At 36.9% G+C, this 103,851-nt stretch overlaps 1 long non-coding RNA gene across 1 annotated transcript; it reads right to left on the bottom strand.

The window, feature by feature from the left end:
* Positions 1-12,236: 12,236 nt before the first annotated feature.
* On the bottom strand, positions 12,237-88,292 carry LOC144252092 (uncharacterized). Its single transcript, XR_013342911.1, has 3 exons — positions 88,239-88,292; positions 86,270-86,368; positions 12,237-12,321 (listed from the first exon to the last, which is right to left on the bottom strand). It is a non-coding gene; the product is annotated as an uncharacterized LOC144252092 (long non-coding RNA).
* Positions 88,293-103,851: the final 15,559 nt, after the last annotated feature.

The raw sequence follows: 103,851 nt of genomic DNA, 5'->3' as shown, positions 1-103,851 counted from the left end.
CTACCTGAACCATGGTCTTTATAATTTCTACTTTCCTAGAACTTCTCAAATGCCTGATAGTAAACTATCAGGATATCTTCTTTCAGTATCCCGTTCCACTTTACTACCAATGAAAGGTTTTACTTTTGCCTTGCTACAGCATTCCATGGGTCATCAAAACTTCACCTACCACCAGTAATGGAGTGTTCACTGCCAGCCAGCCAAAAGATAATATAGCTTTAATATCTCATGTTGGAACTGCTTCCTAGGATCACTCTGGTATCAACTATTTTAGGTCAGGCTTCTCAGGAAACAGACTGTGATATGGAGATTTGAATGCAGATTTATGGAAAGGATTTGAATCCAGATTTATGGATATGAATTTTCTTGTTTGGAAGAAAATACTTGCCAGAGTAAGGGAATAGGCTTAGGAAGAAAAAGAAGTTAAATAGCAATGCAGTTCCAAAATCAGACTCAGCCAGTCCTATGAAAGAAGCTCTGGAGCCAGAGTGGCCTCAGAGTTGTCTTGCTTTGAGGCAAGGGAACTGGGCCTTGCACTCTTGTACTGATCAGTCATGGGATGCAGGATTCTTCTGAAGCAGGGTGGTAGCTAAGTATAATATCTAGTGAAGGGCAATTCCTTCAGAAATTCTCATCTATAAGTGGGTAACAATCAGCAATCCTGGCCGCTGTGGAATATATGTCTTGATCTCAAAGAACAGATGTATGTGGTGAACCATGAGATCTATTGTGCATTTATTTTTGCTGAAATGCAAATATTTCAGAAGAGTGCAAATGTAGGATAAGGGAGAAAGAGAAATATATGATTAAGTCCAGATGTGTAAGTGGTTACTCAGGAGAGGACTTCGCTTATAGTGCTAATCTCCAAATGGTAGAAATGCCTTATAAATACATTGACATTTAAGTCTGAAATTCAAGAGAAAGATCTTGATACAGAATTATCTTATGTCTAAGACAAAGTTGAGAATCCTCAGGAAAAGCCATATCACTTGAGTACCAATGCCAGCTTCACATATATTAGAAGTGAGACCTTGAACAAATTACTTTGAGTATTTGAGCCTTAGTTTTCTTGCCTAAAAAAACTTCCCAGGATTGTTATGAAGAATGAATATGAAGATCCACACAAAGCACTAAAATTGAGTTTGGCAGATTAAGCATCTAATAAATTTTCTGTTATTATCATTACTATATGAATGATAATTAAAAAGCAAATGAGAGCCTAAAGGTGAATTTATAAAGAAAAAGATAAAAGATAATAAGCCATCATCAATGGCATATCTGGGAATGAAGTGAACTAGAAACCAGAATTCTGATTCTATATCATCTTTTCCCTGAATGTGTCCACCTGGATGTCTAAAAGGCATTTGAGCCTCACTGATCATAAACTCAAATTCATTACATTTTCTTAGAAATTTATTACTTCCTTGGTGTTCTACTTAGGAAATGACACAGGATTCTCTTAGGCACTGAGGCCAGCTCCAAACTCATATTTTAGTGCTATTCCCCAGGACCTATGAATTATCCATATAAGTTTTTCTTTTTTTTCCCCTACCAACAACCTCTATAATCAGTCACTAATGCATTTTATCCCATCTCCAAAATATCTTATAAATGTTGCACTTTCTGTCACTTTTAACATTTCATCAATTAGTTTCTTTGCCTCTGCCTTCATCTTATCCAGCACTGTCAATATATTTTAAATGTATATGTCATAAGTACATACATGTCTAATCATGCCATATTCATGCTCAAACTCCTACAGTGGCTTTCCAATAAGGTCAAATTTCTTTGTAGCTTGCAAAGTCCTTGATGCTCTGTTAAACACAGGTCTGTGAAGCTTTGCTCCTGCCATCATGTCACAAGCAGCCAACATCTCAGCCAGGTTGAACTATTTCAGGTCCCCCAAGCTATTTACAAGTCCCCACCTTGATCTCACCTCAGTAGGCTTGAAGAAACCATTTTCTAAGCATATAATGCTCCTTTGACCCTCTTGTCTACCTAGCAAAGTCTTCCTCATCCTCTCAATCTTCAGCTTAACTTCCACACAGATGGACTGAGAGACAAACTTATTTTTCCCCTCCTCTTACTACACACATAGTAACACCTGTGATTTTGTTTGGTCTCTCCCTCTCCACCAGAAGCTTTATTTTTAAATTTCTGTATGCTCCTTTTTCTCATAACAAAAAGAATACATGTCCATTGTAGAAAATATAGTACTGCTCTAACAGAGAAGCCATTGACCACATGCAGTTACTAAGCCCTTAAAATGCAGCTTCCCTAAATTCAGATGTATTAACTCAAAAATGCACATCTCATTTTGAAGACTTGGTAAAAAATATGTAAATATCTCATTAATAAAGTTTACATGGGTTACCCAATAAAATAATATTTTGGATATGTTGGGTTAAATAAAGTATAATTTTTTTCTTTTTAATTTTTATAATATTACTATGGGAAATTTTTAACTAGTTTATATATCTTGCATTATATTTACATTGAACAGCATTGGTCTAAAAGACAAAAATTTTCAAGCTGAAGAAAAATGAATATAATTTATAATTCTAAGGAATAATTACTTAGGAATAATTACTATTGATATTGCATTACATGTATTTCCAGTGGTATGGGAGCTATTGTTGTAATACTGTACATATTGTATTATACTTCTTCCACCTTATTAATATTTTTCTGTCTCATTTTTAAAAATCTTCCATAATGTAATGGTATACCATTGCATGCTTGGTATTTAATCACTATAGTTTCTAAAACTATTTCCAATTGGTCACATACTATATACTTATAATACTGGTTCTCTTTCTTTCTCCCTAACTAGAATATGAACACCAGAGGGGCAGAATCTTGTATATCATAAGCATATTTCAGAAAATACGCTATTATCAGCCAAAAAATGAGTAAATTGGCAAATCAATGACTATACTGCAAGAATACCACACTATTATACTTACATCATATGTAAAATATTATATTTTAATTTTTATGGAAAAAGGCTTCTCAAATCTGTGTGTTCTGAATATGACCTCTTTTTTCCTCTAAAGAATAATGTTTCTCTTAAGCATATGGTTTAATGTGTGAGTGTAGTTTCACAACTGGGACAGAAGTTGAATGACAAAAATTCCAACTTATTGGAAAAAGAAAGAACAGATGCTGAGCTGGAAAGCAGTGTTCACCATCTTCTACTGGAACGGAACAATGGCATAAAAATAAGAGAAAAGTAATTCCATTAGGAGATGGGTTCCTATGGAGATGAGATGAAAACTTGAAAAACAAGTTCCCCAGAACATTCCTGGAGAGTAGCCAAAAAGATCAAGTGTGGTAGATACAAAGATCAATGTTTAAATAAGAGTTCAAGAACCTGTAACTGGAATCTGTCAAGGTCAATTTAGCAATGACTGACCCCAGTGCCTAGGCCAAAGCCTGGAGCTTAGTGAGTGCTACATTAATATTTATTGTTGAGTAAATAAATATATCACTCCACTCTAAGTGTCATGTGACAGGCATCAAGTCTGCCCTCCTCAGTGTAGGATCCCATTGCCTTGGTCAGGGCCTAATGTAAAATAGATGCTTAATTTAATTGGTGGAATAAAAGCATAAATGAGTACATAAGTGAAACGAAGGAAAAAGAAAGAAAGAGAGGGAGGAAGGGAGGAGAGGAGGGAGGAAATTTGAGAGGGAGAAGAGGGGAATAGGGAGAGATAAGAGAGACAGAGATGCAATTTTAGGATAGGTCACAATACTTTGGATTAAAGATGGGATGTGAATCTGTAATTTAATTACTTATATTCTGTTTTTACCTTGGCATTTTTCACACTGTGGTAGAGTGACATTCACTCTAAAGAATGATCAGAGTGCCAGGTGGTCTCAACTGAGGATTGATGGAGTGATTTAGAAGTATAGATACACAAGGTCAAACTTGCACAGTCTGACAATTAGTCAAGCTGATCTTGAAGCAAGATGATTACTGTGTACCGGATATTCTTTTTTTTTTTTTTTAAGAAAAGACTGTTCTTTGAACAATTTTAGCTTTACACCAAAATTGAAAGGAAGGTATAGAAATATTCCTATACCCTCTGGCCCCCATATTTGCACAGACTTCCTTCTTGCCAACATGAATATCCTTTTGTTCATTTTCATTGAATATCAGTGAAGCCCACAGTTCCCTATGTGGTAAGATTCTCTGGGGCATGACAGCAACTCACATCAGTCCTAAGAGATATTTTATTCTTTCAATGATACCAGAACTGAGCAAAGCCAGGTGATAAAAAGCAAGTTGCATGTGAAAATCAACGTGGAGTAGGGTAAGAGGGTGGTACTGTCTAAAATCAGTTCTAGGATTGGAAAGCTGCACCAATGTCCAACATGATCACATATCCCATTGGTAAGTAATTGTAGTTACTCAGGGATAGAATATAAAGTATCTTATTGCTTTTGATTTAGGCATATTACTTTTTTAAGTGGCCACTACGTTCTCAGAACACAAATACTTTTTAAGTTGTCTGATTCTAACTACTTAATAAACAGAACTATTTCTTTTGGCCAAGAGGACCATGAAAAATATACTGAGATACAAGAGAATTTGAAAATTCTAGATTAAGATCTTCCTCTAATTCTATATTCAAAGGAAAGTTCTTCAATGAATAAGGATGGGGAGGCAATTTAAAAAGATTTTATTGGAGAAGTGTCTTAATGATTATCAATAAAAGGAGAGAGAGAGAGAGAGAGAGAGAGAGAGAGAGAGAGAGAGAGAGAGAGAGAGAGAGAGAGAATGTTCACACTACCCCCTTATACCCAAATTCCCCAGCAGGAATTAATCATTTCCATTCTTGAATTCATATTCCTTTCTTAATTTTTCACTCTGAATTTAAACCATTTTGTTGCCTATATTATTCTTTTAAGATTTTTTAGTAGTTGTAGATGGACAACATGCCTTGGTTTTATTTTTTTTTTTTATGCAATGCTAAGGATTGTACCCAGTGCCTTATATATGCAGACAAGTGGTCTGCCATTGAGCTACAGCCCCACCCTATATTGTTTCTTGTGGATAGGATTTTGTTTTATTTGGATAGATATTTTCATGGCACCCAGTACTCAAGGAATGGGAAAAAGTCAAGGGATAACTCAATAACTGCCTCTGGTCTATGAGAGGTGCATTTATATTGAAGATTGTGAGCAACTCTCTTTCATTTATTATGAGAAAAGATCAAGAAAACATAGATATAAAAAGATTGACTAAAGGATTTGGTTGAGAGAAAATAATTTCTTTGTGGCTAGAATGGTTTACTAGGGACACTTTTATAATCTGCTTGTCTTAAAAGTCTTTAGAAACAGCAGTGTTGGATGATTTCAGGAGGCACCACCTCATACTTGTGATGAAAAGAGCAGGTGCAAGATCCAATCTCTGAAAATCTTAAACCTCTACATGGCACTAAACAATGCCAGCATTGTTCTCTGGCCAACCAAAAGATTAATCCAGAACTGACAAAACTAATATCCTTATTTATCCTTCACAAATACTCAAGAAATAAGTGTGTATGTGTGTGTGTGCGTGTTGAGGAGGAGTTTTTATTACATTACTATTTGTCTTTCATGGCTAGAAAATTGGAAGACTGAACTATTAAGATCCTTGGCTGAGGTCCCACAGCAGGACGAGCCAGGACATTCAATTCAGACCTTTAAACTCTTTATGCCACTGGGCTCTCTGAAACCACCAAACTCATTACCTACTGGGAAAAGAAAAGGACACTGATGTATAATGATAATCCTGCAACAGATAAAAGGGACTTTAGGGTTATCTTTCTGAGATCATTGCAAGGGATCAGGGCCCAGGTGTTAAGAAGGGTAGACATTATAAGGTTTACAGAGGAGAATATGACAGGGATGGAGTATCAGGTGACAGAGTGATGAGGTGGTTGACAGGCCTGCACCTGGGTTCTGAGGTCAGCCTCAGGGTGATGGAGGCCATGTGTTTTGTTCTGTGGTGGGGGTGAGGGTTTTCAGTCACTTCTTCTTGATGAGAGCTAATGAGCTTCTAGTCCCAGGCAGCAGCCTCCCTCTCCTGGGTCTTATCAGTTCCCTTAATTCCCCACCTTCTTTCTGCCCATTTTATATCAATGTCATTTCAGGAAAGGAGGCTGGAGAAGCAGCTCTGGAAATCCCAGATTTTTCTGGTTAGGATCAAAATGAAGCTACACATATAAGAAGGGTAGGAAAAGAGTGGACATTTACCTGATGCTGGCGGGGGTGGGGGGCGAGAAATAGATACATAAAAAAAGATGTGGGTTGGCTAGAGGGAGAAGTGGAGAAGAAGGGAGGGAGGGAGAGGTGTGATTGGCAGAAAATATCTAACAGAATGATTTATCTGTTTGCTAAGAAGGGAGGAAAGATGTAAGGTGAAAGCAGAGCTTGCTAAATATAAACGTTAGCTGCAAGCTTGAACTATAAAGTAGTGAAAATAGTCCTTAACAAAGAAGAAAAAGAAAATGGTTCTCACACTCTTGGTTACTGCCAGCAGGCTTTTTGTTTGTTCGTTTTTGTTTTTTTTATTCTCCCAATATCTCTATTTGTCATAGAGAAGGAGAAATTGACAAATGCTGAGTCAACCCTCCGGATTCCCCTCCCCACCGGCTTGAGAACCAGGTGTTAAATATTTAGCAGCACACTACTGGTAAGAATTCTCTGGAGAGGTTATTAAATGTTCATATTGCAGACCCATCTACAAATATTCTAATCCTATAGGCCAGGAGAAGGATCCAAGAATATGCATTTTCAACCAACTCTTTAAATGATGCAGATATGAGTGGTCCTAATGTTATACTTTGAGAAATGCCTTTTTACATGATCGGTAATCTTTTCAACTTTACTCTAGAACTCAGGGGGCTTCTAGGATAAATAAATAAATGTTTAATTGGCTAATCCAAATAAGAAGCTAGGATAATAACAGGCTTTTTCTCACTAGGAATCTATAGGACATAACAAAGAAATCATAAGGAAATGCCACATGTTGTAGTTACCTAGAGAATTTACTGGCTGTTGACTTAAGTGTCAATTACAATTAATATATGAGGTCCAACTATAATGTAGCCTGCTTAGGGTACAGTTTCTCAAATCTGAGTCCTTAATGTACATGCTGTCTGCCTCAATTATGCAAAGTAATGGAATCATTTCTATTGTACTTTCTGTTTTCACTTCTGTTCCTCATTCTTACTATACAAATCCAAGCAATATAGAGACTTCAAGTGGGGTAACACACATGCACACCTCACCTCAGCCAATGGATGTCTGTTCCAAATTGTAGTGAGAATTTTAAGCAGAAAAGAATAACTTATGAGATAACTGCTTTCTGAGAGCTATATGCTTATTACTGTAAAGTCTTTCTTTTGCTGATTGCCTTGGTCTATAGATCTCTCTACTGCAAAGGACATGTTTGCTTTAGGGCTGAATTTAGTTTAACTGAAGATTGTCTACTCAATGTTTCACTTAGTAACTAGAGATTATACTACCATTTCACAGATCTAGATGTATTTATATTCATTTTCACAAGACCCACACTGAGCATCTATTAAGTTCAAAGAGGTTATTTATTATCTGCTGATAGAGAAAGACAGGCATGGAGAAGGCTAACATAAATAAGTGAACCATGTTTGAGGACTGGAAGAGCTGGAATCAGTGTGGACCAAGAATAAAAAGCTGACCTAACGCCAGATGTCATCTGGATTATTGCAAAAACCACCCAACTGGTCTCCCAGCTTTGCCCTTGTTCTCCACATTCTTTTTTCCACTCTTCAGCTAGTTGTCCTTCTGAAAATATAGTTATGTCCCTCCTGCTGAAAGCAGTCTGCCATCTTATTCAGAGAAATACCCAAGTCCTGCGGACAGCTTACTTTGCTGATTCTATCTCACTTGCCTCCTTTCACTGACCATACTCTTGTTAAATGGAATCAAAGGGCTGAAGGAAACTAGCTAAGCCCTATTGCTCTTCTGTCCCTCCCACCATGTGAATGTTACAGAGCTGGGAACAATTTCTTCTGAGAAACTGAGGCCGTGAGAAGTCCCCCTCTTCAAACCTCGATTCTTGTGACCAAGTCAGAAAGAAGGAACAGGAAAAGGGAAGGGGACACTCTCTAGAAAGAGTAGGTCCTCTCAGAGAAGAGACAATGTGCCTCTCCTGCACTCCAGTTTTATTGGGGATCCCAGAGAAATTTCCAGAGAGTCCCACCCAGGTCCACTTCTTCACTTTTGACTGACAGCAAGATGATATCTGACTTTCAACTATTCACTCTCATGGCAAATCTAGGTCACCTTGGCCCATCCTGGCTGGTTCTAGTTGGATTCTTAACCACACATTCTTTTGGATTTTATGGTTAGGAGGAACTATCCATATCTTTCAGAATCTGGTCTGTGAAAAGGGTCACAAAAGTCTCTCCCTTCAAAGTAATTTGGGTCCCTCTTATCAGTGTTATTTCCTGACTGCATTTCCTTGCAGATAACAGGTAGTTTGTTGAGGAATGTGACATATCCTGTCCACTTAGGCTAGGCAGGGTTGTAGGCAAATTGCTTTTTGGCAAAGAAAGCTTGTTGGGTTCAGCTCAGTGGGCCCATTTTATAGAACTCTTCTCTTAACCTAGTGTGCCCACCATCTGCATCTCTCTGTCCCCTAATATGAGGATACAGCACCACCTCCTCTGCAGAATGTAGCATTACCCTGCCATCTTGGGAGCAGAGTCTAGGCTCTGGGCAGATACTGAAGCTGCCAGTTTCTTGAGCTTGGACTTTAGGCCTCCAGAACTCTGAGAAATAAGTTTCTATTATTCATAAATTACCCAATCTGTTATTTTGTTATAGCAGCACAAACTAAAACACACAGTGGGGATACCTCTGCTTTAGGGTCTTAGCATTTGCTATTCTCTCTGCTGGAATGTTCTCCATCAGATATCCAATGGATTGTCCCCTCACTTCCTTCAGCTCTTTGCTTAAAATTCACCTATTCAAAGCCTCCCACACACCTAAACACTCTCTAGCTCCTTGTCATAATTTTTTTCATAGTACTTATTTCCTGGAACATACAATCTAATAGAGGAAGACATCCAATAAAATAAATTGAAAGACACCCCGTTTTTTGAAAGAACCCCCGTTTCCCTGTCCAAGGAGAATCACACGAAACACTGGCTGCAAAATCAAGAGGTTTAGGTTTATTGGGACACAGGCGCCTGCGGGTGTCCAGCAGAACCTCAGCCGGAGCTTTGGTGAACTGGCACACCGGGCTTGGGGATACAGAGATTTTTATAGGGTTTGGGACAGGTTTCGAGCGCGGGGGAAGCAACAGGTTTCTTATTGGTTTGTTTAAATCTAGCATATAGGCCACCTGGGGGGTACAGGTCTGCATTCCAAAAACCACAGGTCTGCATTCTATTCTTTCTGTTCCTGCTTATCTGTTCCTGTTTATTCATTCATGCCTCAGGATGTGGGTGCTCTGTCCTTTCTCAACCTGTTATTTGGAAAGCACATCCGAAGCCTGAGCCTGTTTATGACAAGCCCTCTTGGCCTTAGGTAACTGGACTAACTGGGCTAGGGTCTTTCAAAATAATCAAATAATGAATATATAAGGTGACAATAGAGATTTTTTCAATTTTGTTCATTTACAGTACATTAGGAACATGCCTCAAAAATAGTAGGTACTATAAATGAATGATAACTACACTCTACTGTATCCTATTATCTTTTCCCCTCTGGCATAGCTGAAACCAGACACTAATTATTTACAAGATTTGACTAAAGGTCTAAGGATAGTGGCAAAACCATGTACTTGCTATACAAATGGCTAATTTTAGAGCCATACTTCTAGACTAGGCCTCAGAGTCCCTTCTGCCCAACTCCTGGTTAACCTCTATGTGACTTGTTCTGGTTGACTACCACCCAAATAGTTTTATCTCTCAAGCTTGTGGCCATCACCCAATTCCCAGATCATCTCTCCAATCCCCATTCCATCTTTAGATCAGCTTTTCCCTGGATGACTGAATAAGTGCATAAACATTTATTTCAGGGAGAGTCCTTCTTTGAACTCTAAGGATAGAATTTAACTCCATGCCTCCACCCCACCCCCAGGGGAAAAAAAGGTTCAATAATCCAACAAGATATTTTTCATATGGAATATTTAGTCTAAGTTTTATGAGCTGAACAAATCCCACATTTTTCATAGTATTTCTTCTGAGTGAAGTGATGGGTATTCAGGTCATATTATCACAGGAGAAGAGATGTCTCCAGAAAAGGGTCTAAGGAGTTCCCAGAGGAGATGGGGAACTCAACTTAGTACCAGCAGGGTTCTTGGCATAAGTGATGGAAAAGAATTTCAACACAAGCCAGACAAAGGCATGTTTATTTAAGAAGGTAGATAAACATTCAAGGGAGAATGCAGGCTGTCTCCAGGGTGAGAAACAGCCCTGACTTGGGCTGGGGATCCAATATTTTTAGAAGGGCTGTATCAGGAGCCAGACTGGAGGTGGATCCAGGGTGGAGCTACACAGTTTCAGGCCAGTTTTCCCTCTGCTTGTTTATTTCCCTCATTTTACAAGGGCATGGGCCAAAGACATAGACCAAGTGTGTGTTGCTCAAGATTTACAACTACACTTTCTACATCTCCATGGTTTGTGGATTTTTCCTTTAAAATTCAGTATTTCTCTCTCTTTATCCTAAATTCCTATCTCAATATACCCCTTTAGTCTTCCTATTCTTCCAAATACATTTTAAAGGGATAAAATATGCAATTCCATGAGAACAAATAATAATGGATAGGTATAGGGAACTCTCAATTTGGATTTCAAAAACCACAAAAAAAAATCTCTAAAGAAATCTTTTAACAGCAGCAAATTCACTAAAATATGCTCTTGGTTTTAAGACTCTTCTAAAATCTTATCATCTCAGTCTGCAACTTCTGTACTAAGACCAACCCTAGTTACAAAAAAAAAAAAGGTATATTTGCATTTAAAAAGGCATGCTAAATGACTCTTCCCAAAACAAAAGATTGGCTGCCTCTAAATTAATACCCATTTTGCCCTAGAAGGCCAAAACTGCTGGTAACTTTTTAAAATACATATTTAAAGCTATACTGTATGATAAGTATAATATTAGGTCCTAGCTCCAAATCAACTTCTTCATAATAAAATTTAGGCATGTAGTAGAGTCAAAGCCATAGGATATTTAGTGGTGATGGCTCTAGTTTCTTTCATTCCATTTATATGTTTGAACCCACATCTGGTATTATAATAGGTTGGGAGATGGATAGCTTCTTGGTGTCAGTGTCTTGATTTGCACTGACGGAACAGATTTTTAAAAAGAATTTGTGAGGAAATCCAAAGAATCAAGGGCAGATATGGAGTAGAGAGTAGCCATATAAAAGAAGAAAGATTCTAACTGTTCCTCAGCCAGATCCCAAACACTAGAATAAGTCTATACAAAAGGAAGAAGTAAACATAGATGGGTGTCTGTTTATTGTTTGTTTTAGAAACACGAAATACACAAGCAATAGAAAGATGGAAAAGCAAGGCATTGCATTGGAAAAGGCACATCTCAGAATCTCTGTATACCTGTGCCTCCAGTGCCATGTGGAGCAGGTGATGGCAATCCCTCTTTCCAAGCTAGGATCTTGGAAAGACTTTGGAAATAGTCTTTTTGGGCAGAAAGAGTTCTCACTTCTTGGCTATGTTTCCTTAGCATTAATTCTTGTCTCAGGCTACCATGCTCACAAAATATTAAATTATGTACTGTAGGATGAATTTATGTATGAATTTAAGATGAAGTGATATTTTATTGCTGGAAATAAAAGAAAAATTCTCATTCTATTTCATCAGCTTTGACTCTTTCATAAACCCATCCTTGAATCAGTCACTATAGTGAGGGAATGTACTCTGATAATGAGTCCTGGGTGCTCCACACTTAGAGGTCAGGTCTGGGTATCCTAAACTAAGACTGGGAACAAGGAGGTAACCATCGCCCTGAAAGCTGATGCTTTTTTTTTTTTAAGTTACTCATTTATCAACATTACTGAACACCAACCAAGTTCATGTTCCTGGTGCTCTTCTAGGAGTTGGAGACACCTTGGTAAACGAACGCACCAAATCTCTTAAGATGAAGCAAAATGTCCAACATTTCAAAGCTACACAATTGCTTTGTGGCTTTATCTTGAGTAACATACCTGTTTTCTAGAAATAAGGGATGTGCCCAGTTTGACTCATTTTCAAATCCCAGAAGAGAGGAGCCATTCAGCAGAGCCGCCAGTTCTCTTTGTTAGTCTTGCATGATGTGACTCTCCTGCCACAAAAGCTACAGTCACTCAGAGCAATCATAACCTTTCCCCTGAACTCAGAGGGTGTCAGCTGCTTAAATTGTTTCTCTTCACCCAATATTCAAGCATATGCATGGATGGAAAGGCAGCTATGAGGGCAGAAGCATGGATGACAGGGTCATGACTTCTCACAGACACCAGAGAAACTTCTCCAGTGCCCTCCTGACAGAAGAGCATTCACTGCATCTTAATACAGTGCTACTCTCTGCAGATATTTTGTTTTCAGGCTACAGAAGGAAAGCAAGCATCAGGAAAAAAAAATTGATAGGGATTAAGGATTGATTAAAAGTAAAGGAAAGAGAACTAATAAACATTTCCTTTCTGAGGCAGTATGAAAGCATCCACATTAAAGATAAGTAGCTTGCTTGAGAAAATTTGGAATCAAAATGAAGTATGAATTATTGATTTTAGTAACTCAGAAATTAACATTCCACTTTACCTCTGTTCCATGCTCACTAATTTTGATAGTAACTCAACAGTCTCTTTCATGTCAGTCAGTCTGTCCTTTAAATACCATCCAATGCTTTAATTTTACCTTCCTTTTTCATTTTTGCTCTTATGCTTTCTTTTATTTTCTGTTCTCTTTCATTCTCTCTTTTCCTCCGGTTCTCTTTCATTCTCTTGCTCTCTCTTTCCCTCCTTTTTGCTTTAGGCTGTATCCTAGCAACAGCTATTTCAATTAAAAAAGGATGGGAAGGGCTACCAGTGTTGCCAAGGTTACCAGTATTTCCTGCTGTCACTGGAGGAAGTAACCTGTGAGGTGATCAGAATGCAATCCTGGGTCTACTGCAGACACCTTCCTGTGCCACTCTGCTTTTATTCTCTCCATCCAGGGATAATGAGTCTTCCGTGTCAAGAAGTTTTACCGAAATGTCCCACAGTGTCATAGATGTTATCATTAAACAAAAAACTAATCTATAGCCCAGATGTTTATAGAGAATGGAGGGAAATACAAAATGACAATAATTAGATTTTGACATCATTTAAGAGAGCCATGATTCTATTCCTTTTAATATACTATAGATTTCAAATAACAATAGATAACAGTAATGCAGTTGTTCAACAGAAACCATACCATCATACTGATGCAATATCATATAAGTCATCTTTGAAAAAATAATAACCACAGTAATGTGCACTTCTATGCCATATCCAATTTAAGATATAAAAATATTTTTTTAAAAAATTTCTCCTACTTAATCCATCTACCATCATCAAAGATTAAAAATTCACTCAGCAGGATCTTTTCGTTCATCATAAAAAGACAGTCATTAGTGTCTAGGAGCTAGTTCAAAGACATCCTCACCTCAGGCTGTATGCATACGGATCTCAGAAGACCTAACACCAGCCTCATATTTATCTCCAGCTCTGAACTTATTCCCCAAATCAATTAGGTTCAAACATTAACAATTTTCCTAATATTCTGGCACCTTACATTTGTATACTACTTTACAAAACCCTTGTATTTTCTTATTTCATTTCCATGACGACTCTGTAGGCATGTACTTTCTACATTTTATAGATGACCAAATTGAAAACCAAGGTCTTTGAGTGACAACTTCCCATTAATTCCTAGTCTATTGCACATTGACTTCCTTCTACCAGGCACCAACACAGTGGTACCCAGGCATGACTTCCTTCCCTTCCCTGTTTCCTTTACTTCTTCTCCAGTTTCTTCTAGTAGCACTTCTTGAATTGAATCACCTACGCATGAGTCCTCCTCTCAGTTTGCTTCTAGACCTAAGAAAGACTACAGTTCTTATCCAGGTGGTAATTATCCCTGTTCCAGTTTTCACTGTTTCCTCTCCTTAATTAATGTTTTATGAGATATCTTAGTTTCTCTTCCATACAGATATATAATAAATATATAAATGATAGAGCCTCCTAAGTGATATGCCAAATTTCACCCTTGCATTCTCCATAGAGTGTGATATTTTAAAAACTTAATTAGATCAAATTTACTCCCTACATAAAAGCATCAGTGGCTTTCTACCATGCACTGGTATACCATGACATAGAAGGTCTTTCTTGCTCTAGCTGGTATCTCCAGCTTCAACTCTGACCACTTCCTAACACATCCTGCAGCAAAACCAAACTACCTGTTAATTCCCAGCACTGATCATAACTGATCAGTGCAACTCATGCTGCCCCCAAGAGTGACATGCACTCTGCTCCTCCAAACATCACTTACTCATCTTCCAATTCAAGCCAGTGTCATCTCTGCTGTAAGTTCCTTGGGAATTGAAGTTACTCACTTTTTAATTGTTAAACTCTCAATTTCAGCCTTACACAGACCAGAAAACTTGTCAAAAGAATGATCACTCAAGGAGTGAAAATAATACTAATATGCTAAAGCACATTGATAAACCCTTATTATTATTAAATATATCTTTGAAAAGCAAACCAAGAGTGTTAATAGCTGCCATTTACTTGTGCTGATACTGTACAAACACTTAATGTTTAATATAAGTTACTCAGTCTCCACAGTAAACAAGGTATAAATATACTTTTTTTGAAAGAAGACAAAAATAAATCTTAGAAAATTTAAAAATGGCCCTAGTGCACACACTTCACTCCTAGTACTGTGCTCTCTCCTTTACAGAGAAGCAGCTGTGTCATAAAGTAGATGAGCACTTACCACATCATGTGTGCAAATCCCTTACTCAACTTTAATTTCCAGTGAGTCAACAGACAGAAGAAGATACACATTGGTTTCACATTGCGTTCACAAAAGTTCAGCTGCATAATTCATACTTTATATGTGCACCTACTTCCAGATTTTTATAAGAAAAAGCATTTGATTTGGGAATGCCGAATTTGAAGAGATGGTAAAACTAGAGATAGTCAGATATTTACACAGGGCAAATGCATTCTTAATATATACTCATACAATAAAATACTCATGGAACATTGCTTCCCTGCAAGAGCTACTACTACAGTCTGCATTCCTGCAATTGTGCTTCACCAGTTCTCTTTAGGACTCAGCAAGGCCCTGATCACATGCTGATCACACACACAGAGCCAGATTCAGACAATTAACATTGTGATTTGTTCTTGCTCCCATCAGAACTTGATAACTCAATGGTAGTGGTAGTTAATGTGGCATTTTATAAGCAACAATGAATTACCCATGGTTAGTGACTAATAATAAATTAGTATGGTTATACTCGCCACACAAAAAGGTCTACAAATGGGAGTTCCTGTCACAGCATGAAATGACAAAGTTTGAATCCAGTTACACAAAATCATGAAATGGGCCAATCAGGAACACAGATCTGTTTCCTTTTCACTTTGGCCCAGGTCTGTAGTTTGTTTCCTTTTACCACTGCATGATGTGGCCTCCAACACAGCAACATCACCCTTCTTTATACCCTCCTACTCCAATTAAGGGACCAACATATCCCAGTTTTTTTCCCAGAACTTTCCTGGTTTTAGTACTGAAGGTCCTGCATCACTGGCTTCCATTTATGCTAACAATAGTAGGCAGAATAAAATTCCCAAAGATGTCTGCATCCTAAGCCCCAATCCTGTGAATATGTTACTGCAAGTGTCAAAAAAGGCTTTGCAAAAGTAATTAAGAATCTTGAGATGGAAAGATCATACTGGAAAATCCTATCTAATCATACAGGTCTTTACAGTTGGGAGGCCTGTTATGACTATAATCAGAGGGAGATGTGACTATGGAAGAATGAAACTCTGCCCCAACACAGGCCCAGAGACAACAGAGCCAGCTGACCATGGACTGAAACCTCTTAAACCAACTCACCCTGGTTTTCCAAGGCCTGTTCCACGTTTAAAACTGAAACTTATATCATGGGAACCCCTTGAGTACTGGGTAAATCAGGACTGTTGGTCACCCTACTCCTAATTTTAATGCCTTAGTATTGGGCTATAGAATTCTCTATTGGTAGTAGCTGAAACAACATGGCTATGCAAGCGATATCCTAAATCCCTGGTTCTCAAACATTACAGATCATTTGAAGATGTAGAGCTTATTAAAACTCAGATTTCTGGGCCAACTTCAGAGCTACTGATTGAGAAGACCATAAATGGAGCCTATGGATTTACATTTTTGACATGTTCCCAGGAGATGCTGATGCGCTGGTATGGGGACAAAATTTTTAACTACTATGATAAAACAAAAATCTCCAGGACTTTTAACAAAATTTCATCTGTTCATCTATATTCCAGGCACATATAAAAATAAAGTGAGTTTGAGGGCAAGTACCAATTATTATAGCTCATCCAAACTATAGTTTAGAACACAACTCTGACACATGTACCCTGATCTGCTAGAACTTTCTAGAGAGAACACCATAGGTAGTGGTAAGGGTTATGAGCTCATTCCCATCTTTTACAATATTTAGGACCCTAAGCAAGTAATTTATTACTATTTCAAGACTTAGAATTTGAGCTAATTCATGTAAAATAATACCTAGCATACTGCCTGACATATGACATATGCTCAGTAAGTGATAACCATGCAAGAAGCTTTTCTAAAATGTAACTCACATGGCTCAGAAAACCTATGAGAAATGCATGGGGAAAGTGGGTATTTGCCTTTTGACCTTGGTGTGAGACTTGAAGTCTTAGTCAGCTCAACTATATTGCCAGCACATTCTAAATGTATTACTTTTCTGAATTGTCCCAATTTGCAAACCTGTTCAAAGCATCTGTTTTGTACAAATAGTCATGTTAAATGCTGTAGCCTCTTCTATACCTTGGGTTCATTCATTCAGTAATTTAAATATGCATTAAGGACCTATGGAGTGTCAGACATTATTGTAGGAGTTGGCATTACAGCAGGCAAGAATACAGAAAATATTTCCGTTTCCACAGAAATTATGTTTTAGAGAAGTGAAACAGAAAAGAAGATGAGAGGAAGAAAATGAAACTTTTAGTAGTGATAAGCACTGTGACAAATTAAAACTAGCAAGGAATTACTTTATGATAAACATGTGGTCAGAGAAGTCTTCTATACTGAGGTGCATTGAGTGGAGATCTCAGGGGTAGTCATTGCAAACAAAGGAATAGCTAATAGAAGCCAAGAAGGAAGAAGCTCAGTACATACAAGAAGTAGCCCAAGAGCCAGGGGTAGTGGTGCATGCCTATAATCCCAATTACTTGGGAGGCTGAGGCAGGAGGATGAAATCGCAAGTTTGAGGCCAGCCTGAACAACTTACTGAGGGCCTATCTCAAAAGCCAATCTCAGTGGTAGAGCACCCCAGGGTTCCATCCCCAGGATCTCAAAAGAAAAAAGAAAATAACCAAAGAATGGACAATGTGACTGGAATATGGAGAATAATAAGATGAGTATAAGATGGAATGATCTATGTTTAAGTAAAGTTGTTGATCTTGGGTTGGCTTGGATTGGATTTTTGCCCAATCAAGGCTTATATGGCAGAAAAAAATTAAGGTGTATGCTTGGTTAGTTTCATATGTCTGTTATTCTGAGGACCAATCTAGGTTCTACATGTAGTAGACATTTCTTACTATTGTTGGTCCAATGTTCCTTTCCCCCTTTTGTCTAGAAGAAGGAACATTCTGTCTACCCCATTCTCATCATTTTGTTCATTGGATTGAGGTTCCAATCAGAGTGTTCTCATAGATCAAATAATCTACACAAAACTTGGGGTCTGGAGTGTGGCTCAGTAATAGGGCGCTTGCCTACTATGAGCGAGGTCCTTAGTTTGAGCCCCAGTATAAAATATCATCATCATCATCATCATCATCATCATCATTATTTAGGTAAAATCAATCAGAAAATCTTGCTAGGATTTTTATTACTGAAATCTTTGAGGATTGGCTCTTTTTTTCTTTCTTTTTTCATGAGTGATAGAGCTTTAAAGATGAAATTCTGAGGCAGCTTATAGTTGTAGTTTAGCATACTAGAGTTGGTCTTAATACAGGAAAATGAAGGGGGGATTTTCTTTTTGCTGATGGTCAAATGGAATAAAATTAGTTCATTCTTTTCTTTTTGTTCCTTTCATTTGCTGCTCTCCTGACTGCCTTGTCAGTTCATAATCTATTAAGAAAAATTGAGGCTGTGTGTGCATGCAGATCTAAATAAAACCTAGGTGTGTGACCCCAGTGATGGTATTGGGTACTTCAGATCACTAATGCTAATTGCAACACAGTATGTCACTGCTATGACTTGGGAGAGTGTAAGATTGGCTGCACATAGTTTTATAAGCTGATAGGTTTTTGGAACACAGCTATGAAGCTGTTCTACTATTGGGAGTGCTGACAAGATAATATATGCAAAGCATTTGGTTTCCTTGGAAGACAGGTATGAGAAAAATATAAAGTAGGATTAATTATTGATTATCTGTGGAAATGAGAAATGGGGAAGCAAAGATGCATATTTCTCTTTTGGCATACTTTATACTGTTCCTTCTCTTTCACTTTATTGCCCCAACCAGGCTACAAGAAGGGACACCTAGCCTTATGAACTGCTATATCCCTTGTAATCTTTAGGAAATAGGAGGTTTCCAACAAATGTTGATTAAATTAATGTTGAATGAATAGTTGAAATACATGATTAATAACAAAACAACATTTGTCTGCATGTGTTATAAAGAATAAGCAAGAAAGTAGAATGTAATTTGAGTAATGAGAACATGCTTTGGATTAAATAAAATCTCTTTCACTTAGGTCAATACTTGATATAGTCAATATGTGTTTATATAAATAATAGGAACTTCAATGCCTGCTTGGTACACTTATAGCAAGAATTAAATATAACAATGTCTGGAACTGCTGAATAAATGAAAGTATGATAGTAGAAAACTAATGCTTACAATGCCTTGGGTAATTCTGTTTTCTTCCCTCTAGTGGACCCCAGTTACCTCTCTTCATGCCTTGGTCAGATGCTTCCTTAAAATAGTCTGTTTTCCTTAATTACAAATGGTGAGCATTGCTTTTTAAAGTATTTTCCTTTCTTTTTTAAAAATATAATTAAATCAACATTGTAGGCCAAATAAGAAAAAAGACTTCACACTTACTGTACTACAACTGGGCATATCTCCTACTTTGGCCAGGCATCCCAGATGGCTGCTGCATTTCCCTTGGCTATTTCTATGCTTGAGGTTTTGCTGAAATTGAGTGTTTTTTTTTTCTTTTTTCATCAAAGACTCTGGCTGCAATATGGCAGGTGTTCTTTAAATGTATCACTCAGCTAAAATATGCATAGGAGGCAAATTACTTTTTTGTGGGTGCAATTCAAGAAGAAAGTGGAGTGACAGCAAAGATAATTCACCCACAAATTGTTCACTAGGCCCAGCAAACTCCAAACCATCTATATATTTTTGCTTTGACTTATGAAAGAGGGCAGGTGTTATCGGTCCCCTCTCCATGATGAATGTTCCTTACAAACATCAAATCACATAAATCTTTACTTGAAGCCAATTTTAGAAATTTTTTGATGGTCCTTGAATGGAAATATCACTATTTGAGTAGGTAGGTGTGTGAGGGACAGAGGGCTTCCAGCAGCCTGGACTCACAGTATAGTTACTTAAAAAAAAAAATCATGTATCAATGGAAGTTCAATTTCCCAGAAAAAAAAAAAATCTTTTCTCCACCTCAACATGGTAAAAAAGAATTTAATTTCTTCAGCCTTTAATTAGCACAAAAACACATGCTAATATAACCTTAGTGATCCAGGTACTAGGTAGGCTTCAGGGGAGGAAGGAACCTGATTTTTCTGTAAATAAAACACATAACAGCAGACACAATCTACATAAAATGGGAAAAGAATTTTGGATGCTGCCTTCAGACCAATTCTCCAAGCTGGTCTCTCATAAAAGGGTAATCAGTCAACTTACAGCTACAAGAATATACCTGTTACCTGGTTTTCATTTTGTCTTCATAATGTTTTCAATGTTTTATAAAATGTTCAGTTTGTCTCTAAGCTGACTCTCTTCTGCTGCACTGGAGGTAGCAGAGAATAGAACTCTCTGGAAGCCTTTGTGAGCTGCATCAGTAATGAAGTGCCTGTGCTCTGTGATGTGAACTCTAATAGTCCTTGGCATGAGGTTCATGGGCACAATTGGGAAAATCTTAGCAATATTTGTCTGTTTCTAATGCAGTCTGGGGCACTGGCCCCTTCCAGTTTTGTCATCTCCCTTTCTCAGGCTCCCAAGGCTCTTTTGCTATCTTCTGGTTACCCAACCTCAAGTGTCTGCCTGGGTTTGACCTGCCAACTGTATCTGTCCATTTCCCTGTGCTGCTTCTCCTAACATCCTTTATTCTCTTTCCTATTCCTTAAGCTCTCACTGTTTTCCAAGGTAGTTAATCTGACAAACCAAGAGTATTACTCCTATGAAGAGGCACATTCATATTTAGTAAGTGCCTTACGGAGAAATAGGCTCTGAATATTAAAATAAATATATTTATTGTTCATCTGATATACACAAGGCTTCAAAAAGCACTTTGCATCCTTTATTTCTATTCTATACCACAATCAAACAAGGAATGTATTATATTTGCCATTTTACAGAATAAGGAGACTGAAGTAATTTTCCTAAGATTTTAGATCTGCTTATAGACAAAGCTAGAATATGATTCTGGCTCTATCTGGTTCATTCTGACTGAATGTTTTTAATGTAGGACCTTAGGTTCTACAAATAATAAAAGCAATCACAGAGCATTTTCAATGCCATAACAAGAGAGCCATTTGTGAGTACATAGGGTTCTCATTGACTTTCATATAACACCTGATCATAGTTTCTTTTCTCTTTCAATAAATATAGACATCTCTTCTTATCAAAAAATACCTTATCATTTTGGTAATTATCATACCAAGTTAAGCAGATTAAAAAAGGATTTCTTGATTTCAATTTCTTACATTTCTTAAATATAGAACCTCCCTACTCTCCTCAGTTTAGAAATGGGGATCCCAATGGACAAAGATAGAAAAGTCCATTGGAAAGGAGTTGAGAGGGAGAGTTCATTTAAGCTAAGAACAAAGTCTGCTTTGCCAAATGTGCAGGTTTTCATGATCATGGCAATGACCAGGGGAATATCCTCCCTCCCCCCCACCCTGCCCTGTACTGCCCTGAATTCCAATTTGGCCTACAAAGTAGAATGAGACTGGCAAGAATGTGGATTCAGTGAATACTCAGGAGGACAGTGGGCTGGGCCAAGAATAGCAGGGTAGTATACTTAAACATTGTTAGTCTAAGTAGTCTCTGAAGCTGAACGGTGTTGGAAATTTTCTCTTTAGGCAACTGTTTACCTCCTTCATTGTGAATGCAGATTCTCATATCCCTATGAAGCAGAGTTTATTATAGCCAACATACAAAAGCAAGAATTGAAGATGTTTCCTGAAGAAAATGCTATCTAGCAAAATACAGAGAAAGAATATGTGCCTGAAAGGAGCACATATTCTTTCACTATAAAGAAGGACCCCAAAGACCTTGTATTGTTGTGGTCAAATTCTTACTCCCATCCTCTCATCTTTCTCCTACACACACACACTCACATTACCTCAAGCCATCTCACCCTGGTCTACCAGAATTCATTGAATACCGTTTCCATGTAAGTTCCTCTGGTTGGTAACTGTGAGGATACATGAAATACAGTCTTGACTCTTCAGAGCTTACAGTTTGGTGGGATTTTCTAGCCCTGTAAAATCACAGAGCTGAAAGCAAATGACTTTCAGTTGAATTGCACTCAACTTACTCAGAATTCTTGCAAGTCTTTAAAATCAAAGCTTTTTGTGCAGGGTCCTACTGCAAAGCTTATGCACCTAAAAACAGTAACCACAATATTGTGGGACCAGCTTTCCTACTGACCACTTCACATGTGTTCTTCACTTTAATTGTCACAGTGATCCTCTGAGAGAGGTATTATTATCCCTGTTTTAGAATGGGTAAATTGAAGCCTCAAAAGATTAAACATTCCATAGTATATAAGAATATGTACTAAAGTCTGACTCCCAAACTCCACATTAACACCTACCTACTCCTCTGTCCTGCCTCCCACTGGGTTTATGCAAGAATGTGGAATCTGGGATCATCTTCACAGCACCAGCAGGAAGCAGATGCCCTGTGCTTCCTTTATAATTCCAGCAGGTTTAAGGAGAACTATGACCAATTTTGGCCTTTCGATACCCTCCTAGAATCAACTAGGGAGATTCTGGTCTTTTATAAATCAGTTTAAATCATAATAGTCAAGGGTGTGACCAAGAATACAAAATGGATAGGAAACCGTTTTCTACAGGCAATAATAAGATAGATCCCTGAAACAGAGTTGACATAAGGAAGACAGCAACAGACCATTTTTGGAGAACTACCACAGTGCACTGGAAGGAAAAAGAACACCTTTTATTGAATCCCAAATCTGCCACTTACTAATCAGGTAACTTTGGACAAGTCATGTCTCTCAGAGGTTCAGTCATGTCATCTATGACACAGCCTTTGCAATGTCTAGCTCAAGGCCTGTTGCAGAACTCAATAGAATAATCAAATACAAATCAATCAGAAAACTGCACGTGCTCTGGCAAAAGAAGAGCAGAAACTAAGTTTCCAGTTATTTTCACTTCCATGGAGATTCTCTTTAAGTAAAATTATACATCCCTGTTCTATCTCCCTGCTTCACTCACACTGTGCCATTTTCTCAAAAAGACACAGTTTTCAATGTTCAAGGATAGAATGTGATTTCTTTGTTAATAAACCATTTGAACTAGTGGGTAAAAAAGTTTCATGAAAATTAGGATGCTCAAGTCGACAGCTAGTGGCATCTGTGACAGATAGAAAAACACCTTCTTACCATGTGCTTCAGGAATCCTGAGCTGAGAAAGCAAGGAACCCTGCTGTTTTCTCCTGATTTTTCTTCTATGCAGGCTGGTGTTAAGGGAAAGTGAACTCCTCTGGATATGCCTGAGGGGGAAGATGCTTAATTACCATGCTTCTGATTTCCCTCTGGAAGGCTGGCGCCAGGGCCTGAACTCAGTTCTCCCCACCAAGTCTCCTGAGACACAGGCTCCTGGAAAACCTCAACCATTGCCCTCCTCCAACACACATACACACACACACACACACACACACACACACACACACATACACACACACATCCCTGAGAACACAGGAACACAAATAGACAATGGCTGTCAGCACCAACCCTGCCCCACCCAACACCACCACCCCAGACCAGACCTGCGACTTGAATGAGACTAACCTCAAACTAGAATGGAGAAAGGAAGAAGACAGCAGGTAACTGACAGCGGGCACTTGGTCTGAACAGAATACTGCAGAGGCTTTGACAAGGTCTGTTTTAAATATTTTGTTCACATGTATATTCCACCACCGCATTGACTGTTCCCCGATGAGAGGACCTAAATTTCATATTTCTTCTCATTGCTTTTACAGAGTTTGCCATGTAAGATAAAGAACCCCTCCCCCCAACTCAGTATTATTCCTAAGAACATCCCTGACTAAGGCTGTTTCCAGCTTCCATTCCCTGCCCCCTCTTTCTATCGCTTGGAGAAACCATGCAGTGGAAACTCAGAAAATATTTCATTCTCCTTAGGAAATGTGAATGTTTTAGCAGGGAAATCACTTCAAAAGCATCTGTTTCCTCCCACCCTCTACCAGCCTTGAGAAGCCAGGAAATGAAGCCATATTCTACAGTGCAGACACCATCAAAGAGTAAATCAACACCCCAGGGACAGCAGAGAGGGGTGCTCTGTTGCGCAAATATCCATCCACAGTCCATTTAATGGAGCTGGTTTTACAGGATCACAGGGCTTGACTCTTAGCTTCAAACCCAAAGGCCTCCTTTATTCTGTATGTCTGCCTATAGCATCTTCCTTCTGATGTCTGCAGATCTCATCTCATGATTTCCTCTTCTCTTTCACAAAATGAGTAATACTGACCTTGCTAAATAAGAAGAGGTTCCACACTGTGTCAGGCTGATGTGACTAGCGTCACACAAACCTATAGTTTGATTAGTTGTGACCATGTATTTCTCTATTTCTCTCTCTCTCTCTCTCTCTCTCTCTCTCTCTCTCTCTCTCTTTTTCTTTTTCTTTTTTTTGTGTGTGTGGAGGGGAGGGGGGCATATCGGGGATTGAATTCAGGGGCACTCAACCACTGACCCATGTCCCCAGCCCTATTTTGTATTTTATTTAGAGACAGGGTCTCACTGAATTGCTTAGTGCCCTGCAGTTGCTAAGGCTGGCTTTGAACTCGTGATCCTCCAGCTTCAGCCTTCCAAGTCAGTAGGAGGCATGTGCCACCATGCCCAGCTCTCTCTTGTTGTTGTTGTTTTTTTTTTTTTTTTTTTTTTTTTTTAGTGACTTCTTCCCTTCTTTACCACCTTCCTTTCTGCTTTAGAATAGGTGGAAATTGGGAAGAGGTAGAAAAGATTAAAAAGGACTGGGGTTTAGCACCCTGGCATCAATCCCTGGTACGAAGAAGAAGAAGAAGGAGAAGGAGAAGGAGAAGGAGAAGGAGAAGGAGAAGGAGAAGGAGAAGAAGAAGAAGAAAAAGAATCCGTAGCTACAGTACCCTTATTTCTTTCAGATCACTGACTCCAATTAGCCTTGGAAGCAAGAACCAGTCTTGTTCCTTTTGTGAAAGATTGTAGATTTCTGTCACTAGGGGTGTGAAAACCTGGTTATCTGGCCTCTTTCTTAAAATGAAGAATCTCAAGCCTTCTGAACCAGAGTCTGCATTTTAACAAGATCTGCAGGAGACTGATACAAATTAAGGCTGAGAAAACACTGGCCTATGGCATGGTGACACATCACTTTTGCCTGCCAGGACTTTCCCACTTTACCAGAAAATTCATGCTAACTCACAGGGAGTAACCTGTGCTGCTCTGTGTGTGAAATTACCAAGTTCAGTGGGTCAACTGACAGAGTATACACAACATTATGCAATGCTCATAGGCTCCCTGCCCCTAGATGTCAATGCTGCCCAGTTGCTCAGCTTCAGCTGAGAAAAGGCTCTAGGACTATAGGCTGCCTCAAGTCTGGGTCCTATCAGCTACTGATAACCTATGAGATCCTGATGAATGCCACAGTGGAAACAACCCTGGGCCAGAAATTGGCAGAACTGGATTCAGAGCCTACCTTTTCATCCTGGCTTCATGACCTTGAACAAGTTACCAAACCCCAGCTCTACAGTGAGACTATTAAAATCAGCTTAGCCTACCCCATAAGCTAGCTGTGAAAATTAAATAAAATAACATATTTTAAAATACCATGTAAATTGTAGGGTAATATTTAATTGTTATTTATCATTGATAACTAACATAGGGTTATAGAATAGAGAGAGATCTTCAGGTTGGAAGGAACTTCATAAATTCAGTATCCTGCTTCAAATAGGAATTCCTTTTTACTAGTAAGGGAAATGAACAGTAAGTTCTATGACCTTTGGTGGGGGGGGGGGGAATGGCAATTAAAGTGTGCATGGAAAGATGGGAATGGATGGACAAGTGAACCCTTACTGAGAACAGACACAGTGTTAGATATCTCCACATGTATCCCACTGAAGCTCACAGAGTGTGAGAGCACACAGACGTCCTATGGTGGATACTCATTTCTCTCCTCAAGAGAAGAACTCACTCTTCTAGCTGTAGGAAGTGCTACTGCTAGGAATTCTCAATTATCAGCCCCCTTTGGGGGTTGCTTCAGTTAAGGGGAGCTACTTCATTCCAGACTATATCAAATGGCTACTCAGCAAAAGGGCATCAAAGCCCAGGCCGATTTCCTAACTGACAGCTCTGAAAGGCCATCCCATCAGTGTTTTCCATTCAAACTGGCACAGCTTTACTTGTCCTGTTCATTCTCATCATTCCCTTTCCTTCCCTTCCTCAGGGACCTTCCCCAAGCGCATGCCCTCATAAATCACCTGCTTGCCAATCCCCACCTGGGAATCTGTTTTACAGAGAACCCAACCAATGTCATGTTCCTGTACTAGTTTCTTATGCATGCAGCCTAGCTTGTCAACCACAGGCACTCAACAAATACCCTTGCAGTGACTCTCAGAGATGATAGGAAACTTTGGGAACATTAAACATCATTTAAGGGCTGGGGTTGTAGCACCACATAAAAATAAATAAATAAAAGTTTTTATTTTTATTTTTATTTTATTTTTTTATTGGTTGTTCACAACATTACCAAGCTCTTGACATATCATGTTTCATACATTAGATTGAAGTGGGTTATGAACTCCTAATTTTTACCCCAAATGCAGATTGCAGAATCATTTAGGGATTGGGATTGCGGTTCAGTGGTGGAACGCTTGCTTAGCATGTGTGATGCCCTGGGTTCAATCTTTAGCACCACATTAAAAAAAAAAAAGAATAAACAAATAAAATAAAGTTATTTTTTAAAAAATCATTTAATAGAAAAGATTCTGGGTTTGAATAATTTTGCTGAGTCCAATTTGCTAGTTAATGGCAGAGCTGAAACCAAACACTGGTTTTCCTGACTAATGATCCATTATTTTTCTATTATACAATGACATTGTCCTAGAAAAAGAAAAGTCCTAGATTCACACCTAAGGATGAATGTAGCACTACACATCAACTTACAAAGCCAAAAGTTAATAAATTGTTCATGACAAAATTTCCTACCATGAGTTTTGGCTTGTTTTCAAAAACAGATATGCTTAATATCTTAGAATATTGCTGGTTTCTTATTTTTTCTTGATATAGATAACCAGATGCATCAGTTCAGTTGGGCCAACCTCCATTTTTGATGACACTTTTAACTTGGGAAATAAGCCAGATTCAACAGGCTCTATTTAAGGATCCTATAATATCTATGCTATTGAAACACAAATTATATATATATATATATATATATATATATATATATATATTTTATTGTTGGTCATTCAAAACATTACATAGTTCTTAATACATCATATTTCACAGTTTGATTCAAGTGGGTTATGAACTCCCAATTTTACCCCGTATACAGATTGCTGTATCACATCAGTTACCCTTCCATTGATTGACATATTGCCTTTCTAGTGTCTGATGTATTCTGCTGTCTGTCCTATTCTCTACTATCCCCCCTCCCCTCCCCTCCCCTCCCCTCCCCTTTTCTCTCTTTACCCCTTCTACTGTAAATCATTTCTTCCATTTGTATTATCTTGTCTTACCCCTCCTTACCTCTTATATGTCATTTTGTATAACCCTGAGGATCGCCTTCCATTACCATGCGATTTCCCTTCTCACTTCCTTTCCCTCCCACCTCTCAACCCTGTTAATGTAAATCTTCGTCTCAAGCTCTTCGTCCCTACCCTGTCCTTGTTTCCTCCCCTTATATCAAAGGAGTCATTTGGTATTTGTTTTTTAAAGATTGACTAGCTTCACTTAGCATAATCTGCTCTAATGCCATCCATTTCCCTCCAAATTCTATGATTTTGTCATTTTTTAATGCAGAATAATACTCCATTGTGTATAAATGCCACATTTTTTTTATCCATTCATCTATTGAAGGGCATCTAGGCTGATTCCACAATCTTGCTATCGTGAATTGTGCTGCTATGAACATCGATGTAGCAGTGTCCCTGTAGCATGCTCTTATTAGGTCTTTGGGGAATAGACCGAGAAGGGGATTAGCTGGGTCAAATGGTGGTTCCATTCCCAGCTTTCCAAGAAATCTCCATACTGCTTTCCAAATTGGCTGCACCAATTTGCAGTCCCACCAGCAATGAACAAGAGTGCCCTTTTCCCCGCATCCTCTCCAGCACTTATTGGTGTTTGACTTCCTAATGGCTGCCAATCTTACTGGAGTGAGATGGTATCTTAGGGTGGTTTTGATTTGCATTTCTATGACTGCTAGCGATGGTGAGCATTTTTTCATGTACTTATTGATTGATTGTATGTCCTCCTCTGAGAAGTGTCTGTTCAAGTCCTTGGCCCATTTGTTGATTGGGTTATTTGTTATCTTATTGTCTAATTTTTTGAGTTCTTTATATATTCTGGTTATTAGGGCTCTATCTGAAGTGTGTGGAGTAAAGATTTGTTCCCAGGATGTAGGCTCCCTGTTTATCTCTCTTATTGTTTCTTTTGCTGAGAAAAAACTTTTTAGTTTGAGTAAATCCCATTTGTTGATTCTAGTTGTTAACTCTTGCGCTATGGGTGTCCTATTGAGGAATTTGGAGCCTGATCCCACAGTATGTAGATCATAGCCAACTTTTTCTTCTATCAGATGCCGTGTCTCTGATTTAATATCAAGCTCCTTGATCCATTTTGAGTTAACTTTTGTGCATGGCGAGAGATAGGGATTCAGATTCATTTTGATGCAGATGGATTTCCAGTTTTCCCAGCACCATTTGTTGAAGATGCTATCCTTCCTCCATTGCATGCTTTTAGCCCCTTTATCAAATATAAGATAGTTGTAGTTTTGTGGATTGGTTACTGTGTCCTCTATTCTGTACCATTGGTCCACCCGCCTGTTTTGGTACCAGTACCATGCTGTTTTTGTTACTATTGCTCTGTAGTATAGTTTGAAGTCTGGTATCGCTATACCGCCTGATTCACACTTCCTGCTTAGTATTGTTTTTGCTATTCTGGGTCTTTTATTATTCCATATGAATTTCATGATTCTTTTATCTATTTCTACAAGAAATGCTGTTGGGATTTTGATTGGCATTGCATTGAACTTATATAGGACTTTTGGTAATATCGCCATTTTGATGATGTTAGTTCTGCCTATCCATGAGCAGGGTATATTTTTCCATCTTCTAAGGTCTTCTTCTATATCTTTCTTTAAGGTTCTGTAATTTTCATTGTATAAATCTTTCACCTCTTTTGTTAGGTTGATTCCCAAGTATTTTATTTTTTGGGGGGATATTGTGAATGGAGTAGTTGTCCTCATTTCCGTTTCAGAGGGTTTGTCGCTGATATACAGGAATGCCTTTGATTTATGCGTGTTGATCTTATATCCTGCCACTTTGCTGAATTCATTTATTAGCTCTAATAGCTTCTTTGTAGACCCTTTTGGGTCTGCTAGGTATAGAATCATATCATCTGCAAATAGTGATAATTTAAGTTCTTCTTTTCCTATTTTTATGCCTTTAATTTCTTTCGTCTGTCTAATTGCTCGGGCCAGTGTTTCGAGGACTATGTTAAACAGAAGTGGTGAGAGAGGGCATCCCTGTCTTGTACCAGATCTTAGAGGGAATGCCTTCAATTTTTCTCCATTCAGAATGATGCTGGCCTGTGGCTTATCATAGATTGCTTTTACAATTGAAACACAAATTTTTTAAAATTAATTTTTTATTTATATATGAGAGCGGAATGCTTACAATTCTTATTACACATATAGAGCACAATTTTTCATATCTCTGGTTGTATACAAAGTATATTTACACCAATTCATGTCATCATACATGTACTTCGGATAATAATGTCCATCACATTCCACCATCATTTCTAACCCCCTGCCCCTTTCCCTTCCCCCGCACCCCTCTGCCCTATCTAGAGTTCATCTATTCTTCCCATGATCCCACTCCCTACACCACTATGAATCATCCTCCTTATATCAGAGAAAATATTTAACATTTGGTTTTGTAGATTGGCTAACTTCACTTAGCATTATCTTCTCTAACTCCATCCATTTACCTACAAATGGCATGATTTTATTCTCTTTTATTGCTGAGTAATATTCCATTGTGTATATATGCCACATTTTTTAATCCATTCATCTATTGAAGGGCACAAGGTTGGTTCCACAGTTTAGCTATTGTGAATTGTGATGTTATAAACATTGATGTGGCTATGTCCCAGTAGTATGCTGTTTTTAAGTCCTTTGGATCTAGATTGGGGAGAGGGATAGCTGGGTCAAATGGTGGTTCCATTCCCAATTTTCCAAGGAATCTCTATACTGCTTTCCATATTGGCTGCACCAATTTGCAGTCCCATCGGCAGTGTATGAGTGTACCATTATCCCCACATCCTTGTCAACACTTATTGTCCTTAGTATTCATATTAGCTGCCACTCTGACTGGAGTGAGATGAAATCTTAGAGTAGTTTTGATTAGCATTTTTCTAATTGCTAGTGATGATGAGCATTTTTCATATATTTATTGATTGATTGTATATCATCTTCTGAGAAGTGTCTGTTCAGGTCCTTGGCCCATTTATTGATTGGGTTATTTGGTTTTTTGGTGCTTAGCTTTTTGAGTTCTTTATATACCCTAGAGATTAGTGCTCTATCTATATTCTTTATATACTCTAGAGATTAATGCTCTATCTGATGTGTGAGGGGTAAAAATTTGCTCCCAAGATGTAGGCTCTCTATTCACTATTTCTATGCTATTGAAACACAATTTTTAATTTTTTTATTTATATATGAGACAGGAATGCTTACAAAAGCATTTTCCTGACTAATGATCAGGAAACTTTTGGCTTTGTAAGTTGAAGTTTAGTGCTACATTCATCCTCAGGTGTGAATGTAGGACTTTTCTTTTTCTAGGACAATGTCATTGAATAATAGAAAAATAATAGATCATTAGGAAAACAAAAGAAACACAGATTGTTTCTTTTGCTGAGAAGAAACTTTTTAGTTTGACTCCATCCCATTTATTCAGTCTTGATTTTAATTCTTGTGCTAAGGAGTCTGATTAAGGAAGTTGGGGCCTAATCCCACATGATGGAGATTAGGGCCTACTTTTTCTTCTGTTAGATGCAGGGTTACTGGTTTTATTGCTAGGTCCTTGATCCATTTTAAAATTTGATGAATTTTGTGCATGGTGAGAGATAGGGGTTTAATTTCATTTTCTTGCATATGGCTTTCCAGTTTTCCCAGCACATTTGTTAAAGATGCTATATTTTCTCCAATGAATGTTCTTGGCAGCTTTGTCCAATATAAGATAATTGTAATTTTGTGAGTTAGTCTCTGTGTCCTCTATTCTGTACCACTGGTCTACCAGTCTGTTTTGGTCCAGTACCATGATGTTTTGTTACTTATTGCTCTATAGTATAGTTCAAGGTCTAGTATAGTGATGCCATCTGCTTTACTCTTCTTGCTAAGGATTGCTTTAGCTATTATTTTTCCAGATGAATTTCATGACTGCTTTATCTATTTCTATGAGGAATGTCATTATGATTTTGATCAGAATGCATTGAATCTGTATAGTACTTTTGGTAGAATGGTCATTTTGATAATATTAATTCTGCCTATCCAAAAGCAAGGAAGATCTTTCCATCTTGTAAGTTCTTTGATTCTTTCTTTAGGGCTGTGTAATTTCCATTATATAGATCTTTCACCTCTTTCGTTAAGTTGATTCCCAAGTATTTTATTTTTGAGGCTATTGTAAATGGGGTATTTGTTCACATTTCCCTTTCTAAGGATTTGTCACTGATATACAGAAATACATCTGATTTATGGGTGTTTAATTTATATCCTGCTAGGTTGTTGAGTTTATTTACTATTTCTAGAAGTTTTCTGGGGAAACTTTTAGGGTCTTCTAGGTGTAGAATCATATCATCAGCAAATAGTGCTAATTTGAGTCCTTCTTTTCCTATGTGTGTCCCTTTAATTTCTTTTGTCTCTCTAATTGCTCTGGCCAGTGTTTCAAGAACTATGTTAAATAGAAGTGGTGAAAGAGGGCATCCCTGCCTTGTTCCAGTTTTTAGAGGGAATGCCTTCAATTTTTTTTTTCCATTTAGAATGATGTTGGCCTGGGGCTTAGCATAGATAGCCTGTTATCCCTAATTTTTCTAGTGTTTTGAACATGAAGGGGTGCTGTATTTTGTCAAATGCTTTTTCTGTGACTATGGAGATGATCATATGATTCTTATCTTTAAGCTAATTGATGTGATGAATTAAATTTATTGATTTCCATATGTTGAAACACCCTTGAGTCCCTGGAATCCCACTTGATTGTGCTGATGATCTTTTTGATATGTTTTTATATCTGATTTGCCAGAATTTTATTGAGAATTTTTGCATCTATGTTCATTAGAGATATTGGTCTGAAGTTTTCTTTCTTTGATGTGTCTTTGTCTGGTTTTGGAATCAGGGTGATATTGGTCTCATACAATGAGTTTGTAAGTGCTGCCCTTTTTCCTATTTCCTGAAATAAGTTGAAGAGTTGGTATTAGTTCTTCTTTAAAGGTCTTGTAGAACTCGGCTATGTATCCATCCGGTCCTGGGCTTTTCTTAGCTGGTAGACTTCTGATGGTATCTTATAGTTTGTCGCTTGAAATTGATCTGTTTAAATTGTGTATATCATCCTGATTCAATTTAGGCAAATTATATGACTCTAGAAATTTGTTGATGCCTTTGATATTTTCTATTTTATTGGAGTACAAGTTTTCAAAATAATTTCTAAGTATCTTCTGTATTTCTGTAGTGTCTGTTGTGATATTTCCTTTTTCATTCTGTATGTTCATAATTTGAGTTTTTTCTTTCCTTGTCTTCGTTAGCATGGCTAATGGGTCTTTCAAATGTATTTATTTTTTCAAAAAACCAGCTTTTTGTTTTGTCAATGTTTTCAATTGTTTCTTTTGTTTAAATTTCATTGATTTCAGCTCTGATTTTAAATATTTCCTGTCTTCTACTGCTTTTGGTGTAGATTTGTTCTTTTTCTAGGTCTTTGAGATGTAATGTTAAGTCATTTATTTGTTGACTTTTTCTTCTTTTAAGGAATGAACTCCATGCAATGAACTTTCCTCTTAGAACTGCTTTCATAGTGTCCCAGAAATTTCGATATGTTGTATCTGTGTTCTCATTCACCTCTAAAAATTTTTAAATCTCCTCTTTGATGTCTCCTGCCACCACTTGTTCATTCAGTAGCATATTATTTAGTCTCCAGGTGTAAGAGTAGCTTTTATTTTTTATCATTGATTTCTAATTTCATTCCATTATGATCTGATAGAATGCAGGGTAGTATCTCTACTTTTTTATATTTTCTAAGAGTTGCTTTTTGGTATAATATCTGGTCTATTTTAGAGAGGGTTCCATGTGCTGCTGAGAAGAAAGTGTATTTTCTCGTTGAAGGATGAAATATTCTATATATATATCAGTTAAGTCTAAGTTATTGATTATATTATTGAGTTCTATAGTTTCTTTGTTCAGCTTTTGTTTGGAAGATCTATCTAGTGAGAAAGAGGTGTGTTAAAGTCACCCAAAATTATTGTGTTGTGGTCTGTTTGACTTTTGAACTTGAGAAGAGTTTGATGAACGTAGATGCTCCATTGTTGGGGGCATATATAATTGTTAAGTCTTATTGATGTATGGTTCCCTTGAGCAGTATGTAGTGTCCTTCTTTATCCTTTTTGATTGACTCTAGCTTGAAGTCTACTTTATTTAGTATGAGGATGGAAAACCCTTCTTGCTTCCGCAGTCCATGTGAGTATGATTTTTCCCAATCCTTCACCTTCATCCTGTGGATGTCTTCTCCTATGAGATGAGTCTCTTGGAGGCAGAATATTGTTGAGTCTTTTTTTAAATCCAATCTACTAGTCTATGTCTTTTGACTGGTGAGTTTAGGCCATTAACATTCAGGATTATTTTTGAGACATGATTTGTATTCCCAGTCATTTTTGTTTATGTTTGGTATTTAACGTGACTTGGTTTCTCCTCTGATTAGGTTTTCCTTTAGTGTAATACCTCCCTCTGCTAATTTTCATCCTTGTTTTTCATTTTCTCTTCATGGAATATTTTGCTGAGGATGTTCTATAGTGCAGGCTTTCTAGTTGTAAATTCTTTTAACTTTTGTTTATCATGGAAGGTTTTTATTTCATCATCAAATCTAAAGCTTAGTTTTGCTGGATATAAGATTCTTGATTGGCATTGATTTTCTTTCAGATCTTGGTATATGTTGTTTCATGATCACCTGGCTTTAAGAGACTGAGTTGAAAAATCTGCTGAGATATGAATTGGTCTCCCCCTATATGTGATCTGATTCCTCTCTCTTGAGGCTTTTAAGATTCTATCCTTATTCTGTATGCTAGGCATTTTCATTATAATGTGCCTTGGTGTAGATCTGTTGTAAGTTTGTACATTTGGTGTCCTGTAAGCCTCTTGTATTTGGTTTTCCAATTTGTTCTTCATGCCTGGGAAATTTTATGATATTATCCCATTGAAGAGATGTGCATTCCTTTGGTTTGAAACTCTGTGCCTTCCTCTACTCCAATAACTCCTATATTTGTTCTTTTGATGCTGTCCCATCATTCTTGAATCTTCTATTCATGGTTTCTTACTACCTTTACTGTGTGATCAACTTTATTTTCCAGATTGTATATTTTGTCTTCATTATCTGACATTCTTTCTTCCCAGTAATCTAGTCTGTTGGTTATGCTTTCTATTGAGTTTTTTATTTGGTTTATTGTATCCTTCATTTCAAGGATTTCTGACTTTTTTTTTCAGTGTCTCTGTTTCTTTCTTTAAGTAATCTTTTGCTATCTGTATTTGCTCTCTTATCTCTTTGTTGGAGTGCTCAATTTTTGCTGTATTTGCTCACTTAGGTCATTCTTTAATTCACAGATCATTTTAATTATCAACCTTCTGAACTCCTTCTCTGACATTTCATCAACTTCGCTGCCCATGGGTTCTGTTAATGTAGTATCCTGGTTTGTTTGGGGAACTTTCCTCCCTTGGTTTTTCATATTGTCTATGTGTCTTCCTTTCTTGCAATGTGAATCTGAGATATGACAGTTTCTACTCTATATTCTTATAGTACTTATGAAGATTGTCTGTACCTCACCTTGAGGTTGGGCTTCCAGACCCTGCTGGTGTCCCTCAATGTCTGCTATTTCAACTAAAGGTGGTGGAGACAATAGCTGAGGTAACTCAAGATAATAGTGGAGGTGCCCCAAGATGTAAGTAATACATAGATGGGGCGGAAAGGGTGGGCCTCACATTCTCTTTGGGATGCCTGTTCTGAGATACAGCTGCTTCTAGGCCCAATTTTCAAAAAGTTAGGGGCTACTACTTGGGGAAGGCTATGGCAATTACTACAGTGTCCCAAGATGGAAGTGGGTTAGGCTTAGGCTCCCAGGTGGTGGGGGGTGTGAACTGAGACCTACCCTGGACCTGGGTCCTGTGCAAGTTGGTGTGGGCAGATCTGGGCTGGGCCTGGGCTCCCAAGGTAGTCTGCTGGTAGGAAGAGGTGATACTGTGTCGGAGGCTGGGTTCTGGAGGGTGTCTGCTGGTGGGGGGATGGACCTGGGCCTACTGTGAGCCTGGGTCCCATGCAGGCTGGTGTGGGCAGATCTGGGCTTGGCCTGGCCTCCGCCTGGTAGTCTGCTGGTCAGAAGAGGTGGTCCTATGCCTGAGGCTGGGCTCAGGCAGATTTCTGCCCCCCTGGTAGAGGGATGAACTCGGGTATACTGAGAGCCTGAGTTCTGCGCAGGCCAGTATAGGCAGATCTCTGAAACTGAAATTTTCAAGTGTTTCAAATAATTTCTGGAAATTATCATCCTTATGCTAGGCAAAATCATCATAATTCAGACCTTGGGTTGTAGAGCAGACCAGGAAGATTACAGTGAAGACTGCAAGGGGAAGATAAAGAACTATAGAATCACCCGTTGTTCTTTTTAGTTTGTACATAAGGTATGGCAACTTTTTTCCTCTAATAGATCTTATAGTCTCTCCTGAATACCCATTTTGTAAGAATCTTGGCTTTGTTGTGACCATGAACTATGACTTTATTCTTCATCTCTCCCACAAAACTATGAATTTCTTGCAGTCGGGCCTGAGCTTATTCACCTGACTAGCACTGACTGTTTGCGAGATACACAAATAAGTGAATGAATGACCAAAGTTGTAATCTCTTTTTTCACAATATCTTGTTCATATAAGTCTTATAGTGTCTGAGGATATCAGGGAAGTCAGGAACAGAGAGGGGCTTTAAGAATTATCTTGTGTTGGGGAGAAAAAAAAATTCACTAAATAATAGCTTTCAGCCAGTCTATAGATAACTTAGCTATAGAGGTGAAATGTGGCTGCCCTTTCTTTTTCTGGATCTAAAAACCAATTTTCATAATAATAAAATTAGTACTGTAAAAATAAAAAGAATTATCTTGTTATTGCAACGCATTCTATATATTAGGAAAAGAATCTGGAGGGATGAAGAGGTGGAAGGATTGTGACCTTATTCTACTAAAAGTAAATGTTCTGTTTGGATTAATTCTTAAAAGGAGTAATATCCAAAGGTTTATCTACCCATAATTTCATCACCTCCCCAGATATAGATTCTTAGCTATTTCTGTTTTAGCCCTTCCTCACTGAAAGCTACAAATATTTTTTCTGGCTGAGACTCATAATCAAACTGGAGTCTCAAAGTTCCCCACTCTGCAGAATAGGACCTTCTCCACCCACTGATCTTTCCGCCTATGTGAAATGGACTGGAGTGTAGCTGCAATGCCTGTCTTGAGTCTTATTAAACAGGGAGCTAATCTGATCAGAGGCCCAGCTTAACTGAGGCTGACTACATTTCCTCAGGTTGTCTGCTGTCCCCTAGGACAAGGGGAGTAAAGATGCAGATCAGAAACATGAGTGCTTTCCTGGAGACATGACTAGATTTGCAATTCAATTCAGTAAGAGGGTAGGATGGAATAGGCTACATGGCTGAAGCTAAGTGCCATCGGGTCACTGGGTTCCTTAGCAGCAGTGATTGTTCAAAGGGATGGGGGGTCATGGATCTAGGGCACAGTGAAAGGCATCAAATGTATTCTCTGTCACTATGGAAAGAGAAGGGCCTTCTGGGAAATGGGGAAGATTGCATCACTGATTGGATGAGCAGATGGAGCTGGGCTAGGGTGAGCTGGGCTAATCCTGTGCACTGTGTTTTTTTTTTTTTTTTTTTCAAATGTCTCCACCTTACACTGTTGTCGCTACTGCTGCTTTTTAAATAAGCTACCAATCTAAGCCAGAAAGAACTGGATAATTGTATAAGAATCATAATCCTTGTCACTGTAATTATTTTTGTTTTGTTTTTTTGTGATATCACCAGGTTCCAAAAATGTGCTTTATATAAAAACATTTTTTGTTGTTAGGAATAACAACACAGTTCTGAGGAGTTTCAAAGATAATGCCAGCAGAGAATTAACAATGGGTCACTGAAGGTGAAGCTCAGAACACAGGTGGGCTTTAAAATACAAACAGAGGTCAGGAACCCCAGGGGAATGTGAACCCTGAGCATTAAAAAATTAGGAATTAAGAAACTGGAAGATGAGAAAGAAGTACCAGGAAACCTACTTTTAGATTTCATTAAGGTAATAAATAATTTAGAGATTATTTTTATCCAAATTGTCATGTGATAAAGAATTATGTGTTATAACTTGATTATTAAGTTCAAGAGATGAAACATTTTAGGGCTGGAGATGTGGCTCAGCGGTAGCGCGCTCGCCTGGCATGCGTGCGGCCCGGGTTCGATCCCCAGCACCACATACCAACAAAGATGTTGTGTCCGCCGAGAACTAAAAAATAAATATTAAAAATTCTCTCTCTCTCTCTCTCTCTCCTCTCACTCTCTCTTTAAAAAAAAAAAAAAAAGAAACATTTTATTCACCAGATCAAATTTATATCTGATTGTAAAACTGGAGCAATCAGTGTTAAAATTCCTCTGCCTGGGATATCCTGAGCTACAACGTCAGCCATAACTACATGTATGCATAAAAGCTAAAATGGTAGAAACTATAGGAATCTGACTTTATCCTGCCTCAGTGACCATTGCAAGCAGATCACTGATGTAGGATACAACCACTGAAGTATCCAGAATATTAATTTAAATATCACAAAGCAATTCCAATAACTTTATTATGCCTAGCATTTGAGTAGCCCTTTACAGTCTTTACAATGCTTCCATGGACCTTTTGACTTCTTGCAGGACTACAACTAGGATGGCAACACTATTATGTCCATTTTGCCATTCTATCTCTCTTCCTTTACTGTCACATTAATTAGAGAGAAAAGCTAAATATATAAGCTCAGGACTCAGATTTACTAATTGGCTCTCTAGCACGGTTTCTTCATAAAAGAAATTCCAAAAATCCATTTTAGACATGGTTAGACATAGTAGCACAAGGTTTTTGTATACACACCAGATTCTATGCACAGTGGAGAGTGTGTCCACCATGACAACTCATCCGGGGAATGAGGACTCTCCGGACATCTGCCTCCTGTCACCATTGATCAGTTCAAACAGATCACTGCAATTAAATACACCCCTAAGAGCCAAAGAGGACCATTAGTGTCCCAGTCCAGGAGCCACCAAACAGCCACCAGGTAATTCATACCATGTTGAATCAGTTAAAATGGAGCACATTGTGCAATCAAATGACAAGTTCTGATGAAAAGATAGGGAGGTGCAAAGGGGAGAAACAAAGCTGCTCTCGCTCTATTTCTATTTCATGTACCACTAGATAGAAGAAATGTCTAGAAAAATCAATTTAAAGGGTCATCAGCCTCTGGACCATTTAGTGACTCCTGTTACCTTTAAGAAGATTTTTAAAACTCTGTGTAAGGCAACTTTCCTTAGGCCCTTAGCACTGTTGGGAAAAGAAAACTTAATAAAACCCTAAGTATATGCCAAATATATTTAATACTGGCTGTATCTAGAGCATATCCTTTTGGGAACACTTGTCCTTTCTACAAATCACATGGTTCACAGCATTTCAATTTTTAAAGATTAAATATAATTTTTGTAATCAGAAAACATTAATAATGATGAAAGAAAGAGAAAGCCCATCTAGAGTCTAAATGATAAATTAGAACTAAAACTCAAAGAGATAATTTAGTTTGTCAAAATTAATATGGCTAGTTTTTGGCAAAACTAAAATGTCTGGTTGCCAAAGATACTATAGCATGGTTAGAGGCTGGCAAATGACTCTAAAGACTCTTCTTGCTCGAATAGCCCATGTTTTAGAGAGTTGCTTTGGAAATACCGGCCTTAAAAGTATAGTCATATTTACTCCCCAAAGTAAGACATGCCTATAGGTGAAGAGGAATGCAATTAATAATTATTCCCAGGCACCAGGTATAAACAATCTGGCCACACTGTGTCGTATATGACCCTGTCTTTAACAGACAATAGATTTCTAGATCCTCATTGGAACTTCAAACTTTTAACTTTATACCCAGATGATACTATTTCTGAAAATAATAGATGACACAAAAAGAAATAAGCTCTAGCCTGTTAGTACCATTATTCTTTTCAACATCTTTGGAGATGTTTTGAAATAGAGGAACAAAATTTAAGCAGTTCTATTTTTCTGCCAAATGAGTAATTGAGGCTAGGATTAGACAAAATATTACAGGAGCTCTAGAATATCATAAAATGAAGGAATGTCTGAAGAAGCAAAAAGCATGGTAGGGAAAAGTTCTGGGTGGATGACAGAAGGATAGGGAAGAATTAATCATTGATAGATAAGCTATCCAGTCACATGATTCCCTCAGAAGTAACAAAGCACAAAAATAAGAGTTTAGGCAATAGCAAATGAATACCATTCATAGAATATTGTCAAAGTAAGCATCATTCCTCACGGTGGCAAGAGAAATGTTGAAATATAAGATCCTTAGCAGATATCACTTCTGTATTTCCTGACTTGCAGGCTGTTAAATTTTCTCAACTATGATAATGCATATTAATGGGAGGTTGAAAGTTAAATAAATATAATTTGAACAAGCCAATTCTCTGTGGCATGCTTTCTGCAATGGATAAAAAGCTAACTGAAACGATTAGTCATTGTCGAAATAAGGCATTGATCATTGAATAATAATAAGCTACAAAAAGCTTCCAAACATCACTTATACAGTGTGAAGCACTATACAAAAGCAATCAAAAATATATCATTTGATCCTCTTAATAGCTCTGAGAGGCAGGAATTGTATTATTGTTCCAAAAAAAGTGAGATGACTATGGCCCCAGGGAATTAAATAATTTGCTTATTGTTTTATCTTTAATGAAGAAATAAGAACTAGAACTCACTTCTGATCTCTCACCCTTCTCTGAATCCAGTACTCATTGTATTTGAATGCCTAGAAAAAGAGTTGACCTTGAGAAAGCTGCAGTGTTAGTGACTTCTGAACATCCAGTTTAGCCAAAGTCCATCTCCTTGGTTTTCATAACCCCCCTGGGGTGATCTATCTCACTCAGTCCCTACCCCATTCACCATCTGACCTATCGTGCTCTCTGAAAATTGCAACTGTGTTTTACCTTTCGAGTAACCAAATTCAATTATAGTTTCTGCCTTTGTGTTTCCTCAGCCTTTTTTCCTGCACAAATTGATGGTGACAGCAGCGATACCAATTCAATTACATACCATCTTCTGGTTCCCAGTAATGATTTGGAGTAGGTCAACAGGGACCAGCTAGGAACAAGAATGACCGTGAATTAAAAGGAAAGGATAAGAGACCAAAGCCTGAATTAGAAATCCATTTTCACTTGCTGGGAAAATTTAAGCCAACTTCTCTCACAGGATCAGCAGGACAAACCATGGAACAGGAAAAGAGTAGATTGGTCAATTTATGAAAGAAGATTTCTAGATGAGATTAAAGGGCTTTACTATTTCATTTCTCTGATGCACAAAACATGAGGGGTACCAAATAAGAATGCTTCCAAACAACTGGGTTTTGTAACATGTCAGAGAAGAGTCAAATATTTTTGACATTTAAATTCACCTAACAGTTATCTATATATTGAGCTGTTACCATGCAATGGTATGTCTAGATTAGATGGTTGGCAATACAGCAGAGAACAAGATAACAAAGTCCCTGCCCCCAAGGTGGTTACATTCCAAGGAGAAAGATGGGTGGATATTATAAATATTATGAAGAAAAACAGAGATAAAAGGATGGTAGTAATGTGAGAAGTATAAGTTATTTATGTAGAGGAGTCAAGGAGAATCACTCTAAGGAGTCCATATTTAAAAAAACAAATTAATTGAGGCACAGATAAATTCTATACACTACCAAATTCATCCAGGACCAAATAGTAATACATAACTTTGTGTATATGTATTACTAGCACATCATTTAAAGGTTATTTTACTAATTGCAGCTTACCCTGAAAATGAATATGAGGCCAAATAATCATTGTGTCTCAAATGCTAAACTGAATCCCTTATTAAATAAAGCCAGTTTATCCAAATCTTAATTTTATTGTTTTATTTTTAAACTTTTTGTTTCTATGACAACCTCTGAGAAAACCAAGTCCTCAATAGTTTTCCCAGGCCTCTTTCTCTACTACGTATTACCTGCCCACTCTTGGTCAGGTAGTTACTTTTTGTTTATAGACTATTTTTTTGTGATTTCTATATGATTTTACATAGAAAAACTTAAACAATATTTCTTCTTTCTTTTCTAAATTAGACTTTTGCTTTGCATATAATAAAGAAGCTTATACATTTGTGATCTAAATAACTATTAGCAGGATAGTATGTTAAACACCAATGGGAAGAAAAAATGAGTAAAATGCTATCCTTGCTCATAGATAATATGCAATGCAGTATAGTTGATAAACATACAAAAAACTATATATAAGAAAGCATTGCATTTCTCTCTTTTTAAGAGAATTTTTTTAATTGAGAAAAGTATAGTAAGGAGATTTTGGAGAGGGGGTAAATGAGCCTTGAAAACAGGGTAAGATTTCAAACTGAAAACAGAACTAGAAGGCTTTCAGGCCAATGGAACATGATAAAGGCAGAAATGAGGAGAGAGGGAAGGAAGGCATGTTTGGACAAGGGTAAGTATTCCAGTCTGATTGAGGTACAGGTCTTCCAGAGGGAAACACTGATAAATAGTAAGACAGTAATTAATATGCTAGGACAATTTGGAAACTGTAATCCTGTAGGCAATGGAGGCTTACCAAGAGTCTCAAATTGAGAAATATCTATAACTGTATATACTATGGGCAGAAAGAGACATGAGATGGGAGACCAGCTAGGAGACCTATATGCCTTCTAAGGTATAGAAGAGGGAAATGGAAGTCACAAGTAGAGTGTTGGCCTGTGTGAACAATCATTATTGAAGAGAAATACAAACTGTGACATTCCAATTAATGGGCATTGGCAACTGATGAGATGTGAGGCAAGATAGAGAACATGTAAAAGATTACTTTGAAAAAATAAATGGCACTTTTGGGGAGAAGTTATTAAGATGAGAAGTGATGAGTTCTGTTTTATAAATACTAAAACATCTCTAGGACATGCAGGTATAGATGAGTAGGTAGAAATCTGGGACTGGAACTTAAGGGAGAGTTGGGTGAAAGAAATAATTTTAGAAGTTAGGGTTGTGGCCTTGGAGGAAACCAGAACATTAAAAAAAGGAAAAAAAATTGCATAAAGACAAGTGTAGAAAACCATGACCTAATCTTATAAGGACATTTCTGAGGAGAAACAACAACAATAAGATTTCGAAACAGAAGGAAAGAAGAGTAGTTAGAAGTAGGATAGTAACTTACTTATAGAAATCAAGAGAGGTGATACTTCCACAAAAACAAGGTGTCAATAGCATCAGATGTAATCTGGAGATCCATGAGGTCTAGAAGTAAGAAAAGACTTGAATTTACTACTTGATAAGGGAGGAAAGCTTGTTTATAGAAAGACAGGTGTAAGTACACATGTCCACAAGGCAGAAGGAATTGGGAAGCAGGCATGACAGTATGAAATGGTATGAATTCTTAACACAACATCAGGAAAAATGTAAAAACTGACATTTATTCACTATCTTTGTCCCAACACTGTGGGAGGTGCTTTTATGTGTTATTTAGCTTTCACACAAACACTGTGATAAAAAGTGTTATTATTTCCTATTAAACATGAAAATCTAAGGTACAGGGTGGTTAAGTGAGTTGCCTCAGGACATCTAGGTCTCAAACAGTGCTGGACTCCTAACCCCTGTGAAGCTGGAGCTGAAGGTCAGGCCTTCTCCAAGACACTATGACACTGCTCTGTAGCAAGAGGCCTGAGACCAGGTTCAGTGGTTTCAGAGTAAATAAATACTAGATATAGTATAAAGCACAAAAGGCAAGAGATTCTATAATGGTAGCAGTTGCATAATTGAAACCATTCACTGTGCATTATAGGCTGAAGGGGAAGGCATATGAGGCCAGAGTTTATGGTAAAGAGGAAGAGTTGAGGACCTGGAGGTCACAGGCAAAGAACAGGTCATAGGAAGAAGTAAACAGAAAGAAAGGATCAGAATTGAAAATCTAGAGTTCAAGATCATGAATGTGGAGCCATTTGGAGTGAGATGATAAGAGTTGAAGAAATTAAAGAAGTGTAGCACCAGGATATTTAATAGAAAACCCCAATATAAAGGCTAAATCCTGAAAAGGATTAAATTACACACACACACACACACACACACACACACACAGAAAGTGTTAACCAAAAATGTATATGAATAACTATATAAAAATTTTTGGTTCATATATTGAAGTTGGAGGTAGAAGAGTTTCCTGAATATGAATAGATTTCTGTAACAAGGAAAGAAAGAAAATGGCATAATCAAATGGAGGAACCTCAATGAAGATGTCATCATGGGAGACTGCACTGAATGTAGGCACAGGGAAGCAAAGACATACAGAACTCTTCTCATCATGAGAGACAAGGGCATTGGTAACCATTCTATCAGTGGGTTGGCAGAGAAATTGTATCTCTGAAGAAAATGTCAAAAGGTTGGCAAAATCTTTGAGGGAAAGTTTGAAGACAAAGGAAAATTTATCTGCTGTCAAAAGATGGAGGTAAAAGAAGTGGTTAAGAAGTAGAACATAAGAAGGACTTTAAGATGCCATGGCTGAACTGAATTGAAATGCCTGGATTAGGGAGGAGGATTTGCGTGAAAGGCTAAGTCCAGAATGAAAACCAGAGAAGCGGGTTTCAGAGTAGGCCAGAGGGACTCAGCAGGAAAAGTGCCAAGTCAATAGTGATTTATGTAGGCAATTGCAGAACTAAATAGTCTCAGTTTTCTAATAGATGTAAAGCAATAGAGGGAAAGGGAAATGGTGTTTTATAAACCTGCCTCTCCAAACAGTTTATCATATTGATAGGATTCACACTTGCTGCTGAGGTAAGAAGGTAGATGCACTCTCCCCAACCCACAACAGAAAACAGACACACACACACACACAGAAGTGTACTGCTATTTGATGCCTCAAGTGGTTACCTTAACAGGAATAAGACAACAGCTCAGCTTAGGTCTCTCAAAAGATGTTACTATCAATGCCAATGTCTCGGCTTGGCACTGAATCACGAGCCACCACACAGCTTTGTAGGTTCAAACAGCAATTCTTTATTCCCGAACTCACACCGGCTGTCTACAAACACGTTCAGGGGCAATCCAAAATCTGCCTGCACAATTTACCTACTCCACGAGGCTTTTTTCCAAATCCCATTTTAATCTCACGAGAACTCAACGGGAACAAGCAGCAGGAACACCCTAATCCCAGCAGCAATAATCTTCAACCTCCAACTTCCCTAAAACCCCTATTTTCTTAAACCGGGAACGCCTTAAACTTGTCTTAAACCGGGAACGCCCTAAACCCAAATTATCTTAAACCCGGATACTTCCTAAAACCTGCAGGATACACCCTAATCCTGGATCCACCCTGGTCATTGAGCAGGGTCACCTTTCTCAAACACACATGCAAGGTCACAGCAAATTTCCAAGGCAAGTCCATTTAACATGGGGTACGCTGGCAAGGAAATATTGATGCGTCATTCCTACTTGGCAATGGCCCTCAGCATATCAGTACTTTCCTTCATTGAGCTTTTCCTGCCTAGCATTTTATGTACTTTTTTTTTGTTTGCTCATACACCCTCCCCAATGCTATCCTAGTATAAAATAAACTCAGGTCAGGAACTTCAATTAATTCACTGATGAATCTTCAGCACCTACAACAGTACCTGGTATGTAGCAGATATTTAATAAAGATGGGTCCACAATTGGTTGAATTACTAGTGTCCAAACAATGGGAGTAATAATTAAAAATGAATTAAATACAGTCTTTGCTTAAATGGTCTTATGAATTAGAAGGAGAAACAGGTCAACAAATATTATATTGCTATAAAGGCATATAAGAGAGCATATCAATTCTGTTTCATGGGGAATTATCATAGAAGACATTACAGATTAGAATAACTGCTCATCTAAATTCAGGGCTCTTATTCCCAGAGACACAAGCCAGTCCATGAACATAAAAATAAAGCTTGAAAATATCTAATTCCTTTCTAAAATTCCTATTTTGTATAGGCTTTTAATGTATATATGTAATGGATATACAATAGTACCAGTATATAATTTTAAATAAATAAATTCATAATCCTAAATCTAGGTTGCATACTCTTTTTGGCTGATTTTGTACATAATTAAAATAATTAGTGACAACTGGACTAATAGATTAAAGCTATAAACTGTATCTTAAAGAATTACTGAGAATATGTCTTCTAGGCAGAAGTGAGACAAGGCATTATAGAATGAAGGTAACAGCATGGATCTAGGAATCCAGAGGGTATTCTGGGGACTACAAACCATTCCACATGTTTATTATGCTCCCTGGGTCTAGGAAGCATAATAAACACAAGAAATTAATAGGAAATAATCTAGAAAACTATCATCTTGGAAAGAGAAGATGATCAATAATTTTAAATAAAGGAGTAGAAAAATGAGATTTTCATTTAATTAGATTATTTTTATCAATAGAGGATGAATTGGAAGGGTATAAAACTGGAGATCTGTACACCATTTTAGAAGTATTTCAGTTATTTGAGTCAGATAATTAGGAGCTAAACAGGACTGGATTACAAGACATGGAGAAAAGGAACTAGATCTGGAACTGTTAAATTCAATTAAGTATGACTAAAGCTGTCCCCACATGTATCTGAAGTTTGGCCTACATATTTCTTCATATGTAATGAACTGTAAATATTAGCAGACATACCATTGAAATATGTAACTGGGACTCAGATACTCAAATCTGTCAACCTTCAGTCGACCACAGGCAGGTTCAATAAGGCAAACCAGGTTCAACTGTAACCATTGGAGTCATCACTATACTTCACTTCTGCTTTCTGGATGTCATTTCCCTTTGTCAGCACATGTGGTGGAGTGGCTTATTCTGAACTGTCTTAGGTCCAGACAGATGCCCAATTCTTGAATTGCAATTGAAATTCAATTAATGTCTGTAAAACTCAATTGGTCACAATTTCACAATTTTTTTCTTAATAGAACATATTTTGAGGTAAAATCAGGAAATCTTGATGATAATTAGATATGTTTGTTGTTGTTGTTGTTGTTGTTGTTGTTTGCAATACTGGAAATTGAACCCAGGGGCACGCTACCTCTGAACATCCCCAGCTTTTTTATTTTTTATTTTCAGTACAATCTTCAGTTCACTGGTAGCTATACTTGCAGCACACTCACGGGTGTTGAAGAGGCAGCAAGTAGATGGAGTATAAGTAAATCAAATCACTAGTATTTCAAAATCTTTAATGGATATGCTAATCATCTGAGGATTGGGTTTAAAATGCAGACTGTAAAGAAGGGCTCAAGATTCCTTGTTTCTTACTATTCTCAATAATTCCCCTACTGCTAGTCTGCAAAACATGCACTGAATAGCAAGGTTGTGAACCAGTGGTTCTCAAACCTTAGTGTGAGTCAAAATCATCTGGAAGACTTGCTAAACTAGACTACTGACCCCCGCCCTCAAAGAGTCTGCTTCAGTCATTTTGGGGCAGGATTTTAAATGATCCAAGGGGAAACTGATGCTGTTGGTATGGGAGACCACACATAAAACACCTCTGTTATGTCTTCTTCCTTTGATAATGGATCAAAGAGAAGCTGGACCATGGATTGAGAAATATCCCATAAAGAGATAGGAGCAGTTTGTTGATATTTCTACCTTCATTTTATTATTGATAGTAACAGAGCCAAGGCATTCACACTCTCATCGGGCGAAACACAAACATCTACCATAGGCTGGTCTGGTATATGTCCCCAAGTTTCTCTCTCTCTATTTTCTCCACATTAGCCTGTACCACAGACATACTGCAATTCTTATTCAGCCAACCATCTGTACCTAGTTTCACAGTCTGTGAGTAAAATCAATATGTAATACAAAGAAATCAAAATATCCTAGTATCTCCAGCCAGAAGAGTCTCTCTGTCGTAAAGGGATGTCTTCTTCGTAGTTGGAAGAAATCAACCTGCTCTACTCAATCGTATGTTTGTTTTCTGTGTCAAAATTATTGGATTACCTACGGATTACCAGACTTGACCAATTAGTCTGATTATCATATTACATATTATTTTCAACTTCTCAAGCTGTGAGAGTTACTTTTAATGCTGGCTCATTCAACAAAGAGCTCCTGTAGCCGAGACAATGATGAGAAAGTGATAACCACTCACCAACAATTTAACCCGAATACTTATTTAGAGCAACATAGTGAATTCAGAAGATGAATAGTAAAAGTGGAATATTTTGAGGCTCCAAGGAAGTTCACAGCTCCTGGCACATGTAATGAGATTCAATTTAAAACTAATACCAATTTCAGATATGTGTGTGTGTGTATATATATATATATATATATATATATATGTATGTTTTTACATATATATATATATACACACACATATTTATATATATATATATATGAACACATATATACATATATAATGAAATTACTTTAAGAAAATGCCAAGTGTTACCCTTAAACAAAGATTTATTGGTTTCTTTCCTAGAGTGGTAGTAATGAAAAGAATAAACTAGCAAATAAGCAGCATACAAAAAAAAAAAAAAGACAAGCACTCTGTACAAGAATGTACAAGCATTATTCCTCATTCTTATCCTTTCAGGGAAAGTCATGGATATAGATAAGGTGCCTGTGTTTTAACACTCTCAGTGAGCAACAAGGTGGAGGATGTGTTAGAGAAACCTCACAGTTCTAGCTTCTCCCATGTCTTCCTGGTCTTTAATGTATAAAGTGGTTATGTTTCTAAAAACCCTACACACAGAAAGAACCTAACCTGTCATCCTTTTTTTCTCCCTGCCCCCAACCCTCAAAAGCTCCCTTAGAATTCCATGGAAAAAGAATCAACTATCTTGATCACACTTACATAAACAAGATAGTTGGCAACAACCCTGCATCTTGTTCAAAGCCTTCCATCTCTCCAGGCCTCCAACCTGTCTCCTCCAGCTTGCTCTCTGATCAGTGAGATTCTCTGTGTCTTTGTGTAAAGGTCATGAAATCCTAACAGCTGCAAAACATACTGCAGGGGGATTAACTAGCTTGATTCCATCCTACTTGGTGAAATACATGACTCCGAATGAAAATCTCAGATTAGTGCTGCAGATCATCATCCTGGACACTAGGAAATTCAGACACCTCTGTAACCTCTCTTGGAAAACTGAGTATCAATATCATTTTCTCAAAGCACCTGGGAAAAATAAATAAGCAATGGTAAAGTGTTCAAAATTCCCTCATGTAATGTTCAATTTCAGCCTTGAAAGTTCTGAAGACGATTATTAGGAGCAAAATCCATTCACTGACACAATGTCTCTTAATTTTCTGCCAAATACAGCTAAGATAAATGTAGTATATAGGCAAAAGACACTCTCTCTCTCTCTCTCTCTCTCTCTCTCTCTCTCTCTCTCTCACACACACACACACACACACACACACACAGTAATTTACTGAATTTACTAATTGAAATAAATACAAGCTACAGCTGGTTTCCAGTCATTTGGCCAAGTTTGTGAGCATGGTTGGATCTGGCAGTTTGATGTGTGGTTTGATGTGAGGAGTTTGGGAGCAGCAGCCTGTTTGTTGGTGCCTAAATAGAAACTGGGGTAGCTAGTCCAAGCAAGAACTTCCTTCACAGAAAGAAACCACAAATAACCCATCCCTTGGCTGCCAACTAAAGCTTATTTTAGAAAAAGTAGGAACAGGAGGCCTGGACAGTCCAGGAGGCTGCCGAGGTGCTCCTCCCACATACCAGGCACTCATTAGCATGTCTACTCAGTTTCTGAACCACGTGTAACAGCTGCAAACAGACAATGGTGGGAAACTCAGAGAAGGGGGAAAGTACTGGAAAAGGCTGTTAATTAAGAAAAGTGGAAGGGGATGATTTCTTTAGAAAGAAACACAAATCTTGGACAAAAAAAGAGAAGGTTTTATAATAGTGAGTTTGGGGAGAAAATTACACAAGGAAAAGAAATCATAGCAAAATATAATAGTATTCTGCTCCCAAAGTTAAAACACATAGTCACTTGGCCCTCAATCATGTATTGAATATTTGTTGAGCACAATGGGGAGAATATAAATGTAACCAGACAATTTCTATCTCTAGACAAGGGGCATTTAGTTGTGAGGACAAAATATTTACACCAGCAACTACTGTGCAAAATCATGAGTTGCAGTCTCCTCAGAAATGCAATGTAACAGGCTCAAAATCATTGCCTTACTCAGGCACATTTCTAGGTTAGCTTAGAAGGATGACAACTTAAGAAGCTTTTGGAAGGAAAGGATATAGACAATAAAATTAGGATGATTGTCTTTTTTTCACTTTCCAAAAACCCATTAGCTCAGGAAAGTGACTCTAATTTATTGGTGGCTCACTCCCACCAGATATCTGTCATTCACTCTGAAAAAAAGTTCAGAGACACTGTCTGGAATGAAAATGTGGGGGACATTAAGGAATGGAAGCTTGAAAACAGCCAAACAAACCAGGTAAAAGTCAACTCAAAGCAAATAAAATCAAGAAAAGCAAGGCGAATATAACCAGATATTATGGTTTAGTTGTGGTGTCTCCTAAAAGCTCAGGTTCAGAGGAGAAATGATGGAATTATAAGTCTTAACCCAGTCATTGAATTAATCCCCTAATAGGAATAAACTGAGTAGTAATTGAAGTGGTAGGGTATGGCTGGAGGAGGTGAGAATTGTGGCATGGCTCTGGGGTATATATTTGTACCTGGCAACTCAGGTACAAATGACTCTCTCTCTCTCTCTCTCTCTCTCTCTCTCTCTCTCTCTCTCTCTCTCTCTCTCTCTCTCTCTCTCTCTCTCTCTCTCTCTCTCTCTCTCTGCTTACTGATAGTTGTGTGAGCTGCTTCCCTGTGCCACACTCTTCCACCATGATGCTCTGCCTCATCTTGAGCCCAGAGGAATGGAACCAGCCTTCTGTAGACTAAGACCTCTGAAACAGTGAGCCTTCAAATAATGTTTTCCTCCTTTTAAAATCTTTTAAGTTACAGCAGCAAAATAGCTGACTAAAACACCAGGACTCCCAGGATGTAAAATTAAAAAAAAAAAAAACATTGTTGTTTTAAAAATGAGTTAAATATCATATCACATTTAATGAGAAATGAAGAATGAAAACAATTTACAGTTTAAACCTTATGACAGGGCAATAATGGTCCCATTTTAAAGAAGTAACTGAGATATGAGCAGGTTCATAAATTTGCTATAGAGCAGAGGAATAGCAAATGACCAGAACAGCCAGAGTCATGCATAGCCAATGATTTAACCACTATGCAATATGGACTCCCACCCACCACAAGAAACCTACAAATTGATAGTGGAAGCAATGGGTCCCTGGATTTCTATCCAATGTCCATGTTTCTCCTTTTATTATAGGTTTGAGGCTAGGCCATGTTTACCAAACTTTTATAGGCAAAGAACAGCACAGAGTCCAAGTGAATGGCATGTTCAGTTCATGGCAGGTAGCAGACGCTTCTGTGCACTGCCATTTTCTCCCTGCCCAATTACATTATGTCATCTGGGAGTGTCATCCTAGAGCCTTCATTTTTTCTGAGTTGGGCAGAGTGACCTGAGAAAAATAAAATTCAATAATCACAGGTAATGCTCTGCAGAGAACTAGGCTCATGCCTTCAAGAACAAAGTCCCTTCTTCAGAACTATTTTAGCAATACTAGCCTATAGCTACCTGCCCCTTTGGTCTCTGCAGAAGAGGGGTTAGGGTACAGGGCTCATGCAGGCTCTCGATTCATGTGAATGAGCATCTAGGAGGTTGGGGTGAGGAAAAGGGCCAATGACTGACTCCAACCAGCTAAGGGGATAAAGTTTACACCCTAAGTAAAATGCATAATGAAAAATATCCTAGTTCCTCACATTTCTTATAACTGGCTCTGAAATAGATCTTCTTAGCATATGAATGTGCATAAATGTTAATTTTTTAAAAAGGGCAACTCCTGGAACTACAGCACAGTTTATTATTCCATTGTTGTTTTTGATCTCCATGCTGTTTGCCTTCTAACACATCCAGGCTGCATCCAAGCGGGAGGCCAAGAAGGAGGGCGCCAATGGAGCGGAGATGTACAGACGCCATTAATAAATCACTGATAGTTAAGATATAGATTGGATGATGGGCGGCAGATGGGAAGGAGGTACGTCAAATTGCTTTTCTCATATAGATTATTGGATTAACAAGGAAGCAGCAGGCAAGTGGCAAACTAGTGTAACAAATTACTATCATAAAAGAAAAAATGAACTTATCCCAGGATAGTAATAAGGCTCTGTTGGCCATTAACCCTCTGGAGATGTGCTAGGAGCTGGAATATCCCTCTGAGATGGTAATACAAAGAATCTACTCCCCTCCTCCCCCTTCAGTTATTGTGCCTAAGCACATCCTAGTGAGGGGCAAGGAAATGGAAGAAAGCCCAATTGTAGAAAGGCAAATTAATGAATGAATGTGGCTATTATCACATCCAACTCATTAAATGATAAGTGAAGGTACAAAGTCACAAAACTCACTAATATAGCCCTCTTTGATTTTTGTGCCCTGCCAACATTTTATTTTGAAAGATTTCAAATGTAGAGAAAAGTTGCTCTAGTAGTAACATAAACACTTGACACTATTTATCTACATTCTTCAATTTTTTGTATTATGTAACATTTGCTTTCTGTCTCATTTTCTTTAGAGATATTCTCCTTTTTTTTTTTTTTTTTTTTGGAGAATTAAGAGGCAGGCACCAAAACGCTTCATCCCTAAATACTGTACTATGTATCTCCTGAAAACAAAAACAAAGCCATTCTTCTACATATCCATGATGCAATTTATCATTTTCGAAAATTTTTTATTTTGATATGTGCTATTACATAACATATACTCCATGATTATATTCCCTAAATTGTTCCAGTAAAGTCTTTTATAACTTGTTTTCAAAATTCAGGATCAATCAAACATTACACATTGCATTTACTTATTCTCTTTAGTAATCTTAATCTAGAGCAGTGCTTTAGCCTTTTCAATATTTTTGTTGACTCTGAAGACATTGATCCTTTTGAAGAATCAAGACCATTTGTTTCACAGATTATTTCTCAATCTGAAATTATTTGATTGCATCATTGTGACTAGAATAAAGAAACATTTCAACAGGAAGTTTTGTGCTTCCTACTATAACATAGTATATCAAGAGACAAATGTCAGTTTGTCCAACTTGATGATTATAAATTTGGTCCTTTTGTCAAAATGATGCTGCCAGACCTCTTGATTGGAACTGTACAATATTCGTCTATAATTAGTAAACAGTTCTGAAACTGGGTGACTATAAAGAACGATATTTTATACAATAGTTTCAATAGGCTTTGATGATTTTTGCTCAAATCAATTACTATAATTGTGATTGATATCCTTAGAAAAATTATCATTTGACATTATTTCTACATTTATTATTTGCTATTCTCTTATAAAGATGAACATCCCTTTCTTCTATTTCCATCATAAAAGAAAAAAAAAAGAAAAAAAGTTGGCACATTATGAGTTTAACAGTTTTTAAAGTACTCCTATAATCTCTTCCTGCCATTTTTTATATTGATATTCCATTTGTCCCAAATTTGACCAATAGAAGTCCCTTTAAACTTGCTTCTGTTTTTGGACTTCTTTTTTTTTTTTAAGTCAATGTTTGAGTACTTCTTTCTTTTTTGTACAACTCAGTGTTCCATCTCACCTTGTGCTTCATTGCTCCAGAGTAAAATCAGTTTTTCAGGGGGTCCTTGCTCCTTTGAGTGGGAAATATTAGGTTAGGAACCAACATGAGGATAATAGGTACATTTATAGCCACTGGGTTATAATTGCTTCTAAGCTATTGTATCCAGCAAGGAAATGCATGTTTTGATAAAGTCTTGAGCTCACACTGATACCTTTAAGTCTAATCTAATACAATAGAGTTTTTTTCTTCTCCTTTTCCATATTTGTTTCTCCACTGTTCTACAGAGAACTCTGTTCTCCAAAAACACTAACATATTTGCTCATTTGTTCAATTTTTCAACGCACACAAAATAGTTCCAAGCTATCCCACTATCAACAATAGTTTTGGTTTTCAGAAAATATTCCACTCAAGGTAGTAATTTAGTTCCAAATTTATTATAGATTTTCTTCTTTGTGTTAGTATTATCAATTTGGTATGAGTCTTTATTTATATGTTTCTATTTTATATTCAACTCTAGGAGCTCACACTTACTGAATTAATATTTTTTTGGAATATATAAAATATACAGCTCAAGAGTCAAAGCTATAACAAAAGACAAACTTAGAAATATATCTCCCTTTATTATTGCTTACACTTCATATTTACTCATCCCTGAGAGCTTACCAATTTCTTTAGTTTCTGTGTTTTATCCATCTTCTGTTCCTTTTAGAGATATCTGTGTGTAGTATGTGTTCTTGTGTCTATGTGTATCTTATTTTCTCTTCTTTCTTATCATAATAATAGCATACTATGTGACTCTGACCTTTTTCACTCATTATATTTTGAAAATAAAACTTGCTTTCTAAATTCTCTGGTCTGTTCTATCCAGTTCCTCAGTCAATGAAATCCTGACTATGTAAAATGAGTGGTTCAACAAAAAAGACAAGATTATGGAAGAGGTGGGTTATATTAACTTTGTAGTTGACATGGTGATTTATGTTCCAATATGTCACTTAACATATTTATAATGGTGGTTCATATGACCCCAATTCCGAATCAGATAAGGGTATCATTAAAAATTCTTACTTTAAGCATCTCTTCCTGATCTATATCAGATTCACCGTGTGGCAAAGCTAAGAAATCTGCATTTTAAAACTCAAAGATAATTCCCTGGACAATCAGAAGAACTTAGGCTATCATAAGTGCATAAGTGCCTGGGAAACTATGTGAGTCACTTATTATCATGACATGTTCTCTTAACCCACCCACATGCCTGAAGCTACCTTTCTTTCTTTTTTTCTTTTTTTCTTTTGAGACCTTATAATTTTATTTATTTGTTTGTTTGTTTATTTATTTATTTATTTATCCTTTAATGAGAAGCTGGTTTGGGTTTGTTGTTGTTGTTGTTATTGTTTTGTTCTTAGCATAAGTTCTGAGGCCACGCCTTCTTCTAGGGTAAGGCAGATGGATAAACTCTGTAGCCTTCATGGAGTTTTAAGATGAATCAAAAAGCCTAGAATGATGTTGCCCTCCTGTGATTGCAGTGACTCCAGAGGTAAGGCAGGTCTCAGCAACTTGGTGAGACACCATCACAAAATAAAAAATGAAAAGGGCTGGGAGTATAGCTTAGTGGTAGGGCACCCCTGGGTTCAGTCCCTGGACCATAGATATAAGATGAATCGACCAGCTAGACAGCATATTTGAAACACAGCCCCTTCCCTAACCTCCAAATCTCAGGGTAGGGTTTGCAGGGAACATAGTGGTCTTCCTAATGTTTGGGTTTCAGTTTCTGCTCTATTTCAGCCTCTGGAAATACAGGCCACTTCAGGGGAAACAGGCAGGTGGGTGGTAATTTTAAGGGCCATAAAATATTAACATTTCCATTGTTCTCATCTTCCCTAACCTTTCATACTCTACAAAGATATTGTGACTTGGAGATACACAATACCTGTTATTCCATCTAAAATTGCTTTATTAAAAAACATGAGACATTATTGGAAGTAAGGTAGGTGAAATGAGTCATCTACTTCAAATTTTGAAGTTACGAAAATCGAGATCCAGAGAAATGGTGGGAATGGCTGGAGCAACACCAGATATCACAAAGGCCTTCACCACATCATGAAGTAGGTAGACCTTTCATTTAATGACTTTCTTTTAATAGCCAGTGTTTACCAAGTACCTACTGTGAGCAAGGACTATGATATATGGTTTACCTACTTTAGTTCCTTTAATCTTTTCACATTCATGAAGCAAATACTTGTACCATCTGTCTTATACAAATGAATAAACTGCTACTTAAAGATGTTGTTACTTGTCCAATTAGCTTAACAAAACAAGAGCCAAATCTGTGTTGCTTTAACAAGAAAGAACCTAGGCCCTTAAACCCTACCCAACTTCAGAAAAGAACTTCAGAAACATGATCTTTGTGAGTACTAACCTAAGTGCTCACTATCTGTTGACAGTCTACTTAGCAATTTCCACTTAACACTCAATGGGATCTATGCCTCAAATTTCAGGGAATTCAGAAAACATGGTTATGACCATAGTGAGGCCACTTTACTGGCTGAGGGATCAGTATCCTTGTTCTGGAAAAGGAAGGAAGGAAGGAAGGAAGGAAGGAAGGAAGGAAGGAAGGAAGGAAGGAAGGAAGGAAGGGAAGGAGGGAGGGAGGGAGGGAGGGAGGGAGGAAATTCCACCCCCTGCAAACATACACACACACACACACACACACACACACACACACGATCACATTCATTTCTGATAGTCTATGATCCAAAAGTCAAATGCCTTAATACCAGATTCACATTTTCTCACCAAGTTTTTAAATATTTTTGTTTTCTCCCTAATTATCATTTAAACATTTTAAGGTGTCCCTCTTTGTGACAAGAGGCATTTGAATTCCAAAAGAGGGTGATGTAAGTAACTCAAAGAAATAAGTCTCTAATAGTAAAAGTTTCCAGGCTAAAGATCCAATGATTACTGGAAAAATGCTGTGTCCTGATTATATTTCTTTTCCTATTCTAAAGACGATTGTACTCAGAGAATGCACTCTGAGATAAGGCTAGATAAAGTGGGAACCAGGCCCAGCTCTCTGAAATAGGGTTGGCAGAAATGAGGTGAGAAAACAGGGCCCACGAGCCAGCTGGCAGGCATGGCAGAGGTCCCTCCCATGCATTAGAGATTCAGAGGAACCATAGAAACCATATGGGAGAGAAACCCTGGCAGAGGAGGGATAGCATATAAGAATTCTCTCTGCATGGGGGAGAATCCCAGTAGATAGGAGATGATGGTGCTTTCCAAGACTTGTCTTTCAGTGCGGGAGGCAGAAACTCCTGTGCAGTCCACCAGCTAACAAGACCACTGCTCCTGTCTTCACCATCCTTGACTTCTCCTGGTCCAAGGACCCCTTCAGCCAGCAGCGAGCTAACTAGCAACAACCTGTGCTTATGTTCCTCCCTGTTGTAAGTTTCATGAGAACAGAAAAAAATATTTTGCTATTTCTCACAGCTCACACCCATTTTTCAGGGCAGGCACAGCTCTATGTTGCATTAAGTTGATATTATGTTTTGGATCTGCAAAAAATCTTATGTTGAAAATATGGTTCCCAATGCGGCAAGGTTCAGAGGTGGGACTTTTAGGCAATGATTGGGTCATGAGGGCTCTGACCCCAGATTACTGGGAGGTGAGAACAAATTGTAGAAAGTAGGTCACTGGGGGTATGCCCAGAAAGGTTTTATCTTCTCCTCAGCCCTCTCTACCCCACCCTGCCTCCCTCCCACTCCCTTTTCTTCTCCCTCTTCTCCCTCTCTCTGCTTCCTGGCTGCCATAGCTGAGCAACTTCCCTCTACCACACCCTTCCACCGTGGTATTTTGCCTCAACTAGGGACAAGAGCAATGGAGTCCACATGACCATGGACTCAGACATCTGAAATTATGAGCTAAACTAAGCTTTTCCTCTTCTAAGTTGTTCTTGCCAGGTCTTTTAGTCACAGTGATGAAAAGCTAACACATACGCTTATATTCCAAACGAGATTGTCAATATATAGCCCTCTTTTTAAATATCATTTCCAATTCATTCAATCACTTAACAAATATTTGCTGGGCACTTACTATGTACCAGGCTTAGTAATGCTTAGAAGCTATTTCTAAATTTGTCAACTGCTTTTGACAGTAGTTATAGAAGTAATACATGCACTTGTTAAAATATTTCCATAGTATGGTAGGTAACTATCTACCCCCAAACACTACTACTCATGGCAATTCTCTTACCCATTTTCTTCTAAATATTTTCTGTGTGTTTTTATGTATACATATATGTATAATCTTTCTATGAAATGTAATTATCTTGGCTTACTCTACTCAACCACTCATTTCATTTCAAGAAAGAAGTCCTTACAAGGCATGGAATGAGTCAACAGCCTCCAGCTTTTAAGGTTTGCCTCAACTTTTCAGTCACAAGTGACTCCAACCAATGACTGAATCATATTATGTCATTAAGATCTAGCCATATCTGCCCAACTGAGACTTTTCTAAGTAGTATGTTTAGGTTATGTCTGTTTCTGTTTTGCAATTAGCATCTTTAAACATGTAGCTTTACCCACCAGTGACCGCATTCTCTAATACTATTTATTATCTAACTTTCATGCCATGCTAATCTGATAGAAGAAAAATGGCACTTTACAAAAATTTTAATCTGCTTAAAGTAGATTCAGAATTATTTTATATCTTTACCTACCGTCTGTACATATCTGTGATTTTCCTGCTTGTATTCTACCCCTCTTTTCTGTCTGGTCTTTTCCTATTGATTTGCTGAGGCATTTTTTAAAGGAAATTATTTTTTTCATAAATGTTGGAAATATGTATCTTTGCTTGTGTTTATGATTTTAGTGCATTTTCCCATTTGATAGTTTTAATTTGCATATATAGTCAAATTTATCCCTCTTTCTCAATATAGCTTCTAGGTTTTATGTCATGATTATTGAGTTCTCAGCTCTAATAGTATTTTCAAAATAATGAGAATTTATCTTATTCTAATAACTTTGTATTTTCTGTTGAAATTTGGATTCATCTGTAATTTATTTTGTTATAAATGGTGAAATAGGATTTCACTTTTTTTCTAACCAAACTTCATCCATTTTTGATATTTCTTCATCCCTGCTAATTCTAAATTTTCCTTCTGTGATAAACTAAAACCACTTATACCTATTTAAATCTATTTCTGGATCCTATATTCTATTCTACAAATCTGTTTTAGTATTTTTCACTGACATCAAATTGTTTTATTTATTTTCATAAATTCATAATCTTTTAATAGTTCATAGGAACAGAACTCTTTAATTTTGAACTCTTTAAATTTTCTTCTTTCTTTATGATCTCCTTGATCATTCAGTCATGTTTATTACAAATATGGCCTTTTAGACATCATTTTCCAGAGATACCTTGCTTTGGAGCAAGTAGCTAAAATAGTAATCTAAAATTTGAATTCAGTTTTACATTTGATTTATTTTTCCAGGTAAAATTGAGCAAGCTTTCCATGTTATGCTATAATTCTGTAAAATGACAGTATGGGGGATAGAAGCTTAGTAAAAGTCATATGGGATATCTCTGCATTTTTTCTTATAATTGCACATGAATCTACAATTATAAAAAATTTGAAAGTTTAAAATACTGCTAATCTAATGTCTGATATATAGTGGATGCTCAATAAAACGTAACTTTTCTGTAACATTCCGTATCTCCCTTCAACATAATTTCTTCAGTTTATGGGTAAATACATCTCGAAGGCAAATCAAGTTTAGCTTTGAATTAAACCATAAATTGGTGTTATGTTCCCACATATTCAGGAGACCTATGTGAAAAATAGCTACAGAAATTAAGAAGTGAGAAAATAAGCACTATATTATAATAGCCAGTTACTGGATCACAGGATGTTTCTCAGCATAGCTTTTTATCTTTTCAGTAATTCCAGGTTTTGATGTTTTCTTCTCACTTTGTAATTTCTGCACAACCCACTAGCACTTCTCCCCTTCCCAAACTGTAAGAAATAGAGTATATGAGGATGTCATGTAGTTTTGTTCCTGTATTTTTGAAGCCAGAACATTTTTTTGCTTAGCGCCATTCTCTGAAAAGCAGATTACTGATAAGGCCAGTTCTAAGAAAAATTGGAATGTAAGTAAAGCTTGTCTTGAATCCCAACCTTGTTTTCCTTTCCAATACTTCTACTTCCTCAGCCCCCAAGGAAATCCTGGCAGGGATTGAGGAGTGTGCAGTTAGTTTCCTTTTGCTTCTTAGAATCCCTTCTAATGTCAAATAATTCAAACCAGCTCTTGGTCCATGTTCAATATGCATTCACCCACCTGCCATATTGTCAAAACTTACTTTCCTTCTGTCTGTGGAAGTCTTACTTCCAAACTTCTGTTTAATTTTCATATTCAAAATATTCTGTGTGAAACATAAAGGGCCCTTGAACTGAGCAGTGTATTGTGGAACTAGATGCTGGTATAAACAATCTGGTAGGTTAATAGTCTTTCTATTATTATATGTGAATCAATTTATATATGTTCCAGCCAAAGGAGAAGAAAGTTATTGTTCTGCTCTTTTAGAGGCTAAGAAAGGATAAGGAATAAATTCAACAGAAATGCACATTGGGAAATTCCTTTCGTACTGACCAGACTGAGGATTTATAAGATCAGGAGTCGTTCAACAAGATCAGTGATTGTTCCTACTCCATTTCAAAAAATGATCTGGCCTCTGGCCAGGAAGAGGGAGACAGTTGAAGCAAAAACAAAAACACAAACTCCTAAGATGAGTGATTGAAAAATAAGACGAATGGACAATAGAGGCGACTCTAATGCTGAAAAATCACACTTATTTTAGAGATGAGATAGAAAAAAATAAAACCACTGGCCTCTTAAAGGAAAATCCCCAAGTGCTTTTTTTTTTTTTTGAATTTTTAATATTTATTTTTTAGTTCTCGGCGGACACAACATCATTGTTGGTATGTGGTGCTGAGGATCGAACCCGGGCCGCACGCATGCCAGGCGAGCGCGCTACCGCTGAGCCACATCTCCAGCCCAAGTGCTTTTGACACCCAGCTAATCAAAGCAAATTCTCAATCAAACTTTAGCAGTGAATTAGATTCAGATCCCAATGAACAATCTGGTCAAAACCTAAGCACTGACTCAGGAGTAGACTCAACTCATTTAGCAATAATTAAGAGAATCTAAGAAAAGTATTATTTTGTTCGACTGGCATTTATTTCTACTAAAAAGAGTTCAAACTTTAAGTTGTTTAGAAACTATTGCCTCTCATAAGTTCAAGTGCTTCTTAGAGAACATTGCACCTTGCAGGAAAATACTAAACACAAATTTGTCTGTCTCAATTATAATTAACAAGCCCATATCTTAAACCTGGAAAGGCATGGCCAAATAAAATGGTATTTAGGATAAAAACTTGGATTTAAGTCACAGCTTAGTTATTAACTAGCTAGCCATGGTATCCTAAGCAGTTCCCTTAGATTATCACTTAGATTACTAAGCAATAAGGTTTTGGGGGAAATTAGAGATGTGTATAAAATGATTGGCACTATGCCAGGGACACTGCATAGCATGTACCTAATGAATGGCTCTGACTTTTATGATTTGGGCACATGTCAGCCCCAATTTTCAGAAATTTGCTTCCAAGTTCATCTCTATGAGTCCTAAAGAAACCTATTTTCCAAATTAATTTTCCAAATTCAAATGATGTTACAGACAATGGTATGTTTCCTTTCCCTCAGAGACAATCATCTGCTTTGCAGCAGCTGGGACTGCACTCCTGCTGAGGTAGTCTGACTTCGTGGGAGTCCTTCCTTCATTTGACAGCATTTTTCCAGAAATATACTTCATTCATGCAACATCTGTTATGGCCTAGGTGCAGCACTGCATCAGAAAATACACTCCTTGTTTTAAGGAGCTCATGACAACTCATGACTATTTAACATAACAAAAAAATTCTTACAGATCATTAAAACATTTGTTTTCTGATAGTGTATAGAAAAACTAAATTTAAGTAAGTAAATATATATATATATATATATATATGGCCAAATAAAATGGTATACATATATATATATATGTGTGTATATGTATGTATATATATATGTGTATATATACATATATATTTCTATATATATTCATATGCTTTATAGTCAATTCATGTATGTCATATACTATGGTTCTTGTAAAGAAAATAGAAACCATGCCAGTTGTTTTTATAGAAAGGACTTAAGATAGGAATTTTGCTAAACAGTTATTAGAAGGACTATAGAAAGCATAAAGAGAATATTGAGATAACACAGAGATAGTAACTGTAGAAAGCAGCTACCACCACTAGGGCTAGATTAAAAAAGAGAAATTATTGGAGTTATGAGAAGTAAAACTTCAGTGGTCCCACAGAGCTATGACCCAAAAATCTGCAGAAGAGATGCTATGTGGCTGGTATTGATAGCTCAAGAACTCTGGGGAGGGTCCTAGTAGAGTGGGGACTCAGCTGGGGCAGGCATCTGTGAGGAAGAGGGGTTGAATATGGGATCATGGAGAAAAAAACTGGAAAATGAAATCTGCTGCTCCTGAAGCTAGCCACTGTTCCTGCTGGGACAAAGAACCAATGTTGAGACCACAGCAACAGGAACCAAAAAACAATAGGAAGAGCTTGTCCCTTTTCTTCCTCCTCCCTTCTCATCAGCTTCTGTTAGCAGAGCTCAAGGAACAGGCAGGCAAACCAGCAACATGGCCTACACCATCCCAGCTGCTCCATCGAAGAGTGGAGTTTAGAGGAGTGGGTTTAAAAAAATAATAGCTAAATAAACCACATACTATTTAGTTTTTAATAATCTGTTTTTCTCACAGAAATTCCACTTACAGTTGTCTTGAGCTAGGATAAAAGTTTTGCCCAACTTCAACAATGATATGTATTCATGTATCCATTGAGCTATATAACAAAGGAGATTTCTTTCAAGTATCTGAATGTCAAAAAACCTTGACTCTAGTGCTTTCTCTACCAGTATATGATGTTAGAAAAATAAACTTGAATAAAAATATAAGTTATTGTTTTATTTCTTGGAAGGAATCATAAAGATCATGTAATAGCATTCATTTGTTTTTTTGGAGTATTTTAGTAATTTTTATATGATAAGAATTTTTTACATCCATATGCCCCTCCCCCCTTTTTGTTTTGCTTTTAATACAAGGGATAGACCAAATGACCTTAAAGTTATATCTAACCCATGCTTTTTTCAAATCATCATTCTGTCAACACCCTCTCCACACACACACACACACACACACACACACACACACACACTAATCACACCTAATCATCCAGTAAATATATAACTAAATGGTAGGCATTTTGCTAACACCTAAAAGCAGAGTTCCTAGCTTCAGGAATATTAAAATCTACTGAGGAGATAGAAAAAAAAATAACAGACTATGCTACTGTTTTAGATGTTCTGAGGAAGGTTTTAGGTAAATAAGGAGAGGGACACTTAATCCAAACCAAACGTGGTACATGAGTTGAATCTTTAAGAAAGAATGAGAATTAGGAAGCCAAGAAGAACAAGCAGGGAAAAAAAAGTGGTGCTAGGGGGGCAACTGGAAACTATTCCAAGTTGAGGTCAGTGTGTGCAAAGGTTAGTATGTGAAAGGAAGTTGTTTAGGTCCCCACCAGGACTGGCATAAAGCCAAAGCAGATCACAATGTATGTCAGGATGCTTCTAGCTACCATTAAGAAACTCCTGGATAGCAACATTTTTCAAGCACTATTATTTCACATAACAAGCAATCTAAAAGAAGGCAGTTCCAGAGTTGGTTAATTAGGCAGCTTAACAATTTCAGGGCTCCTCCTCTGTGATTCTTTGTGGATTCCCTCCTTTGTAATTCTCTGGCTTCTCTTGTCATAACTCCAAGCCTCATATTCTAAACACAGTGTCTTGCAGTGGCAAAAAAGGGCAGACCTTTCTACTTATACATCTCTCCCTTTTTAACAGGGAGAATCATCTTTCCTAAAACCTTTGTAGAAGCCTGGGTTTCCCCTCAGTAAAATAGTCTAGAGTAAGCATCTGCATGGAGGTAGTTATCTTGCAGACTGTGTGTAACAGGCAGGCTGGAATGAGTGAAAGGGGAGGAAGGAAAGCCAGTACATTATTAAGCTGACCACCACTACAGGCAATTGTCACTTGGTCCCACTATAGTCCTCTGAAATACCATGTACATTGGCCTTCGGACTTGTTAGTCCAACACAAAAGGCAACATTTTTCTTTCAGCTCCTGTCCTTCATTAGACCAGGGTTGACCTGGGAGGTTAACTACATTCCACTTCCAATTCTATGAAGGCAGGGATATGGATGAGCACATTGCTGAAGGCATTCCACAGAGTGGGAAGAGATGGTCTAAACCAAGCAAGAAATGCATGGTGAGCATCAAGTGTGTGCACTATATTTGAATATACATTTTCTTGTTGTAGCAATAACAAAAAGCATAGATATGAATTGAGAGAATGAGGCAGGACCTATTATGTCCAACACATCTCCCAGTGGGCTGTTCCTCAAGCTCCTCTGGTAAGGTTTACATCTTGACCCATCTCATAGCTACATTGGTAACAGAAGGTAGTGTTGGAAGAGAACAGCAGACTCATTTTCCAAAGTATCAGATCAATAAATAATACCTAGAAACAACAATAAAAAAGTAGCACCTTTTTATTTTTAGCTAAAGATGTTAAAGACGTAAAGGAAAATTACAAAAGAAACAGTTCAAAATTTTGAAAGAATTTATCTTTTCAGAATAAGAAAAGGGGGTACAGAGCATCACTGATATTTTTTACTTCATAGTCTTTGACTCCTTCAACAAAGTTTATATGTAACCTTGATTTTAAAAATATAAATTGAAAAATCATTTGTGGAAACTAACAGACACCTGTGTTAGCTTACATAATTCATCCACTCTCTGCCTTCAGGAACTGTGGGTGGCCCTCAAGATGGCTAAGTGTGGGTGGAAAGAGCAGACAGAGTAAGAGAACACTGCTGGAGCACCGTGCCTAGCTTCCAGGAGAGAGTCAAGAGGTGCTTAAGAGAGAAATAGAAAGCGAGAAGGAAAAGAAACATGAGGGATGAGGAAAGACAAATTTTGTAATAGAAAATTCTGACTAGTTTTACCACCATGACCACTTCCCCTCTGTGGTACCTTGGAAAGTGCCAAGCAGAGAAATCAACTTGGATCTTTCAGTTTAGAGACCTTACTAAGAAATATTTTTGATATAATTACAATAAGGACAAGAAGTGAAACCTTGGCCTGGTTTGATTTTATCTTTCCATTCTTGATTGCAGGAAGATGATATTAAATAACGAGATCATATTGGAATCTTAAATGTCAAGATTGTGCTAGACACATAAAAAGCTCCTCTGATAAATACTTACTGTCCCAGACAACAGAACAACAATCAACCTTGCTAGATCTTAAATTATTTAGTGCTCAAATGCTGCTACATAAACTCTTTAGTATACATAAGATGAAAAGTGAAGGAGATGATAATTCTCTCCAGCAAAAAGAAAATAGTCAATGGATTTCTGAATTAAATATGCCAGAATATAATCTCCTTTAATATAAATTGTTAAAATTTATCTTTGTGTCCCCAGTGCTTACTATAATGCCTTGCATGTAGGAGGTACTTAATTATTGTTGAACCGAATTAAACTCCATTGAAGAGTGGAATTTATTTGGCATGTTTCCCAGTTATTCTAGCCCTTATTTACTCTTGCCTCTATTTATCACTTACGCTTGTGGGCAAACTGGCAAATTTTTTTAATACCCTATTGGAAAACTGTAATGAAGGAGAAGAGAAATAAGGTGACAGGGTGGGGTGAGGGGCAGGGAAAAGGGAAGGGAAAATAGAGAGAGAAAGGAGAAATGGTAGAGGAAGAGGAGGGAAACAAAGGGAATTCTGTCTTTGAGTAGGGTCCCCAAGGAAAAATTAAGGGTAGGAGGTAAAGAGTAAAGAGTGATTAAAATCACCTTCTCAATTTTACTCAACCAGTGAGTTGCTATTCCATTCCTGTTTTATATCTTTTTTTTTTTTTTTTTTTTGGTACCAGAGTTTGAACTCAAGGGCACTCGACCACTGAGCCACATCCCCAGCCCTATTTTGTATTTTATTTAGAGACAGAGCCTCGCTGAATTGCTTAGCACCTTACTTTTTCTAAGGCTGGCTTTGAACTCTTGATTCTCCTGTCTCAGCCTCCTGAATCCCTGGGATTACTCACCCAGCCTATTTTACATCTTCTTAATACTTTCAATTTCTCCCACTGGCCTCATTTTTAAAAATCTTCCCCACTGTAAAATTTTACCTAAAAAAAAAAAAGTCTTGAATGCCAATGCTATTATTTAAATCAAAATATCTCTACCTCCTAATTTCTTCCATTGCTTTTCTTAAAAGTTCTGGTATCAAAGAAGTTGGTTCAGATGCCGTGGAAAACAAGGCTTTATTTGCCGTGACTGATTGATCTTCAACACAAACTAAACACAAAATTCAGCAGTGGAATGCCACGAACAGGACAATACCAGGCTTGAGAGGACAGAAGCACAGCATCTAGGATTGAATTTGAACCCCCTTTCTATTTTTAATGTTTGTCAGCCTTTGGTGGAAAAATTTTGTTTGAATTTTGAACAAGTGAGTTGGGGTCCTTGGAGAAATTCCAGATAATAGAAACTGAAATGACTACAGAATAATGGAATGAGAACCAGGATGACATTCCAAAAGAGCTGAGATTACATGTCTAGAAAGAAAGAAAGAAAGAAAGAAAGAAAGAAAGAAAGAAAGAAAGAAAGAAAGAAAGAAAGAAGGTATAATTAGTCTTCTGAATATTATTCAATAAAATAGGACTGATGGTGGTTATTTTTGATTGTATTAAGGAAAGCACAAATGGAAATAAGCTTTAGTATCAACCAAAATTATGTAAACTGGAGGAATTTCTTCACTCTAAGTTTAGTGAAACCCTAGATTGCTTTATGATATCAAAGCCATTCAAGTCAGTCTCAGATAAAAGGATACCTCCTGATGAATTTTGCCACAGATATCTAAGAAAACAAATTTACTTTTGGATCACAATCCTATTTCATATGCTAATGCCTCTGAGGTAGTGTGTTAGCACATGGTTTTCTCATCTAGCTATTCCATATAGACATCTGCCTTCTTTTGGAGTGGGGAACATCTACTAGGTACATTTGTTGTGGGGCAGGTTGCTCAGAAAACACACCAAGTCCCAGTTTTGGCCAAATTGAAGAGTCTTTATTTAGCCAGCAGGCCAGCAACTACTCCACACAAGACCCATAACTGTCTCTGCAAGGAACAGCCCCAAACCTGAGCATTTTAGGATATTTAAAGGCAAACACCACATTTGGGTTGATGTAGCTGCAAGATACAGAAGTTGAATCGGGCAGTTAGTGAGACAATGCAATGGGTACATTGGTATTTCCTGAGGGACTTTCCAGTTTGGCATAGATAGCAGCAAGCAAGCAGAAGGGAAGTGGGTCAAAATAACCCTAGTTCAGAACAAATTAGAGAACAGTTACTAATGTCTAGACAGTCAGTCTCTGACAAAGTACATTGCCCAAGAAAAATGGAAACCAAAGAGAACAATTTTACATTGTATAAGAATTGCTATTTTGTGTTTCCAATTATGTTATGCTAGGTAACTATTAACCAGTACAGAGGCAGGGCTTTCCCATGAGAGAAGCATTTTTTACATGATATGGAATCTCAGGGTAAAATGAAATCTGTTTGGTCATTGCAGATATAGCCTGGCCCATAACATATTATCCACAGTGTCCAGCCAAGACATTGCCTTCTTCAAGGGACATAATGGCCTTCTTAAAAGGGCTTAATTCAGTGAATTTTACAAATCCAATCTCTTTCTTTCTCATGCTAGTTAGTCAATTCATAGCCTAGGTTTTCAGGGACGCCACATTTTGCTAAACTCCAGGTTTGATTCCAGTCTCCACTGACAACTGAACCTTGACTTACAAGTTCCCATGAGTTTCACACACCAAAAATCTTTTAACAAATTTCCTTTCGGTAAAATTTTTTTACTTAAATCTTCCATCATTCTCATTACCTTCCTATTCTCACATATAGGTTATAATAATATTCATTTGTATTATATAATATTCATTCATTTTTCTTTTGTATTCTAAAACTAATCAGGCTTATCTAAAATTCATTTAGGAACACAAATTTTCACCAACATACTTTTGATAATCCAATGGACAACTGAGCAATTCATAACTAATAGGAAAGTAGGAAAGTCAGAGTGGTTGGCATTTTTCAAATCTCTACTTGGCACCTGCTATTATCTTAGGCCCTCCTATTTTTAATTTATTTATTTTTGTTCGTTTTCTGCTTTAATATGGTATAATTGACAATTAGCATTTTATAGAGTTAAGGTATATATTTAGACATTTAAGGTATACAACAAGCTGATTTGATATCTGTATATATTATGAAATGATTACCTCAATCAAGTTAGTTAACACATCATCCTCTCACATAGTTATCAACTGTGTGTGTGATGAGAACATTTAAGACTGAGCTCAGAAAATTTCAAATGCACAAATGTTTTGGCTACTGAGTTCCTTATGTGTTTTAGATATTAAACCCTTATAAGGTACATGTCTTGCAAATATTACTTTCAGAAATACTGTGAAATTAGTAGGAGAAGTGAGCAAAGGCAAATGAAGGAGGTAAAGCCATTTAAAACTTCTTATCTTTTTAATTAAAAAGAAAGACACAACATTCTTTCAAAAGATGAGGAAGAGAGAAGAGAGATCTGAAACAGTCAGAAAATGCAAGTATGGAAGTTGTAATAGCCTGAAGGAGAGAGTATATTGATGTTGTTATTGCTTCATACATGTTAAGAATGAAGACAAGTGATTAAGTTGTGAGAGAGAGGCAATAACTTTCCCCAGGTTATGATAGGTATGTCTGGGTACCCCCCAGAAACCTGACTATAGTTTTCTTCTATATTAAGCTGGCAGAGCCGAGCATAGTACACCTGTTTCCTACTTCCTGCCCTGACTAACAATTTGCCTTTTACATTCTAGAGTCTACCATTCCATAAAAGCACCTGATTAAGTGAGCAATGAACAAAATGAGATAATGATACAGCATCCAAATGAGTCACTAAGAATTTAAACAAACCACAGTCTAAACCTTAGGAAAACTGTTTGCAACAGCCCATGTTTATGAGGAAGTGAGGAGGGGTAGAAAGCATAATGTAATCAGTGTTCAATATGAGCATGTTTGCGCAGATAAAAAAAATCCTACTGAGATGTCAGAAATTTCATCAACACTATGTCAGTCTGCCATGTTGATTTTAATCAGCTGATTCTTTAGTACCACAAAACCATCCTGCTGAAATAACCTTCTGAGATATACTAGTCCTATATTCTCATTTTTTAGGCAAAGAAACCCAAACTTAAAGTTGTTAAGAAAATGTTCAGAAGTTTTATTTTTTTTCATGCTCTTCTTCTATAGTCCAGATTAGCAAAAATTATGTCTTGCAAATATATTTTCCAGGTCAACAAACTACCTTCTTATTCTGTTGATTGTTTCTTATGCTCACCTTTGTAGTTCAATGTGGCCCCATGTGTTTATTTTTGCTTTTGTTACCTGTCATATCCAAAAAAATCATTGCCAAGACCAATGTTAAGAAGCTTTTCTCCATTTATTTTCTTTATGGAATTTTATGGTTTCATGTGTTACACGTAAGCCTTTACGCCATTTTTAGTTAATTTTTGTGAATGGTATAATGTAGGGATCTGATTTTATTCTTTTTACATGTGGATATCCAACACTGGGTACTGAAGAGACTATCTGTTCTCCACTGTGTATTCTTGGTAACTATGTCAACCATATGTTTTTAGATTAATTTCTGGGATCTTAATTCTTTTCCATTGGTCTTTGTGCCTGTTTTTACATGAGCACCATAATGTTCTGATCAATAAACTTCGTAATATTGTTTAAAATTAGAAGGTATGAGCCTTTAGCTCTGTTCTTCCTTTTCAAGATTGCCTTGGCTATTGAGATTCCATATGAATTTTGGGATTACTCTACTTCTGTGAAAAATGCTGTTGGAATTTTGATAGCAATTGCATGAAATTTATAGCTCACTTTGAGTAGTATGGACATTTTAACACTATTAATTATTTCAATTCGTGAACATCAGATACCTTCCCATTTCTGTGTCTTCAATTTCTTTGATCAGTGTTATACTTTTCAGTGTACAGATATTTTACCTCCTTGATTAAATTTACTACAAAGTATTTTATTATTTTTGATACTACTATTAAGTGAATAAAAGTTGCAAGTGAAAATTGGTGCTTCTGCCTACTGAGTAGCTTTAAGTGTTGCTTATTATCTTATTGGTGAAGAACTAATCACATATTTCCTTTTAAACAATAAAGGTTTTTTTCACAATATTTTATCAATATACTTCCAACTGTCCAACAGTTTAATTTAACAAATATTAAGTACCTAACATGTGTGAAGCATCAGATATGTTAGAACAATAGGGCAAGCTCCTATAAAGAGCTCACTGTTTAAAGACTGGTGGGCATCCAAATTGCAGATATAAATGGTATGGAAGACTATGTTTGGGGTAAGTTTTATTATTCTAAGTTGTCCAAAGAAACAGAGCCAACAGGAAAGACAAAGGTGCAAAGTGATTTATTATAAGAATTGGCTCATCTAATCATTGAAGCCAAGCAGTTCTGCATTAGGCTGTCTGCAAGTGGGAGAACCAGAAAAGCAAGTGGTGTATTTTAGCCCTGAGAACCATGGACTCTGATATCTGATATCAGGGAAAGACAAATGATTCAGCTTAAGAGAAATATTTTTCCCTTTTTCTACCTCTTTGTTCTATTTGAGTGGGGCCTCAATGGGTACAAAGATGTCTACCAACACTGGTGAGGGTGATCTGCTTTGCTAGGTCTACCAATTCAAATACTAATCTCTTCTGGAAACACCCTCCCAAACACGACCAGAAATAATGTTTTATTGGTGTTGGACACCCCTGAACCCAATCAGAGGCCAGGAGAAAGGGACAATATATTCAAAATATTGAAAGAAAACTTCCAGCCAAGGACACTATACCTGGCAAAGTGTCCTTCGAAATGAAGGGAAATAAAAACTTTCCTAGACAATCAAAATCTGAGGGAGTTCACTATTATACTTTCTTTGCAATAAGTGTTAAAGCAGTTCTTCAAGTTGAAATGCAAGGACACCAATTCACAACACAAAACCACAAATGTATAAAATTCGTTGATAAAGGTGAATATATACAGTTGTCCCTTGGTATCATATGGGGGACATTTCCAGGACCCCAGCAGATACCAGAATCCACACATGTTTGAGTTCCTTGCATAAAATGACATTTCTTTTGCATATAGTCTCTACACATCCTTTCTAGATTTCTTATAATACCTAGTAAAATGTAAATACTATTCCTGGAGTTAGTGGAACACACAACTTTCATGCTGATGTGGAATGCCTTTAGGTAGTGGATCAATCTAGAAGACAATTTGGACTCAAATTCTGCTGTCCATCTAGGGAATGTTCTTTCTGATGAAACCAGGGAATCTTGCCAATTTGGACAGTTTGTAGAATGGACTTAAGCCCAGGGCTGTTGAATGGCTATCAATTACTGTTTCACAGAGAACAATCTATAGTCCTGAGAAGTTCTAATAAACAAAAGCCAAGTCAAAACATTACGTTTCTCAACTACCATATACCTAGTTGTGGATATGTGATTAGTTTCTCACCAATAAGATAATAAGCAACACTTAAAAAGTGCTCAAGTCAGTAGGCAGAAGCACCAATTTTCACTTGCAACTTTAATTCTTTTTTTCAATTTGGAACTTAACACAATGGCTGAAATAGAAGGTAACCTTGAGGATGGAAATCTGTCTGTAGGTTAGTAGAACAAAAGATGGGAGCAGAAGAGATTTCTGGCTGTGGTAGAATGAAAATGTCTATGAAATTTCTTAGTAAATATAGTAAAAAGTTTAGCAAAATTGTCTAAAGCTATCATTTGGGGACCATGGCAAAATATAATTTTGGATTTTTTTTATGAAAAAATATTGTTTTTATTTACATAAAAACATTAAGAATCTATGAGCCCTGGACCTTCAAAATGGCAGACTAGAGAATGTCACTTTCCTTGGTGCTCCATAGGTGAAGTCAAGAATTCAAACATGCAGTTTCTTAGCCAGGTGAGAGAGAGAAATTATTCTGGGAATTAACTCTGGATATTCAAAACAAATCAGGGAATTAGGCTGTTAGATATAACAAAATCCCCAGCACTGCTGGGGCTGTCAGTGGAAGCAATCTCCCCTGCACTAAAATAGTGGAGCTATACATCAGTTAGAGGAACCCCCAATTTATCAGGTCTGAGGTGTGTTTGGCGACATAGATGAAAGATGAAAGACACGGCATAAACCATTATGGAAAGCCATATGAATATTCCTCAGAAAACTTGGAATGGAACTATGATTTGAACCAGCTATCCCACTTCTCAGTTTATACCTGAAGGACTTAAAATCAGCACACTACGATGACACAGACACATCAATGTTTATAACAGCTCAACTCATAAAAGTTAAACTATGGAACCAATGTATGTGCCCTTCAACAGATTAAAAAATGTAGAATATATACACAATGAAATATTACTCAGCCTTAAGGAAGAATAAAATGATGGCATTTGTCTGTAAGTGGATGGAGTTAGAGAATATCATGCTAAGCAAAATAACCCAATCCCAAAAAACCAAAGGCCAAATATTTTCTCTGATACATGGATGCTAATTCACAATAAGGGGTGGGGTAGGGAAGAAGAGAGATAATTTGGATTAAGGAGAGGGGCGTGAAGGGAGGGGCAGGGTATTGGGGTAGGAAGTACCCTATGTGCACATATGATTACACAACCGGTGTGATTCTACATCATGTACAGTCAAAGAATGAGAAATTATACTCCATTAATGTATGATGTGTCAAAATGCATTCTACTGTCATGTATAATTAATTAGAACTTAAATAAATAAATTTTAAAAAGACACTGCACAACTAACCTGAAAGGTGTCTTGCACAATATTGTGTGGAGGGATAGAAAGAAAGAAACTACCTCTCTCCTGGCTACCAGAGGATTCATAGGAAGGAACTATTTTGCAGCTCCAGCATGGGGAAATGGCAACAGGGGCATCTGAATAATTAAAAATGTGACCAATCCTAATAACATGTTTGGCAAACCCACAGCACATGGCATACTAAAATTCATGATGAAAAGGAAAATGTCACCGTGGACACCACTGAAATACAGATGCTAATCACAAACTACTTTGAAAATCTATACTCCAATAAAATAGAAAATCACAAAGATATCAACGAATTTCAGGAGACATGACCTACCCAAACTGAATCAGGAGGACATAAAAAATTTAATTTAGATAAATTTCAAACAATGAAATAGAAGATGCTATCAAGAAAGAAAAGCCCAAGACCAGATGGCTTCTCAGCCAAGTTCTAAAAGACATTTAAAAAAAAAAAAAAAAAGCTTACACCAATAATCTTCAAACTATTCCACGATGTAGAAAAGGAGGGAACCCTTCCAATCTCATCCTATGAAGCTAGTATCACCCTGATACGAAAACCAAACAAATACATAAGAAAGGAAAACTTCAGGCCAATATCCCTGATGAACATAGATGCAAACTTCTTTTTTATGGAGGGTGTACCGGGATTGAACTCAGGGGCACTCAACCACTGAGCCACATTCTCCAGCCCTATTTTGTATTTTATCTTAAGACAGAGTCTCACTGAGTTGCTTAGTGCCTCACCATTGCTGAGGCTGGCTTTAAATTTGTGATCCTCCTGCTTTAGCCCCATGAGCCACTGGGATTACAGGAATGTGCCGCTACACCCAGCTGCAAAAATTCTGAATAAAATTCTGGCAAATAACATACAAAAACATATTTAAAAGATATTGCACCACATTCAAGTGGGTTTCCTTACAGGGATGCAAGTTTGGTTCAACATATGGAAATCAATAAATGTAATTCATCACATCAATCGAGTTAAAGATAAGAATCACGATTATCTGAATAGATGAAGAAAAAGCACTTCACAAAATTCAGCATCTATTCATGCTCAAAACACTAGAAAAACTAGGGCTAGTAGGAATACACCTCAACATTGTAAAAGAATTACACACACACAAAAAAAAAAAGTTGTAAAAAAATATGCTAAACCCAAGGCCAACATCATTCTAAATAGAGGAAAACTGAAACAATTCCCTCTAAAAACTGGAAAAACACAGGGATGCCCTCTTTCACTACTCCTATTCAACACAGACCTTGAATCCTAACCAGAACATTTAAACAAAAGAAATTAAAGGGATATGAATAAGAAGAGGTCAAATTATTCCTATTTGCCAACAACATGATTCAAAAAACTCCACCAGAAAGCTTCTAAAACTCATAAATAAATTCAGCAAAGAAGCAGAATATAAAATTAACACCCATAAATCATTTGCATTCCTAAACATCAATGAAGAATCAACCAAAAGAAAAATTAGAAAAAATATCCCATTCACAATAGCCTCAAAAAAAAAATGGGAATCAATCTAACAAAAGAGGTGAAAGACTTCAACAGTGAGAACTATATAACACTAAAGAAAGAAATTGAAGAAGACTTTAGAAGATGCAAAGATCCTTCATGTTCTTGGATAAGCAAAATCAATATTGTCAAAATGGCCATACTACCAAAAGTACTATATAGATTTAATGCAATTCCTATTAAAATTCCAATGATGATATTCATAGAAATAGAAAAGGCAGTCATGAAATTCATTTGGAAAAATAAGAGGCCCAGAATAACCAAAGCAATCCCTAGTGAGAAAAGTGAAGCAGGAGGCATCACAATATCAGATGTTAAATTATACTATATAGCTATAGTGACAAAAATGGCATGGTATTGGCACCAAAACAGACACGAAGCCTAATGGAACAGAATAGAAGACACAGAGTCATATCAACATAAATACTGTTATCTCATACTAAACAAAGTTTCCATAAACATACATTGTAGAAAAGATAGCCTTTCCAACAAATGGTTCTGGGAAAATTGGAAATCCATATGTAGTAGAATAAAATTGAACCTCTACCTCTCACCCTGCACTAAATTCATCTCAAAGTGGATTAAGGACCTAAGTATTAGACCAGAGAACCTGTGCTTACTAGAAGAAAAAGTAGGCCCAACTGTCTACTATGTTACCTTAGGAACCAACTTCCTCAACAAGACTCCTAAAGCATAAGAAGTAAAATAAAAACTCAATAAATAGATGTTATCAAACTAAAAATCTTCTTCAACAGCTACAGAAACAATCAAGAACATTAACAGAGAGCCTACAGAATGGGAGAAAATCTTTACCACTAGGACATCAGATAGAGCATTAATCTCCAGGATATACATAAAACTCAGAAAACTTAACACCAAAAACAAAACAAATGAACAAATAAAACTCAGCAAATAACCCAGTCAAAAAATGGGCTAAGGAGCTGAACAGATACTTCACAGAAGAAGATACACAATCGATCAACAAATATATGAAAACATGTTCAACAACTCTAGCAATTACAGAAATGCAAATTAAAACTACACTGAGATTTCATCTCACTCTAGTTAGAATGGCAATTATAAAGAATACAAGTAAAAATAATGTTGGAAAGGATGTGGGGAAAAAGGTATAGTCATACATTGCTGGTGGGACCACAGATTGGTAGCAGCCACTATAGAAAGCAAAATTGAAATGGAACAACCATTTGACCCAGTTATCCCACTCCTCAGTTTATACCCAAAGGACTTAAAATCAGCATACTAAAGTGACACAGCCACTTCAATGTTAATAGCATTTCAACTCACAATATTCAAGCTATAGAATCAAACTAGGCCCTGCAACAGAGGAATAGATAAAGAAAATGTGATATATATACACAATGCAATATTACTCAGTCATAAAAAGAATGAAATCATGGCATTTGCCAGTAAAGTGATGCAACTGGAGAATTTCATGCTAAGTGAAGTAAGAAAGTCCCAAAAACAATCATAACAGTTAAAAAGTTTTTAAAAAATCCAAATGCTACTAATTGATGAACAGATGGAAAAAATGTGATATGTTTTTATATTATTCAAAATAAAAAGAAATAAAGAACTGAAACGTGAAATAACATGAATAAGCCTGGAAAACATTATGCTCTGTGAAAGAAATCACTTACAAAAGACACACATTGTTTGACTCCATTTACTTGAATAACCCAGAATAAGCAATTTTATAGAGACAGAATTTGGATCGCCTAAGATTGGGATGAGGTGTTAGGAACCACTGCTGAAGGATACTGAATTTTCTTTTGGGGTAATGATCACATTCTAAATTGATTAGAGTGATGGTTTCACAATTCTGTGCATATTAAAAACATTTAACTTTACACTTTAAGTGGAGAAATATATGATATGAGAATTATTTCAATATATCAGTTACTGTAAGGCCTAAAATATAGCCTAAATGGAAATTCTGAAATCAAAAATACAAAAACAAATGAAAACTTGAATTGCACTAAATGGCCAATTTGAGATAGCAAAAGAATCAGTAAACTTGAAGATAAATAAATGTAAATTATCTAATATAAAGAATAGAGAATATAGAAAGTAGTACAAAGCATTAGGTTAAAAATTTCCTCAATCATTGCAACCAAACAGCTCCATGAAACTGAACAAATACAAAAGAGATTTGCTAATAAATTATCATAAATCAAACAGGTGAGACAGAAACCATGAGAAAATCTTGAAAGTAACAAGAGAAAAATTATTCATCATATACAGGGGACAAAATATAAATTAATGATTGAACTCATCAGAAACAATTGAGAACAGAAGACAGTGGAATGGATAAATGTAGAAACAAAGACAAAACTCATCAGGCAAGAATCTGATATCCAGAAAAAGTATCCTTCATAAATGAAGGCAAAATAAAGATATTTTCAGATGTAAGTTTTAAAAAATAATTTGCTGTTGGGAGACTTCCCTATAATAACAAAGTTCTTTAGACTGAAAGGAAATTGCATCAGTTACTTGAAATCATAGAAATAAACAGCATCAGAAATAATAAACATGTAGGTAGATATTTTTTAAAGGATAAAAATATTTTTATCTTTTCTTTGATTTCCATTTAAATGCATAATATTAAATAAAACAATACACACAAAACAGAATTATTGGATTTATAATGTATGTAGACATACTAAAATAGCTCAAAGGTTTAGGAAAGAAGAAAATTAAACTATATTGGATTAAAACTTGTATTTTTCCAGAATTAACCCCAAATGGATTATAGAAAGCCAAGTTATATATAGTACACCCTCAACTGACTACTGAAAAACAACTTCAAAAAACAACTAAAAATTAAGAGAGAAATTTGGATGGTACACACAAAAATTATTTAACACAGTAGAAGGCAGAAAGCAAGGAGTAACAGATCAAAAAATATACAAGGCATACAGAAAGAAAAGAAAACTGGCAGGTGTAAATACATTTCAACAGTTATGTTACATATGAATAGACTGAACATTCCAATCAAAAGATAAAATTGTTAGAATGAGTTGAAAAAAAAAGTAACCCAACTATATGTTGTCTACAATAAGTACACTTGGATTCAAAGACACAGTGCAGAAAAATTAAAATAATGAGAAAGAAATATATATATATATATATATATATATATATATATATAGTAAACTATAAGAGAATTAAAAATGCTAAATTAATATCCAAATAGACTTTCAGACAATAACTATTAGTAAAGATAGGCAAATAAAGGCATTTAATAATATTTTAGAAGTATATTGCAATTATAAATTTATATATGCCTAATTACAGACACCCAGAAGGCACAAAGCAAAAAAGACAGAATAAACAGAGAAATTGGCAATTCAATGATGGTAGCTGTGGAGTAATTCATAGAACAACTACAAATAAAACTAAATAAGGGTATAGAAAACTTGAATAACTGTATCAGAACTTCTGACTCAGCATTGATAGAACACTGTACCAAACAACAACAGTTCCTACATTCCCATGAAATGCATACCTGGAACATTTCCTTGCACAGACCATATGTGAAGCCATCAAAAATTCTCAGTTAATATAAAGATTAAAATCACACAAAATATGTTCTTTACTATCATTGACTTAAATTAAAAATCAACGACAGAAATGAATTTGGGAAATGCTCAAATATTCGTCAATTGAACAACACTCTTCTAAACAATCAATAGGTTGAAGAATAATCAAGGAGAATTAGGAAGTATCTTTTACCAAGTAAAATAAAACCACAAATGATAAAACTTATGGGACTGTCCTGTGTCTGAACTTATAAAGATAATTGAGTGATAACATGGAAAGATCAATGTGATTGAAAGAAAAGCTCACAGGTACTCACAATTCCTCCAGAAACAAGAGGCATGGCTTAACACAAATGGCTGTAGAAGGAACACCAAGTTCTAGCCAAGAGACAGAAGAAAGAGGGAGGGGAAAGCATTGGGTCAGGCCCTTTACTGGGGATTCTGCCACGGAACAAAACAGAGCATGGTGAACAGTTTAGGACTGGCTGGTTGAATACTTTGGTGGACTCTAAGCTGTAGGAGTTGTTACTAGAGACCTGGTACCTGTCCCTGGGATAATTAAGGTAAAAGAACATTATTTCCTGTAGGGGTCAAAGAGAGGGGAATATAGCTCTGGATTGGTTAGTGTGTAAATGGGAAACTTGCTGCACACTGAACCCTTTGCTATCTCTAAGACTGGTGAGCCTCAGGAGAGGTTTGTCAGATTGTAAAACAGCATCATAATTAAAAATATTCACGGTATAGGGATGCAGCTAAATGCATAGCTTTAAGACCTTAGATTGGAAAGAAAGATTCAAACATTTACCCCAAAAGCTAGAAATAGAATAGAAAAATTAAGTCAAAAGTGAGTAGAAGGTAGGGAATAATGGAAATCAGAGCAGAAATTAATGATACAGACAACATAAAAAAAAGAGAAAAGATAAGTTAAACTAAAAGATTGTTCTTTGATCAACAAAAACTGATAAAACTTTACCTAGTCTTACAAGAAAAGCAGAGAAAAAAACTAATTTCCAAAATCAGGACTGGAAGATGGAATGACACTAGAAAACCTACAGAAATTAATAAAATAAACAGGGCTAATATAACTAACTTCACACCAACATGTATGAAGGCAGTCAATGCCAACACAGCTGGCATTACCACATTTAGTGCTTTTCAATTTCAATTTCAATTTCTAAATTATAGAAGCACTGTTAATTTAGTCATCATGTAAATATCACTTTAATTCTAAAGTTTGAATTCTAAAGTTTGTCATGATTTCTGTGACCAGGATCTCTGCCTCCAGCATTCCAAGTGATGGAAGATCTAAAGTCTAGGGCATTGGAGTTATCAAGGCTGTGTGCCTCACAGACTCCTTCAAATGCAAATGTCAGGATGTGACTTCCCTCTTGACCCCCATAGGACAGGTTGCAGAAAAACAATGAAACCATTACACATGTTCAGGAGTCTTCACTCATCAAAGACATTCTCCACTTATGGACTCATTTATTTTCCCTCCTAACTTGTTCCTATAAGGTAGTGTCATAGATAAATTAGTGCTCAGTCCTCTGAGGCACTCTCACATATAGTAAGGAAATCTCAGTTTACAAAGGGAACACATGAATAAAGAATCCACAGCCTTTCAAAGTTAAAAGTCTAGGTAGGAATTTCTAAAACTGTGGTATTGACCAATCCCATCCCATCACCATTACCATGCCCCCCCCCCAAAAAAAAATGTTTTTCAAAATAGGGAAGGATAAGGGTTTACCTTCAATATAAAATTTGAAAAATCCTCCCTATTATCATTATTTCATGAACAAACGTTTTAACATTAAAAAGATATAATATCACAATAATCATAAATTGAATAAATTTCACTTTAAGAAAAAAATTACATGTGCTATCATTTTTTATTTCTATATGGATCCACACAATGCTTTCATAGATCAGCTGAAGTTTACACAAAACATTTGAAAATTGTTGTTTCAGATTTCAGCAATTTTATTCTAAAGTAGTGTTTACCCAAATGTGACATTTAAGATGATTTTGCAAAATAGTTCTATGTTCATAGTTCTATGAATTACTCCACAACTACCATCATTGAATTGTCAATTTCTCTGTTTATTCTGGGATTGGTCAATACCACATGTATTCATGTATACCCAAGACCCTGGGTTCAATCCCCAACATTAAAAGAGAGAGAGAGAGAGAGAGAGAGAGAGAGAGAGAGAGAGAGAGAGAGAGAGAGAGAGAGAGAGAGAAGAAGAGAGAGAAGAGAGAAGAGAGAAGAGAGAAGAGAGAAGAGAGAAGAGAGAAGAGAGAAGAGAGAAGAGAGAAGAGAGGAGAGAGGAGAGAGAGAGAGAAAACCAGACCAAGATCTTAGGTGGCATATGAGAAGTTTTCACAATAGTCTAGACCTGACAATAAATAACACTGAATGACAATTAAGAAACTTCTTTTTCCATTTCCCTTTAGTTTTTCTGATTAGAAAGGGAGACTCAATTCAGTACTAGTATTTTTATTTATTTATTTTATTGGTTGTTTTTAGTTATACCTGACAGTAGAATCCATTTGACAAAATTATGTCTTATTCTAATTCTGACCCTAATACTTCTCCTTCCTTTTCCCTTTCCCCACCCCATGCTCCCTTCCCTCTATTGATCTTTCTGCCATTTACCCATAGTTTTTTTTTAAATTAACTCCATGTAATTTACACCATGATGATATTCACTGTGGTACATTCATATATGTACATAGGAAAGTTATGTCAGATTCAGTGATAAAGAACAAGTGGACATCAATATCAAAGTCTGGAAAAAGTGCATGCATAATTAGCTATAATTTACTAATTTTGCCTTAGTTCTATTATATTTATAATTACCTTCTTTTCATAGTTAACTGTTTAAAATAGTGGTCCAGAATTTCTTCTTAAAACAAATATTTTAGGGTTTTTTTTAAAAGTCATGTTATGTAAACAAAATGTATTAGGTAGGTTCATGATGTGATACACCAAAAGTCAGAAAGGTGTTATGTGAGTGACAAGAGTAAATAGAAACTTAGCTATGTGAGGGCCTTACAGAAATACCTGGTACAGTGCCCTACCCTGGAAACCTGGGCAAAATGAAACAACCTGTTTAAGCCAGAACATCTTGTCTTGATCTCTTTGCCACCTCTTTGGTGTTGATTTATCTTCTTGCATTACCCTTGACCTGGCTAACTTGACCCTAAATATTGCCTAGTCCTTTATCTCAAACTTTAATCCATATTACTGTGAAACTCCCTTGTCCTGTTCTGAATCCCCCGTAAGCCCCAGTGCTCCCAGAACTGCTGCCTACCTAGTGTATTCTGTCAAAAGGACAGATCCCATCCTGTTTTGAGTGCTTCATGCCACCTTTACTCACTCTTGGTGAACTCTGCCTAAGAGCCAGGTTGAATTGTCCATTTGAGACCTATTATCTAACTTCCATTCCAAATTTTAAAAGACTGCCGCAGTCTGGCTGGGCACAAGATCACGAGCCACTCACACTTAGTAGATTCAAACAGCAATCCTTTATTCCCGAACTCACACCGGCCCTGTACAAACACGTTCTGGGGAAATCCAAGTTCTGCCCGCAAAATTCACGTACTCCAACAGGCTTTTAATCCCCAAAACTTTCTGAATTCCACGAGAACTCAACGGGAACTCAGGCAGCAGGATACGCCCTATTCCCAGCAGAAATAACCTTAAACCTGGAACTGCCCTAAACCCAAATTGTCCTAAACCGGGAACGCCCTAAACCCAAGGAGCGGGATACTTCCTAAAACCTGCAGGATACACCCTAAACCTGGATCTACCCTAGTCCTTGAGCAGGGTCACCTTTCTCAAACATACATGCAATGTCACAGCGAATGTCCAAGGCAAGTCCATTTCCACAAGTCCTTCCTCTAAGCAACATGGGGTACGCTGGCAAGGAAATTTCGATGCGTCATTCCTACTTGGCAATGGCCCTCAGCAAAAGACAAGGTACAATTGATCATTTTTCACAAGAATTGACAAAAAAATCGTTTCCTTTTTTATAGTTTTATTGAACCAATCCAGGTCAGCTCATTGAACCAATCCAGTTCATCTCGGCCTAGTCATTAACAGCATCATTCTACAAACTTGATTTTTTCCCCAATACTGTTTCTTATCACAACAGATTTTGATTCCATGAAATAAAAGATCACTACAGCTTCCAGAATCAAGTCAAATAAAATCTCATTTCAGCAGACAAAATATTCACTTTATTTCACTGTCAAGTCCATCAGAACTTGCTCCAGTTTTCAAATAGATTTACTTTCAAAGTCAGGACAGTTTTCTGACCCCAGAATCTCAAGCTTATTTTCTAGACTTTAATTTGCGCAGGCATCATGTTGAAAGGATCTTTGATTTACAGCCCATGCAATGTTTAAACTCTTTTCACCAAAAGCTCTTCACAGAAATAGTTTTCACTTAAGAATATGTTATACTGCTTGAAAATCTTATATAATCTTACATAGTATCTCAAAGGAATGAGAGATCACTGGGAAGTCTCACTCTCAGGCTGAAGCTTCTTCCTTCAATATCTTTAAGTGATGGATGGCTAGGATTGGTGAGATGTGTTATCTGTGGCAATGTAACCATTTATCTCAATGTCGAACTAACTAACCCATATAGAGATCAACTGATCACTTGGCCTCTTTATCAAGCTGAGGAACTAGTACTAAAAATTATGGGAATAAAACAGTTATTTGGGGAAGCTGCATGTCTTGGAATTAAAAAAAAAAGTCATGTTACTTCATGTTACTCAGGAATCATTATAGTGATTACAAAATTACCAAGTTACATTTTAATAAAATTATATCTATATCTTCAGCTGTATCTCCTGACTTCTATTCAAAAGAAAGTAGAAGGGCATTATCATTTAATAGATGCTAGTATTTGTGCTAGGCATTTTTATCTATGTCATCTTATTTAACATTATAGATTTGTCAAAACCCACAGAACTGTATGACAGAAATAGCAAACCCTAACATAAACTAGGAAATTTAGTTAATAATAGTGTATCAATATTCACTTATCAGTTATAATAAATGCACTACAATAATTCAAAATGTTAATAATAGTGGAGAATTATGAAAGGTAAAAGTATATAGGAACTCTATTCTGCTCAATTTTTCTGGTATACCAAAAAACTGCTATAAAAATGATTTTCAAAACTAAAAATAAGAAAAAGATTCATCTTACACACACATTTAACTGTCTATTCATTGGCTTCCTGTTATCCCTACACTCACTCCTGCCAGGCTTCCAAACCCCCACCTTGATATGGACACAGCTCTTGTCAAGGTCAGCTGAGCCCTCTATCTTATTACATCAAACTCTCAATCCTCATCTTACTGGAATCACGTGTCTAACATTAGACACATGAATCACAATCTCCTTGTTGAAACATTCTTTCATTTGGCCTCTAGGCCATCACTTTCACCTGGCTTTTCTCCCTTTTCCCTGGCATCGCCTTTTCAACCTTTGCGGTTTTTTTCTATGCTCTGATGGCTTACCATAGAAGGGCCCAGAGAATCTTTCTGGATTCTTTTCTTCATCTACCTCATTTCCTTAGTGATTTTATTTAACCTGATGGCTTCAAATTAGGCTCTATGCTGGTGATTCTTAATTTTGTATCTTCACACTCAGTCTCTCTCTAGACTTAAAACTATTTAATATCTTGGGTTATTCTGGGTTCTACAGTAAAAGAGAACCAACAGGAATGAGACACTGACTCACAATTTTGGAAGGTGAGAGGTCCAAGTCTGCAGTGTGAGCCAGGCTTGAGCCAGAAGAGCCAACAGTACCTTCCAGTCCAAAAGTTGGCAACCTGGAGGCCCAAGGAAGCTGAGGGTGCACCTCTAATCTGAAGGTAGTCTGCTAGAGAATCCCTTCTTGCCTGGAAAGTATTTTTATTCCTCTCATACCTTCAACTAATTGGATGAGGTCCACTCACATTATATAAGTCAAACTATTTTAGCCAAAGTTCACCAATTTAAATATTAATGTCACCTCAAAACCTCCTCCAAGTTGACATATCAGATTAACCATCACATATCCCAAGCATAATTTGTCCATGTGTGCTCCACCTGTTTTTTCCTCTAACTCAGTTGATGAGAACTGCAGCCTTCCACTAACTCAAGCCAAAACTCTTGGAGTTATTCTTGGGTTGTGCTTTCTCTTATACCACATACAGTTATTCTTCTCATCACTTCCACTGATAACACTATCAACCATACAATTATCAAGTCTCGCTAGGAGACCAGCAAGAGCTTCTTCGCCATCCCCTGGGTTTTTCTCTTAACTTCCTTTTTTCCTACTCTTCTCCAACTGTATTTTGCACACCAATCATCTTAACATTTCATTAAAGGTAGATTAAAATTCAGTAGGGCTGGGGAGGTGGCTCAAGCGGTAGCGTGCTCGCCTGGCATGTGTGCGGCCCGGGTTCGATCCTCAGCACTACATACAAAACAAAGATGTTGTGTCCGCCGATAACTAAAAAATAAATATTAAAAATTCTCTCTGTCCTTCCCTTCCCTCTCTCACTCTCTCTTTAAAAAAAAAAAAGATTCAGTAGACCCCAAGGAAGGGCCTGTGAGTCTCCATTTCTAATATATTCCAGGAGACACTAATGTTCCTGGTTCACAGAGAAATTGAGTAGAAAAAGAGATCTTTCTGTTGTCCTTAATTTTATCAATTACCATATTTTAAAAATGCATGAAAAAATAGTTCCAATAAAAAATGTTCTAGTTGTTGGCAAATCTGTTTAAATGTGCTAGCATTTAAAGTTCTCTAAGTCAAAGTGATACTTTTAAAGCATAAATTAAATCATGTATGTTCTTTGCTCAAAATAATCCCATGGCTCCTCCCATTTCACTCAGTGTAAAAATTATTCTCCTGGCAGTGATCCATGATCATAAATGATCCAATTGCTCCTCTTATCTCTTTCACCTTGATCTCATCTGCTCTCTCCCTTGCTCACTCCACTTCGGTAACACGGGTCTCCACAGAGTACCCAAGTAAGCCTTTCCATCAGCTCTTCCTTCTGCTAAGAGGAAGAGAAAAAGCCCATAGAGAAAAATAAAGCTGGGCAAAGAAGCTGGGGGAAACCTGAGGGTGGAAAAAGCGGTCACAATTCAAACCCAAGGTTCTTCACCAGCAAGTTTCCTCAGCTTTCAATGCTGGCTCCATTGTCAGACTATCAGTAAGTCTTACCCTAACTACCCTATTTTGAATTGTGACTGCTTTTTCCACCCTCAGGTTTCCCCCAGCTTCTTGGCCCAGCTTTATTTTTCTCTATGGATCCTTAGCACCTTTATCATACTCCATAATTTATATACTCATTAACTGTCTTATTCATCTCTATCTTCAAATTTTATGGTGTTTGAGGGAAATGATTTTTTTCTACATACCCAGTGTTGTGCCTTCAGCATTGACAATAATCTTGAACATAGTACATATTCAATAATCATTTATTAAATAAATGATTTACTGAACAAGTATATTATAAAGCCCTTGTTTTTTCCAGGACATTAGACCCTCTTGAAAAAATTAAAAACTTACCTTGACAAAGCTTCAAAAGAAACTGATTCAAAGAAATTGCTCATATAAATTTCACCTTAGTTGAGAAATAAATTTGGCTTTGATTTTGGAAAGACAAATGCAAGTAATTCTTATTAAATATATATAGTTAATGCCACCAGTGTAGTATAATGCAGTAGAATATAAACAACATGTACTTTCCCTTATCAAAATGTATTTAAATATAGAAATATTAAATATTAGTAGTGATGAATCATGGATAATGCATACTCCTATATTTTTAACTTTTTAATTAAATCACTAGTAATTATTTTAATGTATGCCAGATAATTGTATTTTTCCACAATATCAAATTTTAAATACTTCATCATTTCATTTGTATGTAGTAAAATAGAAATTAACTGCTGAATTAAACCAGGTTCTTTGTTTTAAACCTCAGAACCCATCTAGGTATTTTGAGCAAAGATAAATTGATTAAGAAAAAAATAGTGGGATCTCTAAAAGCTCACAGCCAAAAATCAGACTGAATCTCAGCTTTGAGGTTGATTAGCTCTGAATAAGAGCCAGATAACTCTGACAGTCCCCTGAAGGTGGAATACAAAACAGCTCTCACAGTATAGGGGACACAGAAGGTCATTGTAGGGGCAGCCACCCTACGGCCTCTGGCTCTCCATGCCCCTCCAACAACACTGCCAGGAAAAGAGATTCCAAGTAACACCTCCTTCTTAGGTCATATGGTTGTGACTAGCAGCAAGAAGAGAGAAACTTATAGGGTTCTAATATAGGAAAATATCAAAATGTAAGAACAGTTTAAAGGTACTGAGTAACTACAATAACCACACCATCCTCTGGACTCAAAGCAGTTGTATGCTAAAAATTGTTTAATGAGTTATCTCTTTTGATGAGAGTGAGGGGGAGACTGATTCCCAGTATTTACCTCTTTCCCTGCTCAAAATAGTCCCACCATGGCTGATTTCTAGTTACTAATACGATATCACTAAACGAGTTTTGGAAAGAGATGTACAATATGACATGTAGTATTTCTATCACATAAATACAATAGATGCAAATTTCCTCAAAATCAGAACAAACAGCAAAATCTAATAAAACAAATAGGAAAGTATAAGTTTGGAGCATTCATCACCTTTGTTTTAATATAATTTATTTAGTAGAAAGTTGTCTTAGTCTGTTCTAGTTACTAGAAGAAAATACCAAAGTTGGAGTGGCTTATGAATAACAGAAATTTATTTCTCACATTTCTGAATGCTGGGAAATCCAAGATCAAGGCATTGGCAGATTCACTGGCAGATGAAGGGCTTCTTCCTGGTTCATAGATGTCATCTCATAGCTGTTTCTTAATATGGGAGGAAAGATGAGAGAACTTTTTGGGGTGTCTTTTGTAAGACCAGTAATCCCATAAATGAGGGCTCTATCCTTGTGACTTATTCATTTCCCAAAAGCTTCAACTCCAAATACTCTCCTACTGGGGATTAGGTTTCAATCTATGAATTTTGGAGGAACACAAACATTTAGTATATAGCACAAATTCATATGATTTAATTTTTTTTTTTTTTTTTTTTTAAATTTTTTTAATATTTATTTATTTATTGTTTTTTTTTTTTAGTTCTCGGCGGACACAACATCTTTGTTTGTATGTGGTGCTGAGGATCGAACCCGGGTCGCACACATGCCAGGCGAGCGCGCTACAGCTTGAGCCACATCCCCAACCCCATGATTTAATTTTTAATAATGGATATTTTTCATGTAGCTCATAGGATTTCTGACACTTTGGGAACCGTGTCTCACCAGCCATACAGCTAACTTTACCACATCACCGGCTCAAAGTAGACAACACTGTTTTCTTCCTACATATTTGATATCTTTATAGTTTCTAAAATAATTAGATAATCTTTTCCCTGAAGTGTTTATAAAGATTCCTAGTGTATTCTTTAGGAAAGAAAATGGAATTCTTAGCTTCTTTAATTTCTTCTCATTTATCTGCCTTTAATTTTGCATGCCTAATCTAGGGCTTCATCTTACATGTTCAGTCAGTCTGTCACAGCTCTGATGGCAGTCTTTCCTTGCTTGTTAAGGCCTGCATGCTGAGTTTCACATAAACAGTTTAATACTTTTGATTAGTTGATAACTATATTTATTCTCTGAAAGTGAGATTTTATATACCCCAAGCTTCTGTTGCTAGATAAGGGCCCTTTATTTCCTTAGTATTTAATTAATTTCAACCCATTTTACAGCTCAGACTTCACTCATTTAAGGTGGACTTATCTGAATCATTCATGTTCTAATGTACCCAAGTTTAAGATCCCTCCTCAGTGTTCCCAGAGAACCCACTCTTAGTTCTATCATTACCTTCAGCAGCACACTAACAATGATGTTTGGGAACTACTGATTTACTTGTCTGCCTTGACATTAACTTTGAGGCAGGGGTCCTATTTTATGGTCTTTATATTACCAATACCCTTTGAGAACAGTACAAGGGATACAGTGAACACTCCTCAATTTATCTACCTGTTCATGCATTCATTCCTTCATTCAACTTATTCCATACATGCTGAGCATCTTCAGATGCTGATTTGAATGCTAGAGATAACCGTGAAAAAAAATCCTAAAATTATACAACCAACACTATAAAGGGTGTATTAGTAACAAGAGTATGTTGGATGATGATACATACTATGGAGAAAATTTAAAATAATGAAGGTGGGTTGTGGGTGGTGATTATGGCTTTTAAGTGTTAAGACTATTTCATTGGTAAGTTGACACTTGAAAAGATCAGAAGGAGGTGAGAAGGCAAATATAAATAGCCAAAGATAATCCCGCTCTACTTTCACAGGACAATATAAAATGGAACCTTTTTCAGCTGGTGTTTCAGAACCAGTGTTTTAGTCAACATTTTTATGAGGCCGAACATCATGGAGGGTATATCAGAAATAGAAAATAGAGAATAAAGAATAATAGAGAATAAAGAAAATAGAGAATAAAGGGCCAAGGTCCCAATAAACTTCAAACCCACCTCAGTGATCTATCCTTCAGCTAGGCCCCACTTCCTAAAAATTGCAACACCTAATAGTGCCACAGGCTGGCAACCAAACCTTTAGCAAATGTCCTTTGGGGGACATTTCAGATCCAAACCATAATATCTGGCTTATCAGATTCTAGTGGGTCTCCTTCTGAAAGCAGTTCCCACCCCCACAGCAATTACTCACTCTACACATGGAAGTCTCCTTTCTCTTCTTCCTGCTTCTCCATTTAAACCCTGGCTCCTCTCTTGCCTTTGTGACTCACCCTGCTCTTTTATTCTTGGTCATATTTCTGTATTCTGACTCATTCAATTCTAATCACTGAGGATATATTTCCTATGTGACCAGCACAATGCTAGGTGAGAGGAATTATTGCAAAAATCATGAGATCCTTGAGGACCTTCTACCTAAATCCTGAAAAGAAACAAACAACCCCTTTCTCTCCACAAATGTCTGCATGGATGTCTTACTGTCTATGAAGTGATTTCTATTTTGTTAGCAAAGAAAATGGAAAAAATCAAGTAAAAGGATATATATATATATATATATATATATATATATATATATATATATAATTACACATAGAATTGGAGAGAGGTTTATTCATTATCATTGCTTATAGCTTCTGATTACTTCCCAAATCCTGGTCTTGAAAAGGCCATTTTTTTTCCCCTTGCAGACAGGCAGTAACTGGATATGCATTATTCATGTACTCAAAGCATCTACATTGGTATTTCAGTAAAATACCACCTCTCTTTTAGATCAAACTGTAATAATCACATAGTAGCTAAAAAACAACTGAGACTTTGTTGTAGAGTTAAAGTTCCCAAAAGGCAAAGTTTATTTTTATTGATTTTAAAACAACATGAAATGCAAGGGACTGGAAACTGGCAGAGTAGAGGAATTCAGTACACAGGGGCTGCTCCCTGAGATTAAAATCAATAGTTTTGTAGCTGCATGATGAAGTAGGAGGCGGGGCATGGGAAAGTACTCAAGTACAGTCTAGAGAGTCAGTGGCCATGTAAAACCCAGAGATCTAATTTTTTCGAATAAAAAAAAGAGAACTAAAAATGGAACAGTCTGCACCAGTGCTGGACATGTAGCAACTCCATAGGGAAGAGGAAGCTCTCCTCCATGTTGAAGTAGAAAAAAAATTCTTATGGATTTCAAGAAATATAGACTTCACTTTTCTGCAGAGGAGGTCAGAAACCTCTGATTTTTTTTTCTGGTTTTCTTTATTCCATGTCTCTAAGATCCAATAAAATTTTTCCCCCCTATTCCCCCACTGGGTCAGTGGGTACCCACCCCAAGAGGCAGTCAAGGCTGAGGCATGAGACTGTGACACAGAATTGTTGTAGCAGACAAGACTGCCAGTCTCTGGGGCTGCAAATAGAAGGGAGGCAGAGCAGGCACTTTTTGAAGCTGGTGATCTGAGCTTTGAGACAAGTCTAGTAGAAGGCATGCTGCCTGCAGCCCTAAACCCAGCCCAGACCCCAGGGGGCAGTTTCTTCCTTAATGCTCAAAAGCATTTGGAGGGTCCCTGCTGGGACTTGGACACCAACTCATACCTATTCTCAACATATAGACTGAGGCTAGCAGGATGTGGGGTACAAAACAATCTGTACCAGCCCACAGGCTCTTCAGGTTCAAGGGTTGGCTAGGGGGCTCCCACTATAACCATCCCTGCCTCCTGTTATAAAAGATGGAGCTATTGAGGTAAATTTAACACTGCAGTGGTTCCCTCAGCAATCACTGGTAGGCAAAAAGAGGAGGAACATAGCATGCAAACTCTCTGTTTTTTTGGCCTGTTGGTATTAGAAGTAATAGGAACAAACAACTTCAATTGTGTGGTACAGACCTCTCCATAGTTGCTAGGTTCTAAAATCAAATCACTTCAAAGAAGTGTCTCCATTTTAATTACATCAGCAAGGAGAAATTTAATCTTGTTTTGTTTTTGCACTTTCTATTGTTTTGTAAATGATTTCATTCTATTTTCCCTTATTATTTGTGTACTGATATTTCTATCTAATTTTATGTATTTTTCTGTGAATTGTGATAATTTTATTATCTCTCTTTATTATTATTTTTATTTTCTCCTCTAATCATTTCTTCTTCTGTCTCCCTGCCTTCTACACTTTTTTCCTTTCTATATATTTTATTATTAAGTATAATTCCACTACTGCCTAATTTTCACTATATTTTATATTAATCATTCTTTTCTTTCTTTAAATAGTAGATTATAGAGATCATATTTAATAACTTTTGAATTATATACTGATACATGGTATGCTTCTAAGTTATCACTCTTAAGTTACCACTGTTATTAGTGATTATTCTGTTCTCTCAGTGGGGTGCTGGAGGCTGGACCACGCACTTCATGGGTGCTTTGATGCTGAGATATAGCCCCAGAGCTCATTATAAAGTTATAACTTCTCATTAAAAAGACAAACATAATAGAAGAAAATCTATCACAAAATAAGTATAAATCTCAATATGGAATCACAGGAACTATGAGAAAATGAATCAACAAGATGCCTTGGAAAGTTCATAACTCTTCAATAAATGAATCCATAGATATTGCAGTGGATGTAATACTAGACAAAGGATTAAAAAATTGTTAAAATGATCAATGATTTCAAAGAATATACAAAGAAATAAGTAAATGAAATTAGGAAGACAATATAGGAAACAAATGAGAAATTTGATAAAGAGATAAAGATTCTGAAAAAGAACAAAACAGAACTCATGGAAATGAAAAGCTCAATAAATTGAAAGTCTCAACAAAGTTTCAGGACTTGAAGACAAAGTGAATGAACTTAAACATTCGGACAGTAATTTAAAAAGATTAGAAACTATGGATAGAATATATAAGATTATGTGGAATATACAGAATAGATAAAATTAAAAGACCTAACTTAAGACTCATGGGCCTTGAAGAAGGAGTAGAAATACAGGCTAATGGCATGGACAATGTATGCAGTGAAATAACAGTAGAAATTTTTCCAAACAATGGGAATGAGATGGATAATTAGATACCAGAGGCATTTAGAACTCCAAATAGAAAAAAATCAGAAAAGAATTTCTCTATAACATATATTAGCTAAAATGCCAAAAATTTAGAATAAAAAACTTTAAAACTACAAAAAAGAAACACAAAGTCACTTATAAAGGCAAACCCATCAGAATAACAAAAATATTTCTCAGAAGAAACTTAAAGGGCCAGGAGTTCACTGAATAGTATATTTAAGAGTTCTGAAAGAAAATAACCACCACCCAGATTACTATATCCAGCAAATGTTTCCTTTCAGAATTGAATAAGAAACAAAAATATTCAAGATGAACATGAGCTAAACAAATTTATGACCTTAATCCAGCATTTCAGTAAATACTTAAGAAATCCTGCACACTGAATAAAAAAAAACAACCAAAGAGAGTTCAGGAAAAAATAAACCTCATTAAAGGAGTAGATAAGCAAATGATATTATAAACAAATAAATTAGAAATAAAACAAAGTGACAGAAAGTAATACAGATCTTTATATAATAATAATATAAATGAATTTAATTCTTCAATTAAAAGACATGGACTAAAAGATGGAATTTAAAAACAATACAAACTATAGGTTATCTGCAAGAAACCTTCCCAACAAAGACAGAAAGGATGGAAATAGACTCAAAGCAAGCAGGAGTAGCTATTTTCAATATCCAACAAAGCAGATGTCAGTCAAAATTGGAAGACAAAAAGAGAGTCACACATAAAAGTAAAAGGGACAATCTAAAAAGAAGGTAGAGGAGGTCAGGCCTAGCCCAGATCCACCCACAGCAGCCTATACAGTACCCAGGCTCACAATAGGCCAGGTCCATCCCACCACCTGCAGACACCGGTGGGAGCCCAGCCTCTGGCACAGGGACACCTTTTCAGACCAGCAGACTACTGTGGGAGGTCAGGCCTGACCCAGATCCACCCCCACCAACTTGCGTGGGACCCAGATCCAGGGTAGGTCCGAGTTCATCCCCCACCCACCTGGGAGCCCATACGTAACCCAATTCTGTCTTGGGACACTGCAGTCATCACCATAGCCTCCCCCATGCAGTAGCTCCAAACTTTTTGATAACAGACAGGGTCTAGAAGGAGCTGCATCTCAGAGCAGGCATCCCAAAGACAGTGTAAGGCCAACCCTTTCAGCCCCATCTCTGTAAGACATTACTTACATCTTGGGGCACCTCCACCATTATCTCGAGTTACCTCAGCTATTGCCACCACCACCTTTATTTGAAGTAGTATACATTGAGGGACAACATATCTCAACACCTTAAAGGCTATCTATGTTAAGCCCCAGGCCAACATCATTCTAAATGGAAAAAAAAATGAAGGCATTCCCTCTAAAAACTGGAACAAGGTAGGGGTGCCCTCTTTCACCACTTCTATTTAACATAGTTCTTGAAACACTGGCCAGAGCAATTAGAGAGACAAAAGAAATTAAAGGGACACACATAGGAAAAGAAGAACTCAAATTGGCACTATTTGCTGATGATATGATTCTACACCTAGAAGACCCTAAAAGTTCCCCCAGAAAACTTCTAGAAGTAGTAAATAAATTTAACAAACTAGCAGGATATAAATTCAACATCCATAAATCAGATTCATTTCTGTATATCAGTGACAAATCCTCAGAAAGGGAAATGATAACAAATACCCCATTTACAATAGCCTCAAAAATAAAATAAAATACTTGGGAATCAACTTAACAAAAGAGGTAAAAGATCTATATAATGAAAATTAGAGAATCCTAAAGAAAGAAATCAAAGAAGACCTTAGAAGATGGAAAGATCTACCTTGCTCTTGGATAGGCAGAATTAATATTATCAAAATGACCATTCTACCAAAAGTACTATACAGATTCAATACATTCTGATCAAAATCACAATGATATTCCTCATAGAAATAGAAAAAACAGTCATAAAAACTCATCTGGAAAATAAGAGACCCAGAATAGCTAAAGCAATCCTTAGCAGGAAGAGTAAAGCAGGTGGCATCTCTGTACCAGACCTTAAACTATACTATAGAGCAATAGTAACAAAAACAGCATGGTATTGGCACCAAAGCAGACTTGTAGACCAATGTTACAGAATAGAGGACACAGAGACTAACTCACAAGATTATAATTATCTTATATTAGACAAAGGTGTCAAAAACATGCATTGAAGAAAATATAGCCTCTTCAAAAAATGGTGCTGGGAAAACTGGAAAGCCATATGCAACAAAATGAAATTAAGCCCCTGCCTCTCACTGTGCACAAAACTCAACTCAAAAATGGATCATGGACCTAGCAATAAAACCAGAAACCCTGCATCTAATAGAAGAAAAAGTAGGCCCTAATCTCCATCATGTGGGATTAGGCCCCAACTTCCTTAATAAGACTCCTTTGGCACAAGAATTAAAATCAGGACTGAATAAATGAGATGGATTCAAACTAAAAAGTTTTTTCTCAGCAAAATAAACAATCTGTGAAGTGAATAGAGAGAGCCTACATCTTGGAAGCAAATTTTTACCCCTCACACATCAGATAAAGCACTAACCCCTAGGGTATATAAAGAACTCAAAAAGCTAAGCACCAAAAAACCAAATAACCCAATCAATAAATGGGCCAAGGACCTGAACAGACACTTCTCAGAAGATGATATACAATTAATCAACAAATATATTTTAAAAAGCTCATCATTGCTAGCAATTAGAGAAATGCAAATCAAAACTAAGATTTCATCTTACTCCAATCAGAATGACAGTTATCAAGAATATAAGAAACAAAAAGTATTAGTGAGGATGTGGGGAAAAGGCACACTCATACATTGATGACAGGACTGCGAAGTGGTGCAACCACTCTGGAAAGCAGTATGGAGATTCCTTAGAAAACTTAGAATGGAACCACCATTTGACCCTGCTATCTCTCTCCCTGGTCTATACCCAAAGGACTTAAAAACAGCACACTACAATGATGCAGCCATATCAGTGTTTATAACAGCACAATTCACAATAGCCAAACTGTGGAAACAACCTAGATGCCCTTCAATAGATGAATGGATAAAAAAAATGTGGCTTATATACAGAATGAAATATTTCTCAGCAATAAAAAAGAATGAAATCATGGCATTTACAGGTAAATGGATGGAGTTAGACAAGATAATGCTAAGTGAAGTTAGCCAATCCCGAAAAACCAAATGCCGAATGTTTCCTCTGATATAAGGAGGCTGATTCATAGTGGGATGGGGGAGAAAGCATGGGAGGAATAGATGAGCTCTAGATAGAGCAGAGGGGTGGGTAGGGGAAGGGAGGGGGCATGGGGTTAGAAATGATGGTGAAATATGATGAACATCATTATCCAAAGTACATATATGAAGACACGAATTGGTGTGAATATGCTTTGTATACACCAGAGATATGAAAAATTTGTGCTCTATATATGTAATATGAATTGTAATGCATTCCATGGTCATATATAAATAAAAAATAATTAAAAAATAAAACTAAAAAGAAGGTAGAACAATTGCAAATATTTATACCCAAGCATTCATGGTCCAAATTACACAAAATAAATGCAACTTGACATAAAGGGACAGATAGATCCCAATACCCTACTCATCAATTGACTTACTCCAGACTTCAATATCTCATTCTCACTAGGAGATAGATTAATGAGAAAGAAAAAAAGAAACAAGAGTCATACTGTACTTTAGATAAGATGGATTTAACAGACATCCCCAGAATATTTCATCAAACAAGAGCTAAAAACATTTTCTTTTCAGCTGATCACAGAGCTTTCTCCAAAATATATCATATATAAACCACAAAGCAAGTCTTAGAAAATACAAAAAAATTGCTTGCATCTTATCAGATCATAATGAAATTGGAAATCATCAACAAGAAAATTTACAGAAAACAAACACAGAAATTGAAATTTCTGAGTGATGAGTGCATCATTTAAGAAATTAGGGGAGAAATTTAAAAATTCTTAGTTTGGAACAAGAACACAATATATCAGAATCTATGGGATGTAGCTTGAGAGATATAGAAGGACGTAAATAGTCAGGGCAAGAGGGCAAGTAAGGAGGTCAGGGGCAGAGTCAGAACTAAGGAGCATGGGGAAGGACTTCTGATGAGGTCAACTTTCTGCTTGACAAAAGTGCTCATGGACAAAAACGGGGGACCCAGTCAGACAGACACTTCTGTATTCATGGTTCTAAGCAGGGGATCCAATAGAAAAACTAAAAGAGATGTGTGGACAGAGAGGGCACCAACCAATAATAGTGAGGAGCATGTGGACAAGGGAAGAGATAAGGAAAGGAGGAAATTCCAGAAACCATAAAAAAAAAAAGTTCAAAACTCTCCCACCAGACTCCCAGCTCGGGAGCCCCTTCTCTTCAGAGAAGTCTATAATCTCCATCTCTTTTCAATTAACCTACTTCTTGCTTGCTATCTCTGTCCTATTCAATTTTTGCTGAACAGAGACAATGAACCCAGCACCCTTAGACAGTAACAGAATTGGGGGCTCATCCAGGATTGACACCATTGACTCAAAGGTTAGTAACAGTCATGTTAAATAGCTGCTGAGACCTGGAAAGTAATTGTTGATTGACCATCACTTCTGTGGTTTTCTGAGGCCAGAGAAGACCCCAGCTATGACTAGCATGGCTGAATTCCCAGACTGACTTTTTTTTTCTCTTTCTCTCCTCTTGGACAACAACATGAGTAATAGACCCCTTTGACTATGACTGAATCAGCAACCTTTCTTTTCCTCCTTATGGAAACAGTTTGTCAGTTAGGACTAGGTCACTCCTAATTTGTCTTTACCTTATGCAGAAACCTTGTCCCTTTTGTCAGGATAGTTACCTCTGAACAAAAGACCCTGTAATGCAGGAACTCCTTATCTCTTTGAGACATTTTAGAAACCACCTATCTCCTCCCTTGTGGCTTTATGGACCCTTCAAAAGGATGGGAAAAAAAGGGGTGGGATATTATTATGACCATCACAGGACCTCTCCTGGGTTTGATTTATAGTGGCTGCTGGGAACCTCCTTGCACAGGAAAAAGACCCATAAATGTAGGCTGAGAGATTATGCTACTAGTTCAGGGAACTCTCCTTATCTCAGAGACTCCAGCATAAATCTTTTTACAGATAGATGCCTTCCCTCCAGATTCTTATACTCCTTTTTGACAGTAATAAGGAGGGAATTACATGTTTTCTGGGAATTAAAGCATCAAAGATATCTGGGTTCCAAAAAGAAATATCAGGGACATGGATCACAGGCCATGGATAAGCTTGGCTAGTCCCTACCTGGACACAATTCATCTTGGATAGATTCTGGGCCAAGCCAGTCTACCTGATTCATAGGCTACAGCCACTCCTCCAGATTTGTAAAAGAATGAGATAGGGATTGGGTGACCCCCATTAAGACTTCTTTCTTCTTGTTTCCAGATGGGATTCAATTTTTCCAAACTTCTATGAGGCTCACCTCTCTCCTGTCTGCTCAAAAACTTGGAATAACTTGGACCCAAATTAAAGAGAAAATCTTTGATCTTTTTTTGCACTGAGGCCTGGCCTCGGTACCCATTAGGAGATGGAGAAAAGTGGCCACTGGAAGGAACCTTAAATTATAGTACTATTCATTTACCTTTTCTGTAAATGGTGTAATTTACAGAAGGTAAAATAGAGTGAAGTTCTTTATGTACAATTGTTCTTTTATCTGAGAGATCATCTTGAATTAGCAGAGAATTGCAAGCTTGACACTTGACAACTAGCAGCAGTCTGCTGCTCTAAGACAGACACCAAATCCACAGAACATAAAAACTTGTTGACAGAGGAAAAGGGTTAAACAGGAAATTCCCTCAGCCCCATTTGAAGGAAAATAGGTCTTAAAACTGATTGATCCCAATTTAAAAGGATTGGAGCCCAGTCCTCCTTATCCAGGGGCAAACTTCACCTATGATCCTAGAGTTGCTAGTAAGTTTGCTGCTCAGGGCATATTTCCTCTCAATATAATGGAGGAGTGGGGTGGAATTTGGACCTGAGATAATACATGTCCGCTTTTCACTAACTGAATTAAAGAACATAAAGAAAGACCTAGGGAACTACATTGAAAGCCAGAGCAATATCTTCCAACCTTCCAGCAGTTAGCAAATCTTTATGACTTAGCATGGAAGGATGTTAGGTTGCTTTTGAGTCAAACTTTAACTTCTTTTGGAAAAACAAAGGGTCTTAGAGAAGGCTGTTGAAATAGGAGACAACTTACTATACAGCAGGGGAGGGAAAGTAACCATGGCTGACAAGAGTTAAAACATCCCCATGGGGAGTCAGGCACTTCCCCTCAATGAACCAAACTGGGACGCTGACAAAGATAAAGATGAATGGGATGGACATCATTTTATATACTGTGTGTTAGAAGGATTGGGAGGGCCCAAGACAAGCCTTTCAATTATGCCCAACTGGCACTGTAATTCAAGGAGAAAAGGGGCCACTGTAACCTTTCTACAGAGGATCTGGGAGGCCACCAAACACACTAACCTTGAGTCAGGGTCAGAGACAGAGGAAATCATTCTTAAAGATAAAATCTTAACCCAGTCTGCTCCAGACACATGGAAGCTCTAAAAACTGGCTGTGGAACAAGACAAAACCTTGGACCAATTAGTCCATGCTGCTACAATAGTCTTTTATAATAGGGACATAGCAAAGGAGAAAAAGAAGGACAAGTGACACGGAGAATTGATGGCAGCCATGTGAGCAGGTGCCCAGGGGTTTTCCTCTACTTCCAGTTTATCTTGCGGGAAAGAAGGCCATTTCAACAGGGATTGTCTCCAGATGCATTGACCACCTATTAGACTGCCTCCCAGACCTTGTCCTCCATGTCAGGGGAGCCAATGGAAGGCTAGATGTCCTCAGAACCTGAGGGGATCAAGGCCATCACCTACTAGTTCCCAATGACAGGTCTCAGGGACTTCCTTTATGGCTCCTATGACTGAAGTCCAACTTGAGGAGCCTTGGGGAAACTTGCTTGTGGACAAGCACCAGATAAACTTCCTCTGGACATGGGAGCATAGTTCTCAGTCCTGTCCTCTCCTGGACCTAGGTCCCAAGATAAAGTAACCGTTCAGAGCATATCAGGCCAACCTGTTGAGTGATATTTTACTAAACCTCTTCCAGGAGTGATTTCCACTTCTGTCACTCCTTTCTCATTATGCCAGAGACTACAACCCCTATCTTAGGAAGACATCTATTGTCTCAATTAAGGGTCAAATTGCTGTTGCCACCTGGAGAATATAGCTGTCTACTCTTTAACTATAAGCAGAAGTGGATCCCACAGTTTGGTCAGATAACAATACAGTGGGAAGGGCATGGACTCCAGCCCTGTTGAAATTCATCTTAAGGATCCTTCTTACTTTCTTCACCAAAAATAGTATCCCTCAAAACCTGAAGCTAGGAAGTGACTAATATCTATTATACTGAGTTCGAAACAACAGGGACTTTTGGTAGAATGCTCTAGCCCTTATAATACTCCTATATTTGGGGTCCCAAAGGGCCACAACAAATGGAGATTAATTCAGGACCTGCATATAATCAGTGAAGTAGTAGTCCCTTTACATCCAGTTGTTCAAAACTCATATACTTTCCTTACTCAAATTCCTAAGGGAACTATTTATTATACTTTCCTAAATTTAAAGGATGTCTTTTTCTGCATTCCCTTACATTAAAAAAGCCAATCTCTATTTGCATTTGAGGATCCTCCCTATAAGGCAGGACAAGTTACCTGGACAGTCCTTCCCCAGGGATTTAGAGGCAGCCCTCATCTGTTTGGACAAGCACTGGTGGCACAAGACCTTATGGACTGTCATACCCAGATACAATGTTCCTTTATTATGTAGATGATTGTCTTTTATGTGTAACTTCAGAAAAAAATAATCTCTGAGGACACTGGCTTTCTTCTCAATTTCCTGGCCAAGATTCTGGGCCAAGCCAGTCTACCTGATTCATAGGCTACAGCCACTCCTTTAACTCCATCCAGCAGTATACATGTCTCAATTGTATGGACCTATGATACTAGGGTGCAAATATAAGATAACTTCAAATGCAATAGTTATAAGAAATATGTTTTTGCTAATTGGACTCTTCTACCAAATACTCCTGTGTGGAAGGGATCCCCACCTTTGTGTGCTACCAAATACTCCTGTGTGGAAGGGATCCCCACCTTTGTGTGCTTTGGCACAGGGAAGGCTTCCTTTTACACTGAGCATTATGTCAAATCTCACCTTGTCATGCTGCAATGTTTCCTCTTTATGGCCCACTTTTCCTGTACAGTGTCATTCTTATCTATCTTCCTTAGCCACCAATAGCTCTGGTAATCCTGCCTTTAATGGTACTGATGGGGATGTTACTATAAACAAACCACAACCTATTTTATGTACTAATGCCATAGCCATCCACAATTGTATGGTGTGGGTGAACTACGTTACTATTTTATCTAATGTAACATAGTACAACTTCCCTAAATAGAGTTCCAAGATCTTATGTAAATGACACCCAAATTTATCAGAATCATCTTTTACATTTTAATTTGACTTTCCCTATTTTAAAATAGTATGATCATGAACAAAATGCTTGGTATGATACCTTGCTTGGTGGAGCTAGAACTGGTTTGGGCACAGTAAATTCAACTGACCTTGAGAACTTGGCAGCAGACTGCGCAGTGCAGGACAAGATGTGGCTCAAAACTTTGACAATTAACTCTCATTAGCTGCTCATAACAATTCTGCCTTCCCAAAATTCTCTTGACTATAATGAGCATTTACTGCCCTTTTTCTGTAGGTCTACTTTTACTAATCTAAATATAGATACTAATGGTAGCATGTTGTTTAACTGGACTGTCTGCTCCCTAAAATAAATAAATAAATAAATAAATAAATAAATTATATATATATATATATATATATATATATATATATATATATACTTTAAGACAGAAAGAAAATGCACAACAACTGTTAACGGCTGGAAATTATGTCACTTTCAGAAAGTTATTTACTACTTATATTCCTTTAGCCCACCGGATGGCTTTACAGACACTTAATATACAATGCTCTGATTTATTTTGTACTGTGACTATACAGCATTATGAAACCCAAGCAACACATGTTTTATGTAATTTTCATGTTATACCTTTTATTCTACTTTCATATTTTGCTTTGCCTCATTTAACTGGTATCCACATAGATAAAACTCATGTAACTTATTTCCTATCTAAATGTGTTATTTATGATCAAGAACAAGTATGTAACTGGCTGAGTAGGTAGATGGGGCCTTGTCTACTTAAATATTCTTCTAATTTATGTGACCTCACTCTGTATCCTGTGTATAACTCTTCTATGCTTTACAAAGTAACTGTTCAATGTCTGCTTAGCAACTAATAATCAATCTGACTTAAACTTTCTTAATCAAGTTGCTCCTTTTGTTGGGTGTATTAAACACCTAGAAATCCTCCATTGGCAGGGGAATGTCTTTTACCTTTCTCCTGACAAAGTGAATATGTTACTTTAATATGGACCCCAAACCATTACCTTTACCCCATACATATATAAATTTACAACCCTTGATAGATGTCCTCAATCAAAGTACTGTAATTAAAATTTGTTAACACATAATCAACATCAATGAAATCAATATAAAATACATATGTAAATTATAGCTAACAGGCTAACTGATATATCACGTCTATTAACTACTAATTCCAGTCATCATTTGTATGATTTTGTTTCTTTCCTCAACTGTACAACAATATTATTCTGCTCTGTTTAACCCCATAATAAAAATAATATATTCTTTAGTATTAATCTCAGTTTCTTATTGTAATATTATCTCTTTGTTAGGATCAAAAGAATGCCTATAAAGACAAAACATTACATAAATGTACTTGCCAGTTTCTACTGAAGACCTCTGGACCATCCTGACCACATCTCCTAACCCTGACCTCTCCTCAGGAGGATACTTGGAATCAAGATTTACAACACCCCTTTCCAGTTTGAAGTAGTTCAGAGCGGTCATTGTCCCAACTTTTAGTAGTAGTTGGGGTGTCCTCTGTGAGGGGGTTTTGAGGCAGAGATCGAAGGGAATAGACAGTCAGGGCAAGATGGTGAGTGAGAAGGTCAGGGGCAGAGCCAGAACAAAGGAGCATGGAGAGGGTTTTCTGATAAGGTCAACTTTCTGCTTGATGAAAGTGCTCATGGATTCAAGCAGGGACCACAATCAGACACTGTTGTATTCGTGGCTCCTAAGTGGGGGATCCAATAGAAAATGAAAATAGATGCTGGAAGAAGGGGCACCAATCAATAATAGTAAGGAGTACATGGAAAGGGGAGGAGATAAGGAAAGACATCATCAAAAGAGAAGGCCAAAACTCCCCTACTGTATTCACAGCTCTGGGGCCTTTTTTCTTTGGAAAAGTCTATCTCTGTATCTCTGACTTTTTTAATAAACCTACTTCTTGCTTGCTACCTCTATGTGCTATTTTTAATTTTTGCTGAACGAAGACAATGAACCCAGCATCTCTAGATGGTAACACAGCAAAGGTAGTTCCAAAAGAGAAGTTTATAGCTTTGAATGCCAATGTAAAAGAATTCAGAAAGAGCTCAAATGTGTAACCTATTAATGAATCTTAAGATCTCAGAAAAACAAGAACAAACCAGGCCCCAAACCACTAGAAGAAAGATATAATACATTCAGAGCTGAAATTAACAAAGTAAGAGACTAAAAGAATGGTACAAAGGATCAATGAAACAAAGAGTTTTCTTTTATAAAGGTAAGCAAGATTGATATACTCTTTGCCAAACTAACAAAGAGATAGAAAACCCAAATTAATAATTTTAGACATGAAAAGGGGAATATTACAATAGACTCACTGAAATACAGAAGATTACTGAGTACTATTTTGAAAACTTGTATTCCAGTAAATTGGAAAGTTTGAAGGGAATAAATATATTTATAGGCACTTACAACCTACCAAAATTGAACCAAGAGAACTGAGAATATCTAAATGAACTAATAAAAAGCGGTGAAATTGAGGTAGTAATAAAAAGTTTCCCAAAACCATGAAAAAAAAAAAAAAAACAGACCAAATGGATTATCACTGGCATTTTACAGGACCTTTAGAGAAGAACTAATTCTGATGCTCTTCAAGCTGTTCCAAGAAATAGAATGAGACGGTGTACTTTCAAACTCATTGTATGAAGCAAGTATCACCCTGATACTAAAATTGGATAAGAATGCAACTAGAAAAGAAAATTATAGACCAATGGCCTTGAAACATAGATTCATAATAAAATACTTGCAAACTGAACTTAACAATATAGTAAAAAGATCACGTTATGATTGAATTGGTTTCATTCCAGGGATGCAAGGATGGTTTGACATATGTAATTCAATAAATGTAATATACCACAAAAAATAGAATCAAGAATAAAAACTGTCTAACCATATTAATAGATGTAATAGATGCAAGAAAGTCTTTGACAAAATCCAACATCTCTTCATTATTAAAAAAAAAACTTAAAGAAACTAGAGATCAAAGAATCTATTTCATCACAATAAATGCTACATATGACAAACTCAAAATCAAAAGCATATTAAATGGGGAGAAACTGAAAGCACTTCTTCCAAAATTAGGAACAAGTAAAGAATATCCACTCTCAGTACTCCTATTCAAAATAGTACTTGAAAGTTTAGCCAGAGCAGTTGGGGAAGAGAAATACATAAAAGGAATACAAATAGGAAAGGAAGAAATCATATTATCCCAATTCACAAATAATATGATCCTGTTCTTACACCCTAAAGTTTCTACCAGAAGACTTCTAGAGGTGACAAGCAAACTTAACAAAGTTGCAGGATACAAAATCAACACACACAAAAATCAATGGCTTTTCTATACACCAATATGAATTCATACAGAAAAAAAATGGGAAAACAATTCCATTCACAATAGATTAAAAAATACCTAGGAATAGTCCTAATCAAGGTAGGTGAAAGACCTCTACAAGGAAGATTACAGAACATTAAAATATGAAATTGAAGAATACACTAGAAGATGGACAGACCTCCAGTGTTCATGGATAGACAGAATTAATATTGTTACTAATAGTAATCTACAGATTGAATATAATTTCCATCAAAATGCTAATGGTTCTCTTCATAGAACTAGACAAAAAAAATCCTAAAATTCAACGATAGCCAAAGCAAACTTCAGCAAAAAAAGAACAATGCTGCAGGCATCATAATACCTGATTTAAAATTATTCTAAAAAGCCAAAGTAACAAAAATAACATGTATTGGTAGAAAAACAAACATGTAGACCAATGGAATAGAATATAAAAAGATAAACCCAGCCAGCTACAGTCATTTTATACTTAGGAAAATGTAAATGAAAACTATATTGAAATCCCATCTCATCCCAATGATAATGGCAATCATCAAGAATATAAATAGCAATAAAAACTGGCCTGGATATGAGGAAAAGGAGCTATTGGCAGAAATATAAATGAGTACAACCACTATGGAAATCAGTAATGGAGAGTTCTCAAAAAAATTAGAAATGTATCTAGTTATATCCCTCCTTGGCATTTACCTGAAAGAGTTAAAGTCAGCATACTTTAGAGATACATGCATATCCATGTTTGTCTTATCACAGTTCATGGTAGCCAAGTTACAAAATCAGCTTAGGTGTGTGCCAACAGATGGATGGATAAAGAAAATGTTATCTATCTA

The sequence above is a fragment of the Urocitellus parryii genome, chromosome 2 (assembly GCF_045843805.1).
Source record: "Urocitellus parryii isolate mUroPar1 chromosome 2, mUroPar1.hap1, whole genome shotgun sequence".
In the NCBI taxonomy this organism is placed as follows: Eukaryota; Metazoa; Chordata; class Mammalia; order Rodentia; family Sciuridae; genus Urocitellus; species Urocitellus parryii.
The sequence above is the reverse complement of the archived record's forward strand: the minus strand, read 5'-3'. Positions and strand labels throughout refer to the sequence as shown.